Genomic DNA, 120,875 nt, shown 5'->3' with positions numbered 1-120,875 from the left:
AGGAGGAGGAGAGGAGGAGGTTTTGGAGCCGCTGTCCGCTGGTGGAAATAAGCCAAGAGAACAGAAGGGAGGAAACCTATCTAAAGGAGGCGAGAATCCCCCTCCTCCCACAGCTCTGGCCTTGTCAGATATAGTTATGCTTATTACAGACACAAGCGAGGGGGGTCACTGCACCAGCATGCCTCAGAACATCACTACACCCAGGCTACGATAAGAATAGTGCACTGAATCATAGCATACAGTGCAGTTCTGTGTATGGATGACGTGCGGTGGATGAATTGAAGATAAGAACACGGAGCCCGGCTGGACGCAGCTACTGTACGGTGTGCGTGTGAAACCTTTTCGACTCGTGACTCACAATTTTCAAGGCTCAAGGATCCTTCGAAGGCTGAATTTTAAGTACAAAGTCTCTTTTCTTTTCTTTTGCCCCCCCCTCTTCTCATTTCCCAGCTTCCAGGGACTTGCTGTCTTGCGGACGAGCAAAAGCCCTTCCAAAACTATTCAGTCAAACCTGAATGGATAGAGTCGAGCTAAGCAATAAGCTTGTTTTAGATTGCGGTGTACCGACCGAATGTTAAATGTAACATTTCTTTTGGGATGCTGCTCCAGAGGCAATTCAATGACTTCATACCTGAGCGAGTTTTTACATAACAATAACTACTGAATGTTGTTTTTACTCTTCCAAGCAGCGCCTGAAGCTCTGCATTTGAGAATCCCTGATGGGGACAGGCTGGAGCTAACCCCCTGGAGCAAGTCCACCATGGCAAGAGATTTGAGACAAAAAAAAAAAAAAAAACACAAACAAAATACAAACATTAGATCAGCAGCCACTGCAAAACATTCTCTTTTCCCATGTCTTCCCCTGGCCTTTTTCGGTGTTCTCACGGTACCCCATCCCGTCCTCATCCCTCCTCCATCCCAGCAGCCCCTCTCTTTTCATCCAACCCCCTCTCTCCCCTTGCTCCCACTTTCACACCCTAATCGTTGAGACTTATAGAAAAATCAATTTCCAGTCCCCTGTGGAGAGGCCCAATGTTTCACCGCTGTGTCTGATTGATGACGCACAGACACCATCTCACACCCCGCTGCTTTTTATAGCGCCTCAGAGTTGGTCGCCATTCAGCGCATTTTTATGGCAAATAATAACAGGAGATGTAATGGCCATTCCCTCCAGTGAGTAAATCTAAGTGGTGAGACAAGAGGATGGCCCACCCCGACAGCTGGAGGACAGTCCCACGTCAACAAGTTACTTAGGCTGAATGATTAGGTACATGGCTTTCAAGGGCTCGGGCAATTCAACAGCCGGACGTGAAGGCTATTTCTGACATCAGTGGCATCAGATCTGAGCTACCAGCTCTTAGGGTGACAACATTGTCCACTGCTGCAATACTGGTAGCCTGTCTTCACTAAGGCCAAGCCAGTTACTAATCTGTCCCTAATGGACTGTCATCAAGAATATACTGGAAAGAGGCTTCTTGTGCTGCAGCTTGTGGGCGGATAGAATCTAGGACCGCACTTAATAATTACTTTCATTGCAGATTAATTGTTTAATTCTTTTTTTAGTTCATCATTTTAATCGGTGGGTTTTACGGAGAGTCAAAAATAATGAATGATGTTCATGGAAAGTTAGCGGAGCCCAAAGTGATGTCTTCAGACTGCCTCCTTAGTCTGACCAGCAGCCAAAACAAAGCAAAAAGTATTAATTTCACTAAGGAGGTGAAATCTCAAGCAGTTATGTGATCGCCCCTGTCCGTCTGTTCGTCCATCTGTCTGAATGTTCCTCTGCAGGATAACCCGATCTATCCATGTTGGATGGATTTCCATGAAACTTGGAGAGAAGACTTGGTCATAGGCCAGCAGAGAAGTGTACTTTCTCAGGCCAATCAGCCCCAAGGAGGTGTTGCAATGGGCAGGGATTAGCACAAGCTGGGCTGTGGTTTACAAACACATCCACGTAACATCACGAAACCCGGTGGGACAGTTGGTAATGGGTCAAGACAGCATTGACCGAACGTTGGCACTGAGGCTAGGAGCTGCGACCTTGACAGAAGTCTGCACTCTACTGCCAAGACAGCTCACAGGTGTTGGCCCAGCGTAGGCTATAGATCTAAGATCACAATCAGCTGAGCGTCGGGAAAACAATCTTGCCTACGTAGGTCCAATGTAGGCATTCCATCGGAATTTTACTATGGAGTCCTGACTTTGAAACAACCTCCAGACTACATCGGGACAACGTAGGGAAGCCATTGGAAGCTGATACTTAGGTCCCATATTGTACTGTATGTAGGGACGACATCATTATGATCTAATTATTCATCAGTTTGATGCTAGCTAGATATGGGGCAGATGAGGGTGTGATATCACAATGTGTGCCTTGTTGTTTTTTATATTACCGGGGGAAAGTGAGTAAAACTTAGCGTCTTAGTGATCTAAGTGAAGCCAGAATCAGCAAGTGTTTGTTTAATCAAAATCATACATGGTTAATGTTCTGTTGATCAACTAATCGTTTTGTTAAACGTTTTCATGACAGCAGCCGTGGCCTGACCAGAGCACTGGTCTGCATGACTGGGATGATTTTCAACATCCAGTACTTAAACTGATACAGTCAGTTGTGTCCAAGATATATTTAGACGTCAAATGTTGATACTGTGACCTAAAACACTTAAGAACCTTTAAGGGCCTGATCTATTCAGGAGACTGCTGAGGTCTGAATCCCAGCTCATGTGGATGGATCTTTCTGCCTGCTGAATCTGTTCACTGGACCTGATAATAAATAAAGATGAGGAGTGGACAGCTCGCTTTCTCTCTCAAGCACACACATTTATATTCAGAACAGGCTGTTAAGAGGTGAAGATGTATGTAGATGCAGTATAATGAAAGCAGTTAATGGCTTGACTACAGTCATAGTGCTTTCTGATCATGTGTGCATTACAGAACAGTGTTATTAGTTATCGCCTCTTTACTGTTTAGGCAACATGTGAAAATGTTACTAAAATATCTAAGGCATGTATCTCTTTCTACTATCCAGTTAAACAAATATGCAATACAACTCTCAAACTGAATACTGGTAGCTATTGTGGCCACTCCAACAAACCTATATACGTATTCACGGTAAGTACTGAGATGAACAAAATGTTTTAACAATCTTTATTTGTCCAGAAGGGTTTTGCTGAACATGCACTCTCTTAGTCACATACTCACACCTGGGAGCTGTCAGATACAACCAAAGACAGCCGCTTCTATTGCACCACTGGCCACCAAGCAGCTCCACTGAAAAGGAATAAGGTCACTTTCGGTCAGACAGCCAGGTTTGGAATAATATTATCAGCCTCACAGCATGGTTCTTTGAAAAAAAACTGTCAAGCAAAGGCACAGCCTCTTGTTTGTACCTCTGCCCCGCAGTCCTTCAGTACAGGTTAGAGAGCATGGATGACTCAGTGTCCAGGCTCAGGGCTAATGGAAACCTTTACCTTCCCCGGCACCATGCCTTAGAACTTGAAGGGTCATGTAAGCGGTAACAAGACATGCTAGCGGAGGGGGAAATGTTGGCTGGCACACTAGGTCAGGTCCTGCACCGTGAGTCAGTTGTATGCAAGAGATATGGCCCAACACACGGTGGTAAGATGCCATTATTTAGGGTCAATATATAAAGCAGCGGTTCTCAACCTTTACCCTGTAGGAAATAGCATTTATTGTAACTGCAGTATATGTTATTTCCTAGATAAGAAAATGGCAGGAATGGATGAAACTGCAGTCTGCATGAGGCAAACCATTTAATGTAAAGACATCTTAGAAAGCTAAATCGCAGTGATGATAAAGAGTCTCTCTTTCTATAATTAATATGCTGCAGAGTCAGCCTTTGCAAAAAATGTAATTCTGTTGTCAGGTATGTATAAGTGACAAATTATGAGCTAAAGGGATAGTTCACTCATCTTGAAGAATTGGATATTATGTCACTTCCCCCTGTAGCTGCAGGACAACAGTGGTGACATCTTCCTCTACAATTATTAAATAAACAAGTTTGAGTTTGATCATGTGTAGCAGATTTCTTACAGCCAGAAAAGCCAGAAAATATCAACAGCAACACTATTTTCTTGTGTAGTCTAAGCTCTCTGTGCTGGTCCTCAGGTACTACGGTGGCTGGCAGGTGTCTGAAAGGTTCATGAAACCTGTTAGATAGAGGGAAGTGGAGTTAAAGAAGAAGCTAGCTACAATATTACATGCCAGCTGTCTCTTAGTACTCTGGAGAAAGTCGTTATTTTTGTCCTCCAACATGCATACATGTGTTTAATGAAGGAAACCAATGATAGCAAAATCAAGCAATCTACTTGTGTCTCTGTGGTGGCTGCTGCTCCTCTGAGGCGGAGTGATACAGGGAGTCCAGAAGTTACCGGATCTTTCTGGAGGCTGATAACAAGAAAAATAGTTATAAGCAGTCATTTGAGCAAAACTATTGTTTATGTGCACTGAGTGGCTATATGTACATTTTAACAACACTTGCAAAGTGATGTTAAACCTTTACTGAGTGGATTAAAGAGGTTATTTTTCAGAATATTAGCTGGGGGGAAGTCCAGCTCAATGGTAGGAGGCTAACAGTTAGCATTTGGAGCATCCAGCCAGTATCCAGCACTCAGTAACAATGAGAGGAAGATAGCACCACTACTGTCCTACAGAACAGCTAGAGGGGGAAGAAAAATAACATCAGAATTTTCAAAATGGGTGAACTATCTCTTTAAAATTACTTTCCTCTGGCCTCTAAATGTGGAGTTAGCTGGACTCACTGAGTGAAATCCATCACCTCTCATGTGTCGGGTATCTCCTAATATAAAGTATCCCAGGACCAGGCTGGTGAACATGAGTGTGCTGTGTGAACTTTCCGTGTGTGATGTGCTGGGACTTGTGAGTGTTGAAGTTCAGCATTTTCACTTACCTCTTGCTCTCATTTGGTGCTGCGAGCACGCAGGGCCGCTGAGTGCAGCTCGTTCAAATGGAGCCATTTATTTCATCTGGTTGTTGTTTCGCCTGCTGCTATTTGTGTTTACCTTGACACCTGCTAGCCAGCGGTGTTTACCTGACTGTGGCTGAATACAACAGATTTTTACATCTTTATTTTTCCTCAGGTTCTAAGTGTCTCTGATTTGTTCCACTTAACCCTCTCCAACCTGTAATGCCCCCCCTGCAGTTCTCTGGCTCCTGCCCAAGCAAATCCACCCTCAAGGAAAATATTAACCCTTGTGTAATACTAATGAGCTACTGATGCTGCATTAGTATGATATTTTAACAAACTAACTATATGATTTAAACATACTGTTCCAATCGATGGGAAAAGGAAACTAAAATCAGACCACTGTACTTATTTACTCCATTGACCATACATATATTTCTGAATTCCCTGCTCCAAGGTACATTAGCAGGCAGGGTAAACAAGGCCTGGGCTGGCAGGAGTGCGTGTTTGAAGTGTCCTCAGAGAGTAGCGGATCTCAGGCGGGCTAAACTGCTGTCAAGTTCATCGATACTTGCTTTACACCACAGTGCACAAAGACAGCCTGAGTCCTGGCTGCAGGGCGCTGCCTTAAACACTCCAGAGCCTGCTATCGAACTCCGCTGGCTGGCGGTCAATATCACCTCTGTCTCTCGCTCTCTTTCTTGCTCTTCGCAGCTGTTAGCCATGCCAGAGAGACAAGAGTTGGAAAGTTGGGGAGGCGGGGTGCAACAATATGAGCCAATAGGTGGCAAGTCCAAGTGTTGTTTTGCTAACCAGAGGGAGGCAGAGGAGAGAACTGCGTTGGGTTCCACAGCCTCAGTTAGGGGAGAGTTTCCAGCCAGCAGCGTGCAGATGCACTGCAGTTGTGCTGGAGCCATTATCAGAGTCTCACAGAGCTCACATCCAGCAGGAAGAACAACTCAAGAAGTTTTCTCAACAATGTGAAATTGCTATGTGCAGACAGAGGAAACGGGGAGAGACATGTCCCCCTCACTCATATTAACATTTTATGCTAATCATTTTGCAGGTTTTCTTTGCCGGTTTCATTTGTAGTTTTCTTGCGATAAATTTTCAGATGTTTCTGTTTATTTTGTTGCTTTGTGGTGTTTTTTTTTTTTTCTTTTTTCTTTGTGAAATTGCTGGGGTTTCAAAGCAGTTGTATGTACACTACACAAAAAAGTAACACAAAACTGTTGATTTATTTTATGTTAAAAAAAAAAAAAAAAAACATCCTCTATGCCTCTGTACAGAGGCTATGCCTCTGTATGTGCGTGAGAAATGTTTCAAGTGGGTAAATATGTGAATAATTGAAGGCACTCATGGCAGTTTCATGAGTGGAATTCCTGTTGTTTGGTGTGGGCTACCTTTCCCTTTGGGAGTGCGTCATACTAGCGTAAAGGCAAACAGATCAGAGAACAGTGCAGGTCGTCAAGGATGTAACATCTGAAGTTGGAAGCAAATTGAGAAACTGTGAGACACATTTGAATACTCATCTTGATAATTTTGAAGGGAGAGAGAGGAAATAAGAGCTTTTGCTAGAAAACTAAAATCTTGTCCACAGGGCATAGATGTACATTAGCTTGTGTGACTAGACGGTTGCATCAAGCACTTATGAAATCTCTAGAGACGGTGAAAAGCTAACGGTGGTGGGAAGCGGAATGATGGTGAGTAGCTCTGGTGAAGGACTACATGTTTAAGGATGGAGGACAAGATAACAGGCTGGAGGAACGGTCCCGGAGGGGCAGCCTGTACTCTACTCCTGAGTGTGACGCTGTATCCCATCAGTCCTCATGTCTAGGCTCAAGGTGCCTGGCCTGGCCGGCCTCGGATCACAGCCTTAAGGCCTGATGGAGCGTGGACCGCCGTATCCCCAGCCTCCACTGCTGAGCCCTTCCCTTTCCATCATTTAGGGCCATTGTCTCCCAATGAGCACCATTCGTCACTAGTGACTTGCTCCACGCAGGCAGCCTCCCTCTTTCTCTGTGGCCCCGGACCCATCTCCACAGTTGGTAAACAGCTAAATCCCTCTCCCAATCGATGGAGCCTATTTAACTTGAGCTATTGACTCGCCTTGCCCCTCAACTGACTTGAGAGGCTGAAAAAATACAAACAAATTAGACGGGTGAGAAACAACAACGGGAATGGCGGCCTAGGCTATGAAAAGTCACATTTTCAATAATGAGCATTTGGCAGGGGGGAGGGAGAAAAGAAGGAAGAGTGACAGAGACGGGGTAAAGGAAAGCAGGGAAGAGAACAACAAGGGGGGAAAATGAAGAAGAGGAATCGATTGATGTGAACAGATAATCGCCGGAGCTCTGTCCCAATGTGTAAAGAGTGTGACATTGCAGAGGTGGGCACGCCAGGGAAGAGATCAATTGGGTGCTTTTTGTTGCTCCGTAATCCTTAACTATCTATAAGTAATTAACCTTCAGAGGAGAATGCAGGGAACAAATAAAGGGAGAAATAAGAGGGGGAATAACAATGAGCTGAAGTCAGGCAGAAGCTCCCTTGCATTGACCAGATTACAGCGGAGGAAACCAAATTTATAATTCTCTTCACCGCTGCCTCTGCAATTTGCTTCATCTGATTTGGTTTCTTTCCTGCCAATGACTGCATTTGCTGTAAATGATAGCCATTTCCTTGTGGTGTTACAAATGAGGATAAATATAGATTTTAGTTGATGTCAGAATGAGCAATTTGATTTCATTTCAAGGGTGCATGTTCAATACCCTTAGTGTTTCTTCTGGAAGAAAATACAGTGTGATCTTATCATCTCTGGCCTGATGGCTGCATCCTCTTCCTAAGTATTTGCTGGGAATATAGAGGAGGAGGCTCTTATTAGGAGTCATAGCGCCCTCTGTGGGCACTAGCAGAAAAACAGGAGGGAAAGATGCCTCTCTGCCTCTCAGCAGCAGTCTTGTCTGATTGGAAAAGAAACACAAAGTAAAAATAAAAGTGCAGTCAAATAAACAACGTACAAAGGACACAAAGCAGTCACGGTGGTATCTTTACAGGATTTAATGGCACACAAATGCCCATACAGTACATTAAGACCATCTTAAATCAAAGTCTCCTCATTCATATTCAATCATGAGTAATCTTCAAAGAATGTTTAAGTTAGCAAAAGGCATACACAATATGTTATTGAAATTTGTCACATTAATACACAATAATACAACTGACTGGTGGGTTTCCAAGAAGCATACACTGTGCGAAGTAAGAAATATTGTAACAATATGGCCGCTGTAGAAAGCATTTAGCAAATGACTGCATTAAAAAGCAAAACAACTTGCTCCTCTTTGAGGCAGTTGCTTAAATTATGTGTTAAATTACGATGACTGGGTAAAAACAGAGCTCTTTAGGTATTTCTTCATGAACTCAAAAAAAGCCCACAGGGAACCAAAAATCTTTTAACAATTCTATTCAATTCTCCCAGGCTCTGCCTTTTGACATTTAAGTACCTTTTTCAGAGCATACCTATTTGACTTTTCATGGTTTGTCAGTGAAACAGACTGTCAAGAGTCACCTTGGCTGCCAAAAACAGTCCTTTACCAAAATGGACACCTGTAGAGAAGAAAAGGAGCAGCTTATTCATTCCATCTAGCAAACTTTTACCTGTTCCTGCTTTGCTCAATCTTTTGCTCAGTCTGAAGCAGTGAAATTATGACAGTAGTCAAGGGTGAAATCAACTAATTATACTTACTCGTATTACTGTAACTGTGTACTCGGTATAGGTAGTTTTTTTTTTTTTTTTTTTAAGTTAGTTATTTTACTTTTACTTAAGTATATTTTTTCTTAAGTTTTGTAATAGGCTACATTTTAAATCACATCCACTACAAAGAGCAAATTTTATCAGCTCTCTGACGGATCACAAACTTCAGCCAACATGAATGTAGAAATTGTGGAGCCTTTCTCTATGAAGGGCCAGTCAACAAAAAAAGAGTGTAATCTGGTTTTACTTTGTTGGTGCACTTTTTTGTTATTTCCAAATAAACAATTAAAAGAATCTGGTTTGAACTTTATATAACAATTTAGAATTTAGTAAAGTTAAAAACATGCAAGACTTCTATCTGAGTTGCAATTTATAGTAGTTTTCATGTAGTAATCATGAAAATGCAGCCAAACTATAATCTGTAGTGATCAGCATGAGGCAAATCCACCATCATATCAAAACTGCTTGCTACTGTTTTACACAATGAATTTACATAGAGGCATTACACAGAGATTTACTTTCCTCTCCATCCCTGGAGAGTTGACTGAAGCAGAAAAGAAACAAATGATGCAAACAGCCAGCACATCAATACAAGTATTCGTAATGATACTGACCATCCAATGTAGCACTGGCACAGGTTTTCGTGTGAAGTGGCCTGCTTGATGAGGAGCTCCACTTGAGTCGGCACGTCCAACGTCTCGTCGTGGGAAAAGTCTCGGCCTGGAGAGAACAAACTCCCATCAAAACTAATGGTATACCTTGACATTTTCAATTTTAGGTCAATCAATCAATCAATCAATCTTTATTTGTAGAGCACTTTTCATACATGACATGTAGCACAAAGTGCTTTACATGTTAAAAACACCCCCCGCCCCCCTCCCCACCCCACCCTCTAAACCCCCACCCCACGATTCTCTCTTATATACACACATAGATACACACACACACACACACACACACACTCGCACACACACAGACACACACACACACACACACACACATATAATGTTTGTTTGGCTGAGTACAGAGGAACCAGGTCAGGAAGCGCTGCCATCTAATTGATGGTAATTGAATTCTGGTCATTTTCTCCACCTGGTACTTACAAAGCCAAAGTCAGTGCAAAATTCTTGCACTGAGACACAGTATGGTGGCACCGCTGACATGCATCATTTAGACCAGTGGCCTCTGTTAAGCTAACACTGCCTGCTGATTTTAATAATTTTAACAGTGCTACCAAGCATTTAGGGTACCTGAGGATGATATGGAGAGGGACTTCTTTAATATTATATATTCCTTTATATCAAAGACTACCACTATATCACAACAAGGAATTTAGTAATGCTATCTAGGCATTTTAGGACTGCTGAAATCACATGTAGAAAGCTTTCTTCTACCTGTTTTTTAGGTGTGACCTGAGAAATTTTAACCATGCTATCAGGACATGTTTTATAAAGTGGGGAGTAGGTTTCTACATATCCAACTCAGCCGCCTTAAAAAGCTTGGTGAAGAAAGAGTAAATTGGAAAATACCACAATATTTCTCTAAGTCTGACCTGCTCATATTTAGGTGGGCAGTGTTTGTGTTTGGAGAGTGCTGAAGAGCTGACCTGTGAGTTTGTCCCGCACCCTGTTGATAATCTGGATAGCTTTCTTGTTGAGCGCCTCGGGTTGCACCAAGCCATCTCCAACTAGAAAAACACACACGCAGTCAGTGAGTGTATCTCAAGTCGTGAAAAGGCTATCAGCAATGTAGGAAACAGCAAATTCAAGTGTGCTGCCAAAATCCTTCACAGCTGAAGGAAGTGGAAGTGGACGATAAGTGCTGGCTTACAACAACACGCCAATTACAGCAATCGTTTATGACAGCAACAGAGCTCTGTGTTGCTGCGGCGTTAGAATAAAGGAATAAACAAAATTGATATTTAAACAAATTATCCATGAAATGACAGTGAAATGAAAGCTGGGGACTCACTGAAGGAGTGAATGGACTCAGGCACTGTGGTTCCGGGTTTCTTGTGCGTGCTCTCTCCGAGGTCGATTCCTTCAAGAGCCTCTGCCAAGGACAAAATACAGAAACGACACGTGAAGATACAATCCTACACACAGAAAAATCATGGTTCTAAAAGAATTATTTTATTTAATGGATGGTTCCTGTTTTTTTTTTTTTAGGGTTCTTGATGTGGCTTTTAGAAGGGGTACTTGTCTTGTACTGATAGACTTTATGAACATGGAGTTGCAAAGTGCCTAACCATTACATATTTACCATACTTCCAGTAAAAGCATTAAGAGCAGAAAATGTGTAAAACATAAGGAACTACTTTCGGTTCCATTTGACACTCTTATTTTTCCTTGAACAAATGAGAATTAATATCTGCTTCCATGTACTCTTTTCTCTCCTCCAAGAACCATTGTCTTAGAGGTTCTTAGTGGAATCACTAAGAACCATTTTTGGTTCCATTCGGCACCATTATTTTTCAGTGTGTACATTATTAATTAGGTATAATAGAAGCAAAATGGCCGTGCTGCGTGGACTAACCTACTGACTGTCCAGCGGTGTAAGAGTCCGTTCTGGTGCGGGAGCGCTTGTTGCCTTTGGTGTTCGCTGGGGGTGGAAAGGGTGTTACGCTGGTTAATGGCAGATATGTCTCCTTCGTCTCCAACATGCACATAAAGACCAGCTGTTACAGTATGATGCTGATAAAAGGAGACCTGCTCTCTCTTTTTCTTTAATAATGTATTCAGTGTTCTAAATTTCACCCAACACACAAGAAACAGCAGCATCGTTCTGACCTTTATTTGAAATCCGGAAAAGTCAGCCTTGCTTTTTAACCTTTATTTAAAGAGTAAAAGTCCACTGAGCATACGCGCTCTTTTCCACAAATGCCCTGCTTCACATTCATACACTTCCACACGTTCTACAGTCTCCTGCTGTCGGCCACGGAGCAGCTCCACTGTGGGAGTTGGGGGTTAAATTAATTGCTCGAGGGCACCTTGATGGTATTTGTTGCAGGAGGTGAAAGTGATATTCGGTCACTCTCTCCTCTCACATTTTCCCAGTGACGTCGTGACCTTTTGGTGACAAGCCCATTCCCTAACCTGTAGGCTTCTGTCTTCCACCAAGCACGAGCCTGGTCTTCATGAATTTCTTTGAAGAAATATGTTTCCCAGTTATGAAAAGATTACATGGTGGGGGCATGACGAGAAACAGACAGTACGGTGGACACATGTGGACACATTTGCCTTTGATGTCCCAGGTTACCTTGTCAAGTCTCTCTCAAGTTTTCTAATGAGAGAGTAAAATGTTCATTTTAAGGGCATTTTTGAAAGGTTTTTATTTAACCATCTGAACAAGATTCACTTTATTTCTTCTTATTCATTTTTTTCTGATACATTTTTGTGTAGTTATATGTATTTTGTTGTAGTTTAATTTTAACTATACACTTATGATTATGATGTTCTTGTAATTTTGTTTACTTTATTGCCATTCTATTTCTTTTGTGTGTGTGTGTGTGTGTGTGTTCTATTTTTCAGGTAATTTTCTTGTCATTTTTTTTTCTTTTACTAAGTTTTCATTAATTCTTTGCAAATTTTTAATCGTTTTTGAAAGAAATTACGTAAATTTGCTCAGGTTTCACAAGGGTTAATCAAATTGTTTTGGTTGACTAAATTTAAGCTGAACCTTAACCTTTATGTAATGAGGAGCTGAAAACAGCTTGTCCAAGTCCCACTATCGTCACATAACCTTTTGTGGTGGAAGAACGTAACCTTCAAATTATTTATGCCCACGACATATAATCTTTCAGAGTATGTTCATTTAATGACATTATGAGTCTGTGTTGAAGCAGTCCAAAGCTGAGTGAGAATAGCTGATGGCTCCTTACTGTCCATGAGCCTCCAGTTGAGCAGCGGGTCGTAGACGAAGGCCTCCAGCACAGCCATGACACTGTCCCGGTGCTCCCTCAGCACCTCCATCACCGTATGGCATGTGATTCGGTAGTTACCATCCAGACCCGTCACCTAGCAGACAATCACACAATGATCACCCTGTATTATGGATTTTCTTCTTTAGTCAACCTCACAGTAGTAACACAACTGTAAAGGTCAGAAGTTTTCTCTGAAAGTTGTCATTATATATTTATCTTCAAAACTGAGCTTCTTTAACATTCTTTCAGCTACAAGGCAAACTTTTTCTTGAACATCATGATGAAAAAAATTACCGGACATTACTGTGTTGATTACTGCGTTGATGAAACTGTGACACTTCATGGTCTCTACCTCCTGTTTGATTTTTTGGCTCAGCTACAAAATAATTTGTGATTTTTCAGGGGCACAGAGACCATAATCAGCACAAAACATGATTGGCTTTTCATGCTTGAATCCCAGCCAGTGGCTGATATTCGATTTCTCATTAAAACATCCTTCTATTTTAAAACACATCACTGTGGACAGCTGACTACTGTTAGATAATTTTGCCAAGAATTTTCACAGAAACATAAAAGCTCTAGCAGGTGTTCCGACTGGCGATGACAGCAGACTGTCAACGTGTCAGAGTAGCCTAATGAACGTGAGGATTTGTGGGGGCTTAACTGTTTGTGGGGGCTTAACTGTTGTATTCTGTGCTGCTATGACCATATGAACTTACATAAATGTATTGGATATTTTTCGGCTTCGTTTGCCTGACAATGACATAACCTACCCACATTTGGTGCTTGGTTCAAACTGTGGTCTTCACACTTTATTTTGCACACTTGATGCTTTAAAATAATTTAATTCTTGGCTTTTCCCCCCTCCAACTCAAATGATCAGTAGAGAGTGAGCAGTGATATATGATGGGGAAAACAGTTTCAAATATTTGGAAAATATAACCAATCACCCAAAGTGCTCTACTGTTTACTGAGTAAATAGGAAATGGGGAAGTTGAGTGTTAGACAGCATAGGGAAGACACAGCAGAAGCAGCTTTGGCAGGGCTCGATTAAAGGCCAGCGGAGGAAAACATGTGGCTCCCGAGGCAGGGGTCTTTACCACTTGGCTAACTTTGGAAAAAGTTGAACTCATTAGAGAGAGTTCCTCTGTTCCTACTGAGTTAACTTTTCAACCTTTCAAGCTGAAGCAAGCACTCTTCCAGCTGCTTTTAGCCAGCCCACATATTTTCTCCTATTCTGGTGTGTCGCACAGGACTGTGAAACGACGTGCTGCAGAGCTGCCCACCTACCTCCATGGCGTTGGTCAGCATCCTCGTCAGTCGGAATGGAATCTTTTCCGGGAATTTTTCTCTGGTCATGGCGACCTGTTGAAAGTTGCAATGACGTTAAATCCCCGATATCATTAAGCTACAGTAGGCTCATCGATGACCTATTGAAAAGGAAGCTCCTCTCACCTCAAAACAGTCCCCAAAGTCGATGTGAAGGATCTTGCCGCTTAGCCGGTCCAACATTAAGTTGGATGGATGCCTAAGTACAAATGGAAATTTCATCTCCCCATCAACCTCTTTTATTAACAATCTGATATAAAGTGATACATCACGGCACTTTTGGCAAAAGACACTCACCTATCACCCAGTCCCAAAATATAGCCAACCATTGACATCACAGCCAATGAGCGAGTGTAATTGGTCCGCCTGTCAAACCACACCTGTCAAAGAAATATCATCTGGATTAAGAAAGCTCCTCTGGTTCACATCACGACAAGTGTCCGGTGTATAGGACATGACAGGAATCACAGGCATGGTGCTCAATTTATTTTCACAGATGCTTGTTATCCTGAAAAGTTGGATGTTGTTGTTGGATGTTGAACACCAGCTACATGAGGTAAGAAGGAGCCTTGTAACATATTTCTAAAAATCTGAAACCGATTCAGCTTGAAGGTCTGCTTTATCAACACGTTTTCCTCTCAGCAGTATAGCCAACCATTTGACCATTCTGCAATAAATCAGATGTAAAACTTTCCAACATGATGGTTTCCAGACCACTCAAATGACCTCTCATATGTCTGTGCCTGGACAAATATTAATTTATTGGTCTAAGTTACAACTGGGTCTTTGTATGAAGAAGTTAAAAGGCAGCGCTTTGTTTATACCCCTTACTGCTGGGATGATGATGACTGTTGCTGAAAAAGTAAACTCAATCATTCTGCCCTGTGTTAAGAAAATATGAAAGAGTAGGACATTGTACCTCAGAGCTGGGGCTCTTCAGCCATAGCAGCTTGGCCAGGTCGTCTCCGGCTGTGTTGTTGACAGCGTGCTCAAACACCTCCACCTTCTCCATCAGTGTCAGATGGTCGTAGTCTGGAGCCATCTGGAATCAAATACAGAGGAAAAGGACATCAGATTACAAAAGCAGATGTGAAAGTGAAAGCACACTACATGGTCCAAATCTCATCAAGTAGAATTTGAGATGTCTTAATACCTGTATAATGGCAGCTAGAATAAAATATGGGAACAATTCTGTAATCAAAATGACCATGAGAATGAAAACAACCTTACACCTCACTGATTCTTGGGAATTTGGATAAATCATGTCCCACTAAGAAAAATGCTATTTCTGTTGGAAATTTACAACATTTTAATGAATAAAAAGATTCAAGGGCATAATCAGGGGGTCCTTTGCACATTTGTAAGGTTCTCTTATAGGTTTATTTTTAATTTGTATTAATTTAATGATTATATGTTGGCCCATGGCCTACAAAACCAGTTGTCCTCGGACAGGAGATAATCATTTCAACTTGATTAAAACAACAAAAAGTAAGAATTTCATTGAATAATATATTTACCACATGAAAGAGTACATCATAATATGTATTAAAAACTACAAACGATGAGTTTTGAACAATATTTACTATTATTTTGTGGTTGCTCAAAATGTGTCCCACATATTCCTCCCCACCGTCAGATATTTATTTAAAAAATAATAATAAAAAAACTACAAGGTCAATTACATTCCTGAGGACCTCTTTTCAAACCTTCAGCTCTACTGCATGCTTCAAGACCGCTCAGGCTCCTGGAAGTTTTCTATTTTCTCTTAAATCTCTTCATATTTTTGGACACTGCTACTGTCACAACCATAACATGTCAACACCGTCACTTTTGTAAAAAAAAATATTAGAATAGATTATGGAATAAATGTATACTTTTTAAGAAGAGGTCTGATGCAGGTAGCAACAGGGCGAAAACAAGCTGGCTAATGTGAACAACTCATGCTCATCATGTGAAAGAGCAGGTTTTTGTCACCACCGTCAGACGTCACCACCGTCAGGTTTTCTGTCTGACGGTGATGACTGAAGTCTGAAAAATGCTTATAACAGTGCTCAGGATTCTTATTTTTTGTACCAAATAGTTAAATAAAGTTGTTAAGCAAGAAGCCATTGACTTGAGTGGTATAAATTTTGGAAATGTATGTTTTAATGAGGCGACTGTCACCACCGTCAGATTAGTGTCACCACCGTCAGAGGCAGTTATAATGGTTTTAAATGAATATGCTTACAATATGTTTCTTTGGTGCTGTTCAGTTATTAAAGTAATAGTCTCTTTAATACAAAAATCTGATTTGCAAATTAAAAAAAAAAACATTACGGTGATGGTGTTGACAAAAACAAAGTAGCCTAATAACTGGAAAAACCTATTTTATGAAAAAAATGCAAAATGAGGAGGTTGCGCCGGTACATTGCTGAACAGCCAAGACCTTGGCCTATAATGATATACCTTCAGATTTTGTAATTTAACTCACTTTTTTTCCCCAAAATTAAAACCTGTTTTATCCAAATTCCCAAGAATCAGTGACCTATCATAATACAGAGTACTCTAGTGCTTTTAGGTCCTTTAAGGATTTTCATTATTGGTCTGGCCTAGAGCAATAGTAAACACACACAATACTCATACCAATACCATACTTATCTACCAATCTTAACAGCACTGACAGAGCGCAAACAGAAGGTAGCCAGACATAGGCTGCAGATCTAAGGACGCAATTGGCTGGTTGCTGGAAAAACGCATCTTGCCTACGGAGGTCCAATGGAGGCATTACATCAGAGTTTTACTGTGGTTACATGACTTTAAAATGACCTCCAGACTACGCTGGGACAATGTAGGGAAGACATCAGAAAATGATGCATTTCTCCGACGTTCTGTTGAGAATACCATGCAGGGGCGACATTGATACGATCTAATCATTTATCAGTTTGCTGTTGAGGGGGGGCAGAGGGCTGATGAGAGTGTAATGAGAGTGTGCCATCGGGGTAGCGTCTCCTCCTAACAAATGCGCCTACAGACTATCAGCACTTATGACCACAGAGCTGAGCTCTGATAGAGCTGCTCTGTCCCGAGAGAATAATACCATTAGGTCTGCATGACTGAGCTAATTTCTTGCTGGCAAAACAGAACACAAAGAAACAGCAACAATTGTATGACATCTAAAAGTAAGTGAGTGAGTGAGTGAAGACCTAATTTCCTTGTATTTAAAACTTGAATTCAGATAATATAAGTGAATACATTCTAGGACCTGTAGGCAACCTGATACATGCTCTCAAACACTAATCTGTCCTTGTCTCCCCCATCTTCCTCATGTTTTAATTGATTGATTTATGGATTTGCTCAGTTTCTTGTGATTATTTATGCTTAATCTGAACAGACAAGCAAAACACCATTACGAAATAGAAAACAGTCACAACCCTGGCATAGTCACAACTGAAGCAATACTGTTGGCACATTGGCACGAACACGAGGTAATTTGCAAGCATATAGGCTCATTTACACATGGGTTGCCAGTTGGCAAACAGCTTGATCAGAATCAATTCTAGAGGAGTGATCTGTTCAAACACCTTTGTGTAGCTAATTGAGCTTATTGACCCAAACAGAGTGACTGGTGCTCTAACAATGTGAGCAAAAAACTTCTGCAAACTGGACAAGGTACACTCAGATTCACCTAACTCCTAGTTCTACTTCTAGTCACTGAAAAGCAGGAAGTAGGAATTTAAGGGATGCTTGGCGTGATGCTGACCCTAAGCATGATGCGATGTTCGATGTTGAGCAAGATTTTCTTCTTCTCCCTGTAATCTCTGATGAGAGCATGCAGGGTGTCACAGTGGGGCACCCAGCCGATCAAGCCGGAGTTGGTGGACAGGGGGATCACTGCATAGCGCTGGATGCTGGAGAACACAGTACATAGACAAGAAAGACACAAACATACAACTCTTTAGGGATACTGTGAAACTGCATTTCCATGCCTGTAAAGGTGTGTGTACTGCGTAATACGGCGGTGTAAGAATGACTACAGCATGACTTTGAGTTTGTATGTGTACCTGAGATTCTTCCTTAAGGACGCAGGGTCGTTGGCCAGCAGTGTGTTGACCAGGCCAAAGAGCTGCATCACCCTCTCATCTTGTCTCAGGTCCTCATGGCCCTTTAGCAGGAACATGAACTCATGGCCATTACTACCTGCAGAGGGCGCAACACAACACAACTTTACCCCTCTGGTCTCAGGGAGTTTCACACTAATACAAGAGGAATTGAATAACCATACTGTGCTTGAAGATGGCCTGCTGAGTTTTAGGGCATGAGTGGCGCTGGTGAGCAGAGTGGGTCCATGAAGAATTACAAAAACATGATCACGTGGTGTTCAAGCGTGTGCACAAGGACATATGAGCAGACAACGAACACAGACATGACGTAGTACACTAGACTGTGTAGACAGCAAAGGTAGAGCCCTGCACTATTACAGGATGTCCAAACTGGATTATTATCCTCGCGACTCTCTCAGGTACTATTTCAGCAGAAGAAAAACAGACAACTCAGTTTGGGAGAGCAAAGAGCCCAAAACCTGAATGTTGAGTGTAGAAAACTTGAGAAAAAAAAAAAAAATGGCACACAGTATTAATTATGGAGAAGATGTTTGTTGGAGAAAACTGAAGTCAAAGAAAACATTCGGTACCAATGTGTAGTTAAACATTATTTTTACCTGACTACAAATAAAAATTATCTTGCAAGTTGGTCAAGTTACATCTCTTCCAACTGAGCTGAAATGAGATAAACTGATCTTAAGGCCTCTGAACTGAGATAAACTGAACTCGATGAACTGAGGTGAACTGGGCTGACTTGCACTGAGACACACTAGAATGAACAACACTGAACTGAGGCAATGTGAATTATACTGAAATGAACTGACTTGAGCTGAGCTAGCCAAAACTTAGCTAAGCTGAATTACCCTGGGATGAAAAAGCACGAACAACTTGGGGAGGAAATTTGGGCCAACACAGCATTTAAGCCCACAATTGCCACACTAATGAAGTTCATTTGAAGTTTGCATTTCAGTCCAAATGTCACAATGGAGGTTTATTATTTTCTGATCAATGCGTGTGGAAAGTTAAATAAATGTATGTACCAGCTGAGTTGTGATTAGGTATCAATACAGTCCTTCTGAGCAGAATGGAGTTTTCACCATGACAGAAAGGAAAATTTATTTAACTTATCTGCAGTTAGATGACTTCAGTTATGTAACTGTACCAAGATCTTACAATGCCCTCAGTATTCTCAACAGACCGAATTACAGTGATTCCGCCACCACTGTAATTGTCCTCCTAGCTTTAATGGGGTGAACTGAAACCCCCGGTGGAACCAGTGAGACAATGGATCTCTATGGGCCCTGCTCAGCCCCTCTGGCATGCCTGCTGGAAAGGCAGATGGATGAAGTGAGAGGATACTGCTACTGATGATAATCCCAGAAGGTGATGTGTTGTCTGTTGCTAGGAGAGAAGAGACTATTGCTATTAAATCTAAACCATCTGTGATAGGTCATTCTTGGTCACACTGAAGGGGTTTGTGGCTGTGGTGGTGGGAAGCCATTTGGTTTTGGTCTCATATCAAACCCTGTTTGGACTTTTAGGCTCTAGTGCACACATGGGCACAATAAGGTCCAGGGGCCAGACACAGCCCACGAAACAATTTGATCCGGCCCTCGGACATAAATCATGATTTACAGTTGAATCCAACCCCCTTGCTGAATGTATGTTTGTACAGGAAAGTCAATTATTTTGTTTATTTCACAAAGGTGCTGTACTATACACCAACAATCCTATAGATGGCAGTGTCAGATATGAGCTGAGGTTGGCATGGGTAGCTACTCCTATATGTGCTGTGGGTGATGCACCGCAGAAAATGCTACAGTCAAGTTTCATGTTGGCTCACAAAAACACGGCGAGTGCAGTGGCACATTACGGGAAACTTAAGGCACAATGAACAGTTTGCATAGTGTTTTGCTTAATTTGTTAAAATTGAGCTGATGAACATTTGCGTGCCATACTGAGGATTTTCACTTCAATACTGTTGCTACACTGAGATAAACTGAGAGGGAGGACAATTTGTTGGTCGCCATGAGCACTACACATTGATGATGAATTCTGAATATATGAAATACCAATAATTGATCAACAGTTTAAAATTTCAAAGGGATTTGAAAAGGAAAAGCATGGTGATGTAACTGAATATGTTCTGAAACTAAATGCATTGGTACAGAAACTTGATTACAATCAATTTAAAGCTTGAAATGCAGCCCCTCATCTGGTCTTCAACTCTATCCAGTCTTTGAACAAAAAAGGACTACCTACCCCTGCTCCAGTGTACTATCCACAGACCGTTCCATGACAGATGCATTAACCCTAATTAAATAACAGACTTACAGCTTTGGCTGTTTGGAAGACACTATGACATATTATTATTTGACTTTTATATTTCTTATTAAGATTCTTAGAAAATGACACTTTCACACTGTTGCAAAAAATATGAGCTTATCACTGAAACTGCTCTTTAATCTGTTCTTCTACTTTAATGTGTCGAGAGGCCAAGGCTTGAGAACTTTTCTCCTCGTCTTACCCATGATGGTGAGTTTGCGTGGGCGCTGCTTGGAGGTGATGACCTGCAGGGAGGGGGCAATGGACTGGATGCGGATGATGGGCTGGTTGGGGTCGTAAGTGCCTGGTACAGCCAGCTCCAGGTCCCTGCACATCAGCAGCTTGGGAGACACGTACTGAAGCTCCAGTGAGGTCAGCTACACAAGAGATAGATGGGTGGGATGTGGCACAAGAAAAGACAAGTTTTTAGATTTTATTAGGCAAAGACACTGCACTGGACAAGTAAGTTACAACTACACTGAAAGATGTGAATTTCACTACTTAAGTGCGATGTTTTAGCCAAATCATTTTTGCTTAGATACAATGCAAAACTGATGTTGCACAGGTCATGAAAACAAACTGTAAACACGATAACAGTTACTTGCATCAGTATCTCAGATAATCCTGTAATATCCCAGGTACCTTAAACAGGTTTCTCAGAACCAGAGAAAAAGTTTGTCACCTACTGTTAACAGGATACAGCATTCCAATGCTCACACTCATCCACAGATCACTTGAAAATCATGAATATTATGGGAATATTAGTGTCCATGTAAACTTAACCAGTGAGTCACATGGCCAAGCTTGAGGAATTCCAGGAAGACAAATTTGGAAGGACTTAGTTACTTAGAAATGAACATCTAAATATGTGAAGCAAATGATCTAAATGACTCTTAATGTGTTATTATAACTGGTGGAGGGCACACTGGTTCTGCTTTCATGGGAACAGCTGTCCTCCTGGCCTGAAAACTGTGAACAATTCTGAAACAAGTTGGAAGCTGTTGGTTAACTGGGAAGACTGGAGGTGAAAGATGCAAATCAACTAATCTAACTGGTAGGCAAATGATGGTCACTACCATGGGCAAAGAACTAGTGGGAAGTATGTAAAATCTCAAAGCAAAACAATTCAAGATTGAAAAAAGAGAAGAACTGACCTGGTATTAGATATATTGCTAATAATATGGCTAATACGGCTACAGCTAATAACACAGCTACTGAGTATATGTTGATATTGGGAGCTGATTGCCACGGAGTTCCTTTGTCATTCTTTGAATTTCATCATCCATCTCTGTCTCATCAAATCTAACAGTATCCTGCCATCTTTTGACATCCTTCACTGGTATTCTCCCATAGAACAAATTACTTTACCTGGAGAGAGAAGAATAAAAGAAGTCCCTTATTTCTTTCCAATCATTTTTTGCAAATGTTGGCACTGGCAAGATGGAAGCATTGTGATGGCACGGCTAGCTTAAATCATAAATAGCAAAAACTTCAAGACATTCATTCCACTTGAATCACAGTATCCATCACCTCTGAATGGCTCTGATTCTTTAGGCCACTTTACCTGACCTAGATAGATCAGCTTTCCCTGCCACGGGATGAAAGAACATAGGCCTGGACATGAAAGGCAAAATATATCCCATCATAAGTGATGAGCGATTGGAATGGAGATTGGAATGCTTACTTATGGCTTAACTAGTGGGATGGCAACTAAAGTCTTCGTAGCAGGGCTTTAGTCAGAGTGGCTGTTTCAGCTGGCAGAGCAGATAACGCTGCCTCAAGCAACCTTTCCTGTCTGAGTTATTTCAGCCACATTTCTTTGATTTACATTAGTTTGATGAGTTGGATCCACTCGAACAGGCTGATGTCTCTGGTAAGCATTTTATCACAAAGTGCTTCACAGACTTTTACCTGAGGCAAGCTCCAAGCTCTTAATACAAAGTGTTTTGGTGGGATAGCTATAGAGGTTGTATGTCAGTTTATTTCAGGTTAAGTGTTTTGGCGTCAGTTTTGATTTCCCTCACCTGTGGTAACTGTTTGGAGATGCGTCTGAAGACGTGGTAGTAGAGGTCCCAGGCCTGGGTCAGGTCTTTCACATTACCAGAGCGCATGTACTTCCTGCACCAGTCCTGAGCCTCCATCAGGTCCCTTCCATAAGTCTGCATCATGATGCAAGATGAACACAATCAATCCCTTCATAATTCATTATACCCTTTCAATGTGTTCTGTCAGTGACCCTACTTCACTTATTCAGTATACATACTGCTCTGCATCATATGGTTGATTGAGGGGTAAATACGGTGGGCTTAACTATGAAAACAGTGCCTTAGGTAAATTACAGTGAACCATACTGCACATCAGGCTCTAAAAGACATAACATATATTTGCAGCGACTACTGGCTGACACAAAACAATGACAGATTTGGACCATTTTACTAAAGAATGTCCAACTTAAAATGGACAGCAAATAGAAAAGTGCCCTACATGCAGTTTACGTTTTGAAGGTGCCTGAGGACTTATGTCAGAAATATACTGACTGTATTTCCTTGAATGGCCCAGTGTCATAAAAAATATGGTAACAGGTTAAACTACTCATTTGAAAACGGAAATCTATATCTGTTCAAAGCTGGCTGAGTTAGAAAGCTAACTAGCCAGGTATCAAAGGAATCTAAGGATAGTGTTGAATTTTTCAACCTTAATGTCCATCTCTATGTGATAAGACAGAAACTTGAGCATAATGTCTACTTTCATCACTGCATGCTTGTTTTTTCCACACAGAATATTATCAAAGAGGATATGATGTTAGCTTGATTTCACCACACAACTCTCAACTTGGCTGCTAGTCCATCAGAAAAATCCATTTCCTCAGAAATAACAGGTAAATACTCTTTACGAATTGCTGTTACACATCTATTTTTATTGGCTCAATGATGTCTGCATTTTGTTAACACTGTCAACAGTTAACATAACTATTTGGAATTTACCATTTCTATTCCCCCCAATAAATCCCAGAATGAAAACGCACTGTTTGTATTGCGACACTGAAGTGAAATAGGGCAATTGAACATTATCGAATTAAACATTTTTCCACACGGAACAGGTAAGATGTTAACACAAATAGCACAGGGTTTATGCTTGCTTGTTTTTATACCGTATGTCTAAGTGGACAATTTTTATTATTCATGTTTTTCTTCACGGGCTCCCTTGTTACTTATATCCTGTGTCCACTGGTGTCTTTTCATGTGTTTCTGTAAAAGCATATTTCCCCAAAGGGATAATTTTCATTTCATCTAATGTACTCAAACCCAATATCGTAATTTTTAGATGGAATAGAACAAACAACCATAAGAACAACACCAGCAGCTAAACTCAATCTCAAATGGAGACTGAACAGACCTGGTTGAAGGAGGTCTCTTTCAGTGTCTGTGGTCCCCTCTCCATCATGGCATGAAGAGGCTCCAGGACAGCAAACATGCCCTTGACATTGCGTTCGCCAAAGTAGAGGCGTGAAGCCTCCTCCAGGCCCTCGTGCCACATCTCGTGCCACAGAATGGCCACTCGAATGAGCTCCTCACTCACCTGGATGGAGAAAACAAGTCAGCACTGATAGTGCCTCTCAATACTTGAAACATGATCACTCAAATATTACATTTACATTTTATCTCACCACAAGATGTATGGATGAAAAAATTTGAATTTAATGAGGAGAAAAAGAATATCATAAAATTGACAAAGCCTCTGGCAGTCTGTCTAATCCTATTTATATATTTACTGGTGGAAGACAAAGTTACTGTATTTAAAATGCCCATTGATCCACAGTTATACAACAAATTTTTGGGTTTTTTTTTCGCCCAAGCCAAATCTGGATCGTTCAAGACAGAAAGCAAATGGCAAAAAAGGTAAGAACTCTCACTTTCCTGACCAGGATATCTTTTTAAAACAACCCACAAATTACTGCCATGACCAAAAGTAGCTGATTTTTGACCATCCGAGGGCAAACTGTATTTCATTTAAACACAGAATGGACACATATCTTATCCAAGTAGAGGATGATGGTGGTTTTGTATTATCATATCAAATAGAGGCTATAAAATCTCTGTACCATGATGGCTTGCTGGACCAGGGTATTGCAGTGCTCACACATATTCTTCAGGATCTTGTTGGCAGCATTGTGGCGGGCTGTGGTGGTGGACTTCGAGGCCACAGTTAGAGGGTAGATCAAAGCCTTAGAGGTAAACGGAGAAACAATCCAGCTGTAAATCACTAATGTAGCACTATGTTCAGTTAGACAAACACATCTTGTGTTCTCTTTGTAATGTCCTAAACTGTGAACAAAAATGCGATGAAGCAACTGTTCTGTGGAAAGACAGGTGTATTACTTGGGGATGATAGCGTCCGATGTCCGTTAGCAGTTGGTGGATGAGGCGACCCACCAAGGCTCGAGGGGTGTCGATACGAGCTATGAGCTGAGGGATCACCTGCAGGGGCACAAAGAAAAGGGAATGATACCTCAAAAGTTTGGATTATATGGGAGACATAAAACACAGCCTGAACACACTGGGCAGTCAAGATATACAGTGTTTACATGGGCTTGGATATGGAGGATGTGAAGTCATGTGACATGTAATGTTTATCCTACCATACTGCATAGAATGGAATGAAAATTTATAATGCAAATCCTGAACCAGCCATCCTTCAAACAGCTCGGGTATTCTTGCTCTTATTCTTCATCTAATTTACCCTTGGAATAAGCACCGCAGAAATAAATCACACCTAACAACCCACCTCTCTTTTGCTCACCACTTAGCAGCTCCACTGGAGCAATAAGGAATTAATCTGCTCAATAACAACTTAGTAATTTTTGAAAAAGGACACATGCTACTTACTTATTTTCCCTTCCAAAACATTCCCACTTGGCCAAAATAATTAAATCAGCCCACTTCCCTAATCGTTAGGCTACCTCCACTTCAGACTTTTGTGTTACCTGTAGCCAGGTATCAATCTGAATGGTCTTGATCCCCTCCACTAGGGCCTCGTTCACCTCAGGCCAGTGACCATAATCAAACCACAGAGTTAAGACCCTGAAAGGCACAGAGACAGAAAAAACACCAACATCACTTTTTTTCTGTCCCATTCACATGGATGGGACAGACACAAAATTATAAATATCATACAGTTTCAATGCAAACCACTAGAGGCTCCCCTACCCCCACACATGAGGTTTCTGAGGTGTTTACGAGTTGATGTGCTATTGGTTGGGCTGGTGTACTGGCCAGGGTGTGTTCAAGTGGTTTCCGTACCTGAGTGTGTCTTGCAGGTTATTGCCCCTGGACAGGGAAATGGAGCGGAAGAAGCCCTGCACAGCAGGAACCGTGTATAGGAGTAAAGTCTTAGACAGGTCCTGTGGAGGGACAGCCAGATAACAGACTTTTAGTTTGTAATGGACACATGAGAAGAACATGGGCCTCAACATGCTATGGCAAAGTGTAACAGCATGCACCTTAGCCTATGAGACAAATTTCATAATTATCATCATAGTAAGTCGGCAATTAAACACTGGAAACCATGTCTCAAAAACTCACAGGCTTCCTACACTGTTTCTTGTTAAATTCATTTCGAGAAAGACAAACTTTTTGGAGGTCTTTTTTAACAGATATAATCTTAGTATTACTGCATGAGTGTTACTGTGCACTACTCAATTTACCTTACATTTCTGTCCTTATGAAAATCATATGTACAAGAACATCCTTAGGGAACATAACAGCTGTGTGTGGATTGTTTTTTACTCAGTGTGAAATCCAGTTATTGTTACCATCTTAGAGGGATCACACTACAGAGAGCCCGCTTCTTCAAACTTCACGGTGACAGGTGAATGTGTGATTTAGGACAAAGCTTTTACTGCATTTTTCTGAAGCTGGACAACACACCCACAACAAAATATGTGTGCACACCTGTGAGTTTGTACACCTGAATGATATATGAGCAATTTAACTCATTAAACTCCTGACATGGGCTTTACCTGGGGTTAGGCCTGGAATTTCTTAGGCTGTTTGTGTGTTTGTCAAAGAGATGGAAAAACTCAATGACCTTTACCTGGTCCTGGGTGCAAAGGAGTCTCAATTCTAGATGTGTGCATGTGTCTTGTAAGTGTTTTTAGGTGTGTGTACATGTGACCTTCACCTCATTGACCTTCTTCTGGCCTGGCGAGGGAACAGGGCTGTGGTCCGTGCTATCAACCTCACTGTCACTGTTGCTAGCTTCACTATTGGCGCTAGCTCCACTGGCGTGTCGCAGTTTCTTCTTCTCATCACGTCCTTGGTTCTGGTGCTTGTAGTGCAGCACCGCCTCAAAGTTCATCACTGCCCAGGCATGCCAGGCCTGCCAGAGCAAAGTACAGTCAAGGTGAATTCAGGTTTCCAAGTTGCTGGGAATTACAAATAACATCCATGGTTGTTTGTAGTGAAAGAGATTTTCCAGTTTACTGAGAGATAGATAAGATAGGTCCTGAGGGGATGTAGTTTATGGGGTCCAAAGAAATGAGCTTCATTGTTGCTGTAGCAAAGAGGCCATCACTTTATATTTTTTTCAGTATCAGCAGAGATACCACAATTACAATGATTTAATGAATGGAACACGTGTTGAAGTTTTTATTGGACTTTACTAAAAGCTGTAACCTACACAAGACAATCTGTATGTATGTATTCCAGAAATAGTTTACCATCCACAAATGTGCTATGTAAAGCCATGGTCAAAAAAATTACTTTCCACACATTTCTGCTCTATATGTAAACCTGCTCGGTTAGGGTTAGGGTTAGTGTAGTTAATTATATGTATGTTAATTTAATTTTCATGTGAAATTAACATACATTTCTCATTGTGAACTATGCATATTTACAAAGGACTCATCATTTCTGTGAGTATGGTTTTGTGGATGGTGAAATACTTATGGAACATAATTTTGCTGTCAGAAAATGAGGAAGATTTGCAAAAATGCAGACATGTTGCTGGATGGTGTAAAAAGTGGAGACCTTTTATAAAAATAAATAAATAAATAAAAATGCAGCAAAAATACAAATCATGCATTTCTGAACGGATTAACTTTTGCATTGGTGAGAAACAACTTGAGTTCACAGATAAATGTAAGTATCTTGTTTTTTTTGCTAGATGAAAGTGTATCCTTTTTACATGGCTCATCAATTTTTGTGGACTCAACAAGTAAGGCACCGGGAGGTATTACATGCTGACGACATGACGACAACAACAACAACAACAACAACAACAACAACAAAAAAAAAAAAAAAAAAAAAAAGATAATTTCCTGTTTTAAATAATGTGTCAGGAATATGGGGTTACAAAAGGTTTCAGAAAAACTACTATGTCCATAATCGGGCAATTTGCTTCCTTTTGGTACTTGTGGAACAGGCTGCTGGGTTTACCAACCAAGAACGTGGTGAGTGAAATATTCTATTGGGATTTGTGCGTCGGAGGTGAATGGGTTTCTGAAATATTTGATTTACTAGAAGTATGGACTTACTTGCTAAAAGCAAATGTGGATGTGAAGGAGATTAAATACAAAGTTCATGCTAAATGCACACAAAAATGGGAAGAAAAATGGCAAAGGCCAATAGCGAGAACGCATTTTTTCATTAAGAAAGATTACAATTGTGAAAAATATGTTAAGTATAACATGCCTAAAAGTCAAATATCATTCTGTGCACAGTTAAGATGTGGTATATTACCAGAACATATTGAAACTGGAACATACAGAGCTGTGATTGAAGATGAAAGAATTTGTGAATACTGTGAGCTAAACGAGGTGGAGAAGGAAAGTCATTTTATTCAATATTACCCTTTATATCATGACTTATGACAAATGCTGTTTAAAAAAGTTCAGGTATTGAGGTATTGAGAATGGAGATTTAAAACTGACTAACTTGTAGATCATGTTTTTCATGGGTCAGGGGGAGAAAAGTAACATATGATAGATAAATTAACTTGGTGATTAATCTAAACTTAGTGTGTATGTATCATTTTGGGTTTACAGGTCATAACAAGCAGTCTAAGGTTTTTGTGGGGAGACTACAGCATCAGGACAATCTGCTGCCACCACACCTGGGATTTTATTGGGGCTAGCGGGAGGTCAGCAATGAGAGGTTGGAGTTCAAAGGGTGGAACTGACCTTGTACCAGTTGCGGTCATGCTCTGTGGAATGGCTGTAGTACTGCAGAACTTTGGGGATGGTGCTCTCGTTGATGCCCTGCAGACTGAGCTGCCATTCCCCCAGCTTCAGGAAACATCTGCATCAAGGAAAGGAAGAGAGAGAGGGATGTCTGGAGTCAACCAACAGTCAGCACGTGGACCTTGAAGTTATAATCCACAACATCTCATATAAATAAATGTCCGTTCTGCTACTCTCAACTGGTGATTGATATAGCGTAATATACATATTAGTGATTCAAACTATACCCAGGAGGTAAAGAGAAGAAAGTGATGGATTTTACGTCTGCTGCAGCAAAAACTCTTTTGGAGATTGGAGGAATAAACTGAAAAACTGGATGATTAAATCAGCAGCAGTAGTTACCATGGCTGAACAGAAAGAAAAGAGCACCACCTCCAGAAACTCAAACTTCATCAGACAGAAAGAGAGAATCTGGAAAAAAGATATCATTATAGTAACCACCCCCTGATGAATGATGAAAAATCTCTGGGAGGTGAAGTTCAAAATCATCACAGCAATGATTGCTTAGCACAAACAACAAAAATAGAGCAACCAAGAATCACATGAACTGCCCTTTGTCTTGTCATAACCACCACAATAAATCAAGTATTTTAAGTGCATCTATGTTTGTAAGGTAATTAGGTTATAATTAGGTTAATAACATCATTTTTTGCTGATTTTTAACTTATGTTAAGTCATTAGACATTTAAGTTTATGTTTTAATCTCAACCTTTGAGTTCATCTCACATGTATGAAAATTTCTTAACACAAAATGTCTTCATATCGGAGTGACAAGGGCAAAATCATTTCAAACGGGGGTCCTGGGCTTCATAGGAGAAGACTAGGGGGTCCAGAACATCAAAAAGAAAAAAAACAAACTAATGCATTAATTGGTGAATATTTATATGAAAACATGCCACATGTGCTGTGTCTTAAAGCACTGAGGAATTATTGTAGCTTCAAAAGGATCAGTTATTAAAATTCCATTATGCAGCAAAGTGAAAAAGAGTGACTGTGTTCGCAAGGATGTGTCAACACCCAGACGCATCCATGAGGCCATTACGTCCCACATACCATGTACCGTGGTGCAGAGACATAAAAATTATGATTTCAAAGCTTACCAGTTTAAAGGAATAGCTTGACATTGTGAACTGTGGTCTGTTATTTTCTGGAGAGGCATAATAGCCATAACCTACATAGTAGACATGCAAGTAAAAACTCCCAAGAAAAAAAACAATGAGCGAGAAGAAAAAATGAGACTGACTGCACAACTGATGCCATGTCAGAATGGTAAAACAGACAGTCACTTGGATAATGCTGATATAAGAACAGATAAGACACTGAGACATGATGAGGTGGAGAGATGGGACTATGGCCAGGGCTAGCGTCCAGAGGTTGGGGCAAAGCCTGTGTCAACTGCAAAGTAGAAACACTGTATTGGAGATGGGACCTGCACTAATGTCCACAGAAGCTAGGGCAGCACTTATGTCCACTGCCAGGGAGAAACAAAGTGCTGAAGATAGACCTTTTGTGAATGTTAATGTCTACAGAAACCAGGACGGTGCTCACGTCCAATGCCAGGTAGAAATGCTACATTGGAGATTGGACTTCAGCCAGCAGTAACATTCACAAATCCTTGAGCAGCACCCATATCCATAGCCAAGAAGAAAGTGTATCAGACATCACCCACAGCACCCACATCTATCAACAGACAGTTCATAAAGACAAATACACAGTCATGCTATGTATAACTCAAACAGTCAGAGCAGACATAATCAGCTACATATACACTCATATAGACAGCAAACAATTGCATCTCTACAAGAGGTTCTCAATGTTGGCACTCCCATCGTTCAAAAGAGTAGTTCTGAAACCATTAGTCCATTACTCAATTAAGTGACTGACAAAAATTTAATCAATCATAATTTCGATTATCAATTTGTCATTTACAGTCATTTATCAAGTAAAAAACCAACATACTTTCTGATTCCAGCTTAACAAATATCACTATTATGCTAAGATATGCTTACTTCTCAGTTCATTTCTCTGTTTGTTTCTGTTGGCTTCTGATCAGACCAACCCATTAGTATTTGGCTTTTGTTCACACTTTATACACTAAATAATTAATCTATTAATAATAAAACAAAAAGACAGATGGAAGGACAATGGAAATCATTGTTGGTTTCAATCTTAAAACTAACGGTTCAACGGCTTTGGTGGTTGTGTTTCTCTAAATATGTATAATTCAGTGATTCTTTATTCAGCACAAGGGGAAAAAAAGTGAACAGTTGTGACCGGTCAACAAGAAAAAGCTCCGCGAGTTTAGAACCATGCTCTATGCTGTCATCACTGAAAGAGAGAAGAGTTGGCAGAAGTATTCAGCGCACCCCAGGGCAGTCCATTAAGTGAGAGACAGAGAGAATGATAGACTTGGATATCACACAGGCATTTATCATAAGCATCATTACCTAAAGCAGCAGTGCATTTATCTACTGAAAGGTTTTGGGATCACATTTGGAGATTTTCAATTATCCTAACTGCTTTCACCCGACCAGGAGTTCTGGGGCATCCCTGAGGGTCCTTTTAGCTCTATCCATCACTCTAAGTGACACAGACACTTAAGGCAAGTAGTCAAATCAGTTATGTTTGGCTCAGCCAACATATATGACTGGTTTACAACATGGTGGACTCAGAAGCTGGCAAGCACCATATGGCTGTCCCATCAATCAGCTTCCAACAGTAGTCTGCACTACTATTTCCAGAGCAACTCCAATAAATTGTCCTTTAGGATTATGTAATTTCTTCTGAATGTTTTTCCATGTGAGTGTACAGTATGGCTTTGGTGGGTCTATGCCAAATTGTTTTTTAAAAGCAGTAAAATATTTAACAGGTTGAATTTTGGGGGAACAGGTAGGGGGTCAATGGTTATAGGACACATGGCCTTTGGAATATGTTATTGTAGACAGGAAATAGTAGGGTGGCTGTTCTAACAATAAGACCAGAAATCTTGCCACTGTTTAAATGCGTAACAGTGAAATTACCCCAGATTCTTTAAAGAGATAGCATCCATGTGATTGTGTGTATGTGTGTATATGTGTATGTGTGTGTGTGCGTATCAGCATAGAGCAGACCAGGTGTGCTCCATTCCAAACAGTCGACCTGTATTCATGAAAGTGTGTCAGCTTGTCTGGAGAAAACCCATCCTAACTAAGATTATACAGGTGTTTTCCCTAACGTGCATTCCTCAGACAGCCAAAGTCACTGTCTGGAAGACGCAAAATAAAAAACAAAACAAAAAAAGCCTCTAGCTTACTGTCATACTTGCTTGTTGCCACATAAGATTTATGAGATGCAAAGAGGTATATGACTGGTGTGTGTTCATATTTTGAGAATAACGTATGTTTTACTGTGCATGGAATTGTGCTTGTCTGCTGCCCCAAGTGCATAAATATTAAGCCCCCTATTTTGCACCCCTTCCTTGTTTTGAGTTGTTTGGCTGGAGTTATATACAGTGATATAGCGTGAAAGTCTTAGCTCCAGCTGTGCCAGCAGTAATGTCCTCTCGAAAATTAATCATTTTGGTAAGTTTTTGGATTCTCTCCCACATGGGCAGGCACTTAACGTCCAACTTTTAAGAGGAGAGTTTTGGAGTCCCCGCTGCAAATAGTTTTATGAGTCCGTAGACTTTGGAAAATACTTCCTTAGGGCCTTTTCAGAGCAATTTCTGGAAATATGACTCTTTCCATTTTTTAAACCACAAAACTGGCGACTGACAACTTTACACTAAGACTAAAGAAAGGTCCTAATTGACCATTAAGTTTGATATTGATTTGAAGATCAAATATTTCTAAAATGACTAAGGAGGTTAGAGCGCTGTTTCAAAAAGTGGTGCTGAAACTTAGACCACATTGCACCTTGTCTGTGGTGAGGTGATGTTACTGGAGAAGTGCCAAAGCTGTGCCAGGACTGTACATGTCTCATGAGAAGGACAACACCCGTGGGAAGGGAGAGGGTGCAGGTGGTGAACTTGAATCCCATACCAACGCTGGGGAGGAGTCACACCTGGCTGGTGTAATGTGTAGGCATGGTGCCATGTTTGGTTGGTGATAAGTGGTTGGCCTCCAGTTGTCAAAAAAGAGCTGATTTTGCTGAGAGACAGTGGGTGGGAACATGCAGAGAACTTGGCCAGTGCTGAAAAAGAACATGGGATGCCAATGAACCAGTTAAAGGTACCATGCCAAATTGGGTCATGCTCATAGGAAAAGAGCGGAACGCTCTGTACATGACCCATAGTGTTTATAACGTGAGGGCAAAGAGTATGTGAGGCTACTTTTTCCTTGCTTCAGCTTGCCATGGTGTTTTCACCGTTCTGCTTGGAGTGGGAATATGGAGGCACGATTGTAATTCTGAGATTAAAAACTACTGAACGACATCAAAACGCATGATGACAAACTTGCCTTAGCTTACTTTAGTTTTCTCACCAGAAGTCTGGGCTGTGCCAAGAAAACAATGACAAGGAGCCAAGCTTATCTGTGCATCCATCTGAAGAGATAATGTGGGGTTTTCTTCAAGACATTTCACCTCTGGTTATGAGGTGAAACCTAAATGCTGCTTTTTTGAAGGCTAGTAGAGTTTTGTTTTAAAGGGCAGTATTCAATGGAATCAGTGGAACCTACCGGTGAACCAATAGTGTCTATAATGTCAAAATTTGTGGCAATCCAGGTTCCAGGTATTTGTTCTTGGATCAGCAAATGAAGTCATGACACCAACGCTTTATAGGACTGTAACTTGGCACAATAAAATACTTATTCAATGGGAGGAAAATGTCAGCACTGGTGATTCTTTGATCTCAGAAAAAACATTTTAACGTGTCTGGCAGCGTTGATAATGGATGAGAGGTGATGCTCTCCCAAGCTGGCCGGAGAAAAGTTAGAATGATATCAAAGTGAAGCAATTTAGCCTTCAAAATTGTCAGAGGCTTAAAGAAAAGTCATTCACCAATCAAATTAGCTTTTGGGATCATGCGTGCGGAACTGACATTCAAGATGTACATGAGGCTGCTGTATGTTGGCAGTAAGGGACAGACCTGGCCATGAGTTTGTGGAGCTCTTGCTTGTGTTGTTGGTCCTCAGCGGCAATAGCATGCTGGGCTTGTTGTTGCATCCCTTGAACAAAGTGCTGCATGTGCTGGAAGGCATCAATCTGGAAAGATAAGACAAAACACCAGAAAAGGAAATACACTGGTTAGTGCTGTTTCGGACTTCATAACAATTAAAATCAACAAAAAAGGCCTTTCTAAACTACAGCAATAAAAAGACATCCTAAACTCATCTGGGCCCAAGGGAAACCCCATTTTCTTTCTGCAGGAGTTCAGAACAACACAATTACAACAATTAGTGCTGCTGAATCTTAATAAACTGCAAGAAAGACAAGCAACTTTCCAATCAGGCAGGCAAAGCTAATGTTACTTAGTGTTCCAAAACATTTGTAGGAGGAGGTCTTGGGCCACGTCCTCTCTGCCTCGGTAAGTGTTTTCAGATTCCAGGCTGGTGAACTGAGCAGCTGGCCCTGGAAACTGCAACACTCACGCTCACACTTATTCAAGTCCCCTAATGAGGCCCGCACTCTGGAAGCCACGTTTGCTACACAACACCTGGTAAGGAATGAGGGTGAGGTAATGAGTGTGTTGGGGTACGTAATGTATGTGAGAGTGTGTGGGGGGTAGCTACAAAGGGCACTTCGAATCAGATCATTCCCATGATGTTCTGGTGGCATGCAGTGGCTAGCCAGTCATCACTCGGAGTCACTATCAATACGTAATCTTTAAAAGGACCACAGCAGTGATTTTGCATGTTTAGCATAATATCTACAAATGTATGTACTTCATCTTTCTGGTGATCTTTTCCCAAAGCAAGCAGTCCTATTTTTGAACTCCGATATCATTTTTCCTAACTTTTATCCAGCCACTGGTTTGCATGTATTCCACTCCACTGGGTCCAAAATTAACACCTGCCAAGTGCCAAATGTGGGTAAATTTTGGGTTTGGCAGAAAAATAAACTGGGGTCACAAGCCAGGTGGCCAGTAATTTTTTTCTCTTATTAAATAAGTAAAACCTTTCTTACTCAATCCCCAACAGTCACACACTCACAAACACAGAGAGAGAGACAGGGAGAGAGACAGACAGAGCGCACTCAGCGCTGCCCACTGCCCATACAGCCCCTCCTCTCACCTTCAGCTGTTTATTCATCTCAGCGTTACTTCCAGTTAGCTTGAATAACTTCCTGCTTTTACTTTTGGGAGTGTACTCTCAAAGAAAAATCACAAACAAAAATTGAAGGTGCTGCAGAGGGTGCTGAAATAAAATCCACTTAAGTATTGTGATTCTTTTTTATGATCATATAATCTTTTTATGTTTTTTGATTGCTGAATCATTTATTAAGTAAAGATCTCATTATTGTATCAAACTAGACAGCCTATTGGAATCCATTGGTACCAAGCATGTCATGCTAGGTTGTCAGAAGGGGACTATATATTGCTCCAAAGTTAGGTTAAATTTTGGTGAGTTAAAAATTGGCATGGCCATTTTCAAAAGGGGTCCCTTGACCTCTGACCTCAAGATGGGTTCTTTGCAGACATGCCCACCTTATGCTAATCCCATGCAGTTTGGGTCACAAACCCTGCAGTCCAAATGTGTTCTTGTGGCCTGTTGTAAAATGGTGTATTTGTGCAGACTGGGGCCTAAACAGTCTTGGAGTTGCATTAATTGAGTTTGAAAGGAAAGCTGAAACTCTTGTGGATTCAGTGAGCCACATTTGGCTCATGTGATGATGTTCGCCCCCATAGAAGCCATTTCATTGTAATGAGACCTTTTTTTGAGACTTAACATCACTGAATAAAACCTTTATGTAACCTTTAGGATAATCACAATTTCATGAAACTTTGCATTAGTGCTGGGCGATATGACCAAAAATTCATATCACGGTATACATTGCATCCCTCACGGTAACGGTATATATCGCGGTATAAATGTTGCAGTGTAAAACTTATCATGGAAGTGTTTCTAAATGGGTTTTTTAGACCCTTTGCAAGGCTAAATTGTTTTAAAAACAATAACAACAAAAAAAGCAAAGATATAATGTAATTTTTGAGCATTTATTGTCCAAAGAACAAGAGAGGTACAGATTTAGAAGTACAAAAATTCTCACAAAAATAAAGTGAATATTGTAAACAGTTCTCTTGTGCAAAAAGTGTCACAGAACATTTGGTTTAATATTTAAAATTAGCTGCAAACATAAACACTGAACTTTGGTTCCTGTAGTCCAAAGTGCAAAATTTTGGACTAGAGGACTTTGGGGGTTTACGACGGATCTTTTGTAGCACAGAGGAGATATGTTGCTCAAACACTCAGTATGTAGTATTAGTTTATGTTTATGAGTTGTAGAACATAAATTATCTTGAAGGAGTAGATGTTTACCAGTAAGCTTGACTCCAATAATTTAACAATATGTTAAATTATTATTTGTTTTAAAAATGCAAATTACTTATCAAACAGACCTAACAATTCAACTACCAATGAATGAGCAGGAGTATGCCTGTGATAACACAGATTGAATATGAAAAATAAGCCGAAGTGATACCTCTTCTCTAAATAGACAAGCTAAGCCAGTGTGCTGCTGTTAGCCAGTGAAACTACAGCGGAGTGGCACCTCTTCACTTTGTTACACAATCTATGTCAGTGCGCTGCTGCAGCCTGGAAAGTTTCTCTGCCTTCTGGCTCGTGCGGTGCCGGTGCAGTTGTTATTATGTCAAATTCCGAGTTAAAAATAGATTCCGTTTTATTTGGCTAATTCCGCGATTCCGTCCGCAATTCCGTGATCGATAAGTTGACGATACCACGGTAGAGCACAAATCTCTACCGTGGCTCAATTTATATCGTTTCTACCGTCATACCGTGTATACCGCGCAGCACTACTTTGCATCCACAAACTAAAGGATAATTCAAAAAAACTAAAATCACAATAAATTATAATAATGAATTACAATACCTGTAGAATCACAATAAATGCTTATCTAGTCGGCACCTAAGTATTGTGATAGTAACAAATCAGAAGATATGCATATTGCCCCAGCCCTATAAACAATGCTACAAGGTGGTGCACACATCAAACACATCAAACTTGGCAAAGCACCTGAAGGATTTAACTTCACACTGGTATTCCATCACCGTAATAAATTCACCCACATTAATTTTCCTAAAAGCAGCAGCACTGTTGTGTTTTTGGGTGATGTGAAATGATCCCTCCACCAAAAAAACAGTCCCCCAGGAAATGTTTGCTTTACACAGTCAATTATCAATTCTGTGGTTTATGAATGGTGACAACTTTGCTAGCCACAGACGAAAAACACTATAAGGTGGATGTCTGACATTTGGATTATATGCTCTGAAAACTTTCATACATCCACATGATTTGCAAAATGGTTTGTTGCAATGTAAAATGTGGGTAAATTCTAGTAAATGGGCAAAACATTAAAAATAACTGGTGTGGTCTTTGAAACTATCCTAGTTAAATGCCTGTCCATGCCCAAAAATGCCATCTGCCTCATTTTAGTTTGATATCTCATGTGAAAGATGTGATTATCAGATTTTATTTAAAGCTTACATAGTAATAGTGTTCACATAAGGTAGGTTGAATGGTAGCAAGTATAAACATGACTTTAGAAAATGTGTTTATTATTAATCCAACACAACAGCTTTGTGTGCTCCTACCTTGCGAGTGCTCTTCCACATGTACTTCATGTAAGCATAGGTGACGTGGGGGTGGGCAGTGGGTAGCGGGTGGTCCAGCTGCTTTGAGGGGTCGACGCCCAGGAGGAGCACCAAGGTCTTGTGGGCCAGTGCCTGGAGGAAAGAGGCGGCAACAGAATGAATAGGACCAAATGAAGACCCAGAGGGGAAGATTAAGTGTCAGAAGGGTTAAATGGTTCAAGAAGACCAAAAAAAGGTGATTGTTGACAGTGACCCTTGACTAGCATGAGCCAACAGACAGCTTGATTACTGTAGGTATGCATGAGTGTGCATCTTTGAAAACATGTAGAAAGTGAATAAATAAAGAAATGTTTGAATAAGTGCTTATACTGTGTGAATGAGGGAAATACATGAAGCAAAACCACAAATTTTATTGAAGTGATTAGTTTCTGTTTCTAAACAGTTTCACAGAGTTCTGTGCTGCTTTCATCACTGCAAATGGAACAGAGGTTGAAATAGTTAAATGAAGTTAAATTTCACAGCTAGAGTTCACGGTTATATTGAAATTGGTATGGCATAATTCTGCTGTACTATCTGACAATAACGGTTTCATCAATTTTAATGTTATTTCTCTTTTAGGCTATGTGGAAATATCTGACATGTGGGTTCAGCAAAGAGGATACTTAGAGAACATAAAATAAATTACATTTTTCCAACAAAGGGTTTGTCGTACTAGTGTACTTGCTGGGGTAAATATGTAGACAAAAGTTCATTCATTCAATCATCCTGCATTAGTTCTGCAAACTTCTCTGTCTTGTCTGATACACAGTAAACCTGTAAAAAGGATAGTTCACCCATTGTGATTTTTTTAAATATTATTTCACCGTTGCTATCTTCCTCTAATCATTACTGAGTGCTTGATAGGTGGTTATTTCTTAAAATGCTAGCCGAGGGAAGTCCACCTCAATGGCAGGAGGCTAAAAGCATTTGGAGCATCCAGCCAGTATCCAGCACTCAGTAACAATGAGGAAGATAGAGGAAGAGGAAGAGAGGACAGGAAGATAGCACCACTACTGTCCTACAGTACAGCTGGGGGGGCAATGAAATAATAGCACAATTTTCAAAATGTGTGAACTACCCCTTTAAGTCTAACAAAATACTAATCAGTTTCCAGATCACTGATCGGCTGAAAAGTGCAACAAGTTATTTTTTCACTTTGGTCTTGGAAAGTGCAACATCTGTGAGGTTTTTCAACCAATATACAGTAAAAAAGTATTTGCCTGCATCTGTATTACACATTTACATATGTCAGAGAAGGTTTTCCAACATTCAAACCCAAAAAACTGAATCACTAATGAATCATTAATAAATCACTTATACACTCAACCTGGGTCTTTTTGCACAAGATATAATACCAATAGAATTTGATCCGTATTTGCCGGTATGTATGTGTGGGTGTGTGGGTGTGTGTGTGTGTGTGTGTGTGTGTGTGTGTGTGTGTGTGTTTTTAATCATTTGGGTAAGGAGAGAATTTCACTGCATGTACTGACCAGGCGTCCGCTCTTGCCACAGAGGCTGGCGTACTTCAACCACGTCCTCATATCCTCATGCGGGTTGATAACCAGGGATCTGACCATCAAGATCCTCTGCCAGTCCTCCACAATACGCTGACAACCCTGGAGGGAAACACACACATACACAGACAAAAACAAGAGACAAAGAAGGTCATACACACATTTCTTCAGTTACTCCCTTCAAAGAGAGGCACCTCGTCATAAAACTCTCCAGAGAATGAACACACGTGAGAGGGCAGTCCAGCTGAAATCCTAAGGGGCCTACGCTATTAACAGTGGTCCCTCTCTGCAACACTCACGTGTGTTAATATTCACGTGCTAGAAAAACAATATGTGAACACGTTTTTGTCACTATGCTTTTTAGGAACTTCCACTGAATAAAACCATTCCTTATTCCTCCTTAACTCAACCCTGAAAAGAAAATTCCAAATTGTTCCAAATTGTTTACATAATCACGCTGTGATGTAGAATACATTCTGGGAGTTATTTTGTGTTGCAATTCACCTTTTTCTTTTCATTGTATCCACTTTTACTTCAATTGATGTATTCATACATTTCAAAAAAACATTTTCAGCATTCTCCAGAGAGCCTATGTAGACGTGCTGTGTGTAGCTGTTTGTTTTACATGTACATGAAGAGCGTGCTGTGCTAGCACAGAGATAGAGCTACTGATACAGAGAAAGCACAAGTTAAGAGTTGAGAGGCAAGAGTCAATGTGCCATTTTCTAAAAACATAATGTTTTTTGGCTATACTGAATTATGAACTAATTATGCTACTGTTTGTGATTTTAATGTTTTAGACTGAAAAATATTCTCCTTTTTTAGTTCTATTACAGTTGTGCTCAAAATATGCCAATCTGATGTGAAGTTGTCTGCTTTTAGCCACTTATCCAGTGAAAAACTTGAACAAAATGGACCCAGCAAAGGTAGGTAGTTCGCCAACAGCTGTTCTGAGGTGGGTTTTTCCCTTCGCCTTCACCACTACATGTCTAACCTTAATCCTCCCACTCTGTACCTTAAATTAATAATTCAACATTTTCATGTAAGGTCTGCTTCCTACTCTACAGCTGATTGATGTAACACAATAGTGATTCAATGTGTGGCTGGTTGGCGAAAGCTTTTAGGTTTGCTGTTCAAAGCACCGAGGCTGAATTTAAAATTGTCCTCTTCACACTGTAGATATGGCATTCTCTTCTTTGGGGGAAGGCTGCGACAATGTGTGGACATTGTTGTATTATGACAGAATTAGCCAACTGATGCAGGGTCTTGATGCCATAATCAAGTACTGCGTGAGGAGAGGAAGAAATGACGGATAAAAGCATGAGCATGAATCTTGTGACTGAAAGCAGAGATGCAAAGCTGAATATACCTAACCCAAGTACAATCCAAGCTGAAACAAGCAAAGACTCGGTAGGAGTGAAGGAGAGTGGTGACTTCTTGACAGATGTGTGAACTTAGCCTCCAATAAATCACCATGGAGGGAGGTGGCCTGTCAGGCATGGAGCTCCAGCTCTTGTGCTGTCATTTAAGTTCCCTGGGTGTTTGCTCAGGAGGACCTTTCTTGATCCCAAATCCCCCTCAAACCTAACCATAGTCTTTTATGAAAGGAAAAAGTCAGGATGATTGAGGGCACCTTCACTTTACTGCACAGAGAAGTGTGTGTGTGTGTTTCTGTCAAGCCACTTGCCTTTTAAGCTAACTTTGTGTGTGTGTGTGTGTGTGTGTGTGTGTGTGTGTGTGTGTGTGTGTGTGTGTGTGTGTTGGGGCGTGGGGGTGGGGGGTGGGGGTAATTAGGTGCATTTCCATCAGATGGTTTGAATCAAACAAACTGACTCCCCAAACGTAAGAAAAAAAGCCTACCAGCCATGAAAATGGAGGATTATTTCAATAATTGAGTATCTGACAAGTCATTGTTCTTCAGTATCAGACATTTTTCATGCTTTTATTGAAAGACAAAACAAAGAAACGCACTTGGCAATATTCAAATGCAACAACTAAAGCTCTTGCTGTCTTCAATGGATACTTAAAACTGAAGAAACCATGTATGACATTTCTGGGAGGCCAAGGCTGACAGATATTTTACAGAAATCCTCTCAGAACAGCCAAAGCCGGTCTATTTGGGGTTTCAACCATTTTCTGGGTCATTCATGCCCAACCTATGTTATTAGTTATCCACCAAGTATGTTTACATCACCATCTGGCACATTTCCTCCCCCACTAACCAACACAAAAATCTGCTTCAAGACAGCATTAAAATGCTTTTGCAAGACTGAAGAAACAGTTATTTTTTTCCAATTTCTACTAAGATTTTCTATTTCAATACATATTTTTTTGAAATTTTAGAAATACTTGAATGGAATCCCAGATTGTGTGGGCATGAAACAGAGACGCAGTGAGACAGATACAGTAACAGAATGTAAATACAGCCTCGTTAGAGGACTGTCAAAGCAGAAGGGTAGAGTTTTGTTTTTTCGGCTAAGGGAACTTTCCGAAATGTCAGTAACACCTGAGCTTGTTGAGAGTGGCAGGAATGTGAATGTGGATGGAAAGCAGGAGTATTAAACATGCCACATTACTCAGAGTACTGCCCAAATACCATGGTGATCAAAGGCGGACCTGCTTATCAGTGTACCTATCTGACTTGGATATTTCACTCGACATGCACAGACAAAATAGGAGACTCTAACAGGAGGACATTTTGATTCCAGGCCAACATGGAAAAGATGAAGTCTTTATTTTTTAGCATGGTATTATCTTGGATTGGCTGGCACTGAATTGCAAAGACTTGGCGAGTAGCAGCGTTTTTCCCCAACCACTGTTGGATTTGTGGTTCTTCCATGCCCTCATGTCTCATATCATGTAAAACTCTGTAATTCTCAATTAATAATGGTAATAACAGTAATCATAATCAGTATCTGGAAGAGGGAAGGGGTTGGCTCTGGGTTACACAAACATAACATGGAAGGGTATTTTTGGCAAAATGAATCGTGCTTTTTCTTGTTTAATATTCCTACTGTATTTTCAGACAAAGTTACTGGAACCCTGTGTTTCTTGTTATACAACATCTATGTTCATCTCTCTTCAGTTTAACGGTTGTTTTTAAATATTTTTGTGTCTTTTGTGTTTTTCTTAGCTCACTGTCAATCTTGATGTCGTTACTTTTGTGACTGTGCTGTGCTCTTACTGTTTTTGCCCTTACCCCTTACCTTTGTAAGAAGACACAGGACATGTTTAACTCCAAAAGCAACTAAACTAGTCATTCAGACCTTAATTATATCAAATCTTGACTATTGCCCCGCAGTATGGTCAAATGCAACTGCAGATATGATTGAAAAACTGCAAAAAATACAAAACAGAGCTGCACGCATTGTTCTTGGTTGTAATTGGATGACAAGTGTTGATGAAATGCATAAAAATCTTGGTTGGTTAAGGGTTAGTGATAGATTACTTTATTCATTACTATTATTTATGAGAAATGTGTCCATAACAAAGACTCCTCATGTACTATACCAAGAACTATGTTACAGCTCTGATTACAATAAATACATCAGACAGTTACTTGCAGAGTATTTTTTTCTGCATGTGGTGTTTTCTTTCATCAGTTTGAGCCTCTTTTGGTTTGCTTTTATTATGTTATTTTAAGAATTGTATTATTTTAAAATGTTGGCGGACCCCAGGAAGAATAGCTGCAGCCATGCTGTAGCTAATGGGGATCCTAATAAACAATAAACAATAAACCCCCATTGAAATAGAGTCTTCTGATATGTCTTAGTGGCTTTATGGTAGCTTTGTCTTATAAATGTCATCTTATCTGCATTCTTGTCAGTATTCTGTGTTCTCTGTAATTATTCAAGTTACCTAAAAAAAAAAAAAAAAAAAATCTTTAACATTTTATCAAGACTAGCCTATGGGCTCATCTTCAGCATTTAAATGAATGCTTCTGTTTCTGTGTGTGTGTATACATGGAGGGATATGGGGGTGAAAAAGTGAACCAGGAAACACACAAATCTGAACAAAAGATCTTCATACATACAGGCATTTTGTGCGTGTTTATGTATGCGCCTGTCTGGTAGCCTCTCCCATTTGAAACAGCAGCTTATCCCACATCTGCTTTTGATTGCACTTGTGTGTGAACAGATGAGTATAGAGTGTTTGTGTGTGTGTATTTTATGTATAATGTTTTGTAGTTACCTGAAGCCTTTCCCACCATGTTTCCCTGATAATGTCCCTCCTCTCTGGCACCAGCTTGTACTGGATGACCTCCTCCAGCTCTGACAGCATTTGACATGACACCATGGCCTGGGAAACACACACATACACAGTTACATCATTGCTATAGGTGCAAAAAAAAATGTTGTTACAAAGGTCGTAGGAAAGCTTGCTGAAGTGCTTATTTTTTCTTGCTTTCCTGGCACCCATCTCAAAGCTCATGTAATCCTTAAGGGTAGCGTGGTAATACACTGATCAGAATGAAGTGCAAAATGGATTCTGCAACCCCTTGGACCTTCAGGTGTGAAGTATGAAAGCAGACCTCGGTCATCTCAGCAGGATGGCTTTGTGTACATCTGCTATTTTCCAACACTGGTACAGGGAAATCCAGAATCTAAATGCTGGTTGAAAGTATCTAATCCGTTGTGTGTGTTGAATTTGCCATGCTGTCAATCTCCACGCTGACCTGCCACGCACATCAAATTCAATTAGGGTCTGAGAGATTCTATCGTTATCTCATCCACGTGCAAAAAAAAAAAAAAAAAAAAAAAACAGAAACAGAAACAAAAAAGACAAAGAAAGGGAAAAGTGTGGGCCTCAGCACTCACTATGATTTATTTATCACCATGCAAAATCTGCATGAATGCTGCTGCTGTTATCTGGCTCCAACTACTGATTCGGTAGGTTGCTTACATAATCCCATATAGAGATAAAAGAGAGTTATGAAGATGGGAGAGTTACTGTCAACTTCCAAGGCACATAACGTGCAGATTTACATCTTTTGTGGCATAAATCACTGCTAAAACATTTCTTTTTATTATTGATGTAATATCTCTGCACACGAATGCCATAAAAATACGATCTGGTCGACTGATGCATGATGTTGTGTAATGTGTGCTGCGTCTGAAAAGAATACTTACCCCATACGCCCGACTGTAGCTCTCTCCAGCCATGGCCGTCAACTCAGCATCTAGAAGGTCTCTGGCTTTGTCAATACACTGCAAACACACAACAAAACACACACAAGTTTACAGTGTGAACTTCAACTGGATGTAATCCATACATTCATAATTACACAAAAATGGTTGATAATGCAAAGCTCAAAGCAGATTACTGCATGCAGTTTTTTTTTTGTTTTGTTTTGTTTTTGTCCATGATGTGACTCAGTCAACTTTCCATGTTACTCCTGCCCTTCAGCAAAATTAACGAGGAGTGAAATGTGGCGTTTCCTCAGCGACAAAAAGAGAACATGACCCCAGAATGTACCATGACACATTGTCTTGCACTTTGAAATCGCTAGCCATTTAACCCTCGTCACCTGCAGGCACCTCCCTTGCATCAGGCCCAGCGGGGACTGGACTGAGCCCAGGGTGTATCAAACATTTTGTAGAAAAGTTGGAAGGCATATTGTTGCTTGGTACACACACCCGTCTCACTTGAGCGCTGCCAATAGTGACACATTAGTGACACATTAGTGTAGCTCAAACCAAGGCTTGCGTAACAAAATGGTTTGATACACTGCTGAGTGCCAGGTGTTTTATGGGGAGAGGCAAATAAACTGCTGAGTGCAGAGCTGTGAACGTTATGTAACTACGGATACTGTGGATGTCTTATGCATCCCACAAAAATCTTATTTTTCATGCATGAACAGAACAATCAGAACATTCTCACTGGAGACTGAAACAGGCATTAATTAATTTGTCTGCTAGATGCTGATCTCACTCCTAACATTTTCCTTTCATAATCCTACAGGTTCTGATACAGTTTGACAGACCAGAGGAGACTAGTCTCTTTCCCAGAGACACAGGAATCATCAGGAATCAGGAAGACTGATTACTATCATGAAATAAAATACTGTCTATAACAAACACGTCTAAAGCCCCCATAGCTCACATAATATATGCTACTGTTCAAAAGTGTGGAATCACTGAAAAACTGCTATGTTGGAAAAAAAAAAAGTTAGTATTTATTCACCAAGGTAGGTTTAGATTGATTAAAAATGACAGCCAAGACGTTGATAATGTTACAAATAACTGTCTGAAATTGCTTTTTATTCAATCTTACTAATTAATATGATTATAAAACCTTATTTTCAGCATACATGCCAATAGCCACTCCTATTATATTAAATACGAATGAAAATAATCATGCTGCTCATTGAAGCAAAAAATCTGTTTCTTTCAGTTGCTACAGTATCTAATCCAACAGCATGGCCAAAAATCACCACTTACTCTAGGAACACATCAGCTAATTCTTTTTTCTGTCTGTCTGTTATTAAAAGGTAAAACAAAACTGATCTGGGCGTATTTGGGCGTAAATGTCAACCTCTTTAGTCCTGATGTAAAATCCCATGACATTCAGGGAATTTATCACTCTCACTAAATATGAATCCTAATGGTGAACAGCAGCAAAATGTTAACCTTCTGAGTCTGCTGCAATTTATACATCATCTGAAAACTTAAAAGTGTCAAGTTACTGTTACCAAAGACTGATACTAAATTTTACTAGCAATGTCACAGCTGAGAATCCATTAGTCTCTTTTGTTGTGTCTGTATACAAGTATACACATTGGAAAAGGTGTGTGTGCATGCGTGCGTGCATGTGTGTGTGTGTGTGTGTGTGTGTGTGTGTGTGTGTGTGTGTGTGGCAGCAAAACAGGGAAGGGGGAGTGACCTGAGACACTTTTAGAGAAACCAGAGTAAATAAGATCAGAAAGACTACAAAAATAGTAATATTTAAACTGTAATGTCTTAAACTGTGGTGGGCCACCACAGCAAAACCCTGTATGTTTATGTGAGGTGACGTTAAAGTGAATGCAAAATTCCCTGACATCCCGGGAGAAATCATCAAATTCACTGCTGGGAATACACTTCACAAAATTCCACGATATTCCACAAATTCCTTGACCAGTAAAAACCCTGAGGGCTGATTATGGTGGACGACTGAGAGAAAGAAATGATGTCAACTACAAAATAGCAATGGGTACAAACATGGAGATAAGTGTTGTGAAGGAAGCCTGCTGACTTGCCCATGATTCTGGGGGCTGTAATTAGTGGGTCGGTCCAGATGAGGGAGGACGACAGAGGAAGCTCTCTGAGGCCGGGACACACAGCTGTTTCAGCCCGACTCCCAGCAATTACTTTTTTCAAGGGCAGGGAGGAAAGAGATGGCGTGCCAAAACACCCCAGCGAGCATGCACAAAAGGCGGGGGGTTGCGGGAAGGCGGTTGGGACGAGGTGACAATGAGGCTGCTTATTTACAGCCCGGACTCGGTTATGGCTCTGTTTACTTTTGAGTCGCTGTGTTGGGGGCCTCACTGGAAATGTGCAGTCCAGACGACTCCTGATAAATGCAGTGTCTGGCTTCTGGCATGAACATGAGAGCAAACAAACCGTGAACCAAATGTCCATTCTCTAACATAAAGGTTGCGCTTGTGTGCTAACTTTGGTTTAAGTCCACTGACATTACTTCATTACTACAGTGTGGCATGTCGGCCTGTGTGTGACTGGGGCCAGAACTACTACTCATGAAGAAAGTCAAAACAAGGCCCAAACAGGAGGATGGAGCCTGTCTAAAAGGCACAAAACAATTTACAAATCAAATGGGTGGCTTGGGAATGTCCTGCGTCTTGGAACAGAGTGCACTGTTGGGGTGAGCAGCACTAGCGTGTCTGCACCTCATTGCTGGAACAGACCAATCAATGAGCTTTATAAAGTGCCGTAATCCGAAACCCTTCAGACAGCTGCACGCTGAGATTCCGGGTGCACATGTCTGGCTGTTGGGAGCGGAGAGGGGGGAAAGAATAAACCCTATGGAATCAAAAAGACTTAAGCATGAGGATTACCAACCACATCCGGAAGACTAGACTGAGCTCATGTTGACATTTAAGCTTTTACCCTTGCTCCATCTGCTTTTCATTCACCCTCGTTCGTCGTGAATGGCCTCATCGTTGACGAGAGTCAAAAGTCGGCTTTCCCTTTTCAGCTGAGGGAGAATCCTATAAGCCACACCTGGACCTAATCTCTGAATTACAGGGAAACGGATGGTGAAGGGTGGCTGTCGGAGAGGGCACACGGAGCAAGTCTCTGGAGCTTTGTGGTGAAAGAGTGACTCGTAGGATGAGTCCAAGGAGATTGGAGGAGCAGGTGTGCATTACTGTCAGCGGTAGGGCTCACGCTAGTTAGCCTCACTGGCATCCAGCCTGAACGGGCCCACCAGGGACCATGAGCTCATCTAATGCTCCACCAGTTGAGGAAAACACCATCCACCACCACCAGACCTTGTTGATAGCCAGGCAAGGGGGGAAACGAGCTCTTTAATTACCCAGGGTTCAATAGCTGTGATGATTTATGATTCAGGGAGTTACATAACGATCCACATGAAGGAGGTACCATATTGTAAAAGGAAAAAAAAAAAAGGCTTGTGTATTTTATTCCTTTTAATGAAAAACCAGAGTTGAAGAGGGAATATGATCCTGTCTGGTACAGCACTAAAGCCATTTTTATGTTTCTTTACAATGTTCTTTTCCATAGCTTTTAATGGAAGGTATTAACTTTTCACACCTTGCTATAAAGTGTAATTCAAATGGCCAGGAGCCACGAGAGGAGAAAAATTCCATGTAGCATGTTTTTACGGGATGTTTTCTAAAAATATACACCTTTAATGCACATTAAGTGACAAAGGACAGCCCCACAAGGTTTATTTGTGAATGGTGATGTCACTCGCCTGCTGGGCCAATGAGAAGAGGTCCTGATGCAGGGCTAGCACAGCCCTATAGAAAGCTCCGTCATGCGTGTCTCTGGGTATCATACAGGTGTACTCCTCCATGCTGTCCCAGTGTCCTGAAGAAAGAGCAGTCTGGTAAAGAAAAGCTCAAAAATGGCTTAAACATGATTCTGGCACTTAATCAAGGGATTTCTACATACCTAATACATTCAATACAAGTAGCAGAGGACTGCACACAGACTTGTATTTTTCTTCAACTCCCACACAGATGCCCAATGTTTCAAGCTCACATCTTCATCAGGGACAAAACAAAGATGATGTTTCCAAATACAGTTTTTACTGTATGACTTTGGAAGACATTTCTAGGCATTGCATTCAATAATTATAATCACTACGGTTTCACATGCCTGAAACACTGGGCATCTGTTTGGAAAAGGAAGAAAAATAAAAAGAGAAGTGGCCCTATAGTAGACGTCTGAATGCATTAAAGTTCAAATTTAGCAACCTAATATTTCATTTTACAAAGACCTGAATAAAAAAGGCATCGAAAGTCTTCATAGTTACAAGAGGGTGTTGTTTCACAAAGCCACAGACCTCAGGGATTGTCTACACTAAGTGTGGTCTCAGCTCTCATTTGCAGAGAGTCAGTGTCAAGGATCGTCGAGGTGCTTTCCTGCACCACTGCACGTTATGATATGTCAACGTTATGACTGGATGCCATTGCCATCTGGATATGAGATTTGCACTTGGCTAGAGCTGTTGCTGTTTTCATTAGTCCTTGGCTTCAGTTGCATTGAGTCAGGGAAAGAGGATGGCCTTAATGCTCCATGCAGAAGCCAACAAGGTACAGATAGCAATATTTCCACTGTTGCGCAATAACGTCTGCTCTTCTTCAATAGGTACCATGTCATTTGACTGGAAATTCTCTCTGTGTAAATTCCACTGATTTTTTTTTTTTTTTTTAAAGGATGGTAAGATAAAATGTGCCATTTTTCATTTCATGTTTTTTGTTGTCATTGTTGGTGTAGAAATCATCCTGAAACTGAGAATCTAAAGTCCTTTCTATGCAGAGAGAGGCCTTTCAGTGGATTTCTCCACTTTTGATCCAACCAGAACAGGACCTCAGTTTTTATTCCTCACATTCCTGTTTGATTGACTTTTCAACTACACCTGCTACACCATACTAGCATTTACTAGCTTCAACAAACAGTAATGGCAGTAACTGGTTGCTTGTTAGCCTGGTGCACTGAGGATTATATCAGCAGACAAGAAGAGGCAAAGGTTGCAAAGGCCACCATCTAAATGTGGAGCTCTAGCCAGCAATTGCGTCAGTCTTTCTCTCATCAAGTCTACCTCTAAGTGAGTTCTACAGCAATGTAAGCTTTGAAAACATTTGCTGTCATTGTTGCAGTGCTAGTTCCAACAGGCAAGATATTTTCACTAGAGCTGGTTGGCCTTACCAGGGTGCAACAGTAACATTACTCGAGGGAAACAATGCCCACCCAGCCCTGCTGCAATGTATTACTATAAAAGATGCTGACCTTAAAACTACTTACTACAATTACTGACTTTCAGGAATTCTCAAATCTTGGTGGATGATGAGGATAGTACTCAAGAATAATTCTAAATAACAAAATCCCTGTTTTAAGTTGGATTTACCATCCCTTTAAATCAATGACTGGTCTATCACCCTGCTCAGATATGGTGAATGTGAGTGGTTACCTAAACCCCAGGCGGCGGCAGCAGCCATACGGGCCATCTTGGCCTGGGTCTCCTCGCTCACCAGTGTCCACTCCTCACAGCACTGCTGGTGCAACTGGCCCCTAGGACACAGAGGAACCACAGGCTTAAGAATGGCAGAGAAAACAAGTGCAGACTCAACCCAGCCCTGTTTCACAAGCATGATGGTTATATACTGTACACACCGTTTATTATCAGGTTATTTTATTGAGATCTCAGCTATAGGGCTCTATAGTTGACTAACTGCCTTAATCTTATCTGGGGAAAATACAGTAACGTCAAGCTACCTACACTTTGGGTAATTATGTGCTTTATTATAACTTAAGAGTACAGGCCTAGAGATTTTAAAAAGAAACAATGCATCTCTATTAACTCCTTCACACCGAGCATGACATATCACACTGTGAAGATCCATGGTTTTTATCATAGACCTGCTGTTTTTTTGTTTGTTTGTTTGTTTGTTTGTTTTGAGACTGGAAGAAAACTTATCAACTTTTCAGATTTGTTTTTTGGATCATGCATTCAGAGGTAGTAGTCCAAGTAGACATTAAGCTGTTGACATCCTTGGCTGCTGAGGGTAGAAAACTATATGACAAAAGCCATAACAGCTACAGCTGGAACAAAAAGATCTAATATGGCAACTTGAAAATGCACTCAGTAGAAAGCAGACCTCCACCAAGGAGGCAGATCTGGTATTTGCCTTCACCCAAGATCCGAGACAGATGGTGTACTCAGCAGAGCAGCTATTCATCACAATTTTATTTTACAGCATGAAAACGAAATCAATTTAGATCTTTTAATAAGGGTTTTGAAATTACAAAAGTGTGACCTGTATGTTTTTTAATTCAGTATTACTGAAATAGTATTTTAATAGGAGTTTTAACATTGTAGTCTATGGAACTGTCTAATCCCCCACAAGACATCACCTTACCAAACATGGTGCTGAGGCGAACTGCAACATGGACATAGTTGCCTTTCTCTTTGATTTCAGTTTGTCCTTGTTCTAGCCTACCTCTGGGCCAACTGACATAAAAATTTAATCAACTCTTCCTTGACTCAGGACCAAACTTTATACAAAGTTTCATATAAATTCGTTCAGACCTTTGGGGCGGCCCGGTGGCTCACTGTGTGGAGCACAAAAAAAACCAAAAACAAAAAAGAAATAGTCTGTTAATAACTTGCTCACAGACAGTTCATTACCTCTGCCACCTCCTTGGCATAAGTAATAAACTGCTGGAAAAAAAAAAGGAGTCCATGATGGTGAGTTCCTGTTGAAAATTGTCAACTTAAACTTATGGTGTAGTTTCTGTAGCATTACTTAGAAGGCCAGCCAAACCAGAGTGAGACAGATATGAGAAGATTCGCCTCAGACTTCAGACATTTAGGTATCTTAACAAGAATCTGAGAATGACACATATACCATGTCATTATGAACTGTTTCAGTGTGGAGAAAAAACAAAAAACCCTGTGAATATTTTATACTTCCATGTCATTTATCTGCATAACAGTCGGTGTGAATAGGCCTTATGTGTTGTCATGATCATAAATGGATTTAGCTCTATAACCATACATCGCTGGGTGACAGCAGTGCAAACCATTAGGAAGCTTATATTGATGTGAATTTCATGTGAGTTTCATTTACATATGAAATAAGGATTCTGAGAGTTCTGTGAAAAATCAGAGGTAAGCTGTAAAGATTCTGTTTATAAGATACTGTTAAATAAAGACATGATTTGGGTAGAATATGGTGAGAGTGGTATGGTGAGAGTAATTTGAATAACACCTTGACCACTGCTTTTACAACATGTCTACAAAAACAATTTCTTGTAAGAACAACGTGTATCTTTTTAAAATAAAGAGTTTTTTTTTAGGATCCAAGACGAAATTAATAATCACCCACACTCATAGGGATATTAAAGTTATATTTTCCATTTTCCTGCACCAAACAGCATTTGATGAATTTATTCACTAATATGGCCAAGCAGTGCTGGCTGAGGATGAAAAGGAAAATGACCAGAGCTAAAACTTGGTTTTTATTATATCTGCCATTATGCATTTATTCATTTGTTCTTATGGCTGAACATCTTAAACTAGTATACCTGTCTGCAGCACTCTGACAATGTCAAGTATCCCAGCAAACAGATGCACATTCCAAATAGGGTCAGGTGCATCTGACCAAGGCTAATTCCTCATTAACAACAATCAGTACTGCATTGTGCATTCACTCCATTCCAGGAGGATGAAATGTGCATGTGTTTTACAGGAAGGACACTGGAGAAAGCTGAGATGAGAGAGAGGGAGGGGGACAGACAGAGAAAAAGAGAGGCAGGTTTGGATGGGGTCAGTAGAGTGAAGTCATTCTCCAGCTGCCTGCCTGTAATATAATGTATGGAAGATATAAGAACAAAACTCCTTAGTTAATTTGCTCTGGGCATTTAACACAGTTGGTCCAGAGAAAAAGAGCTAGAGCTATCATCTGACTCAGCGGACCATCATTCATACCTTTGGAATTTCATTTAAAAAAACACTAAAATAAATACTGAGTGATTCAAGAGAAACAATACTTTAATTTCGCAATGACAAGAATGACCACTAATGGTTTATTCAGACATAAAGAAAGTCGATTTGTAGGTAGCCATTTAATTTTAAAATACTAGCACAGAACTTTAACAGACAGCAAGGTGCATAAGTTAAATCAATTTACAGAGAGAAATGGATTATAAACTCAATTTAATGAAATTCTGAATTCTGCTGATTTTATCCATAGATTTATCACAAATAGTTATAGCTTCAAAATGCTTAAAATCTGTTTTTGTGGGGGACAGTGTGTTCCTGTAAGACGAGCTTCCTTTGCTCCTTTGGCTCATGACTGGGTCAATTGTTATGTCACTTCAGGTCTTACCCACCCACACACAAACACACATGACCAACCCACCTTCACTTGAATCATTTTCTAGTTAATATGAATCACAGAGTGATGGCAAAGATGGCACAGGGACCCAGCATTACATAATCACATTAACATCTGCTTAGAGTCATGAGCTCTGTGACGATCCATATACTTGGACCCTTCAACCATTTTGTGATTTTCTTTTTCCCGAAAAACACCCTATGAAGGTGGGCGGCGTTGCTGGAGCAAAGCTGGAGTCACATTTAAGGTTCACTGAGCTTGGGATCTGGCGGCACCTATTAATGGAATGAGAAGTCTGTTCTTGCATTTCCCAATATTCACTTGGCCAACTTAGAGGAAGTGATTTTGTTCTGTTTTTGTCCAGTTGTTAACAGGCCTATTATGAGGACTCACAAGGAACAGGCTGTGTATGCACAGTCTGCAAAAACAAAGCACTTACAAGCAAGCTCCAGGCATACAATATCTGCTGTCTCCATCTATTAGAGTCATGGCTGAAAACCTGAACAGCTTCTCATCGCTTTAGTGAAGCACAAACAATGTGTTTATATTGAGAGGCCATGGCATGGCAGTCTTACAGCAGGGTTACATTAGAATGAGGACAGAAAACATCACAACAACTATCTCTACCTTAAGAGTTCTTACCTGAGTAATAAGAAACTAGAAGAGCCAGGACTGTGCTTTCTCCCTAGAAATTTTGAATTGTCTCTACAAGGACTCTCCAAGATTACTAATAAAAAATATACATCCAGGTATTATGATATTAACTTTTGGATGTCTGTCTGTCTTTTAAACCAGCAGACATATTTCTTTGCCCACATAGTGTCCTTCTTTTGTTTGTTTGTTTGTTTTTTTCAAATTGGAGACCTGCACATTTGGCTGGGAGAAGAACCCACACTGGCAACACTGGATATATTTTTTGACTGCCAGTGTGTTTACGGATTTCTTGATGTTAGGATTGTTTTTCTTCATCATCTAGCTACACATTATTGACCTCTACAAGCCACCATAGCATGCAGCTACCATCTTGCCTTCCTTAGAAGACACTGGTTAAATCTCAAACTAGATCACCTCATGGTGACCTTGGCTGGAACTTGGCAAAGGCCAACCAGCCAAGTTGCAGTTTAAAGACTGATATAATTTCCAGTGAACACTTTGAAGGAATTCAATAAACAGTATTAAGTGTTTTTGTGACAAAATGGAAGTTTTTATAGTTTTATATTTTTTATAGAGGAGCACAGAGGACTGATTGAGAGCTTCATCACATGGTGCAACAATAATCACATGAAGGTCAAAATAGGCAAAACCAATGAGTTTGTAGTAGACTACCAGAGGAAAAGGAGGCCCCCTGTTTTCGCTGTCATCTAAGGAGCAGAAGTGAACTAAAAATACCGAGTTATGGTGTTGAATATTAGCCAGAAAAGAGTTTTGTAAAATGTTTGTATGATGCAAGTGAAGTTGACCTCAGTTTATGCTATTACAGAGTTGTGTGAAACTTTGTCATAATTAGTGTATTGATTCTTTCATTATGGCCATAAATGTGACTTTAGAGGTCACACTGGCCTTTACCTCTGACCACCAAATTTTAATCAGTTCATCCTGGCATCTTAGTGGATGTTCTGCCAAATTAGAAGAAATTCCCTGAAGGCGTACCAGAGATATTACATTCATGAAAATGGAACTGATGGACCAACAGATAAGTCAAAAACAATACCTCTGGACACAGCTATCGCTGGAGAGGGGGCATTAACACAGCAGCATGTGGAAAGTTCATGTTTTGTCTGTGTAGCTTTTAGATCCTTAAATAAAGCATAAAGTTTGTGTAGGGTGTTGTCACCACTATGGAGTTCTCCTATTCTGGTTCTGAAAAAGTCACTAAGTCAGTAAGTCATTTAGTGACACACCAGTTTCTAAGCCTTCCCCCTGGCAACAAGAAACCACAGTATTGCAGTAAATGGTAAATGGACACAACTGATCAATATTTACCTTTTTAGTTCACCAGTAATTAAATGTTAAAGTGGCTAAGCGGTGATTTTTATTTAGCACATTAATATTTATATAACCTGTTACATGGTAAAACTGTGTGTTTATTAGCTACTTTGAATGTAACTCAGCCAATCATGAATGAAGGCATGGAGTTTTTGAGTGAAGGAATCAGTTTTTATAACTACTATGCTCAGAACAGATATGGCTCCAAACCTACCATTCTCCGAGGGCCTCTAAGCAGCGCATCCGGCCCAGGATAAGTTCTGGGTCTTCTTTGTTCATGTCGATCTTCTTGTCGTATGACACCAGGGCATCCTCCCACTCGTGAAGCTTCTCATACCAGGTGGCTTGAATTTCCTAGTGAACAACAAAGTAGGAAGGAGACACAAGAGAAACATGACAACAGGGACAATGCACCTTTCAGAATTTTATTTTAAAGCCACGCTGCTTCTCTGGCATGAATGCGTCAGTTCACGAGGAATCCGAAAAAAAATTGGGTTCTCAAGTCCATCATCATGACAATTTGACAGAGAAGGCTTTCTGAAATGCTCTCCCAGTTCATGTTCAAGATACTGAGCTGGAGGTTAAGAGCTCAATGCTAATGAGATGTAGGCCTCAACAAACTTCCACAACTGCCTCTTAATACAATACACCATGGCTGATTGGAAATTCAAGACAAACGCTTTCCTGGACTTAAAACTTCTAAATGTTGACGTCTTAGTCAGAGTAATCTCTAGGTATTGACTTAGTTCAGGTCACATCAGCCAATGATGCTCAACTGGTACGACCTTTGTTGACCTGGAGATGAGCCTGACTGGGATACCAAACAGAAAAACCTTACCACCTCCCACAGTAAACCTTTCCAAATGTTCACCTTATAAACAACGTTCCTGGAAATGCACTCCGGACCTGCTTTTACTGAATCTTTTCACTTCAGCCATGCTTTTAATGGGGGACATAATTACAGCTTACAAAGAAAGAGGGAAAGGCCAAGTCTCCCAGAACCCCACCTGTGAAACGGTCGGTGGGCTAACAACTTGACTTTAGGTTAAAAGTAACCACTTAATAAAAACCAAGTGGGTGCACACAGAAAAGGGATCTGTTCGGTTCATTTCTACAACATAGAAGCTGTTTTTCCACGCTCTTTCCCACAGCTACATCCGTTCATTGTTGTACATGCATTTCAATGCACTCTAAAAAAGGACCATACAAGTGATTTTGAATGTTTGGCACATTTACTACAATCTACAGTACCCAGATTTTATATAGCAACCATTTTGCAAATCATGGGGGGTTCAACCAAAATTTAAAAGTTTTGGTAACAGAAAAAACCTTATAATGTTCTTCTTCTGTGGTTAAGAAAGTCATTGCCGTTTCTAAACCATGGAACTGATAATTCACTGTGTAAAGCAAACCTGTTTCCCCTGAGGAGACTCTGCCCAATTTCAAGTCATCAAAACACAATAGTGCTGCTGCATTTAGGAAAACTAATAAAACTATATTATGGTGATGGAATACTGGTGTGAAGAAAGTCTGAAGTCTCTTAAAGTTTATGTTGACATTGTAGTGGAATGAAATGAATGAAACCAGTTGCTGGATAAAAGCTGGGAAAAAATTATATTGGAGTTCTAAAATATGACTGCTTGCTTTGGGAAAAGATTTGCACAAAAATTTAGTTTATACATAAGGATAAACATGCAAAATCACTGCCATGGTCCTGTGAAATTCTTACATTCATTCTTATGCTCAGACTGACAAAACAGCTTGTGAATTCTGTATTGTTTACTTGCTGTGTATACAGCACACGGCAATGAATAGAAATCAGCTGAGCAAATCAAATGACAGACTGTGAAGAATTAAAAAAAAAAGTGCAATTACTGAGTGGTGCAATGTTGGCAACATGGTGAGAGACCACTTGAAACAAAGAATGTTTTTTTCCTCTTATGCAATAGATGTGGAAAATCTGTGTGAGGGCGTCCAATACATGTCTTCTGTTTAGATGGGTTATTTCATATCTGGATCAGCTCCCTCCACAGAGAAAATAAAAAGCTTTGAGCTTTGAGTAATAGCAGCGAGGGGCTGCCTTGAACATATCACAGTTATAACACAGCTGAACCAAATCTGAACCCAGAGGTAAAAATAGATCATATTAAAAGCCATACGAGACTAAAATCGTAGACTAGAGTACAGTAGACTGAGACTAATATGAAAACAGACTGAGCTTAATATGAATATCAATGCCAACATTTGGGAGCAACGCATTTTGTGGGCTTTCCACTTGGCAGGTCACCAGTCATACAGAGACTTATAGTGAATGAAGTTATTAAGGAGCTTTACAAAGCGTTCATTATTGAGGAACTATGACTGTATATGTTTTTTGGGTAGGAAAACAGCATGTTTTCACCAAAGGGGAGCCAATCCCAGCAATCGCAGTCTTTATAGAATATATGGGGAACATAACAACAATAGGCAATTCTGTTCCTTGCCCTTATCCAGTGACCAGTGAAGCAGATGGTTTCTCCACGTGCTGCAGATTATGAACAGGGCGTTCTGGGGGCATGTGTCGTAAATGATGATCATCTCCATGTTCAAGTGCATGTGCAGGGAGGAGATAGGAAGCCACTTATTAAAGCCACTGAAAGCAGGTTTACTTTACAGAGTGGATTAAAAAAGAATACTCAAGGGGGAAAAAGGAGCACTTACCAGTTCACCAAAATGTTTCATGGCATACTCCAGCACTCCAGACGCTGCCTCTGGCTGCTGCAGTTTATTGTTGATGCTGCAAGAACAAAGGAGATTTTAGTCCAATTTTCATACCAAACATGGCACCCTGATCTCAAGGAGCTCTCTGGAGTGACACGCAGCTTGCTTACAGTGATAGTTTGGGTTCATACCCATATAGTAAAAAGTGTGATAGAGCCTCCATGTTTGACCTGTCAGCTCTTTCCCTGTCACAAGAACAAGTGCTTCTCTGGGACTGTTCTCTGCAAAACGAATGAAGCAGATCTGGCTCAGAAAACAATACACTTTTGAGCAGTGGCTTAAAGCTGAAAAACTGTTTTGAAGGATACGAAAGAAGAAACGTTTGTTGGAGATTCTTTATTGCCGTTCTTTTCCTGCGTTCTTGCTTGCTAAGTGGTGTAACTACTTTTTTTGGGGTATCACTATGCAATGACTTCTCCGACCAGCTGTTTTAACAAACATCCAGTGCTAATTGGAGCTGTTGTATAGTGATACAGGAAAAAAGTAGTTCTACCTGTTAACAAGCAAGAGGGCTAGAAAAGAGTGTCAATAATGAATCCTAAAAAAGCATGTTGCTCGAGGAGAGGAAAGAGTTGACAAGTCTTCTTAGGGGATCTAATACACTCATATGGAGGAGCAAATACCACTATATGGGTAAGAACCCAAACTGTAACTTTAAGGTGATCGATAGCGGTTAAGTTCAGATGTGTACACCAATAAGAGCTGATGAATTTGGAGGAAAGGGAATGCGTTGGAGGGATACTGCTGTCAATGTATGACTGATGGCTCCGACCCAACCTGTGTGCACGACTGTTTAGGCCAAGACGAGGTAAGTTGTCTACAATTAAACAAACTAAATATCTATTTGATGCAATACCAAAGACTATGAGAGTGCACCTTCTCTTTTCACACAGTGGTAGATGTGAAAATACTCTTTGCAAGTGATTAGACACAGAAAATTGAGCACAATGATGACAGGGAGTTGAAACAAAAATAATAGGGGACTAATTATCATCTTGACATTCAGAAGACATTGTACTGTTGACATAGCTAAAACTCCCATTAAGACTCATATTTTGACAAGGAATATTTCCACTATTTACAAAGTAGCAAAAGGCTCTTACTCCTGTCAGTAAACTGAAATGCCCACTTCCTTGCATTTTGGCGTGTTTAACAAGTTTCCTCTTTCAACAAAGGTAAATATGCAGGGCAACCCATAAACGATGTGTAATCTGTTAAGATGCCAGTCCCTCCAATGTGTGAACCCACCCCACCCCCACCCCCACCCCAAACACCCAACACCCTCTCCCACCCCTGCTGCCACATCTGGAAACACTCATCTGAAAAGCAAGTCTGTTGTATTTCCTCAACTGCAAAAGCCATGCTCAGACGCCGCCAATACATCTGTAAAAATGAGTTTTTTAAGGAAGCTGGTATGCAGTGGAGGTCCTGAGGACAGCAGGCGAGGGAGCTGATGAAGGATATCTGAGTGTATGTGTTGGAGACCCAGCTTGACACAGGCTGACAGGCACACAAATGTGATGAAAGGGCACAGTGAGTGGTAACACTGAGGCTAAAGAAGCTGCTGGTATCAACCCATATACCAGACAGGTAACATAACATAGAAGCTGTCTTCAACATAGCTGTACACTGAAAACCTTTGAAAGAAAATGATCACAACAAGTAACTCTGAAATCACTTAATCTCTGATTTATATATATATATATTTTTTTTTTTTTTATGGTTAAAAGGATGGGGTTTTCATTGGAAACAATGTACACAAAAATAATCCCACTCAATGATCACCTCTCAGCCACTAGCAGTGTGTGCTGGTGTGTGTATCTGCAGAGACTCTGCCCTCTGCCCTATTTTCCTGTTTTGCTGAGCTTGGGACTATTCTGGGTGTCAGTCTTTGTGCAGTGGGTGTGTGACTCCTAGCCAATCACAATGCATAGTACCAGATCAATAACACCACATCCAATAGGAAGCTACGCAGATCGCAGAAAAAAAGGAAATACAGTAAGGCAAAACACCCAGCAGACAAATCTTGTTCCACAACAAGAGTGAATGTGCTGTTGGCTTTCACCCACTGGCGAGCAGTGAAGGAGAGGATGAGGATGAGGATGAAGAGCAACGCGGTGCTGTCCTGTTTTCTGTTGGACAGGTAAATGTCCGCTGGTGGTTAGCTTAGCCGGCATTTACAACTTTGAATGTTGTGTTTACAAACCACAACAAATCCTACGCAGTCGACCTTCAAGTTCTACAACCCTTGAGGAACTGAAATTTTTCCTAAACTAATTAGATAAGATGAAAAGCAACACTGTATTCTTTGTTTCTGAAAAGCTGACATTCTGGATAGACAGAACAGACAACAGCGATTCTCATTTATATAAGTCAAGTAATGTGGTGTAACAATATTCAGGGTGTAAGATTTTTAGTTACCTTTAAAAGGGATTTTGCAGTTAATAAATGACAGCGATAACCAATTTAACCTAATATCAGTTTAACTGCTATGGAACAGTGTATTGCTGTAACATCATTCAGATAAAGTGAATTACATTTTTCAATAATAATTAATAATAACTGATTACAGAATGTATCAGTTACAGAGAACATCCTGTGAAATTGCATATGATACACTATACTGTCCTTTCACAGCATCTAGCCTTTGAACTTTTTTTTTCCAAAACAAGCCAGTGTAAACAGATGACAGAGAGGGCAAGAGTCAAGCACCTGAAGGAAACCAAGCTAGATGGAAAGAGAGTGTGGTTGCATAACATGGGAAAGTGAGCTCATCTCAGTAAAGCAGTGTTTGTCTGTGATTGTTGCAGGCTGTGATTCAGGGGTTTGGCAACCAGTTTTAACAAATGTTCCACTGTCAGTATTAAACACAACTACAATTAAGCATAAGACATGAGGGTATCTTGAGTCATTTTTGAGCAAACCCAGAAATTACCACCTGTGCTCAAATTATTGCCCTGCAGGAGCCAAATCAAAAATAAAAAAGTGCAAAGCCTCCTGGTCCCACCACACACGCTGCCAAGGTATGCTAAAGCTGCCCAGATGTGCACTCGTCTGAGAAGACAAATCAGAATAAGAAAGAGCTATCTCTCCTGTGGACCCTGGAGAATTCATTGTCCCTCAGTTGGAGCCATCTGGCTGCCAGCTCCAAACACACACACTCTAAACACATCCAGATGACAAGGCTCACGTAACGTGCTGTTCAGTGAGAACTCCATCAAACAACCAGCAAGCAGAAAACTTTGAGACCACTGTCAAGCCACCCTCTTGTTCAGGGCCACACGCGTCACTTCCTAACTAAAGCATTTGTTCTTGCTGAAGACAGGGGGAAAAAGTTCTACAAACTGTAAAACCTTCGTGATTTATTATGCCTTCAAAGAAGTGTTTTCTGCATCTTGAATCAGCTCTCTGAGGTTTGAAGAGCAGGGCAAGGGCATTTGTAGAACCTATAGTGTAAATAAAATTGAATGAAATAACTTGGAAGAGAATTTGCTAACATCTTTTGCAGCAAAGCTTCAGATCCTACCTAATGTGGTCATGCCTGCAGTTGGCTCCCAAAGGCAGTGTAAATAGGTTGATCATATTTCCGAGCTGTCATTCAGCTTGCTTTATGCCTGGGAATTTTTATCACCTCTTCTATTACAAAAACAGAGCTGCCTGTGCCAGCGTTGTTCATCATCTCAGTGCGAGGCCGGGGGAAAAGCTAGCACACAGGTTTAAAATGAAAGCCAATCAACCACCTTAAAAAGATTAGAATTTCAAATTATGAAAAAACTTTTCAGTGTAGTGTAGGAGTATTGTGCTTTTAACTAGGAAAATTTTCAAGTCATGACAAATGCATTGGGTATATTTTTTAAATCCAAAATGTTGATTTGAGTAATGGTTTTGGAGCCTCAGGTAACAGAGGCATGGAACTCAATTTTCAACTGTGAGAGGGAAACAAATCCCTCTCCTTGTGGGCCCAAAAAGTGTAGCACAAACAGCTTATCATACTGCAAACCCTAAACTAACATGTACACGCTGATCAAACCTGGAGGACTACTTTGGGCCAGAAGGCACCCAACAGAAGTGAGGTAACTAGCCAATTTTCAAATGTTAAACAAACACAGCTCTGAGATCATGAAAACTAAAAGAGCCATGTAGACAACACAAAAGCCTATATTTTCATAAAAACATCTGCAAACCCTGACCTCGTCCATTCTTAAGCGGCTCGGCTTTTTCATTAAACAGAGACAGACTCTGATCCCTGAGGAAAATGCAGAAAATTCCCCCACAGAGCATAAGCTGTGTGAAGCCCAGAGAGAGGAAAAAACAGGCCTCACTACTGGACCTAATGTAATCTAATCAAGAAGATATCCACTTGATCCTTGCTGATTTTTTTTTTTTTTTTTTTGGACCTTTTGCTTGCCAAATGTTGACTCCGTTCCTTAATGTTGACCATAATAACTTCAAAATGTGAACGGCTATCTAAACACTGTTCAAGGAAACAATGAATCAAGATCCAGTGCACATTAGTTTGACTATGAACATTACACACATACTTGCAAGATTTCTTCAATGCATGTTACATAATCTTGATAGAGACCATCCACATTCGTGTAATGGAAATGCTTTGATTCTCACAAATCAGGCATAATAGCAGAGCTGTGCCTGGGTACTCCCTCAGTTAAGGGCAGTGAGTTGCCAGCCCATACCAGTGATATCACACTGTCAAAGCTTCATCACAATTTTGAAAATTGTTTAATTGATCTGTCATCAGCTGTCCGATGGGCCACTGAAGTGTTGGTGGAGATACACAGTGAGTATGGATTCAAATGTGCGGGCCACACATGACTCATGAAGAACAGTGTGTGAGGATAAAGTTCTTGGGGGGTCACTGTTAAAGCTTCGAGCTAAAATATTGGGCATTGTGGGCATTTAAAATTTATAAAAATTAAAAACATACTTTGATGTCAGTCAGTTGATGGGCACTTAACTCCACTTTTATCCAAGGGAGCTGGTATTTAGAGACATGGATTTGCATCACTAAAGTAAGGCAGTCTGATCACGACATGTAATTGAGGTTGGCCAAAGCATGACACAGAACAATTTTCATTGTATTGATCCCTTATGTAAGTAGAATGTCTCAGACTACTGAGGCTTATATACGTACCACAGCAAGGGAAGTGGAAAAGTGACACTGGCTGTCTGACATAACTCTGGCCATTGCTCCTAAGGCACCACTTATTTGTGGGGCAGCCAGAATGCAATCAATGACGGCCTCAGACGCTTGGCCAGAATGAGCTGAACAATGTAGCACCTTAGGGGTGTTCTTTCCATTGCACAGGCCTTGTCCTAGCAGACCACAGATGAGAAACGGGTGAGGTTAGAACTCTCGAAAACATCACACTCCATTGATTCCACAAACCACTTTCTTTGAAGCCACCACTTTGAAGACAACAGGCACAGGAAAAAAGTCTCTAAAAAATCGAGGATGACCTCATGTTTACGAGAAAGTAATGATGCGTAATGTTGCAGAGAGCAGTCAATACATGGTTAGAGAACCTCCATCATAAAACAAAATGTTCAAACATCAGAATATTGTTTTGAGTTGTTCCACTGGGGCTCAAGATTATGTTGGGCTAGTTGCCCAGTTTGTGAAAAGAAAGGAGGCCACCAAGCTATGAAATACTCCAGAACTTTCCAACCTGTAATATTTTTATTGATTTGTGTCATCATATTTTAATTTGTGCTATTTTTGAATAGCACTCCAGGTAGCAAGCAAATACATATCGTCTGCCTGGAATAAGAATTTACAATGTCACTCTAATATGCTTAGCCTAGTACCTGAGCTATGTCTATTACCTCGAGAGATGAGATTTCTTGACATAGCAAAAACACTTCAAGTAATCTAATTTGAAAAAACTTATGAAGTGTTGGCATTGCTTCAACAGAACTCACAAGTGCAAAAAGATGGTCTTCCAAAAAAAAAATGGTGGCCTTTTTGCCATTACCGAAATCTTTTTTCCTTTTCCAAAAACCCCTCATTTGGAGAAAAGATCAGTATCGAATTCTCCACATTTGTTCATTGTATGATAGTGAGTGACGTAGAATAGAGAGCCAAGTCTAGCTTTGTTTTCCTTCTCCATCCATAAATGTGTGTGCCAACAGGCCCATGCAGACTGAGGCAATTAGAAAATGATTGACATTAAAGGGTCCAAAACATTCCTATTTTTTCAGCTGGATATTCCACAGGAGCAGGACTGAGCTTTGACTTAATGATAATGATAGTCTACTACCGATTACTGACACACGTGGACTGAAGGATGAATGTCACATGTTGTTACACTATAATTTCAGTTGATTTTTTGTGGAATGTATCAGGAAATATCCGGTCATGGGGACTGATTCAGTACAGATTAGAGCCATCTAAAGAGCTGCTATGATTTGATACTGATAACAATCAGAACTCCTGCTTGAAAGGGCCTGCCTGGATTTGAACAACCGAGAATTTGATAACCAAGACAGAATTCTCTCCAAAAGCAGGATTAAGGTTCTATAATAAATGTTGTGTGACATAACCAACAATACGTTTTTCAATTAGATGATATCTGAAAGACAATCCTGTATCTGAACAGTTTCATTCAAAACCATCTAAACTGAAGACCTGAGCCCTAAGCTTTACATGAACACAACATAAATCTTCAAACAGTATGATCTGCGTGTTGTATGAGCACATCTAGTGAGGATATAATAAGGAACATGATATCATCATCAAATACAGACCTTGGCCCCTGTGTCTTTGGAGAGAGCAACACATCTCAGCATGCTATGAGCATGGGGGCAAAGCAAAGGGTCACCTCAGTCACCTTTTTTACTCCCAGATGGCTCTGGGATGTGGGTGGCTAGAGGGGGATTTCATTCATCCTTGACAGAGTGACTAGCCCATTGTTTCCAATTTCCCTACAAACAGCAACCAAGACAGGGAGGTGATTTTGTCACCAAGCAGATGCCTTGCTTTAAGCAGCCACAACATGGGGAAGAAACAGCTTCATTTGAAATAGGTAAACTCTTAAACCACAGAACCATTTATCAACTTTGGAAAGATCCCAGGAGTCCTGTATCTATCCATAGAAGAGGATTCTCTTACAGGAACATAAAAGCTTTGTGCTACAATTCCTTGGAATCTAGCACTAACTAAAGAATCATTATGCGCTTTCATTTTTTAACCTAAGTTCTTAAAATAATATATGTAAGTTCCAAATAAAAATGGCTTTCTGATGAAATGTGCTACTCACTTACATAACTGACAAAACATTTCCCCTTTTGGTTTTCCTCAAGTTAGTTAAGCATGTTAAGGGGGCCACTGAGACATCAGCCAGAGCAACCATTCCATCCATGTTTACGCCATACTGTTAACACATTGAAACACCACCGTAGAATGCGTCTCCAGGGTCTCTCACCTTCAGGTCAAGAGGCCAGAGGAACAAAGTGTCTCTGACAGCAAAAAGAAAAAAGGAAAAAAAAAAAAACTGAAGCCTGACTGTTACCTCACCGGAATGCTGCCATTGCTTCTTGGATGGAGACAAAAGGATCCACAGACAATATTGCAGGATGGACTTGAGTGTCCATAGGCTACATATTGACTGCATTTGTTACTAAGATTATACATTTTAATGTGTTTCCGTTGAAGGATGCCAGTCATATGATCATGGCACTATTTTGCTTTTGTTCAACTTGAAATGGCTTATGCTTTGCTTGATTTTCCTCCTAACAGTGGATAAACAATCCAAGGGTGCAACTGTCTCACATCAACAAGGGGATTACAACAGAATCATCAAACAGCCAAGCTGGCTACTGGTCAAAGGGACAAAAGAACTGAAGCCTGAAGTTACAAGCTGTATACGATTTTCAGGAAGATAAACATAAAACGTACTGAGAAATTCAGCCTTGAGGGCATGGCAATAGGTATGGCGTTGGTTAAGGCACATGGTGCAGAATGATCAAGAGAAAATTTTCATTTTTATGCCAGTGCCAATTTAACTGTCTGAGAAGACAGTCACACCCACAGTTTCAAAAACTCTTAATGGTTACTAAGATGGAATAACAAAATGTGGGAACAACTATTTTGTTTTCTGTTCAGTGACAAAACTTTTCTTTATTTTTTGTTCTCCCATTGTCACGCAATGTTTCTTTGAAGCATTGCTGCATAGCCAACTGTGCTTACACAAAGCAGAGGCGGCTACTCAAGAGGGATAGTGGCTAATCCGTCTTCCTTTCCTCCACTGCTGCTTGTCCCGGCTACTGGTTTGCATAGTGGTGAGCAGACGGCCAGTACCTGGTGTGTCTCCCCAGTACAATAACAAGACGCCACCTGGTAGCCATCACCAGACTAAGCCACCAGACCTTCTGGTGATATGCCAGGGCATGAGGTCTGCTGCTCAGACAGTTGCTGGATGCCTAGGTGCATACAGTCTACCTCATTACAGAGAATATGGAATAGTTTATTTAACCTCTTTGTGTGACCAGATATAACTGGGTTTCAGCTTATTATCCATACAGTTATTTTAACATTTAAACCCCTAATACGTCAAACCACTTGTGATAAAATTAAGCATTAAGACCAAAGAGACTGCAGTTCAAAGTGATGCCAAATAAGTTCATAGATGCTGATAAACTGGTCATTAAACAGTGCTAATAAATCTTTCTTAAAAAAATGGGGGGGTGTCAGATATTAAACAAATCTTTTTATTTTAATTATTAATTATATGATTATTTATTTTTAATTTACTTTTTACTCTATCATTGTATCCCGTGGACAAAGTGTGACGGATTCTATAGGTTTGCTATTGTTATATGTCCATCACAGCATTTGTACAGTTGTAGAGATTTTCTTGTTTAGACACCTCATGTTGGCCACACAGTCTATCAATTTCTGATGCCATGGTAACCGTATCGCCTGAGTAAAGAGCAGTTTTGAGGTGAAAACTATACTCCTACAGACACATTGGTAGTGAACACATTAGAGGACACCATTTATTTTTCATCAAACTTCCCAATTCTTTCCCTTGGCAAGAAGTAACTTGACCGAAAGTCCAAAGTGTTAAAATTCTGACAAAGCCTAATTTGGTGAGAGCTCCCAAACCCGTCCAGGGGACATACCCACACAGTCATAAGGAGTGAACATTCTGGTTTAAGTTTCATTTATTTTTCTATCATGAAACACAGTTTCTGAACACGAACTTATAAAAAAAAAAAAAAAAAACTCTACTAGAGTGGCACATTAGTTGCAGTGGTGACATTTTGTGATTTTATGATGACTGACTGCATTCAAAATCTGGTCACTCTATTCACTGTTAAACTTTGTTAACAGGCACATTTTTTCCTCAGACCACAAGTATCCATTTCATAATGTAAAATAAGCCCATCAAACCCAGGACCGTAACAGTATCAACAAACGTTAAATAGAAACAAGGCAGTCATCAGCTGTGGTTTAAACATTATGAATCACAATCAGTCAAGAGCTGCTACTATGTGTGTTTTGCAATGCTGGTTGTACTCAGTTAAGGCAGATCTGCAGTAAAAATAAATAAATAAACAGTAACTTGAGACCCTTTACATCTCAGAAAGCATTCCCAACTACCTGATTTACATTTTTTCAGAATAAAAAAAAATCTAATCTATATTGCTACTGTGATAAATCAACATTAAAGTGAACATCAGCCAACATTTGTTAACATAAAAGTACGCTTAATATATTTAAACCCAGTGCAAGCAGTTCAGGGAAATATAATGCCTTCAAATATTCAAAATTCACACCATATTACAGTGTGTACAATTCAAAGGGAAGATTATCTGTGCACAGGCACTTCACAGGTGGAAGAGGTTACTGTTTATAAAGATTATATAATTCCAATGTCTTGAGATAGAAGCCCTGGAATTCACTGGCTCCTCCTTTCACCTTCTGCCTTTCCCCTAATTGAACCCATGAGTCCTCTGCTGAGAGACTGACAGCTTGGCCCTACTGGTCACCGAAGGGTGGATTTCAGAATACTGACGCACAAAGATGTCTGCTGTTGAGTATATCCTGACTAAAAACATCTCACAATTTGCTTCAGCTCACATTTGGCAAAGACATTTGATTACTGCAACCAGAGGAACAAGACAAACCCTTAAAACAACTTTTTGGGTGCACAAAAAACATGTGTGGGCTTACCATGGGAGTGGAAGTTCAATGAATGGTTCTAATGTCAATGGGAACTCTGGAGTCTAAACCATGGTGAGACAGGGTTAGAAGGTGTTCAGAGTTGAAGACTCTAGAGGAAAAAACAGCATGCTGCTAAACACATAAAACAGCATTCAGCTGCTCCTTGCTCCGCTAGTGCTGAATGAGAGAGTCCAGAGCCAGAGGAAAGTGATGCCGCAGGGATGTATTGCTGGACAGTGACATGTGACTCAGTGCAGCAAAGAGAATATCCAGGAAAGCGAATTATGCACATTTTTCCGAAAGAGACTGAATCACATCTATGACGTACGAATTACGAGGAAGTCAACAGGTACTGGGCACAGCACTCGTAAGGTTACGGGACAGTTAGGAAAAACACTAGAACTGACATCAGGACTGACTGTTCCTGTAAGTCTGTATGAAAACTACAGAGGAATTCTTCAGAAAATATCCCCAGTTATCGTAAAAGGTAGGCTTAAAGAACCTTGATAAAATATTTTGTATTAGAAGCAGTCCTTTGTCTAACAACTTTAAATTCAAAATCCAGGTCAGTGGATAACAATAAAACTGAGATAATATGGTCAGCCGAAGAGGAACTATGCACTACCACTTTCCAAAGGAGCTGAATTACATTTATCATATCAAAGTCAAATCTTTTGTATAAAATAAGATTATCAAATTATTCCTCTCTGGTAGATATCATCTAAATGCTACTGTATATTGTCCAATATTATAGACAGGCCAAGCACAATATCCAGAGAAACATTTTGGGAGGTAATACACCTCACTCTGCATATTACAATCATCTTAACTATGTGTGCTGTTTTGTGTTAAAGGCACTAGTAGGTATATGTGCCTAACCCTAACATTATAACAGTAAAAGCTACTTGTTTGATTGTTTTGACAAATGGGTGAAAGAAGAAATATATAATCGGACAGTTACAAATTTGTCAGACAATGAATTTAAAATTGAATATGAAAACATAATGTAGCTCTATCACGACTGTTAGAGAACAAATGCACTTATTACTCCCAGATGCCTCACAGAAATGAAACAAATACAGAGAACTATGAATACATGTCAACATTCAACAAATAAAACACAACAGACAAAGGGGAAATTGCAAAGCAGTGACCAGTGCTAAAAAGCAGCCAGTAACATTCAGTGAGCTGCCCGGGCAGAGGAAGAACGACACGCATCCAAGTATTTAGCCTTCAGCGCAGTGACACATCAAAGCAATTACTGACGGGCCACTTCATACTTATGTAATATTCTGGAAATTTTTTTTTACATATTTGTGCTGCTGACCACCACTCCCATGATACAAAGATGATGGTGAGCAGAACCGTCAGAAATATTTGCCGGACAAAGTGAAGAAAATATGAGGAGGGACGCCTGCCAAACACTTAGCAGGAGGCATACCCAAAAATGCCTGAGGTTCTTTGAAAAGCAGCGCTGAGTGGCTTTAGGCAGATTATGAAGTGAAGCAGCAGATGAGAGCAAAAGTGTCAAGTTTTGTTTTTACTCCAAATGTCTCATATTCCATTTAAAAAAATGACTGCTTCTTGGTTCCCCTGGTTATAAAAAAATCAACTCAATTATGTTACTAATCCACTCAGGACTGTACAGTCAATGCACGACATATACAATAACAGGTGTATATGTTTGGAAAAGGGATTAAAATTCAGCCCAACGCATAATGCATACAAAAGTGAAGGTTTTGCTGCAGTGGTTTCTGTGTCATGTCAATCTTATTTTACATGCAGTGAACCCTCTGATTTGTTAAAAAATTTAACCCTGTTTTTTCAAGAAGGTAGCCTAAAGTCCTCCTCATATTTTAGCATGTACATTATACATATTTTCTGTTTCAATACATTATTTTAGGAAACCCATTTATGTAAAACTGAACTTTTTTTTTTTTTTTAAATTGTGTGGGCCTGTAATTTTCACTGGTACAAGGTAACAGCTTTGAATTTTTCCATCATCAAAAAAGAAAAATTGCCTCTTGGAAACTTTTCTAGTGTTTTAGTGTTTTTTTTTTTTTTTTTTTTAATTAAAGCTCATAATCACACTCACATACCCATACAGTGTCTACACAGTCTCTTCCCCTGCATGTCAATGTGTTACTCCAGAACAGCACATTGTGGAGGTCTGCACGGGGATGCAACTAAAGCCTGAGCTTGGACGGTAAACTGCGACTTTCAGATCCAACCCGACTGGTGCTGACAAATTTGAAACCTGACCAGACACATTATTTTTCACAGTTATCCCTATTTAAAACAGATAAGCTTGCTTCGATTAATTTGATTGATGTCTGACTTTCCCCACTCAACTGCTTGTTTTCTGTTAATTAAAAATAAATAAACTAAAAATCATTACACACCGGAGCTCAAAGAGAGGTATACAATTACTATATTTAGTTGCTTAGTTGCAACCAAGTGTTTCCAAGAAAGTATCATTTTCAAATTGTGAATGTTGTAATGACAAGAGAACATGAAAATCATTGACACAAAAGCAGAGACAACTTAAAAAATAAAAAGGATTTGACAGCTCATTTCTTGTGTAAACCATAACAGTGTCTCTTAATTTTGTTGCCTGCAGCTTCTCAGGTGTGGAAATAGGATATTGTTTTAGCCAGAGCCATGTGAGTGTGACAGACTAAATTAGCCATGTAGGGTAAAATGTAAAGTTTTTATCATTTGGACAGTGTCCTAAGACTCTGCCACCCTTCTGCTCTCCTGAACAAATTCTTTCCCCTTCATGGATAGTGCATTTGGGGTGATTTTAGCCTTCAAGTTACACAAAGCATTTTTCTGCTGGTATCAACAACGTTTTGAAATGCAAGGCTGTAACACTCCATGCATAGTGGAAAGGATGCATGCTTTAACGTCTGCAAAAAAGAGTGAGGAATTCAGTGGCATCAATAGCACTTTTAACCTACAATTAAGAGTACTTAGTGACCTCACACACCTCTGTGGCATGTAAAGACTGAACTTACTGAAGAAATGGTCACCCCTAAGGATATAGTAACATCTGTCATTAACAGGGATAATTTAAGTGTGAAGTCAGGGGGAAATTGCATACTTACATACAACGGCTGTTAGGTATAAAATTACAAAGCCTGGAATTATCCAACCATTTCTATGCAACGATTCTATGTAGCTAAATCAGCAAAATGCAATGAAATGTAGGCATGAAACACATTCAGACAGTAGCCTGTTTTGTTTCCTCAACTCCTTCTGTTACTTGTGTAGCCAGAGGCAAAAAACAGTCGATCACCCTGAAACTTTCAACACCTGACAAAGACAAGAGGAATGGGAGCTAAACTATTAAGGAGTGAGCGAAAGTAAGAGAAAAGCTGAGGTAGTGGGGGCGGGAAAAAAAAAAGGGATGGGGAAGGTTCTCCGCCCAGAAGGTTGGAGAGGGTCAGAGTGGTGACTAGTGTACAGCAAGAGGGGGAGGACCCACATGTAAAAATATTTAAGATGCACAGGCAGAGCAGGACTTTACTGAGGAGATAAGACAGAGCTCCTGTGAGCAGTTGGTCAAAGGAGGGCTCTACCACTCTACCACTCGAAGCTGCCATCAACTGAACCAAAGCCTGCAGTGTCTCTCTCAGAACTCCAGCGAAGAACTTCTACTAGGACTGACTGCATTCAAACAGAGCGAGCACATCACCCCAAGCGAGGCTCCAGTGTGGTGGTGAAGATCTACAACTCTTCTGTAGAGAAGATGGCCAGAGTAAATTTGAGCGTAGTGGTGTTAGCAGTCACCCTGCTGCTGCTTGCAGAAACACAGGCCCAGAACCCCAGGAAGAGACTGGCACCTCCCAAGCCTGTCAAGGCTCAGTGCTGTGATGAAGTGCGCTCCCTAAAGGTACAGGTAGCAAATCTGACCAGTCTCCTGGAGGAGATGAGTCGCAAGCAGGAGACAGACTTGTTGAATATCGTGAGGCAAATGATGGATCTGGATAAGCAGAACCGGCAACAGGAAGCTCGCGTGACAGAGGCAGAAAGCAAGTACTCAGAGATCAACAACCGCGTGGAGATGATACAGCTACTACAATCTGCAAATTCAGTCACTCAGACCTCATCTGGTAAGTTCCATTTCCTTGGCTGTGTCAGCTGTTAACATCAGTTGTTAACAGAATTCATAATCCAAGCTCTGACTCTGCACATGGTTATGCTACCCATCTCTTTACTGCTCTTGCCTGCTGAGCAGCTACTCAGGCGCACTCTCCTGGTGTGAAAATCATATGAAATGGTTGTGACACACACACACACACACACACACACACAACACGGCCATAAACATACATATACAGACCTTAAAATGTCTCTCTTTCCTGTTTTCAGCCAGACATACTTTTGTTGTAAATGACAACCGCTTGGAAGTTTTGAACATATTACAGCATTTTCTTTTCTTTTCTTTTTTTTCTTTTCTTTTTTTTTTTTTTTTTTTTTTTTTTTTAAAATCTGATTCTGAATAAACATCATTAAACAAAATATTGGCAGAATATGGATAGGTCATTCATTTTACTGGAATACCAACTGATGTTTTTTCAAGACTTAATTTTTAAATAGGCATGCTATTTTTCATACAGGACACTATACATATATTTTAGCCGTTAAGTACTATAATTAGCCTTGCATGCTTTGAATCATGGGCACCCAACAGCTGCCATGAATTGGTGATAATGTAGATTACAGCGTATATTCTTGTCTGAGCTGCCCTACAGCAGCTAAAAGCAATAATTTGAAGCTGTAGAGTTACATGTGCAGGGGTTGTCAATAAAGACCACTTCCATCAAAAGCTAATTCTTCCCCATCATTTATCTCTACTTTAACAAACCATTAATCAGCAATGGCCACTGCAAAGATGTCTGGGCCAGGAATGATGCAGTTTGTTATTTCAATACTTTCATAGTGTGGTCTAGCAGCTACATTTATGCCACTGGCAAAGAGAACACAGAGAGCCTATTAAAGTCTCTGCAAATTAGAGAGACACTGTGCAGGCAGGAAAGCAAGGCAGGAAGAGAAGCAAAGATTAAAGAAAGTGGGGGCTTCCACATCGGACTCTCACTGGGGCACACTTTTTTGAAGTATCAGGTTCATTTCTCCCCAGTGATCTCATTGCCCTCCTAATGGCATCGCCATGCCATGACAAGAATAAAAGAGAATTATGCAACAACTTTTGCCATGCTGTGCACAATGAATCTCTGTTTTGATTTTATTTTCCACTTTTGGTTGGAGAAAAAGATCATTTTTCAGCCTCAATTTAATAATTCATCAACCTTCCATGTAACCATTTATGGTTAATTAACATTGTTAAAACTGTCTACAAAACTACACATGGTTTTGCCATAACTAACCAGATCCCTTTTTTCTAGATGCCGTTTATGACTGTGCATCACTGTACCACAGAAACTACAAGATCTCTGAAGTGTACAAACTGCCTAAAGATGACTTTCTGGGTACCCCTGAGCTTGATGTAAGTCATAGTTGTTGGCCTATAAGCTCTGCCATTGCTCACACGGCTGTTGCGTAGTCTACTTTTTGGTACAGTGTGATTCCATTTTCTTGTTGTTTATATTAAGAAAGTCTACATATCTGTCAATACTTTTAGGTCTTCTGTGATATGGAGACAAGTGGTGGGGGCTGGACTCTCATCCAAAGGCGTAAGGTGGGCTTGACATCATTCAACCGTGACTGGAAGCAGTACAAAAATGGATTTGGAACGATCCGTGGGGACTTCTGGCTGGGCAATGAACACATCTTCCGCTTAACAAGGCAACCCAGTGTGCTGAGGATAGAGATGGAGGTACGCTCTTGGAAACATGGGTGTTAAGTAGGTTTGGGCTGAGAAACTGAGGACCACGACTTTAAACCATGGCGAGACATTCCATGGCCTAAACTACAGAGTACATCAACAATTCAAACAAATTCAAACCATTCAAACTTTATGCATTTGGGGGTTCAAATTAAGAAAATCAAACAAATGATTTTAGAAACCTTAAGCAGCCCATGAGAGTCAATATTCATAAGTGCACACTTTTCTCTGACCTTCATTTCTCTAAGTCATGGTATGTGTATTTTCCAAAATAGGACTGGGAGGGAGAGACTCGCTACGCTGAGTACGGCTTTTTCACTGTGAGTAATGAGCTTAACAGCTACAAGCTCTTCCTTGCCAACTACAGTGGGAACGCCGGAGACTCCCTGCGCTACCACAACAACACCAACTTCAGCACCATCAACAAGGACAATGACAAGTGCGTGGATGACTGTGCTTCACTGCGCAAAGGTACAAAAACAAAGCAACTCTAATTCTTTACAATTTACCTTATCTTGTGTTAAATGTGAAATAGAGATATTAGATATTTTGCAGGAGTAAGTAATCAGTCTAATCTAACCCTTCACTGTCTTACAGGTGGTTACTGGTACAATTGCTGCACTGACTCAAACCTGAATGGTGTTTTCTATCGCTATGGGCAGCACACCAAGAGCACAGATGGGATCACTTGGTATGGCTGGCATGGGCCCAACTACTCCCTTAAGAGAGTTGAAATGAAGGTCCGACCACAGAGTTTTCATCCATAAATGCTTTAGTTGCAGGCCATGGACGAAGATGATATGCATGCTTGCTGAGAGATCTAAGAAATACCTGTGCAAACAAAGTGTGGCTTTCTTTTCACTGGGAGATGAAAAAGTTCCTTGTTATTGTCTGGAGAAGTTTCATTGGGCTGAATGTGTGACGTTTTTGCCGTGTTTGATTGTAAATTGTAGTTCATTTCATATATTTATCAGTAAAATATTTTATTTTCTTATAAGCTTTAATAGAAACCCTTCTACCACTGTTTAATATGGGTAACTGGATTTTGATTCCTTTTATCATTTTTCTGAAAAGCATTAGGATATAGTTTTTGATCATAAAGTGGACCATAGGCTACAGTATGACAACAACTAATGTGCTGGCATGACCAATAATGGCCAAAAAAAAAAAAAAGAAAGAAAAAGAAAACATCAGAATCTATCAGATATGTTACAAAGGACCTTTGTGAGTTACTGGAATGGGACCAAAGTATTTCCTATGAATTACACTGCAGATTTTAATGTAAAAACCTAACTGTTGATGAGGGACATGTGTACTTTGTAAAATGTGTACAGCTCTATAATTGTGTTGTTTTATGGGATAGAAATTAAAGTTGTATTTTTAAAAACATGTCTGAGTATCATGTGTCAAACAATTCTAAAACAGTCTTAACTACTTGGCAGTGAAATGCAATATTTGAAAGGTAGACTGACAGAACAGTCTTGCCTCCATTCATGTCCAACAATGACCATGCCTTGAGCCACTGACCTCTGACACTTAGGTCAACTCCTGACATCCTGGACAAAGGTCCCAAGGCACATAAAACCAAATGCAGGAATTAAGACCACCCACATTGTAGCACCACTTGCAACCAACCAAGAGCATTCACTGGCACAACTGAGAAAGCTGAATACCCACAGAGTGTGTGCATTGCCTATATAGGATCAGTGGCAGGGTCTGTCTTTTATGAGGTGACACTCTCATTAAGGCCATGCATCCAATTCAAGATGGACATTTACCTCCCCCCCCTATAAGAAGAGGAGGAAAACTTTGGGCAGTGATAAATGACCAGGTCTTTCTATTCCAAAGGCCATAAACATCGACACAAACCTATGACCCTGGCATCCAAACAGGCCTCCACAGCAGTGGATGTTAGCACCTTAGCAGCTCTGAGAGATCAGCTGGTAGTGACACTGCGCTTTGCACTGAGTGACCTGGAATAGCCTTTAGGTCAACACTAGGTAATACAGCCTGTTCTATGGGCCAATAGTCTATATTTCTGAAATCCAGTTCTGCATACATTTTATTGAAATTCATATTTTAGAAATAAAAAGGAACCCTTGCACCTTAAACAGTGATCAATTTGGACTTTTTTCATATATTTTTTTAATGTCACAGCAGGCTCACTTGGCAAAACTCTTATTATGAAATAATGCATTAAATCCTGATCCTGCAATCGATTAGTATGATAAGATGGGTTTCTGCTTAAAAGTTTGCAGCCATCTTTACATCTGAGCATACCAGACTTTATTTGAAATTCCATTTTCATGGTGCCCAGTAACATTATGGCTGTATACTTAGTATAAACAGATGTGCGGATGCAGTGACTCTGTCTCCCAGTCACAGCCTTGGCAATGGGAACCACTGACCTTAAGGTTACACTGTAAATGTAGCAGCCCTTTTCTTTCAGAGGTCTTTATAGTAGCTAATGCACTACATGCACTGCTATCATTCAGTGCTACCAGATTGCTCAACATACAATCTCAAGTGTGATACAAATAAAACAGAAACTAGTGGGTATCACCCAAATCCATTTCAGGTCCATGAGTAATGTATTAGTTAATACCACAGACTTAAAATGCTTGATTTAATAGCTCTACACTGTTGTTAGGAATAGGGAAAATGTGAACAAATTCTTGGCTCTAGCCAAGGCTGTGGGCGGTGAGCACACAGACAGACCCCAAACCCATTCATTGTGATTTTCTTAATATACCTCATGCCTTATTCATACAGTGTACACACACATCTGGACAATTCTATAAGTGGTCCAATTCATCCCATTTTTTACTGACTATGACAGCATAGATAATGAAATTATCTATGTATATTTCTATATTTTGTAACCAAGCTGGACCATGGGTAAAAAACCCTTAGCGCTTAAATTCAATATATACAGGGATCCCTCTAGAAGTATGTGAAAAGCAGGTCCAAAATGACTGAAAAATACACCTTCAAAAATCATGACTCATCAATAGTGAAACAGTAGTGACGGGGCTTCCTCGTCATCAAAAACCATGCATCAGATGCTAATCCAGTCACAGCAGGAGAGAGCCAGGTTTACGTTGTGCTTTTTGCACACAAAGCTCTGGATCTTTTTATGGGAAATCCTGGAGAGGTGAGAACCAGATGGAGAGATTGAAAACACCGCAGTGCCGGCTCGCATCATTCATCATCATCAAGGCCCCAAGAAATTGAAAACAGGCCCCTGAGAAACACTATTCCAGACACTCATAGATGAAAAGGAGGCAAGCGTCCAATTAGATGCCTGGAAAACAGATTTCTCCATACAATGCCGAAGACACAGAAGAACAGAGGAGGATGAGGAAAGGGGGTGGAAAAGATGACAGTAGATATCAAAGCGTTTTGGGACAGGAGGATATGTACAATATCAATTATTTATTTATTAAAATAAAATCAGTCCCAGAGACTTGTTTATACCAGAGTAGCTCTGCTGTTAGTTCAAATACTTGCTTCTGTATCAAAGTAGTATTTTGAAATACCGACTGAAATTTTTTTATTTAGCTAAATATTTTTGTGTATTTTAAAGCTGCAAATGGCTTGCTTTTTAATTGTAGTGAGTAATGTTAGTAGTAATTACAGCACTCACAGGTGCGTAATGAAAGAGAGGGAGATAAAGTCAAGAAGCTATGCTCTTAAGATTAAATTTGCAATGTGTGTGCATGCATTTAGCAAAAATTTGTTATTCTGCCTTGATCTGGAACAAATTATTATCATGCACAATGCTGAGTGCCCTGTGTGGAACATTATTGGGTATTTAACAAACATCATAAGGGGACTAAATGGTAAAAGTGGATATTTGACACCAAATCACAGAAACAGCCTAACATAATCTGTGCTCTCTGAGGATCTACATTTAGCCACCAAGGTGAGTGACAGGCTTGCTAACATTTCTCTTTGGAAGTCATGTGCCACAGCCCACCAAAACTGAGACCAGTGAGCCAAGGGAAACAGCCCATAACACTTCAAGTTTTCCACTTCAACAACTTAGTTTTACATAACCTGAATGTACATTTGAGCTGGACCATTAGTGACTGTCACTTTTCATTTGTCTAATTACTGTAAAGGAAATATCTTCTGGGAAAGTTTGTCAATGGCTGGTTTCAATCAAACACTATGATAAAATAACATCGGTATGTTCAAGTTCTCAGTGCTGACAAAGGCCATGCTTATTTCTCCTTAGGAAAACTGTTGCCTCTTATCCAGCCTCCTACCTGATAAGGGACTCCAGGATCAGAGGAGAAGGACCCTTCTGGAACTCAAGCTCTTTGTAGTGCAGAGCCTTAGCATAGGCACGACACTTAGCAGCTCTTTCTCCAAGCAGTACAATGCCATTGTCATCTCTCAGAGGCAGAGGTCCCTGAAAAAAGGAAACACATTACATACATTTACATCTACAACTAGGAGGGCAAGGAAGGAGGAAACATTTGTTAATTTCTTATATAACAGGATTGTTGCACTATAGCTTGTCTAGCATGTAATAATAACTCAAAAAGTTTTAAGCACACCAAAAGGCCTGTTTTGTAACTTTGAACCAACTTTGCATGTTAGAGGTATAAAATCAATTCAGATTTCCTAGCACACAAAACAAAGCTACAGCATTTTAAAGATCTCCAATACTGAATTTCAGATTCAGGGGCATTAGGTAATCTCTGATCTTTACTGATCTCTACTGTCAACAAGCCTTGGCTAATACCTAATTGCACAGCTAATATATTATAGCTGATATATCATGGCCTTTTTAAGTCTTTGTATCAGCAATGTGTTGTGACGCCAGTCAATCGCTCATAGTACTGTCCTCCATTACTGAGTAGTTGAAAACGTCACTAGGATTGAGTGGATCTGGAAAGGGTTCAAATAAGTGGATAGCTTTTGTTTCAAAACAAGTATTGTCAAGAAAGTGATCTTTCAATAACAGAAAACTCAGCACCTGGCCAAGAAACTGTTGAGTTACCGGTGCTAGTCAAAAACCCTAAAAACGTCTTCCAGGGCCTGCAAGTACACTGACTTAAAATAAATAAAATAACCTGGAGTGCTTCAGTGCCACTAACCTTGTCACTGTGTTCCATGAACTCGGCGAGGTTGAGAAGGGTCTGGGTGACCTCAGCGATGTCCTGTGAGGTAAGGGCTAACTCAATGCTGCGGATCAGCTCATCCTGCTGATCCTCACTCAGCTCTGACCAACATGACAGGAAGGCTGCATTAAACAGGTCTCTGTGGAACACACAAAAATATTAACAAATCCAAACAAAAGCTACATAATCAGGAACTTTTGCAGAAACAGGTTCTTATCTGTAACTGGACTACTGGTAAATCACTTAGTGAGACTTTTACTGTATAGCTTTTCAAAGAATCACTGCATAATCAGGTGAAATGTTTTATTGCTGAAATTGCTCAGGACATGTTTTAAGAATTTTTTTAAAGATAGACCAATAATCCTCTTTGTAAAGATAGATAGATTTTAAAGATAGATACACTAGATATCGGCCAATTAATCAGGTAAATATCTGGCATTTTGAGATATGAGCCAATACCGATATCAGCACTCACAAAGCCAATAAGAAATGCCTGCAGACACGTTTGCAGGCAGCCCTGCCAGTGTGACACTGTGGAACAATGTTTAGTTTTATTATTTAAATTAAGTGTCTGCTTTGTCTTTTACCTTGGCTGAAGCAGATTTGCAGAGCAATGACATTAGTGTTAAATAAATGTTCATTTAAGTTTCGCAATTTTGTGTCTCATTTGTTATTAATATTGAGATATGTTGCCCAGGAGTGACAAACAGACTGACAGACTAAAAAACTACAGTGTGCCCAAATGAAAAACAAAACCATTTAGCAAAGAAGAGTGCTCTTCAAATTCTCAGCTTTGGAAACGTCGAAGCAGTCTCACTGTGTTTCTCTGCCTTGTGATATGACTGGGATGTGGAGCATTGACAGTGGAGTCAAGGATAAATGATGGAAGGAAGAGGGAAGAGGGGAAGAGGGAAAGAGGGGAAGAGGAAAAGAGGTAGACATGATAGCAGGTGTCTACCTGGCAAGTGGGATGTAGGTTTGGGCCAGTGACCAGCAGGATCGCAGGGCAGGGGAGGACGATTCCTTGAGTAGGACAACACTTAGGCGCCTCAGCCACTCCAGCCAATCGTCTTTGGACACCTTCCTGGCTGCACCCCAAGCCTGTGAAGTAACAAAAAGATGTAGCAACCGTCAAACCAATCCACTACATAAAGTCTTTGGGAACTAAGTGGGAGTCACATCAAGTTTCTGTAGACCTGCATATCACAGGCAAGGTGCGTGGGAAGTGTCTGACAGGTTGAGAGGCTGGCTTAAATTTTTGTCTGCTTTGTAACTGCCTCTCCTGAGGCTTTTTACTATAGCATGATTATGGCAATGATGCTGGTCATCAAGTGGCAAATTCAAAATAGACAGGGGTAAGACATTTACTTGCAAACCTTGGCTTGGGATTTTTCACACATTGGGGTCTGAATCTTAGACTTACTAAAGATTCAATTTCAGTCACAATTCAATCAGATTCAAATCCTTTCAAGCTGCAAATCCATGACTCAAGTCAACAATTCAATTCAGTATTTTTCCAAAATTTTATGTCAGTTATATAAATGTGCAATTATGTAACCAAGTCCCGCCAAGTCTCGCAGCCTATCAATCCACAAGGGTAGACAAATGGACTCAGTCACTTTCCAAGTGGCAGGAGAGAGAATCTCGGTGCTTGCAGAACAACCAATCAGAAGCCTGGGCAGAGAATATACAGCTGATCTCTCAGACAGACATATGGCAGCTTCAGACACAGACCAGCTGAAAGAGGGCTTGAAGTGGATAGACCAGAGCTACCTTCCCGGCAAATACAAAGTCTGGTGCTACCAGTCTACACTGTACCATCGTGTGATGTGGCCACTGAAGATGTCGGAAATAACAGCAACAACAATAACAAAACTGGATGTCAAGGCCAACAGCTACATCCGCAAGTGGCTTGGACTTCCAAGGTGCCTGTCCGATGCCTCTCTGTTTGGAAGAAATACACTCCAACTACCACTGAAAAACATCCCAACTGGGTACAGACTTGAGAAGTCCAGGCTGGTCCTGGAACTCAGACAGTCAGGTGACCACTTGGTCTGGAACACTGGTGCCAAGATCCAGACAGGCAGAGCATGGAAGGCAGAAGACTGCGTGGACAACGCCATCTCCAGACTGCAGCACCAAAAGCTTGTCGGAAGAATGCAGCAAGGAAGACATGGCCTGGGCTGGGGAGAGCCACTGAAGCTGTGGTCCAAAGCATCCCTGAAGGAAATGAAGAACCTGGTGGTCACAGAGGTGGCAAAGATGGAGGAAGACAAGCTCTTTGTCAAGTCTATCGGCCAATGCCAGCAAGGCCAGTGGACAAAGTGGAAGGGCATTCTACCAAGGTCAGTAGGGTGGAGTGACCTGTGGAAGATGCCTCAGGCAAGACTTGGTTTCCTTATCCGAGCCACGCATGACACCCTTCCTAGTCCAGCAAACCTGGCATGATGGTATGGCGCAGATGAAAGTTGCAGCATGTGCGGAATGGCCCCAGGAAATCTCCATCAGATCCTGTGTGGCTGACGGAAGGCCTTGGCACAGGGTCGCTACAGGTGGAGGCATGACCAGGTGCTAAGGAAGGTGGCGAAACACAAAGAGACCATGAGGCTCCTGGCAAACGAGAAACCAATCAGAAGCAGTTTGTCCATTTTGTTACAGCGGGACATGCCAACCAGAACTGCCCACCTCAGGACAGAACATCAGTCCTGACCCCAGGCACAGACTGGTCAATGAGGGCAGACATTGACAAGCAGCTACCCTTCCCCACTAACATCACCATCATCACACTGAGACTCGACGTCGTCCTGTGGTCGACAACGGAGAAGCGTTTCCTGTTAGTCGAGCTGACTGTGCCATGGGAGCAGGGCATCCAGGAGGCATATGAGAGGAAGAAGTCACGGTATGCTGACCTAGTGGCAGAATGCCAAGAGAAAGGCTGGAGAGCAACAACTTACCCAGTTGAAGTCGGCTGCCGAGGCTTTGTGAGCCTCTCAACCAACCGCTTCCTGAGAGACATTGGCTTCATGTCAGCTAAGGTCAAGAGGGTTGCAAAGGACCTCTCAGAAGAAGCAGAAAAGGGAAACTTCTGGCCTGGGCTGAGAAGAAAGGATGGGAGTTGGGGGAATTGAGAAGCCACGTGTTAACCTGACCATCGAAATCCAGCTGCAGGGAGCAGCAGGGAGATGTCCCTGGCCGCTGCCCCATCATCCTGAGATGTTCTAGTGATTAAAGGGGTGAAACATCAGTGAGGGATGGCTCCCAGCTGAAGACCCTGCAGCTGGTACTCAGGCACTGGCTGAAGTGGGACTGACAGAAGTGCCCTGCAGGTTCCAACATCAACCCGCCAACACTATGTACCATCAGGTATGCGGCCAGGTGCAAGCCTGGATCAGGGAGGAGGACGCCCCTGCCATGCAGAGTCCCAGGTCACTTCCTGGTGAGTAAGGGGCAAACCACCAGCCCAGGGACGTCTCCCAGCTGAAGACCCAGCAGCTGGTGCTTAGGCACCGGCGGAGGTGTGTCAAGCAGAAATGCCCTGCAGGTACCAACATCTGCCTGTCAACAAACTAACACTATCCTTTTTCATCTGAAATGTGCAAAACAAATTAAACAAGATAAATACTTATGTGTACTTACTTATGTCACCACAATGTTAGGTATTTTTCTCTTAGCAGATCGATGCAATTGAATTGGCAGAACTTATAAATAATGCATCGCTGCAATGAACAAGTTGTTGCACCCCTACTCACATAAACTCAAAATCTTGTTTTCATTGGTTTTCTTGCAGACCACAATCAAATGACATCACTTGACATAGGAACTTACTTCTAGGTTCTTTATAGTACTTCTATTGCATACATTCATTATGCTGTATACTCACAAGATGTAGAGGTACAGGCAGCTGATCAGCTAAGTTGCCTGAGAGCTGAGATCACATTTAAATGAACTCTTCCTTAATTATGTCTATATGTTATCATCATGAATGCAGTGTGGGAAAGTAAGCCAGTCCAAACTTGTTTACAGTTTACAACACACAGTTCCAGTACTGCAATCATGAAATATACATATGAAAACACCAAGCTCATTAGCAGTGTTTACATTCACTAAGAATTTAGATATAAAACAGATATAGATGGTGAAACATCCACTATCCCTCCATCCTCCTGACCTTCTGAAGTGCGGTGGTGCTGACATGAAGCTTCTTCATTGGCCCCACCTCAACCGGCCCGCTGACCAGCGCGTCACCCTGATTACCTCGAAGCTGGCGATGCTGGAAGATTAGAGGGTCCTCTTCCTCCTCTGCCAGGGTATAGCCCTGACAGGACCACAAACACACACACAGTCAGCCCACACACAGACTAACCACTGAGTCAGATCTTCAAAACAGGTTTTGTTAATGTGCAAATGCATTTCCTTCCTAAAAGAAAACTGTTGATAAACAGTGCACGGTATCGTCTGTGTTTGCAGTAAACTCCACATTGAGAGTTTGTTTATCTATGGTGTATAATCTGCCTGGAGGATGTGCAGTTGCTCTACAGCTTAAAGGGTACAGTGTTAGGGCTTGAAGGGGTGAGGGGCGCAGAGCAATGAACACATGCTCATGCGTTAAGGAGAACTGTACAAAGAGTATCAAATCGTTCCATATGTTTCCTGTCTAAAATGAGAATCTGACTGTGGATTACATGTTGAGTCTGGGCCAACAATGTACAGAGAAGAGAGAGAAGCTGGACAGAATAAATGCAATGGACGGTGGCAGGAGGAGAGTCTCACCTTGACGATGCGACATATGAGTATGTCATAGCGCTGGTGGTTGATCCTGTGCTTCAGCATCACTTTGTTCACCATGGGGATGAAGATTTGGTACTAAAGATAAGAAGTAAGAAGTAAGAGAATACGGTCATGCAGCAGTGTAAAAAGCAATCAAAACTGATATTCAAGAAAAAGTAAAGACACCTTGTTTGAAAACTACTCTAGTAAAAGTGAAATACGTGCATTAAAATGCTACTTAAGAAAGTCCTTATGTGTCTGGTATAAGTATAATTAATACGTATTCAAGTATTCAAAAGTACAAATACATTGTTCTTAATAAATGTCAGTGTTCATTGATTGATTTGATATCAATCCAAAACAAGATTAACAAGTAATAAAAAACTAAATAATAGGAATAACAATCACTCAATCACTCAAAGCATCAATAAATCAATAAAAACAAAAAACTTGGCTTATGTTTATGTAAAATTTTCAGTTTAATACTTTTTTGAGTAAAGTGAAATCAAGATTTAAGTGACGATTACTTAACAGAATACATATTGAATTTGTTAAGAATAAGCAAAATACAGAGATGTATTTTGCTTTTGAAATTTAGCTGAGCTTCCTCACTTAAGCTAGCTGTCAGGTTTAGGTTATAAATGCCAAGCATCAACAAGAGAAAAACAACAGCTGGCCCCCACCAACGGCTGACTACTTCTTTTTACACATAGCTCAGTGCTTCAGATATTAGGGAACTCCCTGCAGTCATAAACGCTCTCGCCGCATGGACCATTATTTATTATCAGCTGCTCCTTTCCGATCATGGACATTGTGTCCATACTAGTCAGCCAACAGTCGTCAAAAGAAAACAACAACACATTATCCAAAATGGATCCAGTGGCTAGATCCCTAATATTTTGTAACAAAAAACAAAGGCAGTCAGAGAAATCATAGATAAGTAAAAGCAAGCATTTACTTTTCAAAATGTAGTGCAGTAAAAGTGAACGTAAACAGAGCGATTAAGTATTTAAGTAAGTCATTTTACTTTGTTGCTTTGTACACTGCCAGGTAGTAATTAAAAGGGTGCACACATGCTTGTTCATGTGGTTTAGTCTTGCTGCCTCATTCCCCCAGCCTTACACCAAATGACAAAGTATCTTGTGCTTTTAACTAAACCCCACAGGCCTCGGATCAAATGTTCCCATTTACAGTTGGTGGCCAGACATGGCTACATGTGGTCTTGAGGTTCTGAGGTTGGGGTTGAAAAAGATGGGAGGGGTGAGGTATGAGGGAGGGGAAGTCTAGGGAGGAGAAGGAGGGGTAATAGTGACCTCATCCACTCTCATAAACACCATTGCCCACCGCCAACCGGTCAATGACATCAGCAGCCTGGCAGGAAGTAGTAAAAACTCTGCGTGTGTGTGTGTGTGTGTGTGTGTGTGTGTGTGTGTGTGTGTGTGTGTAGTGGGGGATGGGGGCAAATCCCCTGAGATGAGATACCGACATACTGTTCAACTAAACCAGCAACGAGGAGGCTATAGGTAGTCTACTAAAAAGCTACATCTTAGAGAGCCCAGGGGCTGGCTACCTTTTTTCCCAGCTGGAAGACCAGTGAGGACAGGGTGTCCATGGAGGTGGAGCGTAGCTCGGGCGTACTATCGAGTGTCCGTACAATGGGGTGGATGATGCGTGAGGCATAATCAGTGAAGTCTAGGGACTCAGTCAGGCGGTCCAGTGTCTCCAAGGCAACCCTGAGCCAGAAATACAGAAAACAGATAAGCACAAAGTGCTTCAGCTTTGCTTAAATGCCACCAATGCACAAAGAAGCAGGTCTGTTCTAAATGGTCTACAGAAGAACCTCTGCAGGGGTAGAAGAAAATATCATCATTAGCAAACATTGTTCACTTATTTAAAAGCATACTGAGATCCAGTGAAAATGTTAGCATTGCTTCTAACAATCTCCCTTAATCATAAACTGCCAGTATGTTGGCACAGGGGCAGTCTGGCATGTTACTGACTTGCGAGCCTGCAGAGGCACATCGGGGGCATCAAACAACTTGACAATGGGGGGCAGCAGCAAGTGGAGGTAGTCATCCAGGTTGGCGCCAAACAGCTGGATGGCATTGAGCAGCTGAAAGGAAGAATACATACTGTTAAGTCTCAAGGACATCAACAAATAACGGTGAATGGTTCCATAATAATGAGCTTGTTACGGCTAAACGGTTTTCTCGTAAAATGCTGCATGGCATTTTTTCAGTGAGGTGTTGGCACACATGCTCGACCTTCAGTAAAAATCTGCATTAATACTGAGGTTACAGGGCATAATGGATATGTTGAGTACCACTAAAACTCCAATTCTACTAGGCAGCTGTCCTCAACACATCTTATATAAGCATTTCAGCATGTTTGGTGAATTGTGTCCTCTGAGGAATTCTCTGGTGTTCTCTGCATTTGGATCTAATGGCAAATGCTGTCACACTGCATGCACTTGTGTTTGAAGTCTGGGTGGTAGGTGAAGTGGTAGTAATAGATGACGTATGTTGTTGCCAGCTAAAGACCCCCTTCTCACCACCTCCACCACCCATCTGTCCAAATTGCACTGGGCCCAGACTGCAGGAAACTGAGGTAGAGGTGTGGGGGCTATGGAGGGGCTGGACACAACAGCTCCTTGAAATGATGGAGGTATGTTTTCTTTTCTTCTCTTTTGCACTGAGGGGTAACTCGATTCCCTGGCTCCCTTCGTCTGTGACCCCCATCTTTTGCTCCAGATTAGGCTGGAGACCCAGGCCTGAGTTATAGACTATCCAGACTGTGGGCTGCTGGGTTATCTAACACCACAGATGCTGAGACAAAACAGGACCCTTGAAGAGAGTACTTTGCATGACCGTGGTCCACATGGTGTTGTCCTTGTGGTCTGCGTCCAAACCATGATTTAAGAGTTTGAGGGAAAACCTGGATAAGTATTAGCGGTAAAAGGTGGGAAAGGACAAGGCGCCAGCTATGAGTCTATGCTGGCTTTTAGTGTTGGTGCTACATGGGCTAGACGTGGATGTTCTTGATAGATTCAACCACAGTACAACCATTTAGTCATTGACAAACTGAACTCCTGTGCTTTCTTAATGGACTAGCAAGAGTAGTTTTAGTCAGGACAGACCCCCACATTCTCCTTCTGGGCTTTACTGGAAAAATGAGTTATCAACACAAATACAGTTAGTATTTGGATATGACACAATATTCATAATTTAGCCCTTGTACACCACAACAGTGGATTTAACACAGAGTAATCAAGACATGGTTGAAGTGCAGACTTTCTGCTTTAATTTAAGGGGTTTAACAAAAATATGGCATTTACCCTTTTAGGAACAAAGCCAGAAAATCTATGAGACAGATAGCAACAACTTTAGGAGGTGCCAAATCAACGGTTTGGTTTGGAAATCAGTCGTGGTATCTGAACAAAATAATAATAATAATAATGATAATAATTAATTAATTAATTGAACTTTTAAAAATGGAAGCATATTAAGCCACCATTTACAAATACAGCATATCTTTTACATTTAGTAACCAATATTTCTGTAAGAAACCAATACTCTACATAACATTAACAAATCAAAGTAAATTCATATACCTAAGTCAACAATAGGGTTGTCCCGATCCGATCATGTGATCGGAAATCGGGGCCGATCACATGACTGAAGACTCGATCGGGACTCGGACGTTATGTCCCGATCAGGTATCGGATAAATAATATATATACATATGTATATTTATTGTTATTATTTTTAATCACATTTTCAATATATGGGCTATTAGTGATAAAAAAAATAAATGAGAATAAAATACCAACGTTTACAGGCCGGGTCTGTCTGTGACAGACACCACTGACCAGCGCATGCGCGGAACACGGCAGCACGCAGCAGTTCGTTTTGAAGCTGAGGTGTGTGATATCAGAGAAACTCTAATACAGTAGACGGGCTCTGGTGATATGCTGCTACTATCACGGACAGAATCGCGGAATTAGCCAAATAAAACGGAAACCGACTCCAAAAGGCAGATAAACTTTCCAGCTACAGCAGCACACTGACATAGATTGTGAAACAAAGCGAAGAGGTGCCACTCCGCTGTATTTTTCGCTGGCTAACAGCAGCACACTGGCTTAGCTTGTCTATTCAGAGAAGAGGTATCACTTTGGCTTATTTTTCGATCTATGTTATCACATGCATACTACTGCTCATTCATTGGTAGCTGAATTGTTAGGTCTGTTTGATAAGCAATTTACATTGTTAAAACAAATAATAATTTAACATATTGTTACAGCAAAAAGTATTCTGTCAACCCTCAGGTGAAATAATTACTGATACATCCTCCTATCATTTTTGTTCAATCATTAATAACATATCATTTCCTGGTTTTATAGAAGTATCGGATCAGGACTCGGTATCGGCAGATACTCAAAATCAAATGACTCGGACTCTGACTCGGGGGCAAAAAAACGTGATCGGGACATCCCTAGTCAACAATACTGCTTCCCACTATAAAGACTTTAGGCAGTCAAAATTCTGAAATTCCAATCAAATCAGCCACCACCTGAAACATAAAGTAATGAGCCCAGTACAGCAGAACCCTCATTAACCCTCATTAATTACACACTAAACTAAGGAAAACAGCTGAATCACACTTCCACAGACATCATGAGCACATAAGTTGAATTTACTTGGAACTATTAACATTTATCGCACGCCTACAGATAGAGAGCAAGCAGCAAAACAAAAAGTGTGAAGAGTTTTTTCCTGAGTAATCTACGTGACTTTTTATATAGCAGCACTCATGCCAAACTCATCTTTACTGTCTAAATTATTAAAACCAAAGCTCTTCCAGACTTATAACTTGAAGTGTGGAGGTATTTTTTGTGTCAGTCTTTAATTGTGTTGATAGGCTTTATTTGTACAATGACCCAGAGGTAAATGTTTGTTTGAGCAGGTTACACTGCCATCTGTCACATTGTAAGAGGCACTGTTTTTTTCACCTTGAATAAAATAAAAACACATCTAAAATAAGGATGAAGCACTTCAGGGTCAGCATGGCGATATAAAAATAGTCAAACAAAAAAAAAAGTGATTTGTAACTGAATCAATCTTCTTCAGCATCCTTAAGCACCTCTGTTCAGGATTGGCTAAAAATGGCCAAACCAGAACTAAAGGCGGATTTCAGGGTTTTGTTGTTCTTGTTGGGGAGCTGAAATTTACTGCAGCACCACTAATGTGCTGGAGTTTTAAAGGACAGGATGGTCATGAGACACACGAGAAGCATGAGCATGTGCATACATAAACACACATGATGGTAGGGTCAGTCATTATGGTGGTATCATTTTTACACCTGTGGTGGTTCCCTCCTCAACCACAATCATAACATTTATACTGCCACTATAGGGCAGTCTAAGTGCTATTAGAGATCTCAGCAGACCAAGCAAAAGAATTTATTGAGAGCTGTGCAGTTTTAGATGACTTGCCTCCTGTCGCCATCCCAGTGCAGCTGACTGGAAAATGTTAGTTTTAAGTGCTGCCACCTTTTTTAATGACCATTTTTAAACAAAGTTTGTAAACTGCCTAGCTTACATTTTCACATTGTCCATCCTCATTTGGTTTGAATGTACAGCGCTGCCATGAGAAATAGATTTTTTTGGAAAGGAGACCTGTTAATTGACCATGAAGGTACACTGTTATTTGACACCAGCCAGACACAGCTGAGTGCTTAAACAGACCACTGGAAAAGGTTTTATTCGTATTTGTGATCAGCATGTTGTTAGCACGTGTGTTGATCATTTAGCAGCTTAACTTGAACATGGAACTTCTGAGTATATACTTTTTTTGATTTTTTTGATTACTAAATATCAGCATTCCTGCTGCGTAATACGACTCGTCTGCCACTGGGCACATCGTCCACTTCAACAAACCTAATGGATGGTACATATGCAGCTCCCACATGTCTGTTCACGTGAGGAGCATGAACCAGTCCTTACAGTGAACCCCACATGAGTTGGATGCACACGTTTCAATAATCCAACAATTATTTAGATTGTACTTTTATTGTTTTCTTTTCACTTTGTTTATATTTTATTTTTTTCCCCTGCTTAATTCTATTACTTTTGCTGCTGCAGCACTCACAAGGGAACAGTGAAGTTTCATCTTATCTTTATATCTGACATGCTACACTTGACTCTTTGAAAGTGATTTTGGAAAAGTACCCTGATGAAATACACATTTTTAGCCGAGTGTAGGCCTGCTATCTGATTGCAGGACTTGTGGGTTTTTCATCTGGCCGTTTTGCTCTTTGCCATCCCTCCACGCTGCTCTGCTCACCTTGATGGTAACACTGCGTCCTGTACTGTTGTCGTGCATGAAGACACGCAGCATATGTGGAATGAGCTGAGGCAAGTACAGCTTGAACTCTCCACCCAGAGCCACTACAATCTGTTCAATCAGCAGGATGATGGTGTTCTGCATGGGGTTGTTGGGTGTCCAGTACTCCTGCAGCACAAAATGGGAACGTGAGCATGCAACAGAACAGAGAAGCATTATTTGGAATACATAAATCATTACTGATAAACTTTATGAACAAGTCAAAACAGCAATTCATCCTGATCAAACTTAGTTACTGTAAGGCTGCAGAATGGCCTTATAATAGCCTTGTGTGCAACAGAATTTTTATTATGATTGTTCCCCCTCAAACGTGGCTCAAGTATGACCTGAAATGTGACCTGATGATAGCAATCTGTTTCTTATTTTACTAAACAACATCAGCTGAACATGCTGAACTTTTTGCAGTAGCTCAAAATCTGTGGTGAAGCATTCAGACTCTTCGATAATGAGCAAAAACGCAGACTTTTTTTTTTTAAGCCATGCGTTTGTCCCAAAAGACAAGTGACCTAAATTAACATGACGCCAGTGTCCTTACGTAGAGGTTTTATGATATTCAGATAGTACGTCCAAAGCGTTCACTGCCAAGCACTACCTCATCCACCTTGCTTGGGTCGATACTAGTGCTGAGGTAGTGTGAGGGTCTGGGGATCTGGGTTAAAATGTGTTTCCATCAATGAGCTGAATGAGCGAGACATTTGGACAGAGATTTCCTGCTGGCTTTGCGAAGCCTGCACATGCAAACGGCAGAAGAGTGAGTTTGGGGACACAAGATGGGGAGGAATGGAGACAATTTCCTGTCAACTGGGACTGACATCACCTCTCTGTGGCTTGTGACACCATTTTGGAAAAACTAGCCACAGCCACCGTGTATAGCAGTGACAACAGGAATTGTGCTGGGGGGGTTTGAAGTCATGCAATACGTCAGTCTGCCATGGGTTTCAGCTGTGAGATCTGGCAGAGGTGTTTTGTCAGTGACTAGGGGTCCCGAGCAGCCCCCGATTTCCTGCTTTTCTTGCCTGTGGCCGTCGACTAGAGAGCAAGTGAATGTACATCCTGAATTACTATTCCAGCCCCCTCATCTGGATGCAGGAGCTAGGCTGGAGCGCAAATGAATAGATTCTTTGTTTCACTCACCATTTATTAACTCGGAGGGACTGAAGGTGCAATGGCTCAGTTCTTTTAATTTCTTCTCTCCAGGAGGAGTTACTGCCACAGCAGATAGTTTCAAAATATTACCGAGATTCCAATAAAAGTTGAACATTTGATATATTGTGCCTTGCTATATGATTATACGTGATAGTGATACGTGAAGTGCAGATGCTATTGCTTTAGGAGTCACTGTCTCGCATCATGTGATAAGTTGAAGCCATGGGTCATCAGCACCTTGCACGTGAGGGTGGATTGGACAAAGCAAACGGAAATACACATCGGAGCTGTTGACTAAAATCATGCTTCTCATAGCGTTGTGGCAAATGGCTGAATTTATTCAGAGAAAATGACAGAGGGCAAAGACTGTTACTCCATTGTAAATAACGTTTTTTCCCCATACTCCCAAAAGCAAACCCTCTTTTCATCTTACTCTTTAAGTACACCACACATGTTGCGTAGTGGTGTGTGACACAGGGCCAAACTTTGTCCAGGGGCCCTGAGCACATTACTCCTAATGAGGAAAGCGAAGCGAGCGACTGAGAGTAATTAAGAGCCTGCAGCTGTTTGTCTGAGTCACAGGAAAATAAAGAGAGACTGGGTGCAGGTGGGCGGGGTGCAGATTATTGCTGTGTACCCTTTACTCACTCTGATGAGGGTGAAGATGTCGTCCATGTAAGGGCGGATGTGGATCTTCACAAAGCACACCACCATTCCCATCTGCTGGAAGAGGAACTGGAAGACGAGAACACAAAGAATGAGAGGGAGAAGCAGAGAGATAGAAGAGATAGACGTAACCAAAACAAGATGAGAGGCTTGGCTTGCGAGCAGGGGTCGGGAAACTCTACCCCATCCCAGGGTCAGTGATTTAGTTACGGGGACCTGGCTTTTGATTTCATGGCATAGACACCCAATTCTTGAATTTATTGCATGGAAAAATGTATAGTTGAGATTAAAAAAAAAAAGGAGTGAAGGAGTGCAAAACAAGTCTTGCCCGCTGGCTTGAAAACCAAAGCAGGAATGGACCACCTGCTTCTACAACATGACAGGCAGGGATAGGGAAGATACTATTATTGCTGTCTCATGATATTTTATCCATCAACCATCTTATAAAGGTCAGTCAGTTCAAAATTTTACAGAACACCTGAGAAAATCACCCCAAATTAACCAATCTGCCTTCTTCCTCTTGTTTCGCAGTGCCACCTACCTCTCGAATACTGGCGTCGCAGACCCGGATGACGTTGAGGAAAGTGGGCATGACCTGCGGCAGGAACTGCACACACTTGAGACCCAGTGACTTGAATATGAAGGTGACGGCCTGGACCACCATGGTGTGGTGGTTGGAGAGTGAAGGGTCCCTCAGGATGCGCATCAGCGTGACGATGGCCACTGCCGGGTAAAATTCATCCAGGGGCAGGTTGCCCATGTTCACAAGCATCTCACTGGTGCTGTAGTCCGCTGCAACGAACAGAGAGAGATGTGTTCACTTTCATTTTTACTGCTAACAATTTTCAAATTTGAAAATGAATGCAATCATGACATCTCATATTGCTAGGGTATAAGTATTGTGTGGTATGAAATAAACCAGTAGACCTGATAATTTTTTCTAAATGAGAATTATGCAAGTTGACTTTAGGACACTTTTTCCCACTGTCTCCCACATGCCATATTTCTGCCCTATAATGTGCCCCATGTGTGGCCCTATACAAAGGATCATACCAGTGATTTTGAATGTTTGGCCAATTGACTACAATTTACCCACATTTTATATTGCAATAAAACATTCTGCAAATCATGTGAGGGTACTAAAGATTTCATAAGATATAATCCATTTTTAAATATGATTTTTTTTTAAACACCCACCTTAGAATGTTCTGCAGCTAACAAAGTCGTTACTATTCATTAACAGCAGAACTAATCATTTGCTGTGTAAAACAAATGTTTCCCCAGGGATTGTTTTACTCCACCCAGTTTCACGTGATCAAAACACAACAGTGCTGCTGCCTTTAGAAAAACTAATGTGGATGACTTTATAACAGTGATGGAATACTGATGTGAAGAAATTCTGAAGTCTCTAGGTCTCTATGGAGCTCTGAAATACCTCTGCTTGCATGCAAAATCACTGGTATGATGCTATAAGGTTTCTTTTGTGAAATGCAGTTTGGCTGAATGAACCATCAAATCATATTCTATGGGTCATATTCATTATGTTGGCAGCAAATAGGGCCGATTCATACAGTTAAGCTAAACTGCAGTGGCTCATGACTGTGTCACACGTTTGGTCTTGTTCGCAATCCAACATCAACTTTGGAAAATCTCTCTCTGCCAGGACAAACACAGTACAGTGTTTCTCTCTTACCCTACTTTTCTTCCTTGTTTTGGCATAATGAGGCAATGCTTGATGATATACTGTAGGTTCTCGTGGTTAAAGAAGTTTCAGTCATACGTGTGCCAGAGTGAGAATGTATCCCACTAAACATAGATTTTCATGAACATGAAATGTGACATCTAGGAGAAATATATCACAGGAAGGGATGTTTGGACTACGCTAGACTACTTTTGGGAGCTCTATCTATCAAGATCATTTTAAAGAGACTCAGTCAAACAGTTAGGGAACCACATGGGGTTCGCAAGAGGCAGAGTGAGACCCAGGATTACAAAGTATAACCTCACACATTAATTCACATACACCAAAGTAAAAGCAGAAGTCTTTTTCAAATCAAGCATCTGTTATTTAAAGCAGTTTTATCAAGGTTACTGAGACAAGACTACGTGAATGGGGCCAGTCTGTCCATCCATCTATGTACAGACACTGAGTTTTATAAGTGAGCTGGGGAGCTGAGAAGACAGACGTCTGGTATTCAGCATTTCACTGGCCCTGAGTTAGAGTACAGTTTCACTTGCTACACCCTACTGTTGTCTTCTCCCTCCCTCCAGACTCTGGAGTCCAGATATAATAGATTGGCATGGAGCCTGTGGGCTAAGCAGGCTAGCTTTGCTGCTGGATCTTTTATTATCCAGGCCCTCACCAAGTCTAGATTGATGATGACATGGTGATAGATGGTCACACATCTGTATCTTTACAATTCACAAAAAAACATCAATTTGTCCATGTGAGACAGCAGGACTGTATTGTATCAGGCTATAGCTGTAAAAGGTATGAATGATAGAAATCTACGAAGGAGGAATATGCATCTTGTTGTCATTCCTCAGGTATGTATGAGTGTCGGCTTTCCAGGCTTGACCTCCTTCAGTTATCCAGTGGGTCACGCTGGTGTCAGGTGAGGAGCTGGGCCCAGCCCATGACCTCCCACAACAAGAGGAAGCAGCTGCCAAAGATGGCTAGTGCTCCAGACAATGACCCTGACTGCAACCGAATCTGCCGACAGAGAGAGATATACGGCCTCCCATTCTGGTCACAGTCCATTTAGCTCGGGAACAAACTGTTAAAACTATTACCATACAGCCCAATGTCACATTCCCCAATGCATCGCTGGAAAACAGGAGCCCTGTATTTTCCCATACAAAAACAATGAACATGACTAAATACAGATGTGCATTTGCTGGATAGCCGCAAGTTTCAGACAGCCAATTTTTTATGCCACCTGAAATTAAGGTGAAGAACAAATTAGAAAAAAATACAGAGAGCTTGAAAAAAATAACATGAATGTTCAGTCTGTGATTGAACATAGCTAATCAAACTATTAAAATGCTGTATAAGGGAAAATGATGCCAGTAAGTTAATTAACAAGACAAATTGTTTAGTAAAGCAGATAAAAAAAAAAAAATGAAACATTTTACGATTTAAGTGGGATCTTGCAGTGCAAAAAAGATCTGACTGCGACAACAGGTGACGGCAGATGAAAAACTCCAACATCTTAAAGGGATACTTCAACCCTATGGAAGAATTTGATGTTTTAATTGATGTTTCAATTTTTTTTAAATGGGTGAATTTCCCCTTCAGTACTTCAAAGCCATAAATACCCCATGTGCGATGAGCCTTTGAGCAAAACTCGTGAGAGAATCAGCAGTCAATTATATTATGCAGAAGCACAAAGATGATATTTATGTTCGTCTTTGATGAAGAGCCAATAATGATTCATTTGTTTGCACAACTGGAGTAATAGTTGGTAGCTGTCCCCACCTTCTAACAGCTGCCCCCACCTTGCCTCCAGCTATAGCTAACTGTGACCCCACTGAGTGACCAGGTTTCATTACAGTTGATTCACATCTAAAAATATATTTGGCTACTGACATACAAATATTCTCCATCACTGTATACTAGGTTGAAAGGGCTTGCTAACAATACATTTAATACATTAACATATTTGGTCAAATAATCACACCTCCCCTGTAAAAAAATATACTGATGTAAGTCGCACACAATTTATCTAAAACACATGTTCAACCTATAAATCTAAAGTGGGTCACCATAAATCAAAACTCTCCAATGCAACAGATCCCAAACCACTTGTGGCAATCGCATTTTCCTCTGGACTGGCAGAGCCTCTTTTTGGACAAGCTTTGGTTGGGTGCAGATCAGACAGAGGCCAGCAATCAGATCCTGAAAGACAGAGGCTCCCACAAATCGCAAAACCAAAGCCGCAGATGCTGTTGTCTTTTCAAATGCAGGGTCAAGGCCTCTCCAAATTCTATTTTGTCTTGAGTGTATAGACATATTACCTGACTCTGCTCGATTTCTAATAAGCTGTAGATTTAGGAAAGTTAATACAGCCTGGTCATAAAGGATAATAAGCGTTTTTGGCCAGATGGGATTTAGCTGCTTCGTGGAAGCCAGATTCAGCACTTCAGATAATTGAAGATGAAAATAGTTTCTCTCTACAGTAATTGTATTCTGAGTAGAAAAAAACCTGTGTGAATGTGCTTGCAAGAGACTGCACACCCAAGCATTTTGCTCAGTTTTTTCCACAGTGACTCATGACCAACTGAGGGGTTTTGTTGTGTATGTACACGTGTGCAAATCAAGTATGAACATGCATGACCGTGTGAACACTGGACCTGCACAATCAGTTTTATGTCATGTAGTTTTCAGATTTAATTGCTGTACAACTCAGTGAAACAGAACGTTTCGTTTAATTTCATTCAGAGCAACTGCCATATGAATGTTTCTCTGCAGTGTCATTCTTTTCTACTCACATCAGTCATTAAACACAAATAAATCATGAATGAGCACAGAACAAAATGCTGTTGTTTTTTCTTTGTTTATGCCATGAAGAACTGACAACCCCAATGACAATCAACAGCGAAGGCCTTTTTTTTTTTTTTTTTTTTTTTTAAACAGCCATCATACAACCAGTATCTAAACTAAGAGTTAACATGATTTAACGGTATTGCAAATTGCCAAACATTGCTTCATGGTATGTATATCCTTTGCAATTGAGACTAAACACCTTATCTTCTTTGCTCACCATCCATAAATGTCCTGAAAAAACATGTGTTATCATGCAAGCTGCCTCAGCCTATTAACTTTGATAGAATCCTGGTTGGAACTCAACTTTTATAATCATTTCTTTTTCCACCATTGCTTTATGGGAAGCGAGGACATACTGCACTTACACTTTGCTTTTAATGTGCCCAAATGTTGTTTGGGTACAAAGCCTCACGTGCACCTTAGATGCAATTGCACCTGGATGCTATGCATTTTTCTGCTCTATCCGATTATAATCTGGTCACTACCGTGGAAGGGGCAGAAAACAGCAAACCTGCCTGCCAGCGCCTGCCAGTTGCCCTCTCAAGTAAGACTGATTCAAGAAAGATCACAAATTCCAATGTGATGAATGCAACAAGAGCAAGGCTGCTGCAGCACCAAGTCCTCCAACTATGCATCAGGCTAACACAAGCACAGTGATATCACATCAGCAGGGCCAAGGTAACATTACAGACACATTAAGAGGATGTGTGAATACGGACCACACAATGAGACTGAAAACTCCTGTTGCTTTAGAGACTTTCCAGCTGCTGCCGTGACACTGACAACTTAATCCTCCTCTGATTTAGAGGTACCTTAGGAAAAATCCGAAATTGTAAAAATGTTGATTTAAGGTACAAAGAAGTGCAATAACATAATTTTCTTCCCAAAATGGTGAATAATAATCATTACCCCAATATTACACAAGGTATTCAAGAGAGTCTTATGAGTGTGTCCCACACTGAGAGGGGTCTACCTGAGTCCTGGCTGGACTTGGACTCTGAGAGGCTGACAGCAGAGGCGTCTCGTGACTGGTCAATCATGCCGATGTTCACTTTGTGTTTGTATGGGTCCAAGGCTCCCAGCAGGCCCAGTACACGGATAGCCTGGCAGAGACACGCACAAGTAAAGACATCAGTGTTTCCTCTATTCAGCCATGCAATGGAAAATTGTTGTTCGTTGGTGCAAAATAAAATGACAATCTCATGGGTTCAGCTTTATGCACGTATATAATGCCAGTTACTAGAATTAGATTTTTATAACTCAAAAACAGGGCTCAACCAGTCCCTTGGACATAAAATTTAGGGACTTCTCGGTGACTTCCAAGGTCTGGTGAATTTCAAGGACATATTTTTGGAGTACAACATGACACTGGCTGAAATTAGTTACCATACTGGCTGTATTTTTCCTCGTGATCTGGTTGAGTCAAGAAATACAGATTAAATAAGGCATTTAAGGTCTGTCGAGCACCATCAGGGATTTTCTCAAGATAGCAGGTTTTCAGATATATCGATGTGTCTGCGTGGTACATTTTAATTTAAAAAAAATATCAAGTGCTTTAAAATTCAAGCATTCTATTTTTGTATTTTAAGGCCTTGTCTTATTAGAACCTTCAAGGCTCCCACTGGAACACTGCTATACAAATTATTTTTAAAAAGTAATTTAAAAGATAATAGCAATTATGCAGTCAAAGTTTTACTCATCACCTCTGAGTTTTAATCTAGAGCAGCCAATAGGATTATCTTGTTTTTCATCTTAGAACCTCTTGTTTTTGCCCTGGACAATGGAACAGACAATTGGAATCTTGTTTTTAAAACAGACAATGGAAAACCCAATGGAAAACCTCCTGTTGGAGCTCTTTTTTAAGACAGATATGCAACAAATACAGACCTGTCTGAGGTCTGCATGCAGTAAAGCATCTGGGGTTTAAAGGTGACTGTGACACACTTCGGTCCTAAACATATCCACAACTTAAAAGATCTTCAAAAAATTTAAAGTAATTCTGAAACTAGCCAACAGATAATTCAAGTTAAAACACCAAGACAAGGTCTTCTTGTTTTAGTTTTATCTTGTCCTCAACTTGTACAAAAAAAATACAAAGGAGTGGGCTTTTGACGGAGGCACTAGCACAGAGAGTTGTAGTAGTCACATGGACAATGACTGAGTCTTACCTCAGCTCAAAAATTTTCCTACAGCCCATTGCTAACTGTAAGGGCAAACACTAAACAAATTGGGTAAATTTCATCCTAATGCGTATGAGGTAAAACCTTACATAAGCTCTGTACTGGAGTTTCAAAGCAACGGTGACAGTTTCATCACTATACATGTTAAAATGCTATCAATGACTACCTTTTTATGCATCATCTAAATAGTGCATTACTTTAACGGCCAATTACGTGACGGTGCACCCTCTGAGCCTCAAGTAAAGTAATGAGTGAGGGAAGAAGCTATAACAATTATCACTTACATCACAGCATAAGGCTTAGGAAAAAGCTCAATTTAACTATGGAAAGTCTGCATAGCCTCATACATATTCCTGTTATTATATTTCCCTGGTCAAAGCCAATGCATTAACACAGACCTTCATTTGTTTAGTGAATGCTGACAGGTAGTATTTTTGGCATCATACTGAGTCGCTGTGCCATCGATTCAAAATTGAGCGGGGAAAACAAGGGCTTGGAGCCAAGATGGAGGCAGCAGTGCATACTTCTCTCCTGATGCCCTGGTTTTGCTCCGTCTTCAGGAAGTTGAGCAACACCTCCAGAAGGGATGGGTACTTGCGGTAGGGCTCCACCACATAGCCTGTGCTGGCCACCTGCTGACCCAGTGTCCATAGCGCCACCTGGTGGGAGAACAGTAAAAGATTTGCACAGAAAAATGCCCCCTCATAAGCAAGTATAGACTATACAGCTAATATGCTAAAAAAAAAAAAAAAAACTATAACGATAAGTTAAGGTGGGGATATTATTAATACCTTAAAAGAACCCAATTGTCAAAATCTAAATATTACCAAATGTAAACAATCTGTCACCATCTCATTTCAAATTTGCATCAAAATGACACTTAATTGAAACTAAATCTGCATAAAATGGTGAAAAAAAATTAAGACCACTATTTCCTGAATTTGACAAACACACATCCTTGGATACCCTACATGAAGAAGGATAAAAGGCATAACAATATCTGAAGAACAGCGATGCACACATTCTGCGGACACACTAGACACACTAGTGTTCATAAAAATTCCTTTGGAGCCTTAAATTATGAAACCGAGAAGGAGGCCAGTTTTGAGGTAAAGAACGCTGAAAGGTGTTGGAATGAGATGAAGTAAAAAATTGGAGCCAGATGAAGCAGACACTCAACTTGACACTTTCTTGACTTACTTGTCGCTTAGCCAGTGAGGACGAGTCCTGCAGCATGTCCATGATGATGGGGAAAAGCTCGTCCATCCATTTTCTCATCTCCAGTCCACTCACCTTACAGGGCAGGTACAGGAGAACCAGTCAGAACAGAGGAATCACCTAATCCTACCAAATGTGTGTTAAGATCTATGAGAGTTATCATTTGGCTTCACCTTTTTATGGTAAGTCAGGCTTGTGTCATGTGTCAAAAATGACTGTAATGATTCCATGCTAATGCAATAAATTAACACGGAAAATTAGGGTTATAACAATACATGTTTTGAAGAAAATTATTTCAGGGTTAAAGCTGCCAGCAGTCAAATTTAGAGATATAATATATTGGCATAAATTATTATCCATTTTCAAGCCCTAAATATTCCAAAACAGTACAAGCATTCAGTATTTCCCCCTGAATTTCTTTCCTGTCAGGGTACAAAAGCCCCTGAAATGGCATTTAGCCGATCATGAGACACCAAAGCTCTCCACTGAAAGACATAATGATCAAATCCTTTTAGTGGGATTAGCAGTTCTTTCAGACGGGGTGAGGCAGGTTTCATTGCAGGTTTTACAGACTGCTAAATGAAATCCTCTCATACCACACTGGAATGGTTTCTTTGGTCAGCCATCTGATATTAAAATCACACCAATAAAAACATAAAAACTGGCTATGACCAGAGAGGAACTTCAATACTGGAGGAAGACAACACTGGCTGATTTTTAATCAAGGCCAAGGTCTGTCTAATAACTGGTAAACTGATATACTGGTCTCACCTTTCTCAAAACATTAACTGATTTGTTTAAGCACAATAAACTAACACCCTTTTAACTGTGAGTACAAGTTTACACACAGTTTGATAACTGTCTTCTGTCCTCCCAACATTTTCTTGTATCTTGCTGTGATGACTCCTGAGTTGCTGGGACTCTTCTGGCACTGACTCAACTTTCAACACCCGGTCTAGCCAAGCATCTCCTGCACTGTCTCTGTACTGCAGCATCAGCCTCTCTTTAATACTGCTTCCCTGAAACATGTCAGGGGAACAGCAGGTCACCTGGACAAGGTGTGGCAGGGCAAACATCCATGGCTGGTTCTCAACTCAAGGCTCTTTGTACCTCAAAAAGGAGCAAACTGAGACTAGAATCACAGCTCTTAAGATGTAAGATTTAAGCCATTTGCACAAGGAAAATCTTTCTACTTGTGTTTATCGAGATTCTACAATCAGCTGATACACAATTGGGGTTGCAAAGGGGCGGAAAATTTCTGGTAAATTTCCGGAAACATTCTGGAAACTTTCCATGGGAAGTTCAGCTGGGGAATTTTGGAAATTTTGTTTTGTCAGAAGCAGACATGCATGCAAACTAATGACATTTTTGACTTTGACTTATTTTGAGTAGATTTTTTTTTCTCAGTCCTTCAAGATTGATGGTGGATAAATGAATAGACATAGGCTTAATGAACAGATGAACACTCCTCAGTCAGCAGCTAAATCAAACTAGAACCTACATTCTTTTATGAAAACTGTATTTCTAAGAAAACTGGTTAGCAGAAGGAAGAAGAAGCAGCATCACAGTGGAGCTCGCTGGCTGATAGAAAGCCTCTTAAATAGCTACTAAACATATTTTGACTTATTTTTTTCCAGTTAAACTTTAATACCATAGGTCAAATTTTTTTACTCCAGTCATATCATCAAAACCTCCTTGACTGGGTGTCGTCCGTGGGCTCAGATGGAGGCCGAGTCGTGTGGAAATTCAACTAAATTTGTATTAAATCTGGTTGTTTTAACCAGGATTATGCTGCTGGTTTTTCTTCAACTACATTAAGTTCCTGCTTATAGGCCAACATGCAATTTTGCAAATTTCCTGTTAATTCCTGTTAATTCCCATATATTCCCATGGAAAGTTTCCGTCTTTGAAAATTCACAGAATTTTGCAACCCTATACACAGTCAATATGGAATACACAGGCATGCCATGCTAGACAACCAATGCACTACATGGTATTAAGGGATAATATTATCCCTGTCAACAAATAGGAAATAGATTTTTACTGGAAAATGTTCTGTAATCTTACAGTACTGGCTGATACCACTTTCCTGTGTTATCTGACATTATTTAATATTGCATGGCAAAATCTTTAATATAATACGTTAAATGCTTAACATTCCGGCTGTTTTTATTTGTCAATAATTCAACATGTCTTAACATACCACTGGCAAATTTAATTATACTTTATAAGAACATTTTAAATCTGCTCCAAATTACTTCAGTGCGACAGCATGTTTCAAATGATCACAGTAAATTTCCTGTCAAAATGTTAAGAAATTCTTTTGACAGCCAGTAACAGCACATATCTTTAAATGTTCCCCAGAATGCTGCCGCTCATCACGGTGTCTACAGGTATAAGTGACCTAAATTGGATGCTTTTTAAGACTTTTTTAATACAAGTTTAGCAAAATCTGTTCTGGATCAAAGCAAAATATAGATATTTGATTTGTTTTTCCCTACCTGAGCCAACTCGCCGATAGTGGCGAGAACACTGATGACCACTCCAGGATTGGGGTCAGGGTCTTTCAGCTTGAGGATGAGAGCCTGCAACAGAGATGGGGAGGAAGTCATTTGAGGAAAAGGGGATGAAAGACTCCTTGGGAAAAGTCCACTGAGCATCTCTTTTGCAGCAACACCTTGGTTTACATTCATTACAGCTGCACACATTCACACCTGGGCGCTGCCCAGTATAACTGCAATCGTTTGATGTTGATCAGTGAGCAGCTCCTCTTCAGGGCGTTAAGTTCCCCAGTCATGGGGACCACAACATTGGCCTGATCCTCTGTTCTCCCTGTCTGAATATTGGCAAAACTGTACCTTGAGGATGGGCTCCATGTACGGGCGTATGAGGCGGGGGGCGTTGGAGACGAGGTGACCAAGCATACGAGCGCTTTGCTCCTTGTTCCTGCCAACACCACTATGCTCCAGCTCTGTTAAGATCTGGACGGAGAAGCGAGAGTACAGTGAAGATGTACATAACAAAAACAGAAGACAATGCCAAAAGTATTCAATTACCGAAAGTTTTCTCCCACTTTTATTTGCAGAATAGTTTGACATAAAAATTACTGAAGCAAATTCATACTCTCCATAATTACAGGCACTACGTTATGAGGGTAGGGCCTTTTGGTGTTTGCCTAGGTTTTATTCCACTATATCACTGAACTGAGGGCCTGCAGTGGTTTAGTTTGAATTCTCAAGCTCTATAGGAAACCATGGACTTTGCTGCCATCTAAAGGTATCCAACTCAAACAGCAGACAAACAACTTAGCCTAACCTGAGTCTGATAAATAGTGCAAGTATTTACTGGTAATTGTTAATGATGGTGGAAGATGTGTGTGTGGCAAAGAGAAGCCAAAGAGATTCCAAATATCCACTGATCCACTGACAGATTGATACAATAGGCACACTCAACTGAAAGGTTTCAAAACACACAAATCATTTTAAACCATAGACAAAACAACTTAAAATCTCACAAATTTCTTGGCTAATATAGTATTTCAAAATGAAAACTAGCAGAGAAGCACTCAATTTAACTTCCAAGGCAACTGAAAAGATACAAGCATGGCATACGAGTGAAAACAAACAAATGTTCTTTGCTATTTTTAAATGTTCTTAATAAGCTCTACTTCTTCAATGCAACACGTACTCCAGTGTTCTGTCCTCTCCTACCTGGATGAGCATCTTGCGCAGGAAGGGCATGACAAAAGCAGGGTTCATGCTGCTGAGTCGTCCGATGGTGCAGATGGCCAGCTCTCGAATCTCAAAAACCTCGTCATTCAGTGCCACAAACAGCGCCTGCAGGTTCTCTGCCTGGGCCAGGTGAGCGTCGAAACGCTCATCCAGAGATGCCAGTACACAGTATCGTATGTCTGGATCTGCAGTGACAAGCAGGAGTCTGACTGATGTTTTGGGTTTTCTGAATGGTCACATCATCATAGTCATTACGTTATTTGTTGAGATTACTAAGGTATTCCAATGTTTGGCAGAAATGCATTCCAAGATCTCTCCCACTTGTTTAGGCATTTTAGTTCAACATGTGCATATTATGCTACAAGTTCAGAGTTTCTCATTTGTTATATGTTGCATATTATTCCATATATTCATATTGCACATATTCTCAGACTTTTCATACTTTTAAACTGGACACATTTTATCATATTTTCATTCGACCATTTCAGCCCTTGCCTCATTGTATTCTTGTTGTCTTTCTGCACACATGCTACAAATTCATTGATCTCCTATGATGTCTTGTTTGCTTGTTCTGAAATTATTGGTTGTGTTGTGTTCAATACCCCCTATCTGCTCTATTCTATTGGTAGACCAATGTCCTTTGCTCTATACCATTTTCTGCTACTTCAACAACCCAAGCTGCTCAGCAAGATGAATCAAGTTTTACCTAACTGGATGTAGATTTCTGCACAGTGGAGCTATTATCATATCCAGAAGTCGCGCTACATCATTATCAACTCAAGAAACTAATTAGAAATGAAACCACATGGCACCAGTGTCCCTCTTTTCTTCTATGCATTACCTGGGTCAGTGATTCCTACGACCAGCAGTTTGCTGAGCACATCGGCCACAACCTGCACGGCCGTCTGGCTGACAACGTGGCCGTGACCGCTGATCAGGTGGATAGAGGGAGTGAGGAGGCGCGAGCAGGTCCGAGCAGCCTCCATCCGGATTTCCTTGTGTTCGCTGTTCAGGAAGTGGTCAGCACAGTGGCGCACAAACTGGGTCAGGGAGTGTCCTGGTGAAAAATAAGGAAACATTTCTGAAGTAACATGGCCTGGTTGACAAGCTCAAAGACTTTTAGGCCATTTACACTCATGAGCAGGCATCATGACCGATTTTTTGGATTGGGGTGATCTCTTGCAGTGTGAGCTGGTCAGCTACTCATATCTGAGGAGAGACTGCCAATAACCAATACGAGTTAAGCATGAAACAGGGAAAACAAGATACAGAAATGCAAAGATAAAAACATCTGAGGGTTACAGGACGTAAAATCAGGTGAAGGCAGGGGGCTTGTTACTATAATCAATTGTTGAGCTCCTCAGTGATGCAATACTAAAAAGTCTGCAAATGCCACCGATAGGAGTGTGAGTTCCAGTCTTTTCACAGCCTGTTCAGTTGTGCAGTGTCTCCTCATGCTGAGATAAGCCAGACAGATCACTGGGGACTGTTTGGTCAACAGCTAGACAGTGGATTTTGAAACTAGAAATCTGTGCTCACTCAATCTTTCAGTGTACTTTATTTTGCACCTCAAGAGAGAAGTATTGATTTATTTCAGTTAATAGCGAAATCACTGAGTCGTTTTTCACTTGCGTAAATAAAGTGATGCTGCTAGAATATAAGTGACTGAGGACTGCAAACAAATATTGTTTTGGATTAGAAAAGGTATTAGTCTGAAACAGCAAACAAATAACTGCGATTCACAAGCAACAGAACAGTAATTGTCCATGGTGCATGTGTATTACCAAGAAATTACAGTTTCAGTTATTATTTATTTGATTCTTGAGCACCATTTGCAGAGAGCTAGTATTATGTAGAGAGTTGAGACCTTGCATAATAACCCATCTTTGGCTTTATGAGATGCATTCACACAACTTAATGAAATATGATGCTGTCATGGATCCATCTATATAAAGTCAAGATCCTACAATTGTTGAATGATTAATTTAGCCGAACCAAGTTCGTAACAACAACAGATTGTAAATCTTCAATTATAGATGTCATTAGTGTTTCAATTTCTCATGACAGCAAAAGACACAAAGCTTGTATCCTGGTTCTATGATAATGACTGTGTTTTTCTGTTTTTTTAGGAATCGGTGCTTCTAGGTGCCATACATACCTGACGCCATCTTGGATTTCATCCTCGATTTTTTTTTTAACCAAGTGCAGTACAGTGTATGTGCATTTTGTTTAAATATCAAATAATCAAATAAATAAGAAAGAATAAGAAAAAGAATTGTGACCTAAAACAAATCATAGCTGGAATTACAGTCAGTTTGATTTGAAAGGTTTTAGGATTATTTAGGATTGCTACAAATCACTATGTGTCCGCCAGGTAAAATCAGCCCAATGTGAGTGGTAGCTCTTTACATTGAAAATACACCACAATTCAAAGCAATCTTTCAATGAAACAATGTAAATAATTCTATTCCATCAATTTTTAATTTAAACAACACACTGGCAAAAAAATTATAAAATGGCTTCTGGTTTTTCAGCAAGGTGAGAAGCACCAGGTCTAACCAAAAACACAGCCTGACAAAGTAAAAAAAGACTTGCAAGAGAAAGATTTCTAGGCTGCATCTGTGCAAGGTCTTACCTTCAAACTCGAAACTTCCCAAAGTGCGGAGGGCCAACGTGATGCTGCCAACGTCACTGGCTTCAGGTATGTTGGTGAGGCTTGGCGAGGCCAGCTGGTGGGCCAGGCCTTTGGGCATGCCGGGGTGACGCAGTGGCTTGTGCATCAACACAAGGGACAGCATCTTCAGCAGGCCGTCCTGGATGTCTTTCTTCAGCTGGGGGATCTGACGGCTCAGGTCATACAGCACTGCGGTCAGTGCAGGGCTGGAACAACCAGGAAACATGTACAAATGGTCAGAACTCAACAAACAAACCAATACAACATTATCATCAGGTGAGGACATATTAAGTGGAACAAGTTTTGTTTTCCAACAGCTTAACTACCACCTCTCTATCAGTTTGATGATAAATCAGTTTGCAGAAAGTTTGACTGATTACATACACTACTCACAAAAAGTTAGGGATATTTGGCTTTTGGGTGAAATTTATGGAAAATATAAAAAGTTCACGCTACAGTGATATTATATCATGAAAGTAGGGCATTTAAGTAGAAGCATACACTGGTGATGTCCTCATCTCAAACAATTTCTTGAAACCAACAACAGTGGTGGATATACCACAACAAAAAATGTCAGTGTCAATAACTTGTCATGTGCCCTTGAGCATCAATTACAGCTTGACAACGACGTCTCATGCTGTTCACAAGTCGACTTATTGTCTGCTGAGGCATGGCATCCCACTCTTCTTGAAGGGCGGCCCTCAGGACATTGAGGTTCTGGGGTACAGAGCTCCGAGCCTCCACACGGCGACTCAGCTGATCCCATAGGTTTTCTATGGGATGCAGGTCTGAGAAAGTGCAGGCCACTCCATTTGAGGTACCCCAGTCTCCAGCAGCCGTTCCCTAATGATACGACCTCGATGAGCTGGAGCATCAAACACCTGATGTGAATTTTGCCATTAAACTCCTTGTTAGAGAACAGCAACAAAAAGTATTGAAACATTGAACAGTTGGACATGTGCATTCAAAAGTTTACAGAAGGTAACATTAAGTTCACCTGTAAAGGTTATAATGCATTTTAGGTTCATCCTGAAATTTCACCCGAAAGCCGAATATCCCTAACTTTTTGTGAGTAGTGTATTTACTTAACAACTGATCAGTACTACACTGGTTGCCTATGGGAAACCTTGAACCTCTACTAATTCTGGCACGATATTCCACGCAAGTACACATCGCAATTCCCATGTCCCATGGTTTAAATGCTATTTCAAAGGTCTTTCCAACCCAACAAGAACAAACAGTCAATACTTTGAGGCACCTCGGTGGCTCACTGTGTTGAGCACACCATGTACCACTGAGGCTAAGTTTGGCGCAGTGGTCTGGGATTGAATCCAGCTTGGGACCTTTGCTGCAGGTCATCTGCTCTCTCTACCTTGTCTTTGCTGTTTCTATCAACTGTGACTGTCTAATTAAGCAGAAATGGCCAAAAATAATCTTAACAAAAAAAAAAAGATATATTTTCTGGGGTGTTTCAGCATGAATTAATGAAATGTGACGACACCAATTATCAACTATCAGCAGCATCAATCCAAAATACTTGTACCACCCTTTAAGAATCCATCCATCCAAGTCAAATGCTAAACATAAATCTGAGTACTCATTAGCCATATACATTCACTCAGGCCAGGCTATGGTAAACCTCTGTTCGTGGACTGCATGGTGATGGAGTCGATGCTGAAGGTAAACCTTTCTCCCATACCTAAGGCCAACAGCTAGCATTGGCTCCAGCAGCTCTTTGATATCAGGTTGAATGCTGGGACCCATGGCTCTGGACAGCATGCTGATACAGGTGAACACTGTGGCATCCACCTGCATGGTCTTCTGTCTCCTGGGTGTGCACAAGATGGGAAGATGAAAACAAAACTCCATAAGAATGACAATTAAGCTTCTATTTACTGCATATGTCTGAAAACACACATAGAATCCCTCTGGTATTTTTTTAACCGTGGTATGCAAATTTCAGGCTCTGATTTTTATGTATTTAGATCAGATGAAGCTTAAATGATCCCTGTGAGGAAACCGCTGATGCACAAGCAAATACTACATTAAAAGAAAACAAATAAGAATAGAAAAAGGGGGCTGTAGTAAACATTGCAACTGAGAATTACAACACTAGAATGTATTAGGTAGAAATAGGCTATATGAATGAAAAGTATGGAAATGTAAAAAAAAAAAGAACACTGTACAAACGCAGCTACTGAATGAAAAAAAATATGTGCAGTACGAAAATACACAAATAATGTTAACAGTCTACAGGCAGTAGGCAAATTTAAAAATCTAAAAATATATAGATACAATACATGAAAAATAAGAACCTGAGATTAGAAGCATAAATATGTGAATTGGTTATATAGCAGCAGATATACAAGTGCTACAAGCTGCTACATCCACTTTCATGTGGCTTATGACTGACTTGTGTGCGAAGTCTTTGGGTGGCAGGGCGGCCTTGATGATCTCCAGGATCTTCGAGAGGTAGGGCTGGATCTCTGCTCTGACAGCCACGACCAGCAGCCCCAGGGCCTGGAAAGCTGCCGTCCTCTCTTTCTCCTTTTTCAGACAGCCCAGCAGGTAGCCCATGGTGTCTGACAGATACTGGTCTGCAGGGAGAATTGAAAAACCACAGTGAAAATGCTTAAATGCAGATGAAGGCCTGTGTGAAAGTCATAAAACCTATACAATTTTCCTGTCTGGTTTAATCAGTAAGTGGCTTGGTATTTCTCTTTTGAAATTCAACTCTATAACTGACACCAAGAAACCTCGCTTTCTGGGACAGTTTACAATCAAATGAGACAGAAAAGATGGGAGAGATAAGGGAGAATGACATGTGACAATGACCACTGATCAGACTTGAACCAAGAAAGTCACAGTCCACCTTAGTCAACTAAGCTCCTATGATATCCCAAAGAGGTTCTTCTATGTATTAATCTATGTATGTATGTTAGAATGAATATCCAGACTGGTAAACAACAGAGAGAAAACAAGTGGCTAGGTGCACAAAAATAGCAGCGTCCTTATCTGTTGCTTTTCGTATTTGTCTCACAGTGCAAAGTACGAAATTGTTAAACTCTTTTGTTGCTTGTTCTGACAGAGGACAACCAAAGAGTGACCACACAAACTAGTGTCCACAGTGACAGGAAAGAACACATGACAGCAGGTAACAGTATATTTCAAAGACAGATACAATTGCCACAGTAACTTGGATTAGTTTCATGCAGAGCAGTTTTAGGCAAATTTCCAAGTCCTACCTGTAAAAGTATGTGGCTGGAAGGCAGCCAGACGTGGCAGCAGGTTGAGGATGGTCATCTGGATCAGAGGGTTTTTACTGGTCCTGTATTTCAGCACCCAGCGACATACCTGACCAAAAAACAACATGGGAGCCAGCGTCAACAGCGATCCACCTGCTGCTCTAAACAGCTCCGACTTTGTGTTGTTTGACCAAATTACCTGTTAAATCTCTTCATGAGGCCAGTGTCATACTGTGTGATATAGTCAGCGGTAATCCTGACATGGCAACTCAGTAACCACCGTCTGACTCTGGTCTGCACAATTAAGCATTTAATCAGCAAATCCCAGTGTGATGAGCATGTTTTTGCTCGGCCAACTTCTGGCTGTAGAGCAGCACAGGCAGACACATGGACAAATACATGCCAGAAGGTGATAATGTTAAATTAATGAATAGTATTTTCCATTATTATTAAATTAGTGTAAAAGATATTGAAGTCAACCTCCAAAATCACTTTTTGTTTGTACTTGAGAACACGTGATCCACATCAATTCTGATAACTTGTGACAATAAGTCCTGAATTAAGTCCTGAATTAAGGCTTCAAAACATAGTGTGAAGCACAAAAAACTTTGCAAAAGGCTTTTAAAAAATGTAGAATTTGGTAATAAGGATGAAGCAGTACAGGCTGAAAAGTGAGTTTTTAAAAAAAAATCTTCCTTGTGGAACAGGAAGAATCTTTAAGAAAAAGTGTCAGAGCTCCCAACAAGCAACAGTATTTTCTGGCACGCAAAATTGCAGTGACAGAAATAATAGTTTCAGTTTCTATCACTTGACCTGGCAGCAACACGATGGCACTATTCACATTTCTTCTTGAGCCAACAACTCAATTTATCCCTTCAACAATCATCAGATTAATCCATTTTCAAAATAACTGTTGCCATTCCATGTTAGCCAAAGCTCTGCTGTCATATGTACCTGGTCAAATCGCTCCTCCATCAGCTCACGGCAGTAGCGACTCTCCACCAGTGAGCTCTTGGTGGGCACTGGCGTGGCACCGAAGCTGAGGAAGCCCTGGGGGGTACTGTAGCCCAGCAGGCCCAGCAGTGCATTGGACTGCTGGGGCTGCACTGACTGGAAGCTGGTGAAGGGTGTGATGTGGCGCGGCTTTGTGCCAAAACCCATCAGCTCCTTACAGTACTTGTCGTGGACCAGCTGCTGCTGAGTGATCTCCTCCATCTCCTCACGCATGCGCTGGTGGAGACAGTGAAGGATATTGTGATTAAACTGGGACTGAAGAGAGAAACCCCACAACAATCAATTTTATGCTGCGTTCCAGACAACCTTGAAGTTCAGATATTCAAACCTCCTACGAGGAAAAGGTACAATGGGATGCTACTTAAAGTCAGCATTCCTATTTGTAAACTCAGGGAAACACCATCAACCCCAACTTCATGAAGAAGGAGTGGTCTGACGTCACACAACAACAATGGCAATGAACAATGGCAGCACCCATGGAGGTGCAAATTGTAAACAGTAAACCATCAAGTAAAAGGCAACATAACGCATGTTGGCCTGTATTCAGTTAAAATAATAGATATAATTAACTGGTAAACCTGGATCTGCATGGAAATTGTTGCCAAAATATGTCACCAATGTTATTGTTAGCTGGTGAGGGTACAGGTGAAGCTAAAAGTGGGTGTGAGGCGAGTGTACATTGTACTCTAACCACATAAGGATCAAGGCTTTTTCATGGTCAGCCGTGTCTTTCGTTTATATCCAGCACGGTGCATCAAGAGCGCTTGGAGGGTGGAAATTTTGACTGGAATTTTCTGACATCCATTTTTTAATGGAACGCAGCATTATTTAACCAGGTAATGCACTTGATAGTCAGAAAGTCTTAAATTGCCAACAGACATTATTGTACCAGTATTTGGTATCTTTTAAAAATGAATGAATCAAGAGCGCTTGGAGGGTGGAAATTTTGACTGGAATTTTCTGACATCCATTTTTTAATGGAACGCAGCATTATTTAACCAGGTAATGCACTTGATAGTCAGAAAGTCTTAAATTGCCAACAGACATTATTGTACCAGTATTTGGTATCTTTTAAAAATGAATGAATATTTTCATGGGGAAAAAAGTATTCACCTCACCTCACTGAATTTTGTTCTTGTTAAGGGACAAAAAATAAACAACATTTAAAGCAAGGGACTGTGAAAATAAATAAAACCCATGGTAATGATATCGCTAGATAGATAGAGACATTACAAAAGCCAATACTGACTAGATACATCAGCAAACCCATGTATCAGTCTAGCACTTCCAGGTGATTTACACAACCTGTCTGATAATCCTGCAGCGATCACAGTGTCTGAGAGATGCATCTGGTCCTTCAAAAAAAAAAAAAAAAAACAGACGCCTTGGACCCTAAGACTCGGATGGTTTTGGATAAGAGAGGGTTTCCTGTTGATTTAGGCCTCACCTCTCCTTCCATGCTGCTGATGCGAACCAGTTCATTGAGGATAAGCAGGGCACCATGGACCCTGTCATCACGATTCATCCCCTTCTCTTTGGCCAAAGTCTCATCAAAGCCTTTCTCTGCCTCTTCAAAGGTTTGCTGGTAGAGAGAGCACAGACTCATGTGGCCCATTACAAGGACAAAAATTCCCACTTGACAAATCCATCCTTTAGGGATAAAAGATGCTTCATACAAGGAAAACAAGTAACAAGCCCTACTTTGTACCACTGTGGTTTCTGCATTTCCTTGGTCTCTCTCTGGGTGGTGAGGATAAGACAGGCCCTCAGTGCTGACACAGCGCCTTCTCGGATGGCCTGCTTGGGGTCCCACACAGCGTAGAAGATATTGTCAAAGAAGGGCTGCACTTGCTGAAAGAAGAAGGTGGGTGCACTCACAGCCAGCTCCCTCAGCACCAACACCTGGGAGGGACAGGAAACACAGACTTCAGACCACACACCTCTTATTGTCACAATTAAGCTTCTGAATAAGTAGAACACAATGGGGTCAAGATTTCAAAATTTCATGCCTAATTCAACTGTTTTGCATATCTTTTTACTGTGTTATTAGCTGACATGACTGTGCCTCAATGCACAATTATGTCATAGTGGTTTGGTCATAAGTGTTGTCAGTGTTTTAACATGCACAGCAATTGCAAATTTGAATGTGGCAGAAGAGGTCCAGTTAAAATACCTAAAGGCAGAGAGCAAATACACCTCATAGGAACTCAAATGTGCATCTGTGCAAATGAAGTTGAAAACTACAAAAATTTATACTTGGCACAAGCGTATCAATAATATATCACAAGAGGAAGTATAACAGGATATTGCATTATTGATTTATTGTCACACCCCTAGAGTGGATATGCAGTATTTTTTCAACACAAGTAATCTCACAAATGGCTTACACAAGGTTTAGGTTACTGTGATGGCAGAGTTGAAATATGTTGGAAAAATGAATGACTTCAAAAAGTAATTTGTTAAGGTTCAGGGTGATTGTGATGTCTGAGTAGAGTTGCAGCATGTTTGGGCCAGAAGGGATCTCACAATAGAGGTCTACAAGGTTCATGGTGATTTTCATGTGAGGGTTGGGTTGCAATATTTTTGGCTCAGGGATGTTCTCACAACGCAGTTCTACAAAGCTGAGGCTGATAGAATAGTTTCTTTATGGTTCAGACATTAGTAATTTCACAATGGAGATCTACAATGTTCAGTGTGATTGTGTAACTCTACTGTGCAATCATAGTGACAATAAATCTTGTGGAACTTCATTATAACATCCCTCTCTTGTCCCAAACATACTTCACTCTGACACTGCAAGCTTGCAGAGCTCCTTGGTGAAATCATTCCTGTATTATGACAACAAGATCAATCTTGATATTGTAGAACTCCTGTTAGATCACTAATGTCCCCAAAATAATGAAACTCTACTCCCATATTACAATATGTCTCAACATTGTAGAACAGATTTGAGAACACCCCTGTCCTGAAAATGTTGCAACTCCATTCTGACAACACAATCCCCCCAAACCTTTGAGAATACCACTGTGAGATCACTTCTTTCCCAAACATAATGCAACTCTATTCTGACATCTCAATCATGCTGAACACTGAAGAACAACAATGTGAGATCACACATCAGTGTCACCAATCTCACAATGTAGCCTAGTTCTGCAAGGTTCAGGATGGTAGTGATGTCCCAAACAAGCTGAACTGTGACATCACAACCATCCTGAAACTTGGAGAACTAGGCTACATTGTGAGATTGGTGACACTGATGTGAACTTTTCAGAATTTTGAAAATGGCAGCTGTCATTGATCTACAATATAGACTGGATGGATAATGCAGTAATAGACCTCACCCTCAATAGACCTCACCCAACCAATCAAGTTGGTCCAACTTGACTAGATGGGCAAGGCTTCAGGACATGTATTTCACAATAGACAAACAGGATGCAGACAAAACTTCACCAACCACAGATATCCTCTGTCATGATATAATGTTTGGCTAACTGACAATCACCTCACACCTACACAAGGATATAATCCCTCAATATCATGTCACTTTATATACTTATATAGGTTTGGCATCGTAAAACTTGCATTAAAAAAAAAAAAAAGAAAAGACAAGCCAAAACCAAGGAAATGACTACATGTGGCAACTGGCATGTATGGTAAAATGATTGTATCTAGCTTATATTTCCCCCAAACAGTAATAATTAACCTCTAAATGACAATGTTAGCAGAATACACAGCAGCAAATGAAGGTTCTGTACATAGAAAGCTGGACTCACCAAAACAAATCTATTGCCTCTCAAATCCCTTTGGATATCTTTTGATACTGTGTGGTACACAATCACCACACTGGCCAGGTTGGTACACATGAGTATCCTGTGTTCAGGAGACTCACGTAACATTGACAGATTTCTGGATACTGATGTTCTAACACCTTTCAAACAGTTCCTTGTCCCTGCCATTTTGAGTCATGAATGTAGCTCGTACAGTTTTATGAAGTACAAAGAAAATGCAGCGGCACACTGACAGAGTCCATTTAAGGCCTCTACCCTCACAGACACTGCCAAGAACAAGTGGTATTACAACAACAAACAACACAATCCCTGCTGGCTGGGTCCTGTTAGCTACTTACCGCAGCGTGGCGTCTGCCTTCATTCCTGTCAGCCCCCAGCCACTCCAGGGCCCTCTTCACCTCAAACTCCACATACTCAGCAGTGAAAGTGTCTCCTGCCATGGACAGGTGGCCCATGGCTTTAGAGGCCATCTCCATCACCACCGGGTCACTGGAGGGTAGCAGATTGCGCAGGTAGTTGGCAAAGCGGCTGATCCTGGTGGCATTGCCTCCCTCTACCCCAATCAGACTCACTGGAACAAAAAGATCAACTCACATTATTATGTTACCCTGCTTCATGTGGCACAGTTAGAAATCAAGGGCAGCCACTTACCTCTAAATCATTTCAACAGGTTTACCAAGAGAACAGTTTGAAAGCACACCATACTATGAGGCTTACCGATGGCAAGAATCCCTCCTTTCTTCTCGTTCACATCAGAGCTGGACACCAGCTCAAAGATGTGGTGGTTTAACTCATCATAGAACGTGGTGGCTTCATCTTGGCTCAACTGGGGAAGGTTGTGAAACAAATAAGAGATAGATTATTAGGTACATATGGAAAAGGAGATGTGGCAATGTGATGCCACCCAGCAACTTCTACCAGAGATAACACAGTTAAGCATATAGGGCAGGGGTCACCAATCATGTGCCATGGAGGGCCGAGAGGCTGCAGGTTTTCATTCCAACCAAGACCTCCACCAGGTGACTTCACTGATTAGCTCCTCCTTTCTGATACAAGGTGAGGTGATCAGTGAAGTCACCTGGTGGAGGTCTTGGTTGGAATGAAAACCTGCAGCCTCTCGGCCCTCCATGGCACAGGGGTCACCAATCAGTGACCCCTGATATAGGGTGTCTTAAGTCTCACAGTTACCATGCATATTGTGTCATGGCTGCAGTATGATCCAGCAGGTTTGGAATATCATGTTGTATGAAAGTAGTCCAAACTTTACAGAGACTGTCATACTGAAGTCTATCAGTCTGCCTTTGATACTGCTGCAGCTGCTGTGTGTAACCACACACACATGCACAATGCATTGACCTTACACCCTTGTGACAGGAATGATGTTATCTTTTGTCCATGTGTATTGCTGGTAGGTACCTCTCTGAGCTCTGTGGTCACATAGTGCTGCAGATCCTTGGCAGACTTTGCCCTGGTGTCTTCATTCCGACTCTTCAGCCCACTGACAAACTGCTGCAGCACAGTGGCTGTGCCTGACATGATGACCATTTGGATGGCCTTGTCTGCAAATGGATTCAGCAGACTGAATAAATACATTCACTTCATGGTCCTGAGCAACTGAAGCAAAAGCAACTGCGACCAGCAAGTTCACATAAAGGAAAAATGACAAAGTTGTGTAAAAAGAACATTTGCCCCGCACTGGCAACTCCCTCAGTTAGCATAACTGTTGTTGTTAGCTAACGTTATAGTTGTCGGTCCCGGTTAGCTCAAACGACTAGCAATAAAACATTTTCAACATTAGCAGTGTACCAGTCACAAAGCTAAACTAGCTTGTTCTCGTAGTATACACAATACACAAGCGACACAACACGGAATACGTCTAAATAGGTGTAAACTAGCAGGCTCACAGCCCTATGGGTGTAGCATGCTGGCTTGGTTTAGCTAGCTAACATTAGCCATAAGCTAACGCAGCCTGCCAAGCCAGTGAAGGTTAGATAGAGACAACTAATAAAGGCGTCAGTCCACTGTGTATCACTTACGTTGTCAATTTATTATGCCAGCCACTTAATTGCTAATAACCACCTTCTGTAATACAGCTATCATTGTACAGCTATCGCTAGCTAATGCAGTGCAAGGTTAGCTTAAACCCTCTGCTGACAACCAGAAGGGGTGAACAGCAAAGCGCACTTCACGAGTGTTGAATTGCGCAGCTCTACGCAGAGACATTGAACGCAGCAGGAAAACCATGAAACTTGAAGAACTAATTTGCATGAAAAATACTTAAAATATTATCCACAGAAAAAAACACTGCTTGATTAAACGAAACTTCTCTGATTAAACGAATAACACACACCTTTTTCTGTTCACTGCTTAGCTGATGTTTTCTGATAAAGCTCTTCTAAAGGAGCAGCACAAATGCAAACACAATGACATTCAATGACACAATGTCACAATGTCATTCGTTTTTTTTTTTGTTTTGTTTTGTTTTTTACTATTTTGGAGTAATGTTACAGCTTTAGTTTTTCAGTTTAAGCACTGGTTTTCATGTTTACTTTTATCCTTGTGTTTATTTTATTTTATTTTATTCTGTTTTTGTTTTTAACATTTTACCGTTTTCATTGTTGCCATTTTTAGGCTGGCATACTTTTTATTGTCTATTGTTTTTATGTAATTTCATTTTATTTTGTGTTCTTTTAATCTTGCAATGTCACCCACAGGAAGATGTTGCAGTGCTGGCACATGCACAAAAAAACTTATTTAGATGCATATTTTGTGGTGTGGTGTAAATTTTGAATTCTTCACTCTTATTGTTACAACTTACCCTGTGTCATGTTACAATTTACCCCAGTAGCAGCACAGGTTGTAACAATGGAACTCCTTGTATTTCACATCAGTTTAAGAATTCGATGATATAGTTGGAGAAGTTGGAAACATTACTATTTGTAGCAGGCCAATCAGGGTACAAATTTGAGAGCTCTAGCGCAAAAAAATCTGCTAATTACAGGTGCTGAGACAAAAAGTGTTACAACCATCCCTGGTCTTAAACATATGAATGAAAAAAAGCTGAGGAGTACAGTACAAACAAAAATTGCTTCATTATGACTGAAAAACCAAGTGGACTTACATCAAAGCCCAAGACCAAAGCTGTGACAGCACCGTGGGATTCTTAAAGGCATTTACTGTTGGTAATGAGACGGCAGATCACCTAGCTGAAAAAATCACTAGGAAAAGAAAATACACATATTGCACTTTCAGCTGGGCATGTAGTTTACATAAAGGAAGAGGTGGCCAGGGAGTGGCGAGATATTCGGAGTAATGAGAAAAGGGAAGGCATTATTTCTAATTTCAATAATCAGTTAAGACTGTAGGTTTATGCACAGAGCTCAAATGAGGGGATTCAGCTCACCAGACTAGGCTGAGGTTTAATGAAGGGTTGAAACTGACAGGAAAACATCCAAATGGATATTATGACTGTGGTCTCTCTGAGTCAGATGCTCATGTTCCTTTGGTCTGCAAGATGTACGCTCAGCAAAGATCTAAATATCAGTGTTTTTCTCTGAAAACTTGAATTGGGTGACAGGAAAAGCACTAGTTTTTGGAAAAGATGTTTTTGGATTTCATGCAGTCAGTGAGCCTGTACAAAAGGATTTGAACTAGTATTCTTCTTGATATCACCTTTTTTTCTGCTCCATAACTTGACTTTTTTTAATTTGACTTTATCTTTCTTACAAACACATACATACTGTGGGAGGAAGCAGTACACCTAGTGGTTTACTCTGCCAGAAAGGAACAGAGGAAACATGTTATGGCTTGTTCATGTTTGAAAACTACAGCTGATGTGCAAAGGGATTTGGTGATAAGATAAGATGAAACAGGATGTGATGGCATGAGATCAGATGACTTGACATAGGATATCATGAGATGACAAGATAAGATGAGATGAAAATTACTATTGCAACCGCACAACAGAAGCCAAATAATTAACCAATCAATAAAGCTAGAGAGAGAGAAAGCAGATAGTAGGATGAAGGCAGCAATACGCACACACAGAAACTTTGGCTTCCAACCAAGAATCGTACAGATGGTGTTTGCAGTTTGCCGATTCGCACAAGTACACATGCCAGTGCAAGACATGCCCGTTACGCAGGCACACAACTGTCCACACTCAGACTACATATGAGGAGACTGTGACCATGTAAAAAGCAGCATGTGCAAGCCGTGCAAATGTTTAGGCAATGCACATACGTTGTTGTTGTTGTTGTTGTTGTTGTTTTCAGAATTTTCTACACACTAACTCTGAGACAAAAAACTAGACACTGATGCCAAAAACAATTAAACCAGTTCTGCACACATATTTTTGCTTTGATTCTAAAATAAACACTGCCAACAATTGTGTGCATTTGGCACAATATCCCAAACTTCCATGTGTTTTATCCACATGGAAAGCACTACCAGTCAAAATGCTACTGAAATTACTTGGGATTGCATGATAACATCGACACATTACTGGTATCAGCCCATATCGGAAAATGAAATATTTTCTCCAGCCTGAAATGAATGTTTCTGCCAATATAACACACTGATATGTGAGATAGGTCGAATGTGCCCTGGTTGTGGCTGCTGTCAGGATTGTCTCAGGGAGAGCACCATCCAAGCCTGTTGAAGTAGGATGAATCTTACAGTTTTGCATGAAAGAATGTTTTATGAAAATAAATATGGCATGTTTTACATAACCTAAGTTGAGGTAGTTTTCTCATTTTGCCCGGTGAATGTACACATTTTGAAAATCATTGTATGTTACGTCTGCCAGTTGGCCTTCACAATAAGAGCAGGTATAATAAAATGTTAATTAGGTGGAAAAATAATATGTGCATATACTGGTTTTGGCATCAGCAATCAGACAAAACAATTGGAAGATATCAACATATTGGATATTGGGGGGGGGGAAATCCCAAATAGCTACACTGATTACTCTCACTATACTAAATACACAATTTTCAGTGATTCACCATTTCAGATGAACCAGATCACTGTAAACTGGTATATTTTATGTATAATATTAAAATAGGAGACATATTCATATTTTGTCAGTACAAATGTTATGGTTCCTGCAGCACTGTAATATTGACAGGGTTGTATTGTATATGGACATTCTGCTGAAAGAACTGAAAGACCGCCGGGGTCATGGTGTTAGAGACCTGAGTGGGAGACACGGCTCTGGTACAAATGCTGTTAGGCTGAAGGAAATGCAGAGCCCATGCCTTGCAGACTACAGCAAATTTCACAATAACTGAAAGGTGGAGCTTGTGTCCTGTAGCTATTATACTATATTTCTGTTTGTTTTATATTATGAGTTGTCTCCCAACAGCTACACACATGTAAGTAAAAAGTGTGACAGAAAATGAAATGACTGAGCCATGGGTAAAGTGAAGGTATCCATTATCAGCTTTTCCATTCAGCACATCATGATGGAGTTACTGGTTCTCAAAAACATCTATTCATATGGTCATCATCTTTTGAATGCAAAATCAATTTTGAGAGGACAACATGGTTTTGACTGTGCATGTCCATTTGCAGGAGATATGTCAAGTACTGTGTTTAGTGTGTGTACAGTTTTAATATGTCTTTAGGCTTTTGAACCAGTGAGTTATGATCAGAATATTTGCATAAACAATTCAGTCTATCTAGAGCATATGTATAGCATGTTGTGATAATATGATATTTATTCACTGCAAACATCAAGCAGGCATACAATAATTATTGTTTTTTGTTTGTTTGGTTGGTTGGTTGGTTGTTGTTTTTTTTGTTTTTGTTTGTTTGTTTGTTTGTTTGTTTGTTTGGTACATAGGTCAAGCCACCAACTGCATCTGACCAAATAAATTATTCATCAAAAGCAGTTATTTTGAGTTAAATAGCAAAGGTAATACCATTATTACCAGCAAAGGTAATAATGATACTACCTAAATATCCCATGAAAACTATACACCACAATAGGAATGTTACAGGACTATTTTGAAAATACAATAGATAATGCCACGAATGATGATAAGGTCAATGTAAAGGCCACAGTCACACCATAAATCCTTACAAGAATTGAAGTGAGGATCAGTTTTAAGCTGCATACCTAAAACATCTCATGGTCACAATCATTCTCAGCCTCAGGAGGGAGACATTGCCCAGGAAAACAGCCACTGAGTATTGCAAGATGCGAGGCTGGATGCAAGCCGCTCTTCCTCTGAACCGTGACATTTACGGCAGTACAATACACCAATTACACCTGCAACCCCTTATTTTTTGGTTGTAGGAAATCATTCCCTAAATGTCAAACACATTTACATCATCAGAATGATCATAATTACCGTCTCCATTTCCATTTTCTCCATCATTAAGTAGCGGTCACGCTCAAGGAGATGTTTCATCTTGAAAACACGAATCCCCTTAAACCAGTGGTTCCCAAGCTGGGGTCCCCGGACCACCAAGGGATCCTTGAGGAGGTTCGAGGAGGTCCCCAGCAAAATGAGGGACAGATAGATAGATAGATAGATAGATAGATAGATAGATAGATAGATAGATAGATAGAAACTTTATTGATTCTGAAGGAAATCCAGGCATCCAGTAGCTAATACAACACATCCAAATCCAAGAAAAAGAGTAATAAAACAATATAGGAAGAAAAAAATGGGAAAAAGGGAAAAAAAAAAAAAAACAGACACAAAAACACTGCAGTGTCGAGACCAGAGCCACCAGAACATGTCAATGGAAGCAGTGCAAATAGTTCCGGGCTGAATAATGAATAACAATAGAAATAAAAGTAATAGAAGAAGAAGAAGAAGAAGAAGAAGAAGAAGAAGAAGAAGAAGAAGAAGAAGAAGAAGAAGAAGAAGATATGATATGATATGATATGCTAAGGTAAGGAGGTAAGATAGTAATAATAATAAGATAATAATAGATAATAGGATACAATCGTTTAGTTTGACAGAGAAAAAGCTATGACTGTTTTGATAAAAAGTTTCAGTGCCCTTGCAGTCAAATGTGTGTCTATTTTTGGGATCCCTGACGTGGGAACAGCTTGAGAACTGCTGGCTTACACTTTTTAAGTAAATGACATTCAGCCT

General features: G+C 40.6%; 2 protein-coding genes across 2 annotated transcripts; one reads left to right on the top strand and one right to left on the bottom strand.

Moving 5' to 3' along the window:
- Positions 1 to 7,986: 7,986 nt before the first annotated feature.
- On the bottom strand, positions 7,987 to 115,941 carry mtor (mechanistic target of rapamycin kinase). The gene is made up of 58 exons (XM_030055129.1): positions 115,800 to 115,941; positions 115,180 to 115,322; positions 114,481 to 114,589; positions 114,102 to 114,334; positions 111,677 to 111,877; positions 111,423 to 111,557; positions 109,916 to 110,191; positions 108,962 to 109,070; positions 108,130 to 108,313; positions 107,416 to 107,544; positions 105,678 to 105,922; positions 103,884 to 104,099; positions 103,022 to 103,227; positions 102,170 to 102,292; positions 101,813 to 101,896; positions 99,294 to 99,386; positions 98,618 to 98,752; positions 96,887 to 97,016; positions 91,909 to 92,159; positions 91,350 to 91,436; positions 89,496 to 89,663; positions 85,155 to 85,267; positions 84,725 to 84,887; positions 83,158 to 83,250; positions 82,556 to 82,702; positions 79,346 to 79,488; positions 78,364 to 78,526; positions 77,527 to 77,672; positions 57,162 to 57,237; positions 54,676 to 54,815; positions 49,547 to 49,647; positions 47,825 to 47,940; positions 44,020 to 44,097; positions 43,082 to 43,189; positions 38,867 to 38,992; positions 37,338 to 37,469; positions 33,656 to 33,771; positions 28,531 to 28,648; positions 26,532 to 26,729; positions 25,652 to 25,752; positions 25,336 to 25,432; positions 24,731 to 24,829; positions 24,454 to 24,576; positions 23,748 to 23,930; positions 22,376 to 22,510; positions 20,554 to 20,728; positions 17,988 to 18,123; positions 17,687 to 17,834; positions 14,867 to 14,989; positions 14,245 to 14,327; positions 14,074 to 14,146; positions 13,909 to 13,983; positions 12,577 to 12,712; positions 11,232 to 11,297; positions 10,668 to 10,748; positions 10,303 to 10,383; positions 9,311 to 9,416; positions 7,987 to 8,548 (listed from the first exon to the last, which is right to left on the bottom strand). Exons 2-58 carry the CDS (start codon positions 115,306 to 115,308, stop codon positions 8,533 to 8,535), a joined length of 7,557 nt encoding a protein of 2,518 aa, XP_029910989.1. The 5' UTR covers positions 115,309 to 115,322; positions 115,800 to 115,941; the 3' UTR covers positions 7,987 to 8,532.
- angptl7 (angiopoietin-like 7) lies at positions 71,159 to 74,642 on the top strand. Its single transcript, XM_030055130.1, has 5 exons — positions 71,159 to 71,522; positions 72,816 to 72,916; positions 73,052 to 73,246; positions 73,531 to 73,726; positions 73,853 to 74,642. Exons 1-5 carry the CDS (start codon positions 71,159 to 71,161, stop codon positions 74,020 to 74,022), a joined length of 1,026 nt encoding a protein of 341 aa, XP_029910990.1. The 3' UTR covers positions 74,023 to 74,642.
- Positions 115,942 to 120,875: the final 4,934 nt, after the last annotated feature.

This window comes from Myripristis murdjan, chromosome 7 (genome assembly GCF_902150065.1).
Source record: "Myripristis murdjan chromosome 7, fMyrMur1.1, whole genome shotgun sequence".
Classification (NCBI taxonomy): Eukaryota; Metazoa; Chordata; class Actinopteri; order Holocentriformes; family Holocentridae; genus Myripristis; species Myripristis murdjan.
This window is presented reverse-complemented; position numbering and strand designations above follow the sequence as displayed.

Excerpts from the sequence above, each read along its gene's own strand:
- angptl7 (XM_030055130.1), top strand. The coding sequence starts at position 71,159 with ATGGCCAGAGTAAATTTGAGCGTAGTGGTGTTAGCAGTCACCCTGCTG. Across the intron at positions 71,523-72,815 it reads AGTCACTCAGACCTCATCTG|ATGCCGTTTATGACTGTGCA; the intron begins GTAAGTTCCATT and ends CCTTTTTTCTAG. Across the intron at positions 72,917-73,051 it reads TGGGTACCCCTGAGCTTGAT|GTCTTCTGTGATATGGAGAC; the intron begins GTAAGTCATAGT and ends CAATACTTTTAG.
- mtor (XM_030055129.1), bottom strand. The coding sequence starts at position 115,308 with ATGGTCATCATGTCAGGCACAGCCACTGTGCTGCAGCAGTTTGTCAGT. Across the intron at positions 10,749-11,231 it reads CACCGCTGGACAGTCAGTAG|AGGCTCTTGAAGGAATCGAC; the intron begins GTTAGTCCACGC and ends TGTCCTTGGCAG. Across the intron at positions 9,417-10,302 it reads GGTGCGGGACAAACTCACAG|GCCGAGACTTTTCCCACGAC; the intron begins GTCAGCTCTTCA and ends TGTTCTCTCCAG.